A 144,179-nucleotide genomic window follows, 5' to 3' on the forward strand; every position below is an offset into this window, starting at 1 on the left:
ACCAATTTGGAGTCTTAACTTTCTAAATTTTCTTTTTCGGGTTTTATTAATTTTAGGTTTGCTGCTTGCCAAATTTGAGGAAATTCAGTCCAAGAAAATGCTTCCTGTTTTAATTTTGCCTTGATTTTTGAGTAGTATGAGTTCTAGAAAATTAATAAAAGACTCTTCACTGTACATTCGTCATATTATGTTCCCCTTAAGGTATATTTTATATTCATAAAATGTCCCATTATTGCTTTTGAATTTTGAATTTTAAGCATTTGTCACATATACAGAGAAACTATCCCTTTGGATATTCTTTAAGACAATTACTTTGGCAATAAGAATGCTGAATACCTATTGTTTTCCTAGACTCTTCTGTACTGCAGAAAAAGAAAATAGCATGTACTAAAATTATAGGCATATGAAAATCATCCCTGACTTTAAATCCTAGGTACTCGGTATTCTCATGAAAAAGCATCAGGTTTCCATCCATTCTCACTAGTGATTCTCAGGGTGTTTGTTTGTTTGTTTGTTTTGTTTTGTTTTTTAATCTAATTTGTCACTTCTCCTGGTAGTTAGGATTGCAGGCTCTGAACCTGCATACTTTTGTGTTCAAAATACCATTTTGACAGTTATAACCTGTAACCTCAGGCAAATAACTTGGATTTTCTGCCCCTCTCTTACCTTTTCTATATAATGGGAGAAAATAATAGTATCTGATAAATGAAGATTACAAGTTGAAACCTTGATAGAGGGCTATGATGATGAATTGCATTATTACATAGTGAGAGCTTGAGTGCTTCTAGACACTAGCAGTCCTTGGCTTATGACCCTCTTTCTCCATCTTCACAGCCTGTTAACTTAGCATTTCTCTGACTCCGCTTCTACTGTCATACCTCTTGACCAAAGCCAGGAAACAACTGCTTTTAAGGACACCTGTGATCAGAGTGAGTTTAACTACATAATCTAGGGTAATCTCTCCAGTTCAAGGTATTTAGTTTTACAAAGTCCCTTTTGCCCTGTCAGGTGACATATTCATAGTTTTCAGGAATTAGGATGTGGACATTCTGAGGGAAACCACATTTTGCCTGCCATATTTAATTCTTGTGCTCTTTCATATGAGTTTAAGGAACAGGCTTTGAAATTTTTCACACATCAAAGGAGGTTTATATTAGAATCACATTCAAAATATTTTGAGAGAGTTCCAAAATATGGGGGGAAAGACAATCCTGAGTTAAGAAATAGTGATATTTCTGGGCTCCTTTCTAAATAGTGAGTGATAGTTTGAGGATTATTGTGAATGGTCGCTTCAGTTATCTTTCAGCGTGAAGAGGGGAATTGTGCAAAGGCCAGTATGGATATTTGGGCTGAGTTGTGTTTCCCCTAAAATTCATATTTTGAAGTCCTAACTCCAGTGTCTAGAATATGACTACCTTTAGAGATAAGGTCTTTAAGAATTAATTAAGTTAGTGTGGGCCCAAATCAGTCTGACTGGTATCCTTCTTAGAAGAGGAAATATGGGTGCAGACATGTACATACATAGAGGAGAGACCATGTGAGGATTCGGCAGGAAGGCAGTCATCTACAAGGCAAGGAGAGCTTGAACTTCTAGCCTCTAGAACTGTGAAAAATTAAATTTCTCTTATTTAAGCCACCCAGTCCTTAGCATTTTGCTATGGCAGCCATAGCAAACTAATACAGATATGAAGTTAAATAAACAGCTTTGGAATTAAATTTGCTGCTGTTGGTTTTGAAAAGCAACCAGGAATTAAGTGTTAAAATTTACAATACTGCAGTCTATGATTTGACAATTCTATTCTCCATCATAAGCCACCCCCCCCAAATGCTTGCACATGTGAAAACAAGATGTATTTACAATAATGTATATATGATGTGTTCCTCATACCATTTGAATCTTGGCTCAAAAGTCATAACCCCCGTGTGGCCTTCCCTAACCAACTAATGTAAAATTGTGTTGCCTCACCCCCACGCACTATCCAGCTCTGGCACAGTAGTGATGAACTCCTAATATGCTGTAAGTCACTGATTTATTTTGTTGGTTATATATCCCATTTTACATGAGAATGTAAGCTTTTGAGGGCTGTGATTTTGTTTTGCTTTCTTTTGTTTCTTTGTATATCCCCAAATCCAAGGCAAGTGCTTGCATGTGTGAGTTTCTTTAACAATTGAAATGTATTGCATTTGCTAGTAACCTGGTCAGTGAAAGTTAAAAAACATTTCTCTGAATCAGACTAGCAAATATTGGCAAATATTAAGGATGCATGATACATCCAAGTTTTGATTGAAGTAGGAACTCTTTTAGATTGCTAGTGAGAATGAAAATTTTTACAACTGCTCTGTAGATCAAATTGGGAGTATTAGTATAATTGAAAATACAAACACCCTAAGATTGAGCAATCCTATGACAGGTATTTCCTTTAAAGAAATTCTCACTGTGTAAAATGAGACAGGAAAAAGAATTTACCAGAGAAAACTGCCTAAGAATCAATCAGTTAGAAAACTGATGAATGAAATATAATATTTTCCACAGTGACAGAATAATGTACGGTGATTAGAGTATACTAGATCAACTTGAAATATCATAAACAGTTCTGTGAAGACATTTGTGAATAGAGGAGAAATAAGCTGGAGCATGGTATCTAAATATGCCATCAGTATGGAAAAAAATAGAAACTTATAAAACAGTTATGTTCTTAGATATGTACATATATTATTATAAAAGCAAGAATATAAAAATATGCACTAACTTTATCATAGGGAATAAAGGGGATTATAAATGTATCAGTAATGTCTCCCTTCTTTTATTTAAAGTCACTTAAATTATTATAGTGTGCTGAGTATTATACATTGGACTTTCCAGATTACTCTCTATCCTTACCATACTACTCATCCAAGTTGACTGAAATGTATTTCTCATCAATGGATATATTTGCCATTCCTTGCCTTCTCCTTTGGTTTGGCCAGCACAAAGCATTGGCAAATGATTGGGTTGCTTGTCCTGCCCTGAATGCATAGGCCAGGAACACCTTATCAGAGCTCAATGAAGAAGTATGTATAGCCATGGTATTCCATACGACTTTCTGTCTGACTAGATAACTCGTTTTTCAACAATTTAAATTAGACTGGGAGCCAGCAATAGATGCAATTGTGCTTACCTATCCCCTGTCATACTGAAGCAATTAAATTTTTGTACCAGTGGAATTTTCTATTGAATATTCAATTATAATATCACTGGAAGCAACACCTTGTGGTATTAAATTGCCATGTTATAGGATAGTTCATATAATCTGAATCAGTGATTAATAAATTGTGATTTTTTAAAAAATATTTTACTATATTTCCCCCTTTTTTTTAACCTTGCTTTCAAATAATCTACTTACAAAATGATGTTTAATTTCCCTCTTACTTTTGTCTCTGCTGATTAAGACTTTATATTACCAAGGTACATATCAATTGTTTAATTAAATTGGAAATTGAAATAACCTCTTCTCCACAAGATTAAAAGGTCAAAAGGGGGATTAACTGAATGAAATGTGTCATTGGTTATAAATTTCAAAAGGGAACAAAAACCAGAATGTCTGATATGTGACCCAAAAATAGAGAAGTGCTCTGACCTTAAACAGTCAGAGCATCAGCTGTATTTACCTCACAAATCCCAGCACAGGCAATGTGGTAACCTCTAAGCCCCAAATATGTAAACCCCTGTATTCCAAGTGTCTATTTCTCCTTCAATTCCCTTCTTATATTCTCTTTCCCCTGATCTAGGTGTGGTATCTGCTCATCTAGTTGTTCATAACTGGGTCATCTAAGCATCCCTTTTTGTTCTTTCAACCATCTAATAATTTTTAATCAATTATCAGTAGTATTATTATCTCTCTTGGAAATACCTGGCATTGTTCTTCTTTTCTGATTGGACCTTAACAAATACACTGTGAATCCACTGTTAAACTGCTAATTATTTCCATAGTATGAGTAATGAAATTATTCAATTAATATATTTTTGAAATTATGCAGTGATTACAGTTCTTTTTAATGCACTAATATGAACCTTAAGCCTTGTCTTACAAGTATGCTTACAATGGCTGGGGCACCTGGGTGGCTCAGTGGGTTAAGCCTCTGCCTTTGGCTCAGGTCATGATCTCAGGGTCCTGGGATCGAGCCCCAAATCGGGCTCTCTGCTCAGCAGGGAGCCTGCTTCCTCCTTTCTCTCTGCCTGCTTCTCTGCCTACCTGTGATCTTTGTCAAATAAATAAATAAAATCTTAAAAAAAAAAAAACAAACCAAAAAACAAGTATGCTTACAATGGCATAATTGTCTAAGAGTCTGGCGGAAACATTAGATATGGATGCCTTGAGTCAGCTTCTATTGCAGATAACAGATTTTATGATACAATCTCCACTGAAATTAAAAGTATGTTAAAAAGATTCCTCTAAAATGTTTTTCCTGAATATAAACAGTTTTATTAAATTTCTATGTCAGAATCTAAAACTGCCTTGAAATGCCATGATTTTCATATGTCAACTCCTTGATTTATATGTCTATAAAATATATATTTCGTGGGAAATTTGCATTGTTACTCCAGAAGTTACTCATTATATTAATGCATCCATACCATATGTAGCACAATCACAAACCACTTTGTATGAAATCATTGACTTGAAAATCACATCTGCTGGCTTAAAATTGAATATAATATAAAATATACATCTGTTTATGCCTAGGATGTGACCAGAAGTTCCTAATTAAGAATCTACACTAAATATGTAAAGCTTGTGTGAAAAAACCATCTAGAATATAGTAAATTGCTCAAATTGGTAGGCAGTATGCTTATTTTTATCACAAAAGTTAACTGCATTAGCAGTAGACTAAAACTATATACTGAAATATTTGGATGTTCCCTAACATCTATGTCCCTTAATTTCATTGCAATGTAAAATGAGGATAATAAACCACTCAGATCATTGGTTTAATGTTAAGATTGATTAAGTGAAAGTATGTAAGATAGCACTAAGTCTGGTGTCTGGTATTTAGTAAGGATTAACTTTTAAACATTATTATTACTAAGGTTAATATTGTTTTCACTACCATTATTGCTGTTATTAAACAAAATAACATTCATTTACTTGAGCACTGTACAATATGATTTCACTAATATGTGGAGTTTAAGAAACCAAACAAACCAGCAAAGGGGAAAAAGAGAGAGACAAACTGAGAAACACACTCTTAACTATAGAGAGCAAATTAATGGTTACCAGAGGGGAGGTAGGTGGGGGGATGGGTTAAATAGGTGATGGGGATTAAGAAGTGCACTTGTGATAAGTACTGGGTATTGTATGGAAGTGTTGAATCACTAGATTGTAAACTTAAAATTAATATTACACTGTATGTTAACTCATGGGAATTTATTTATTTATTTATTTATTTATTTATTTATTTATTTCATAGAGAGAGCACAAGAGTGAGCAGGGAGTGGGGAGGGGCAGAGGGAAAGGGAGAGAGAGAGAGAGAATCCCAAACAGGCTCAATGCTCAGAGCCTGGCAGAGGGCTCAATCCCATGACCCTGAGATCATGACCTGAACCAAAATCAAGAGTTGGATGCTTAACCCACTGAAACATCCAAGCACCCCTAACAGAAATTTAAATGAAAACTTTTAAAAAGAATATTTTCTAAACTTTCACCATCTCATTTCCCAAAGAAAACATTAAGGCTTAATAATGATACGGTATATTTTAGATGCCTTGACAGAAGCAGTGGAACACATTTGTTGTTTTGTTCTTTAAAGATTTTATTTATTTATTTGATAGACAGAGATCCCAAGTAGGCAGAGAGGCAGGCAGAGAGAGGGGGAGAAGCAGGCTCCCCACCGAGCAGAGAGCCCGATGCGGGCCTTGATCCCAGGACGCCGGGATCATGACCCGAGCCGAAAGCAGAGGCTCTAACCCACTGAGCCACCCAGGCACCCCCAAATTTGTTATTTTAAAATAATGTCTCTGGGACACCTGGGTGCCTCAGTGGGTTAAGTGTCTGCCTTCGGCTCAGGTCATGATTCTGGGGTGCTGGGATCGAGTCCTGGATCGGGCTCCTCGCTCAAGGGAGCCTGCTTCTCTCTCTCCCTCTGCCTGTCACTTTGCCTGCTTCTGCTCTCTCTCTCTGTCAAATAAATAGATAAAACCTTAAAAAAAATAAAATAATGTCCCCTATTTGTATGTATCTCCAAGTTCAACAAGAATTCTAAGACCAACTGAATTATTAAATTTGTACTATGCTATTTTGAGGCTAAAAAAATATATGTCCCTTCAAAGATACAAGTAAAGACTTGGAAGTATGGAAGATACATAGTGTGAGAAGTGGAATTCCTGATGTATGTAGATAAACTTTGTTGCCCATACAATATGTAAAAGCCTCCTCTATTTTAATAACCAGTCCCAGTTGGAGCAGTAGAAGGGAAGGACAATAGTTTACTCAATTAAAAACTCAGTCTTCCAACACTTTTATATTCATGCTTGACCATGTGCATCAGTCTAATGAGATATAAGCACAGCCATCCAATGAAGTTTGTTTAAATGAACAAAGTTAGTTACCATGCATTTTCTCAGCATTCATTTTTTCATTGTTCTCAATCAAGATGTGCATTTACAGAAAATGGAGAAGGAAAAACACACAAGCAAAAACAATACCAGCATAATTCTACAAGTATATTAGTGAGTGGGGTAGGCGGAATCCAAAATGTCTCCCCACCAAAATTCCCTGTCCTAATTCCTGGAACTATAAATATGATGAGATGTTTTATCTATGAGTGTATTATGTTACATGACAAGAAGAAATTCATAAAGGTAATTAAGGTTACAAATCAGTTGAATTTGATGTAATCAAAAGGAAAAAATTCTTTAGATAGGCAGAGTCAAATTGCATCAGCTCATTGAAAGCTCAATTCTCTTCAGCCCTCCAAAGGCTGAATATTTCTCTGCTTCTATTTTGTAGTAGGTATCTCTGTCTTCATTTTAAATATTTGGAATTATTTACCAGTGAAACCATTGGGCTTGGTACTTTTATTTTTGAATTGTTGTTTTATATGATCATAAATATCTAATTAGATATTTGACATTATTCAGCTTAAATTAAATATTTATACATTCTGGATATAAGTCTCTTATCAGAGATATTATTTCCAAATGTTATCTTCCATTATGTGGATTTTCTTTTCACTTTCTGGATGATACTGTTTACAGAAATAAAAAAAATTTTGATGATAAGCAATTTATTTTTTTTTTATTGTGACTTATGTTTATATTATTTTTGTCAAGAATTACATAATAGAAAGCCACAAATATTTAAGCCTATACTTTCTACAACAAATTTTATGATTTTAGCTTACATTTAAGGCTATCATCCATTCTGAGTTAATTTTTGTTTATGGTGGTTAAAAGTATCCTAACTTTATCCTTTTGTGTGTAGATACCCAATTTTCCTAGCACCATTTGTTGAAAAGATTTTTTTTCAATAGTTTTATTGATTGTGGCACAATTATTGAAAATCAATTATCGTAAATATAAGCATTTATTTATAGACTCTGAATTCTATATCCCTTTATTTTATACATCTATAATTATGTTAGCACTGCACTGTTGTTAAGTAATAAGGCTCTGTAGCTTAGTTTTGAAAGTGAGAAATTTAAGTCCAACATTGTTCTTATTTTTCAAGATCAAATGGGCTCTTCTGAATAACTTGTATTTCCGTATCAATTCTAAGGATCAATTTTTCAGTTCATTTTCTCAAATCTAGTATCTTTAGGACCATTATTTTGAATTCTCTATCAGGCATATTACTTATCTCTATTTCCTTTAGCTCTTTCACTGTGATTTTGTCCCGTCCTTTCATTTGGGACATATTTCTCTATCTTCTCATTTTGTCTCTCTTGCTCTGCGTTTGTTTTTATGTATTAAGAAAGTCAACTATGTCTCCTGATCTTCAAAGTGGTGGACTTATGAACAAGGGTTCCTATAAGTACTCTGTAGTGCACTGTTCCCTGTTCAGTAGAACCAGGTGCCTCAGGGGTATCTCCTCTGTATGTAATCTCACTCTTTTGCTGTGGCTGAGCCACACTTGTCTTCAGCCCAGTTGGCTGCAATGGCCTTCTTTGACTACTATGGGTTTGGTCTCTGTGCTATTAAGAGACCAGTGTGGGGTTGCTTTAGTCTAGTTGTTTGGTCAGACCAATTTGCCAGGGTCGTTTTCACATAGAGCTGCCAGTCACTCCTCATGCATTGTCCTTGAGATGTCTTCTTTAATGAACGGGGCCTGCAGTTAGACCAGATGCCTGCCCCTGGTCTGTCTTTTGGGGTTGCAGTGACCTTAAACTACAAGGCTCTCTCCTTTGGTTGCCTCTTTGAGGTTTATGTGGATGATCGGGGACCGCAGTCAGATCATATGTGTGCCCGCAGCCTACTGCTAGAGCTGTAGTCAAACTGCTGTGTGTGGTTATTTTCCCCTTTCCCCAGAGCAGGGGTCACTATGGAGTAGCATTGGTAGCTGTCAGGGCTGCTTGCAGAGGGATACACCTATGGAGCACGTTGGAGGGACTTCTGCCAGCTGAATGGGTTTCAGTAGGGCAAGTCCGGAGGAGAGCACAAGGGCAGGGCGCAGTTTTAACAAGCTAGGTGGAAAGTGTTAGTGATTATTCCTACAGGTGTCTGTGTATCTAGGCTGGTAGTAGTGGTAGGTGTGTGTGTGGGGGGGGGTAGAAATGACACCTACACACCTTTCATTCTTGGAAAACTATTCTAAAGATACCTGCACCTCTAGCACACATTCTAAGATTAGTAAATAAATCTTCCTGTATACCTCAGGCACTTTTCAAACTGCTGCTTGTATACTATATCTTAATGGGGTTGTTTATTTTGCTGTCCTTTTAAGGGTGGGGGCTGTTTCTTATTGGCCTGTGGCTCTCCAATAGCTAAGTCCCCTGCTTTTTTAAAGTTCCTGGAGTTTAAGCCCCACTGATTGCAGAGACTCACAAGGTCAAGCCCACAGGTTTTCAAAGCCAAATTTATAAGGATGTGTCTTCCCACTGGAGGTCCCCTGTGCCTGAGGGATCTGGTGTGAAGTCTGTCTGCTCCTCTTCTCCATGTTTGTGGTCAGTCTCTCTGGGAGTTTGGCTCTTGGTTTCCAACTTTAACTCTGCCCCACTACCCTTTTCTATGTGGTCTCCTTTCTATGAGTAACTGCAAAGAGTCTGTTTTGCCAGTCTTTGTGTTTTTTTCTGGGTTAGTTGCACTGATACAGCTGTTATCTAGGTATAACATGGGATGAGGTGAGCTTAGGATCATCCTATTCTGCCATCTTCTCAGGCTCCAAGACATCCACAGTGGCTGAGGCAGGGACTGGGTGAACCCAGGAGGAGAACATAGGTGTTTTTCTTTTGAATATTATCTACCTCTTTTTGTATGTAGGCATGAAGTTCAATTTTTGCCTATTTGTTTTTATTTTATTTATTTATTTATTTTTAAAGATTTCATTTATTTATTTGACAGATAGAGACCAGAAGTGGGCAGAGAGGCAAGCAGGGAGAGAGAGAGGGGGAGGCAGGCTCCTGCGAGCACGGAGCCTGATGCGGGGCTCGATCCCAGGACCCTGAGATCATGACCTGAGCCGAAGGCAGAGGCTTTAACCCACTGAGCCACCCAGGCGCCCCAGCCTATTTTTTTAATCATGAGATCACATTTTCTGTAGTGTCTTCTTGTTTTACCTATGTCAGAGGTTTTGTTTAAATACTTGTAGAGGCTCCAGGTTATATTATCTTCCTTCTTAGAGGACTCAACATCCTCTCTGCTTGACTGAGGGATTATCTTAATCTCAGGATGGGCTCTCTTGATTTAAAGCTGGATTACAGCCCTCAGTATCCTTAATACTGAGCTCCTAATCCTCCAGGATTTTAAACCGAGAACCTGGTATTTTCTGCAGTGTCCCTCACTTGAACAGGTTCAGAAATCTAATATTTGTTTCAATTACCTCTCCCCAATCTCAATTCTGATTTTCAGTGGATTTCTGCCATGTTCTGCTTCTCTCCCCTACAGCTGCAGGGTTGGGCAAACAAACCTATGGAGAAAGTGTCTATGTCCTTGAGGTTTCCTGAGTCTTTGTCAAAGATTCTGCTGGTTGTTTTCTTTTTCCCCACAAGAGCCATTTGTAGGTACAAAGCTGAAATTGTCAGCCACCCGAGTGGGCCCAGGATAAAAGCAGCTGCAGAGGCTCAGTTCTCCATCTGAAGATTTATCTTTCTGGAGTCTTAGTTCCTGTCATGCGTTCTGTTTCAGCTTCTCTGCCCCCAAATAATGTTTTCTAGTTATTGTCTGCCAGATAATTTGTTTGCTGCCAGCAACTTCATCAAGAGAAGGGGTTTAATACAATGAGTCTGGTACTATAAATGTATCAGAGATACTGAAAGAGTGGTCTGTATGCTTGTATCTAGAGAAAATACAAAGTCAGCAGTACTACTTAGACTCTCCCCAGGGCAGCTCTTACCTCTTTCATAATCAGATAGATGGAAAATCAAACTGAGGCCCCTGAGTATAACTGACTTAAAGACCATCACATCATAAACACAGTCAGGACACCAGGAATGTGAGGACGACACCAACACTCCAGACCCACCTGTAGGTTCTAACTAAACACTGGCTTGCTGCTGCGGGCGAACAGATAACCCAAACCACCTCATGACTGTCAGAAGCATTAGTCATAGTTGCAGAAAGTTAACCTTATTTCACTTTGGCTTTCTTAATCTTTTTTTTTTTAATATTTTATTTATTTATTTGACACAGAGAGAGAGATCACAAGTAGTCAGAGAGGCAGACAGAGAGAAAGGGGGGAAGCAGTCTCCCTGCTGAGCAGACAGCCCCATGCAGGGCTCGATCCCAGGACCCTGAGATCATGACCTGAGCCGAAGGCAGAGGCTTAACCCACTGAGCCACCCAGGCGCCCCTGGCTGGGAAAATGTACTAAGAAGGAAATCTACAATAGTGTAGCCTGTTTTTCCTCCACTTAAGGTGAATAATGTTGGGACACCTGGCTCCATCCGTTGGTAGAGCATGTGGCTCTTGACCTCAGAGTTGTGAGTTCAAGCTCATGTTGGGTGTGGTGCCTACTTAAAAAAACTCTTATGAATAATGTTGCTTCATAATTGAAAACTAAATAAACTCCCTTCTGTTTCTACAATTTTTATATTAACATATAATGTATTATTTGTTTCAGAGGTATAGGTCTGTGAATAATCAGTCTTATACAATTCACAGCTCTCACCATAAGGCTGATAGTCTATCAAAATGTTTCTACTATTTTAGATATATAATCCTTTGATAGTCTATAACCAATTTTAATGTAATAATTTTTAGCACTTAAATTTATTAAGCAACTTATCTAGTAGATCCTTTGAGGTTTTTGGAAGGAATGAGTAGAGATACCTCATGATAATTTTTTTCTTTTTTGCTGTTTTACTGTTATAATATTCCTGTTTTTATATGGGTACATATTAAAAATAGTGCTTTTAAGAATAAACAGTTAAGTGGTTTATTTAAGTTAAGATAATGATAAAATAGCAGCCAAATTTTTTAAATAAACTGATTAAATTCTATAATATTAAAGACAACTACATAATTTTTAATATATTTTTGTCATTCTGCATCCATTGTCTATTTTTTAAATAAAATAACTTCTAAATGACTCCGTATTGACATTTTTTCTTATCATATAACTGATATATTTTAATTGCTAAAAAAAATTAAATCACCCAAATCTTAATCTAGCAATTAAGCTACTTTAAAAAACATATTTTATTTCTTCTATTACTTTGGACTAGAGAAGAGGTTGACAAATGCAAAATCCAAACTGAGGAGTTTTATTTTATTTTTTTTTTAAGGATTTTCTTTATTTATTCATGACAGACAGAGAAATAGAGAGAAGGAGGCAGAGGCAGAAGCAGGTTCCCTGCTGAGCAGAGAGCCCCAAGTGGGACTCAATCCCAGGACCCTGGGATCATGACCTGAACCAAAGGCAGATGCTTAACCGACTGAGCCACCTAGGGGCCCAAACTCAGGAGATTTAATGGAGCACAATCATGTCCTTTTGCGTATTTAGTTAATGTGACTGTTTCCACACTGAAATGAAAGAGTTAAGTAATTGCAACAGAGATCTCTATCTGACATAGATTAAAATACCCATTTGCAACTTTACAGAAAAAAAAAAAATGATGACCCCTGGGCTACTGTTCTTTTCTTTTGTTACTTAAAAATTTGTTTTTATTTCTGTGAGTTTTCTATTTCTATAGTTTACCTATTTTCCAACTGGGATTATTGTCCTTTTCTCATTCATTTGTAGAAGACAGTTATTTATTGTATATATTTTAAGTATTTTCCTTCATCTCTCTCTTTTTTTTTTTAACATTTACTTTTGGTAAATATTTTTTGTAGTGTAGTGTAATTTTTAACACTAAAACACTTCTTTAAAATTTTTCTATTGCTCCTAAGTTATGTCTGTTTCTTAGATGTCTTCACACTCATAAATGTTATTTGACCACACTAATTTTTTTTGTACTCTGTAATTTATAAGTTATACTCCACTCTGTTTTGTATATGGCATAAGATAGAAATACAAATTTACTTATTTTAAAAGCAAAGGTCAGTTACCCAACACTAAATGGTTATCTTTTTGCATAAATTTGATGGCAAATATTATATAATAACTGCTCATGTTATTAATACATCAATAATGCATTTTTAATTTATACTTCTAGATAAATACTAGAATAACTTTGCCAATACAAACGAAATAGTCTGTTCCTGATTTATTGTGAACTGCATTGAGTTTATATCTCAAAATGTTGCCATATCAAATATTCCTATATAGGAATATAATATTATTGTTTCATGCCATTTAAGACTTTCAAGACAGTTTTAGTGTTTCATGTTTTAGATTTGGGCTATTATTTCTAAGTTTATTTTCAGAGGCTTTGCCTATTTTAAGTTTTCTATTTTATTATTGGTATATATGGGAATAATTAGTATGTATTTATCTTATATAAAGACAGTTTTAGATCTCGTTTTAGTTTCTTTGTCATTGGGTGATTGTATTAAATTACATAAAGTGATACTTTCTTGATTATATAATAAATTCTTGTATTTATCTTTTTTTTACACTTACCTTCTCCTTCATTATTTTTTGTTACATTAGTGTAGCATCTGAAACTAACCATCTCTCTGACACTTCATTTTTGCTAATAGAAATGCAACTTGTGGGGTGCCGGGGTGGCTTAGTGGGTTAAAGCCTCTGCCTTCAGCTCAGGTCATGATCCCAGGATCCTGGGATCAAACCCCACATCGGGCTCTCTGCTCAGTGGGGAGCCTGCTTCCCTCTCTCTTTCTGCCTGCCTCTCTGCCTACTTGTGATCTCTGTCAAATAAATAAATAAAATCTTTAAAAAAAAAGGAATGCAACTTGTTTCTACAGAACATCCATTTTTCATGCTTTACAAATATATTCAGATTACTTTAAGCACATCACACTATTCTCTCTCCCCTTACAGTAGATTTAGATGTGGGTAATTAATGGCTCTTAAAGAATGCTCTGTTAGGAGGTTCTGCAACAAAAACTGTTTATGATGCCCTGAATTGATGGATGCATTTCGTAACCATGAAATGGACAAACCTGAGACCAAAGATGCACTCTGAGGAATGCAGAGTAAAAAAAATGAAGGAGGAAAATAAAAAAATTAGTTTTTAAGAAATTGCATTGGTTATTCAATGAGCTCTTTATCTGAAGTAATGACATACAATAGAACTTAAGACATGTGAGTTCCAGTTTTCTATTACTTTCAACAAAATTATCTTACTAATAACTGATGGATTAAATCCTTTAGAAGAATATTAATTATTGGTAGAAACAGCAGCTGTGCTTATATCATTTTTAAACCCAGTCTGGCTAAGAATTGTTCATCAGAAGTGGATGTGAAAATTTATTAATTTGTATTTTTATTTCTATTATAATGATCAAATAGTTCCTATTTATTAAGCCATTATATTATTTTAAGTGATACAAGTTGAAATATATTCCTTGGATAAATCCACTTGTTCAAGATAAGCTAGGATTATTTTAATATACTTCTTAGATCAATTTATTAATAGTTAATTGTTTTCATATGTGTGGGTAGAGTTGAATGATAGTTAATTTTTGATGCTATCTGCATCTCCTTATGTAAAAATGCTTCAGGAAGTTTGGTTTATTTTGAAAAAGTTTTTGGTTTTAAATATCCAGATGCCAAAGAAATATATATCTTTCAACATGATAATTTGTATGTGAAGTTAATATAAAATAATAGACATTTACATAAATACCAAAATTCAATATAATATTCTAGTTCAGTGAAGTGTGGATAAAACCTTAAAATTAGTTATTAATTAATTAATTAAATTAATGTCATAACTAACTTCAGGCATTTTAAAATTAGGCATAGTTTACATACAGTAAAATGCATACTTTTTTAATGTGCAGTTTGGTGATTTTGATAAATTTACCCAATCACATAACCACTAGCCAAATCAATATAGAGAATATTTTCATCATCCCATCAGGCTCCTTTTTTTTGCTTTTCTGTCAATTCATTCGCCACTTGCCTTAGGCAAAAATTGATTTTTCTCTCTATATAGATTATTTTTTGCCTCTTCAAGATTTTTATATAAATTTAAAAATACATTATATACTCTTTTTTGTGTGACTTCATTCTTTCAGCATAGTGCTTTTAAATTTTATCTATATTGTTTCACGTATCAATAGTTCATTCCATTTTATTGCCAAAAACTATTTAATTGTATTGAGTGGCCTAAATTTGTGTATTCATTAATGTGTTGATGGCTATTTTGATTGTTTCTCATTTTTTCTTATATGAATGAAGTTGCAATGAACACTTATACAGAAGTTCTTTTTGGATTTATTTTTTCATTGTCTTAGTAAATACTTAGGAGTGGAATAGCTGGGTCACGTGGTATTATAATAGCTGGGTCTCCTAGCTCCAAATTCACCTTCCATTGTTTACTCTGTAAAACTAAAAGTGGGATATTTAAAAATGTTCTGCTTTCTGGCATGAGGCCTTAAGGTTTGTCAGTGGAGGACGATGGGAAAAACATTGCAGGGACAGGGGAGCGGAAGTTTTCCTTCCTGGTTCAGGTGTGCTCTCTTGACAGATTTCCTTGACAGGTTCTCTTGAGGGGTTTGACAGGAAGCACAGATAGCTTCCCTAGCACCAGTCTCTTTCTGTCTACAGCAGTAGTTTCTGTAGTATCTGAATTCTCGTAGAGATGGTTTCTTCTTAATTCAGCTCACTCAGAGTTGGAAGCTCTCCCATATCTGGTATTCGTAGGCCCTGTGGTCACCATTGCCTCAGGACCAGGAATTTCCCCTTAAAAACCCTTCTTTTCAGCAAAGAACCACTGCCATGGCCTCTCTACCGGGGTCTAGATTAAAAACGGGGGTTGGGGAGCCTTTCTTCCTTGTGTCGTGTATCTCAGGTCTTTTGGTTGTGCCTGCTGTTTATATGAATGATTCCTGTATTCTTTGGAATTCTTTTTACTTTTTCTTTCTTTCTTTCTTTTTTTTGTAAAGATTTTATTTATTTATTTATTTGACAGAGAGAGAGAGAGAGGGGAATCACAAGTAGGCAGAGAGGCAGGTGGTTGGGGGGGCGGGCGGGAAGCAGGCTCCCTGCTGAGCAGAGAGCCTGATGCGGGGCTCGATCCCACGATGCTGGGATCATGACCTGAGCGGAAGGCAGAGACTTAATCCACTGAGCCACCCAGGTGTCCCTTCTCTTTACTTCTTAATAATCAATCCCACATTACTCTAATTCTTTTTTATAGCACTTTTTTTTTTAAATTGAAGGATAACTGGTACAAATTTTTACATTAGTTTCAGGTGTACAAGGTAAGATTCAATAATTCTATACATTATGCTATGCTTGCTGCAAGTATAGCTACCATCAGTCACCGCACAGTGCCATTGGAATACTACTGACAGTATTCCTTATGCTGTACTGTTTATCCCCATGATTCATTAATTCCATAACTAGAAGCCTGTATCTTCATCTCTTCACCCATTTTGCTCATCCCCACAAAGATTTCTGCATTTTCCTTGTTTATTCATTTGTTTTGCTTTTTAAATTTCACAAATAAGTGAAATCATATGGTATTTGTCTTTCTCTGTCGCAACAGATACTTTTTACATTGATTTTTCCCCATTTAAATTACTTTATGATTTATTTCTCTTGGTTGTGCTATGTAAAACATGAATCTTGTTTTCACCAGTTGTTTCTTCTCTACTTTTTCCATTACTGGGTTGTAAGTTATATGGCATAATTTTCATTTTGATCACCTTGTTCCTGAGTTGTATTTTTTATCACATATTCAGCCTTTTTTTAATCTTCTTGTTTTAATTTTCTTTTAATTAGAATATTTATGATTAGTAATTTGCCTTTCAGGGATTATAATCTTGCATACTGAAAGAAAACTATTACTTAAATATTTTGTCTAGTTTTATAGCTGTTTACAGTAGAAGTGTTTATTCATTAAGAGTTACTATGTTGGGCACCTGGGTGGCTCAGTGGGTTAAGCCTCTGCCTTTGGCTTGGGTCATGATCTCAGGGTCCTGAGATCAAGCCCCACATTGGGCTCTCTGCTCAACAGGGAGCCTGCTTCCCCCTTTCTCTACCTGCCTCTCTGCCTACTTGTGATCTATCAAATAAATAAAATCTTAAAAAAAAATAAAGGAGTTTCTATGTCATGGCCAGCAGTAGTTTTAACAATATAATTTTGAGTCCCCCAAAAGAGATGTATACAGAAAGTGATGTTTTACTCATTTATTCATAGTATAATACTATTTTTTCTATATTTTTAAAAATTTATTTTTCTGTAATTAAAAGTTTTGGAAATATTGATGAAGAATGTAATGTAATTATATACTATTTTTGTTCTTTCCATTTAAAGCATAAAAATATGTTTATAGTTAACATTTTCATACATAACTTGTCATTTTAAGTCATAGAAATCCTATACATCCTTCCTACTGACTTTTAGTGTTAAATTTCAAGTGTCTTATTTACTGTGTTTACCCATTTGTCCTATGCATACATTAAAAATGCCAACATAAACCTATTCTTTTCAAAATATGTCCATCATAGTCTAGATTAAGAATGACAACTCCTCACACAATTACCCAAGCCAGAAAGCTATCTTTGCTCTTATTCCTTTACCACTCATAAGATCACATATATACACTATCTTTGAATTTTTCATACCATACATGACTTTCCTGCCACTTCTGACTTAATTCAGATTCTCATTATTCTCTAATTGCATTTCTGGTCTCTCACCATTCTTCCAGTATTGCCAGGGTAATATTTCCAAATGTAACTTTCCTCCCCAGAGAGTTATTGGGATAAAATTCATTCTTAGTTTGATGAATCAATTCAAAATTTGATACCTGATTTCTTCTCTTCTCAGTTCCTGTTACTCTACTACAGAACAGACATACTTTCTTCCAGACATACTAAGCCTTTAAAAAAAAAAGTTCTCATAGTGTGTTACAATGTTTCAAGCCTCTGGGTTATTAAACCTGCAGCTTCCAAGGTTCAATAGCCCTTTGAATCTCCATGCTGTTATTATACTCTGCTCCTGTGGATTTCACTTACTGTTGCATTAATCCCCAAAAGCTTCTCCTGTCCACCTCCTTTTTGAGATTTTTATGTCTATTTTAAAGAGCTAATATTATCTAGATAGATCTGTTGAAGTACTTACTAAAGTGTATTTATTCCAATTTTCCATTTAAATGTTTTCCCTCATTTGATCATCTTTTGAAAAAAAAAAATGTAATGGACTTTGAAATGCTGGCTCTTACCAAAATATATTTCATATAGAGTGCCATGTTTTAAAAAGATCCTTTTGATGAATAATCTAAAAAGGCTTGCAGATATAATAGCATAATAGTACATATCAAATGTATAGTAATATTTTCATCCTATACACCAAAATAACTAGAAGTTTGTTTAATGTGTCCTAATGCATGCCCTCTACTATATTTAGTCACTATTAAACAGCTAGACTTTAAAATAATCCTCCATTGAAAAGATAAATAGGACAGTGGAAGACTCCCATAGGGCACTAAGGTGCAATAAAATAGATTAAATGAGAGACAAACTTCCAAAGAATGTAGAAGGTGAAGGACAATACCAAGTTTTGTAAATAAAAAAAAAAAAAAATTAGTTTATTCCTCACAATATGTTCTCTGGAGACAACAAAAATCTGAAGCTTGATCTATTTATTAGGGAGAAAGAATAGAAACTGTGCTCAGGGGAATGTAGCAATAAAAAAATAAATTGGTGGTGTTTATTTTAAACCACATTTTCCATCCTTTTGGTGGGTTTTTGATTCACACCGTGATGCTAAAAGTAGTAGTTCACAACTTTTCTAGCAATTGACCTCAAATTACAAAGCTCAAGAGTATAAGAACAAAAAAGAAGAAAAAAATCATGCATGCTATAGCTTGAAAGTAAGTATGAATGAATGAATGAGTGAATGAATGAATAAATAAATCAGAAAAGCAAATAATGTGTCTATATTGTCCCTCAACTCACTAATCTTTCTCACATGCCTCATATACTGGGTAAGAGGAAAATAAACTAATTTTATTATTTATTATTATTCTTTAAATTTATACCAACCATTTAAACTCAGTGAAGACAGATAAAATAAATGTAAACTATTCTCATACTCATTAGGTTATATTTAGCTGTGAAGACAAAAACACAATTAACTTAGACACAAGCAGGGTAGGAGTTTCTTTCTTACCTACATTAGGTTAGAGGTTAAGCACCCACTGCTGTGTTGGTGTCGTGATATCAAGGACCCAGGTTCCTTCTATACTTGCTGCTCTTCCACTTTGCCAGAGTTGAGTTGTGGCCTCACCAAGTCGAATGTATGGCTGTGAATTGCAGGATTTTGAGATTGCTCTTGTGATTTTTGTCATTTCTTCTAAAAATTGTTGTCTATATGTGTCAACCAAGAAAAAAGACAGAACTGAAATAAAACAAAAATATTTATTTGAAAGTCTTAGAATTGCAATTCAGGGAGCTCAGATTTGGTGTTCAAAGGGGCTGAGAGAGGGGGAAATAGAGGGGCTATTAAAGAGTATAAACTTGCTACTAGTAGATCAATAATTTCTAAAGATTTAGTGTACAGCATAGCGATTATAATCAACAAAGTTGCATTACAGGCTTCAAAATTGCTAAGAGGTTAGATCTATTTCTACAAATTCATTTTTTTTTCTTTATAGATTCCACATGTAAGTGATATCATACATATTGGTCATTCTCTGTCTTTTCACACTAAGCATAATGCTCTCAAAGTACATCCATGTCACAAATGGCAGGATTTCCTTCTTTATCGAGGCTGAATAATAGTCTGTTGTGTTATATAATCTCTAACTTTTTATCTGTTTATTTCTTGACAGACATTTATGTATCTTCTGTATCTTGCCTATTGTGAATAGTGGGGCAATAAACATGGGAGAGCAGATATCTCTTCAAGATCCTGTTTTCATTTTTTTTTTTTTTTTGGATATATACCCAGAAGTGGTATTGCTGGGTCTGATGGTGATTCTATTTTTAATTTTTTTTGAGAAACCTCATATTATTTTCCATAGTGGCTGAACCAGTTTCCATTCCCATAGGTGGTGCATAAACATTCCCTTTTCTCCACATCCGCTAGATATTCCTGATTTCCTTAACAAATATTAGTTGACTGTTTATCCAAGAGGTTATTTCTCGTGCTCTATTCTGTTCCATTGGTTTATGTATCTAGTTTTATGTCAGTTCCATACTGTTTTGTTTTAATTACTATGGCTTTGATGTATAGTTTGAAATCGGGAACTGTGGAGTTTTTAGTTTCATTCTTTCTCAGTATTTCTTTGGCTATTCATGATCTTTTGTGGTTTCAAAGGAATTTTAAGATTTTTTTTTCTATTTCTGTGAAAAATGCTAGTGGAATTTATATAGAGATTGCATTAAATCTATAGAATGCTTTGGGTAGTAGGGACATATATTTTAACAATATTAATTCTTCCAATCCATGAACATAGGCTACCTTTCCCTTTGTTTATGACTTCTTTAATTTCTTTCATCAAAACTCATAGTTTTCATTATATGAATCTTCTACTTCCTTAGTTAAATTTACTCCTAAGTATTTTATTGAATTTGATGCTATTGTAAATGTGATAGTTTTCTTTCTTTCTTTTTTAGATATGTTATTGTTAGTACACAGAAATGCAACTGATTTTTGTTTGTTGACTTTACATCCTATGGTTTCCTGAATTCCTTGATTAGCCCCAAAATTTTGGGTTGAAGTCTTTAGGATTTTTTCTTAAGATTTTATTTATTTATTTTTGTGAGAGAGAGAGGAGTGGGGGGAGCACATAAGCAGGAGAGAGAGGCAGGGCAGAGGAAGAATGAGACTCCCCACTGAGCAGGGAGCCAGATGCAGGACTTATCCCAGTATCCTGGGATCATCATCTGAGCCAAAGGCAGACACTTTTTTTTTTTTAAAGATTTAATTTATTTATTTGACAGAGATCACAAGTAGGCAGAGAGGCAGGCAGAGAGAGAGGAGAAAGTGGGCTCCCTGCTGAGCAGAGAGCCCGATGTGGGGCTCGATTCCAGGACCCCGGGATCACAACCTGAGCTGAAGGCAGCGGCTCAACCAACTGAGTCACCCAGGCACCTCAAAGGCAGACACTTAACCTAGTGAGCCACCCTGGTGTCCCTAGGATTTTTTATTTTTAGATTGTGTAATCTGCATATAATGACAATTTTTCTTCTTCCTTTCCAATTTGGATGCCTTTTATTTCTTTGTCTTGACTGATTGATCTAGCCAGGACTTTTAGTACTATGTTGAATGAGTGGTAGTTGTATGCACCCTAGTCTTGTTTCTGATCTTAGAGGAAAGCTTCTGATAGGTGTGTATGATGTTAGTGTTGGCTTATCATATATGGCCTTTATTATGTTGAGGTATGTTCCTTCTTTACCCAATTTGTTGAAGGCTTATATCAGGAAAGGATGTTGTAATTTGTAAAATGCTTTTTCTGTATCTATTGACATGATCATATGATTTTTATCTTTCATTCTATTAATGTACTATATCGTATTTATTGATTTGTGGATGTTAACCCATCCTTCTATCTCAGAGACAAATCCCATTCAGCCACGTGTAATGATCCTTTAATATGCTGTTGAATTTGATATGATAATATTTTGTTGTGAATTTTTGTATCTATATTCAGCAGAGATTCCTGGAACTGTCTTTATCTGGGTATATTTCACAATGATCTCTTACTTTCCTTTGCCACAGCCACAAAGTGATCTTTGTAATTATTACCAAAAACACAAAAAAAGAAAACAAAGTGTATCTCTGCACGCACACACACACCCAAAAAAGCAAAAAAAAAAAAAAAAAATCAGAACTGGTGTGAAAGAATGAAGAGTCTCAGCAGTTTCTCACTCTCATACTAGTTTATACTCAATATTCAGCTGTTCACTAAAATCACCGTTTAAGTGTTGTTACCATTTTACAAATGCAGCACGTGATGCCCCATCAAAGCAGATCTTGGTTGCTGTATTTCACTAAGTATGCCTTATTCTTTAGATATTGGAGTTGTAGTTTGTCTTATAACTTCCATTTTCATATAAGCCCAAGAAAAGTCATTGATTTTCATTTTTTTCTGGCTTCCTCTTATTGTAAGTTTGGAGTGAAGACTTCTAAATTCTTTAGATGTTGAATCTAAAAATCAATAGTCTGGCTTTTTGAGTGTAGAACACATCAATCCTTCCAGCTCTGGTTTTCCTCAATACACTTTCCCCTCAATACTCCTCTTTTAGGGGCCAACCTTAAAATGTTATTACAATGATAATGGAAGCCCTCTTGTTCTTTTATCTAAAACAACTCCTTCACTCTCATTTTTATCTGTTATCCTTTATAACATTTGTCAAAATTTTGCATAATTTTTTAATTCCGTATTCTCTTATTAAATAAAAGTTGCAGAGGGGAAGAAATATGCCTAGATCTTATTCACAGTTGTGTTTTCAGTGTTTAGTAAAATTTGTTATTTAATATTTTGTAAATAAGTTAATACACTTTTTATTAATACAAATGTATTTTTATAGAATAAATGATCCATATTATTTGTTAAATTATATGATACAAGTCTGTGTGTTCAGATATCTTATAGATATTTTTTATTGAAATTATACCTATTTAAGAAAAATATTCAGGGGACATAATGAAATACTTGGTATTAATTATGATCAACTTTATTATAATCTGGGAATCAAAGTTTTTCAAATATTTTTTGTAAACATCTAATGTTATTTACTATGTTCCCTCTGTTCCTAGCACTTGTCATTAAAAAAGAAAAGATCATACCTCATTAAATGCAATATAATTGTCTCATTACATCTCTCTCTCTTCTTCTTCTAATTCCATCATCTTTATTTATTGTGTTTACCTCTTGGCTCTCACTTTTTTACCAAATTAGAACAATAGTTATTATTTTTATTCCTATAAAATATAACTTGAATAATTATCTAAGATTTTGGACTTGCCTATAAATAGATTCAGAGTGACATAAAATAGGTTTACATCATAGCAAACAAAGAAACAATTTCCTATAATCCTCTTTGATGAAACGCCAGACAAGATTATGGAGCAGAGCCCCCAGCAAACTCACAATGTCATATCAATTGAGTTATAAATAAATTTATATTATTTTAAGCTACTGAGAATTTAGGGTTGCTTGGTTTTGCAGCATAATCTAGCTTTATCAAGCTGATACAATAAGATTCCAAATGAAAAACCATAATTAACCTTAGATTTCACATTTGTGATATACCAGTGAACATTTTTTTTTCATTTTTTATAATTGTTACTTGAGAGTTGTTTTATTGGAACCCACTCAATCATCTTCAAATTACTTTGTGTGTTTTAAAGGTACGATAAACAGTAGATAGCTTTAATCATGGGAACGTTTCATTATTAAGGAATACATCAGGAAATTAGGGCAGTTTCCCAGGTGATTCATGGAATGTTGACATAGTCACCTGAATGGTATTAACTGTAAGGCTTTCTATATGTTTTCCCTTTATACACTTTTAACCTTCTTTATTTTTTCTCCCCAGTAGGACTGTGTTCTCTTTTTTTATGAAATCAACTAGGCAACATTAAGCCTATTATTGTTATTCCAGGGATAATAATCATTAGAATTTTTTTAAGTGAAATTATAAGAACTTTCATTTCCAATGAATGGTGATTGTTCTTGCACAAATCATGTAAAGTAACATCACCCAAATTTATTCAAACTTTTATGCAGACACATACATTTGCTAAAGGGGGAAAAACAGTATAGAATTATTTGATTGAAAAGTTCTTCGGTTTATTTCTATTATGCCTAAATTTTCAGATGGAAATGCAAAAATTAAATGACTTACGATGTTTGGTTTGCTTAATATTAACTCTGAATGAATGTTTCCAAATGGCCTTGAGTAAATTATATTTTTCATGTAATAGCCTAATAATAAATGAAATGCTTTTTACCCCAGTGCTTAACATTCACTAAAGAGTCTTGTTAAATATGTATGATACTTTCTAAGTCCTGGCATTATCACTGAATTACTGCAGTTCTTTTTGCTTTTTTCCTTCCTTCTCCCATTCTGCCCTTCCTCACTCCTTCCATTTCACTCCCTTTGTCTTTCTTTCCTTTTTATTTTACTTCTTTGTTTCCTTGGATATCTTCTTGCATTCCCTGTAGAATTAAAATAATCAGGGATGATGTGCTACTATTGTGCTTTAAGATCAATAGCATTAGTTTATACCATCCCTTTTAAAAAGTCTGTTTACAATAGGCTAGAAATAGAATGGAGGTTTTATACTGGTCAGAAACTGCTGAAAATTAATAACTATCAGACTTGAGCATACGACTGCATCTTTCAAAGAACAAATGCATTTTATCAGGCATTCTAAAGCAGTCTGTTATTCAGTGAGGCTAAAGAACAGTGTATTATGTGTGCTAAGGGCTAACTCCAATTATGCAGCTAAGTATTTGGCTAAGGTTTATCCTAATATTCTTAGTCACTTTTTGAATAGTCTTTAGGAGAATCTCTTACTGTTTTTAGTCAGTAGCAAAATAACTTTTGGGTTTGGAGTAGATTTATAACATTGCTTATTTGGCTGTATTTTAATGTTCTAAATGTTAATGCCATCAAATTCTTAGTATTTTCCTGAAAATCACCTAATGTGTAGAATATATACCTATAAATATACATCTATATATCTTTGTGTGTATTTATATGTGTGAAGCAATCAAACACTATAATCATGATTAATTGCTAGCCAACTAGCAAAAGGAGCCCCAGATGCATTTAAATACAGATTTCAGCTTAACACAATATACAATTGAAAGCTCTCTTCTTTTTATTAGTATATCTATTAAAATAACTTACTGTGCCTGTCTAAAAGCATTTAGTACCTTCAAAAGTACAGAAACAAGTTATAAGTCCATTAATTGAACATTTGTATTCTTTAAGACCTTTACCTTGCTGTATAAACTGTGCTGTTTGCCTGCTCTGTTAGGGAAAATGGTGTTATAAGGAGAAGCAGATTAAAAAACTTAGACAAAGTCTTTAATTATTTATTTATCTGGTCCCTAAACCAAAATAGAAAAAAAAAATTCTTTTCAATTGAAGGATCTTTGGATGGATCTATTTCAGACATAAAAATAACAGAATTTCTCTTCCATCATTCATCTACACCACACTGGACCCTCTAACAAGTGTATATATTGGGCTTCTTCACTAATATGGAAATCTCAGATTCTTGGGTTTGGACTTGCAGAAGGGCAGGGACTATCTCTCCCATTACCAGAATAATTATCCTCATAAAGTGAATGAAAACTTTAACACAATCAGTATTCTACAAAAGATAGTGGAAACAATTAAAATGTCAGGAGTCCTGGCTCAGGGTTCCCTGGATGTGGTTAAATTAATATTCTTACCATGGTGCTCTTTGGTTTGTGGACCATCTGACTAGTGTCCCTAAGTGTTTTTCTGCCTAATATATTAAAATATACACCACGTGCTATCCCACCAAAATTCTTGCATCTCTGATATTATTTGATTATAAGCCTTGACTAGATATTCATCCTGGTACCTCTTTGTTTGTTTGTTTCTGAACCTAAATTTAATACTACCTTGAGATTTTAAACACATTATAAAAATCAAATATAAGTGTCAACAGAAAAAAATATGAAGTTTTAAGAATATTAATGAAAAGTGTACAAAATTACTGATTTAAAAATTTTAAAGGGCAAAAATGAAACTAATTTATATTTATATATTCATATTCATTTATATAATTTATATAATTGAATCCTTACCAATAGGGAATTTGTTAAAAAAAGATTTATACATATAAATAAGTTTGAATAAAATATACATGTGACATGAATGTACCAAAGGGCCTTTGAAACACTTTGAAACACTTGAAGGACTAGGTACTTCTTAGCCATTTGTTATGTGATAGTCCAAATTTATCTGAAAAAGGTAGGTCTTATAATTTAATACTACTGCTTCTCTAACAAAGTACTTTAAGGCCTGACCTTTGCCCTTCTATAATACAGTTTTATAGGTTACAATAAGAAGAGAAAACAGGCAGGAGGGTTTTGTAAAATTTTTATTGGTAACCAGATAAATGCTGTGAGCTTCAAATGAAGAACAAAGAACTCTAACTAGAATTTATCATTCTTTGTTATCTTGGTTATCAGATAAGGATTACTGTTGCCTTTTCCTGGAGAAACAGAGAATTAAGTATATGAAGTACATGTGAAATGAAAGGAGTGAAACACATTTCTCCCTGTCTGAGGTGGTATCCCATGAAAAGAGTGCCTCCCACCAAGCTTCTTGTAAACATGCTGATGGTACTTGTCAGTAGACTTAAGAAAGTCCCTAACTAAATATGTCTTTTAAGTGTCAAAGTCACACTGAAAGAAACTGAAGACAAATGTGAAACAAATCCGAAACGGATCCATATTTTATTAAAAACATTCTTGGGGTGATTGTCAACATTTGAACAGTGTCTGAGAATTAGATAATAATTTTTGTCTAATTTCAAAACTGAGAAGAATATTGAAAAACATTTTTAGTGATATAAAACATTTTTAATGGTTGATTTTAAATAAAATTGAAATTATTGGCTTATGAAGAATGGAATGGATGGTACAAAAATGGAAGTCACATAGGCATTTTTTGTGTGTGTTCACCTAAAGAATATAAAAGTGCAGAGCACCCAACCTGAAACATATTCCTTTAAGAATAATGATTGTGCATACATCATTATTCAGAAACCCTCTGTTAATCCAAAATGTGATTAGTGCTAGAGGAAGGGGACATTTAGAAACTGTATTTGCAGACTCAAGCTCCTTCAGAAAGTAATGTTGTACCTGGCTTTGCCTTTAATCATTAATTAAATAGGTGTTTGGTAAGATCTATAATTCACATGAGCTTACTTTGACTCTTTAATCATTTACTTTTATGTGTTAATACAGAGTTTGTTGATTTGTCTTCTGCCCCTCCTACAAGAGAATTGGAATATTTTAAACCAAAGGTAAGAAATCTGAGATTCTAGAAAGCTCTTGGCCAAAGTTGATCTGGGATCCAGGTGGAGAAGCAGGAAGCTCTGGATGTCCACAGTTACTTTTTATTTGAGATGTCACTGTTTTTATAAATAAATTTATCTGAAACACTGATCTAAGCCAGGAATATGAAAGGACTGTTCATAAGGAGAAATAGGTTTCTCAGACTTACCAAGACCTTACTTGTGCAGTTGACTTTATCTGGAACCAGAAATACTAATGAAGTAGAACCTATAAGTAAATTTTAATTTATTCAAACATATAATATATTGTTATAATATTGCTTAATATTATAACAATATATTTGGTTTGAAAGAAAAGCACAAATATATTACTTGTGATTATTTCATATACTCCTTTTTTATATATATTTTACTCTTTTTAAGTCACATAAGGGGAATTTCTATTATGTTCTTAATAATTTAAAAATAAAATCAGTAAGATGATATGCACTCAGAAATCACATGTATATGATCAGATAGATAGATAAACAGACCGTGTGATTTTTCAACATTTAACTATTAATCATTGCATTTTTCCCATATAGAAATATATGTATGTTTATTAAATGGTGATGAGAAGTGGAACTTAAAAGGAAAAAAATAAACTAATTAAGGTATAAAACAAGTCTTTTCATATTACTTAGCTCATTCAATCTTTTTTCCAACTTATCTAGATGTACTTTACCCTTCTGTAATACTGGAGAGTGAGAATCAGAGATATTAACTAATTTTACCAAGACTGCCTTAATGTCACAACTTTATGAATCAGTAAGATCAGTTTCATCAGAGCTGACAGTACAGAGAGTAAAGCCTTCTAGCAAAAGTTGGTAATGGGAACTCAACATCATGTATCATCTCACTGCAATAGAGGCCACGTGGCCCACTAACTCTCCAATATAAAATAATTTTATTTTACAAAAATATTTTTTAAGGAGTCATCTTCTCCATTCTGATTTTTAAAATATATGTTCAGTTATTTAAGCATAACATTTTATGCAATTTGTTAACATTAAATTTGTAGCAAGTAAGCATGGAGTTATATAATATCATAGATTTCTAAAGTCACAAAACATAATAGTATTGCTAAATGGTAAATCTAAATAGTGCAACATAAAAAATAACACAGGTCACATCACATGACATGTTGACTAAATCAAGTGAAGTTTGAACTGAAAGAAAAAAATTTCCTAAGAGTTTGTAAGCTAAAGGTTATATTGGGGAAAATAAGTTTTCTAATTAGAAAAACCCCTTATTTATTCTGTATTAATCTGGATCCTAAACTGTTCTCAGTTTGTGTGATTCATACTAAATGTCAGCCCCTTAAGTTATGATTAAAGTGACCCGAAATGTTAATTTCAAAGAGTGTTGCTATTTCTTTTTCAGCTTCTAAGAAACTTTAGAGATCCAAAAAAAAAAAAAAAAAAAAAATCAAATCCTCAAACGAGAATGTTTTAAAATACATTATAGAAAAAGATGGTGGCCCTGAAATGATTCTCTTTGCCTCTCCCAATGAAGGTGAAAGTCTAGATAAGTCAGCTTTTATTCCTATTCTCTGTGTATATTGCAGTTTTTACCGTGCTTTTGAAAAAGTTGACATAGAAATTACTTAATCCTTATGCCATAATTTATCATAAACTGTAAAACATATAAAATATACATTTCCTCAAACAGAAAGTGTAAGGATGAAAAATGCTGGCTGTAGAATTTTTAAATATTTGATGCTGTTTCCTACAACGATCGTAGTTATGGTCAGTGAGACTACTAAGCATTCAGATCAAATAAGACATAATCTAGCAAAGTGGGCTTGGGGATGGTAAAAGCACTCAAATACAATTTAAGAAAGTTTGTGGCAGATTACAAGACTTTTAGAAATATAGCTTTTATTCCCTAATCACATATTTTTTTCTTACTCTCCTCCACTCTCTTCTTACTCTCCTGATTTCTGCCAAAACAATTGTAGGACTTTATTGATTCATTCTCTTTCCTCATTCCTAATCTATTTGTTACATTTCATACTATTGAACATTTTTAAAAAAATCTCTGTATTAATCCTCATTATACCGTATCTTGTTTATATTTCTCCCTTCTGACTCCATTATATGACAGTTAAATACAGGAAAAAATGGATTTTCTTTTTTTTTCTTTTTTTTAAATCATTCAAGATTTTATTTAAATCCAAGTTAGAACACATAGAGTGTAGTATTAGTTTCTGGGTTAGAATTTAGTGACTCATCAGTTATGTTTAACACCTAGTGCTCATTACATCAAGTGCCCTCCTTAATGCCGGTCACCTAGTTACCCCATCCCCCACAAACCTCCCCTCCAGCAACCCTCAGTTTGTTCCTTATACTTAACAGTCTCTTATGGTTTGCCTCCCTCTCTGTCTCTATTTTATTTTATTTTTCCTTCCCTTCCCCCATGCTCGTCTGTTTTGTTTCTAAATTCCACATATGAGTGAAATCATATGGTAAAAAATGGATTTTCTAATGATATGTTATTTCAAATAAATGAAAATTCAGCTCTTGAACTGATGTAGTGTTGCCTTACTATCTTTTGTATTTTCTGTGGTTTCAGAACATGCTTTATTCTTCTCTTGCTAAACTGGGGCTTATATTTGAAAGCTCATTTCTAGCCCCACATCTAGAATCATTATGCATGTGATTGGTTTTTATAAGTCTTCAGTGTGTGGTCTCTCTCCTCAGTGAGGTCTCTTCTGTGCTCTGAGAGTAACAAATCAGTTTTTGTCTGGGAATATAATCCCTAAGATAAATGCCTATCTGAATAACTGAAACTCTTCTCTCTCTCTTTTTTTTTCCCCTTGACCATCTTAGTATTGACAACCTGCATTTTTCTAATATGTACAGTTGTGTTCTTGAAATACCCTTAATTCCCAACATATCTTAGTTGGAGACTAAGATTCATTGTTTCCACCATTATCTGTCACCTGCTTAAAAAATCTTTCTTGATGCTGACTACCTGCAGGAAATTCAGAGAACAGACCCATTTCTTGGGTTTTTCTGGGTGCTTCTCATTTCCCAACAGAATAGTCTGCTATCACTCTTCATTGCCTCTTTTTTTTTAATTTTTTTTAAATTTTTTTATAAACATATAATGTATTTTTAGCCCCAAGGATACAGGTTTGTGAATCGCCAGGTTAACACACTTCAGAGCACTCACCATAGCACATACCCTCCCCAATGTCCATAACCCCACCACCCTCTCCCTCCCCCTCCAGCAACCCTCAGTTTGTTTTGTGAGATTAAAAGTCTCTGATTGTTTGTCTCCCTCCGAATCCCATCTTGTTTCATTTATTCTTTTCCTACCTCCCAAACCCCTCATGTTGCGTCTCCACTTCCTCCTATCAGGGAGATCATAAGATAGTTGCCTTTCTCCAATTGACTTATTTCGCTAAGCATAATACCCTCTAGTTCCATCCACATCGTTGCAAATGTCCATTGCCCTTTCTTGATGGTGACTGACGGTATGTCAAGGATGTACCCAAGGCCCACTGTTCTATTCATTTCTCCTCTGTAACCCTGAAATTCCCAGAGTCTGCCTGTGGAAAATTTTCATATTACCTGTGACTTCCAACAATTTAAATTGTATTAATCTGTTTTGAATGTCTTTGCATTTCAAAAATAGTGGTTTAAGTGGTATACATCAATAATAATAATAATAATAATAATAATAATGGCTTTTCCTTTTTATTCTCAGGAATAATAGCATTTTACTACTAAACCAAATATTTGCTCACTTTGAGCCATAGTATTTCTTCAAAAGACAAGCCCTAAGCTACATAATTGACTTTCAAAATATATATTATAAATGTGGACCTTAAGGATGAATTCTTCTAAATGCTGTTGAGTGAAGAAGTGAACCACTACTAATCATATTATCTGATTTGATTATGTGTATTGGGATACAATAGTTGTTAAATATTTGCTGAAGTAAAGTAAAACCTAGCACATCTGGTATCTGTTTATAGTGTTTCAATTGTTTTGTTTTGTTTTGTTTTCATCATTACTAACTGCTAAGGCCTCATCTGGATTTAAAAATAAAACAAAGCAAAAAAAAAATTTGATATGTTTTACCTGGCTATGGATTTGTATGTATAGCTAAAAAAGATTTTTTTGCACTTAAATATTAATCATACATATCCCAATATTTTTTAGTAGAAAGATCTTGAGCCAAAAGTTCAGGCTATAAGCTCAATCATGTCTCAACTTTAACTCATAACACCATCCGTAGAAGCAACACTATAACTATCATTGTGTTTTGGGGGAATATTCCACTTTGACATTTCTAAATAATTTTGCATCTGAATTTTGTTTTTCATTCTATTTTTTTTTTACATGCCAGCATTTTTAAAGTATAATTGACAAAATTTAAAGATACTTCAAGTATACATTGTGGTGTTTGATATGAATTATGAAAGAATTCCTCCCATCTATTTAATTAGCTAATATATACAACCATCACTTTACATATTTATCTCTTTTTTGATGAGAACATTTAAACTGTACTCTTCTAAAAAATTTCAAATACTGACTCTAGTATTATCAATGATAACTATCATGATTCACATTAGATCTTCAGACTTAATTCATTTTACAGATTTGTATTTGTATTTGTATTCATTTACTAGCATATCTCTGTTTCTATTTCTCTATTTCCCCAGGCAACCACTTTCAACTCCCTGTTTCTAAGAGTTTGACTTTATTTTTTAGATTCCATATACATGTGGTATCTTTTGGTATTTGTCTTTCTCTGTTTACCTTATCTCACTTAGCATAATGCCCTCAAAATCTATCCATATTGTCAGAAATGACAGGATTCCCTTCTTTTTTGTGGCTTAATAATATTCCATTGTATGTATCAATTCTCTTTTTTTTCTAATTTTTTTTTAAGACTTCATTTATTTATTTTACAGACAGATCACAAGTAGGCAGGGAGGCAGGCAAAGAGAGAGAGGAGGAAGCAGGCTCCCTGCTGTGAGCAGAAAGCCCGATGCGGGGCTCCATCCCAGGACCCTGGGATCATGATGTGAGCTGAAGGCATTGGCTTTAACCCACTGAGCCACCCAGACGCCCCGAGATCCTATTTTCATTTTCTTTGGATATATACCCACAAGTAGAATTGATGGTTACGTAATAAGTTCTATCTTTATTTTTTGAAGACCATTCATACTATTTTCCATAGTGGATGTACCAATTTACTTCCTCACTGACAGTACATAAGGGTTCCCTTTCCTTTACATCCTCACCAACATTTGTCTCTTATCTTTTTGATGACGGCCATTTGACAGGTGGGAGGTGATATCTCATTTTGCTTTGATTTCCATGTCCCTGATCATATTTGTATTTCTCTGACTGGCTTGTTTAACTTAGCGTTTTACTTTCTAGAGCCATCCATGTTGTTGCAAATGTCAAGATTTCATTCTTTTTTATGGCTGAGTAATATTACATTGTGTGTGTATATGTATATATTTGTATAAATGTATATATATACATGTATATACACAACCTCTTTTTTATCCATCCATCTATCCATGGACACTTGCCCTGTTTCCATAGTTTGACTATTATAAATAATGCTGCAATAAACATAAGGGTGCATATATCATTTCAGATTAGTGTCTTCATATTTTGGGGGTAAATACTTAGGGTAAATAATGCAGTTACTGGATTATAGGTAGTTCTATTTTTAACTCTTTGAGGAACCTCCATACAATCTTCCACAATGGCTGAACCAGTTTGCATTCCCACCAACAGTGTATTAGAGTTCCTTTTTCTCCATACACTCGCCAACATGAAATACTCCACTTTGGATGAAATATTTTTATCTCAACATTTCATCTCAGTACGGACTTATACATCTTTTTACTGGTACCTCATGAAGCAACATTTGGTGGAACATAATTACAGCCACAGAAACAATACTTTATGTAGATAAACTTTTCAATTTTCTTTCACTAGGAGAATTTCATGTTGATGTTAATCTATGGCTTTCAGAGGATTTTTCAATTAAGTTTTATGAAGGATAAACATATATAAGAGAAAATCAAATATATATCATACTTGTATTTAAGATACACAAAAAAGAGCTAAGTGTGAGACAGTTCTTAGGATTTACAAAGATTACCATTTCCACATATTCAGGATTTTATTTTATAGCAGTTTCTATCATTATATTGTGATATAATATTACACTTAATCATATTCTCCTCAAAATATTCTTAAATGTGTTTGCTTGCTACACACACACACACACACACACACACACACACATACATATGCCAGGGTCTCCATTATACTTTTGGAGCACATGGTATGAAAAGCATCAAAAATTTCTCCAAACTTATATAGATATAGATATGATTTATTTTGAAAAATAGTTATAAAAATGGACAAAATGATAAATTTAGATAAAACTACTATTTTTTTTAAAGATTTTTATTTATTTACTTTAGAGGGAGAGAGTGAGAAAGAGAGCACAAACGGGGTGAGGGGCAGAGGGAGAAGAGACTCCCGGCTGAGCAGAGAGCCTGATGCCAGGCTCCATCCCAGGACATCAGGATCCTGACCTGAGATGAAGGCAGATGCCCCTAGATAAATCTTTTAAATGACAAAGGAAATAAGCAGCTGAGAGAGAGAGTAGTCATGGGAGCTACTTCAAATATGCTTAGAAAGGAACTGTATTTACTGATTCTGTGAATATGAAAAAAATTTTCTCTGTTAAGAAACAGATATTTCCCTGTTATAGGGAGAACAGAAGGATAGGCATGAGATGATTTTGAATATATTTGTATAAAATTATGTTTTTAATTTAGAGCTCATGTTAAGAATTTTGGATTATATTCATTTAGGTTGAACCATATGAAGTTGCTAATATCTGACCATCTTTACGACAAAAACAGTAATTTTATATGGTTCAACTTATTATTGGAAGAAAAAACATTGTGAATTCTAAGTTCAGTAGAGTTATAAATTTTAAGTTGATTCTTTTTTTTTAAAGATTTTATTTATTTATTTGACAGACAGAGATCACAAGTAGGCAGAAAGGCAGGCAGAGAGAGAGGAGGAAGCAGGATCCCCACTGAGCAGAGAGCCCGATGCAGGGCTCGATCCCAGGACCTGGGATCATGACCTGAGCCGAAGGCAGAGGCTTTAACCCACTGAGCCACCCAGGTGCCCCTAAGTTGATTCTTATATTGGAAAGAAATGTTATTGGACAGGGACTGAAATAAATGGAAAAAACATTTAGGAAGCTTTTGGAATACTCATTGCTTATGAAAAGCAATGGTGGACTGTATGACTGTGAGCTGGAAGCAAACGTGATTAATATGTACCAAGCATCTCCTGTGCTTCATAAACTACAGTGGATATTAGGAAACAAAGATACATAAATAATTTCACTGCCATACAATGTAACATGTTGTAAAACAGTTGTTTTAAACCAAGGTGTACATCACAGTATCCTGTGCTAATTAAAAAAAAAAAATGTAGATTATTGGCCACTTCTGAGATTCAATGACTGAGTTTCTGTGGATAGGCCCAGGGGTATATCGTGTGTGTGTGTGTGTGTGTGTGTGTGTGTGTGTGTGTGTGTGTGTTTCAAATCATGTAGCTCATTCTGATGTGCAGCTCCAGTTAAAAGCCAGAGAACACTTAGAAAGACATATAGTTAATTGGATAATTACAGTACAATGTGACAAATGTGATGACATACGGATGCACAGAACTAGGAAACTCATAAACAAATTAACTAATTGAATAAATCACAATTTACTGAATGATTTTTCCAATTATTTAGCTGTAAACAACTTTCCAAAAGTACATTTATCTTGAAAGTCATAAACAACCTTTATGAAAACAAATACTAGAGAATCAACTGTATTTGTTTGCCACTTCTGCCTTCAACTCATTTACTTAGAATTTGGGTAATGCTAAAATATTTTATTTTGTTGGAAGCATAATATTAAAACCATATGATATCCCTTAAAAATTTATATGTAATACAATTTGTAATAAATTTATTTTTTTTTAAAGATTTTATTTATTTACTTGACAGAGAGAGATCACAAGTAGACGGAGAGGCAGGCAGAGAGAGAGAGAGAGAGAGAGAGGGAAGCAGGCTCCCTGCTGAGCAGAGAACCCGATGCGGGACTCGATCCCAGGGACCTGAGATCATGACCTGAGCCGAAGGCAGCGGCTCAACCCACTGAGCCACCCAGGCGCCCAATTTGTAATAAATTTAAATACTTGTTCTTCTCAGTGCTGTTATCAGGTGGGATTGAGAAAATAATATTATATTGATTTAGGAAATTATTCTTTTATTTGTGTTTTCCTGATTGGGTAAAGATAGTCTTTTTCTTTTAGAGTTAGCATAAACTTTTCACTAAAAAACAAATATGATTCTAATATATGTCTAATAATCATCAAACTATTGATCTTATTCATCTACCTACAAATAGCATTCTAATATAATATTCTACTGTCGCATTACTTGCTTGCCATGATGCCCTGGAGTGTCTTGTCCTGATTCACCACAACTAATTTTTCATGTCTCTTCCTACCTCCGTGTTCAATGATAACACATTAGTATTGGGGGATAATTCTTCATTCATTTCTTGTGTTTCTGTGCATGTTGTGAAGAGAGATATTGACTACCTTTTTATGACCTAGCTTATCAAGGAAGTTTATATAATAAACAAATTTGAAAGATGGTATCTTCCCTCTGTGCAAAAGACAGATTTATTGATCACTCAGTATAACATAGATATCATCTCTATTTGGAAAAGTTCCTTTTCCCTATTGCCCATTATGAAAGATGTAGATACCCTACACTCAAGACTTTTCTTCTGCAACACACATGAGGGTGATATTTAGATCATTTTATCTCACCTTGTTGTATGTGGGCTGTGGAGTGTGGCACAATTCTGGTATTCTGAGAACTGCTACTGCTGTGAGAAGTCAGCTGTCCTCTGCCTCTGCCTCAGGAATCTTGGCTCTTCTGCTAGCATCCATGAAACTGTGGCAAGCTAACCTATTTGCTTGCAAGTAGGGTAAAAACATATACCCTCCACAGTCCTTGAAATTAAGTAGCTTGAAATAGTCTCAGGTGAGAATATTCACAGTACAAAAATCTTCAAACATAATTAAGTAGTGTTTTGGTGTTTGTTTTAGTATTAAAAAGTCAATTGTTAACATTTGGCAACACCCCACTGCTTGATAATATATTGTACTAACAACAGTATTGCCTGCCATCTTTTCTGACTTAGCATACTCGGCTACCTCCTAAACCATCATATTAGAAATAGTATAAGTGACTGATACATCACAGCATCCCTTAATGTGTTACATTGTAAGGAGCATGGCTCTGCATTTAAGTATACCTGATTGTCAGCCCAGTCTGTGCCTTTTATAAGCTACCTGGCATTTTATTAAACCATTCTTATTCACAGCAATTAGAGAGACCAGTAGTAATGAGACAATGAAACACACTCAGGCCTTAAAGACATGCCATCAGGATGCGTGTTAGGCAGCACATTGTCCCTTTCCCCAATACAAAAGATTTTCTAATTGAAAATTATAAATGAAAAAGTAAACATAATCTCTGGAATAATCAAGACGATGAAGAAGAAAATGAATAGTGTGAAAAAAAAAAAGAAGGAAACAACAAGGCCTCATCATTGGCTTTGGATTTGTCTTAAGATTTTAGAAAACAGAAGGACCAGATGTATCCTTAATATCCTGAAATTTGTGTTTAATCAACATGCTGATAACAGAAGTTATCAGCGTATTTAAAGTGAAATAATATCTAATAAAAAGACAAGGCTTCCATTCAGATTTTTCTTAATATTTGAATATTTAAATATGCATTTTGAAGTTAAACAATATCTGCAAAATATTGAATTTTAGAATTATGTTTTCTGCTATGCGTATATAAACTTACCATTTGAAGAATACAGGTGAACTTAGTGCAAGAGTAAAGTGCAATGATGATTAATAATGATCATGAACCTGGGGTATTTCAGTAATAAAACTTCAAGAATTTCCTTAAGAAGTTATATGAATTGGGGCACCTGGGTGGCTCAGTGGGTTAAGCCTCTGCCTTCAGCTCAGGTCATGATCTCCGGGTCCTGGGATTGAGCCCTGCATTAGGCTCTCTGCTCAGCAGGGAGCCTGCTTCCCCCTCTCTCTCTGCCTGCCTCTCTGCCTACTGTCAAATTAATAAATAAACTTTTTTTAAAAAGTTATATTAATTGAGAACATCTATCTGCAAAAAAAAAAAAAAATTGTTAAGAAAAGATAAACTACAAACCAGAAAGAGTGTTTGCAAGACACTTATCTGATGAAGGACTGGTATTCAGAATATACAAAGACCTCTGAAAAATCACTAATAAGGAAACAAACAAATCAAAAAATGGGCAGAAGATCTGAGCAGTCACCTCAACAAAGAATTACAGATTGTAAATAAGCATATGAAAATATGCTCGAGATATCGTCATCAGAGAACTGCAAATTAAAGTGCGATACCACTACAAACTTAGTCGAATGGCTAAAACCCAAAGCACAACTCCCAATGCTGCCATGAATGTAGAGCGAAAGGACATCTCATTCATGTAGAAATGAAAAATGCTACCCTTTGGAAGACAGTTTGACAGTTTTTCACAGTATTAAACATACTCACCTTACCCTCCAGAATCATGCTCCTTGGTGTTTAGCCAAATCAGTTGAAAACTCTCCACACGAAATCCTGCACAGGAATGTTTATAGCAGATTTATTCATAATTACAAAAACTTGGAAGCAACTAAGACACCCCTCAAAAAACAACTTCATCGATACAGTGGAATATTTTTGCGTGATTAAAGGCAATGATTTACCAAACCATGAAAAAATATGGAAGGATGTTAAATACGTGTTGTTCAGTGAAAGAAACCAATATGAGAAGGCTACATATTGTATGATTCCAACTGTATGGCATGATATTCTGCAAAAGGCAAAACTATGGAGACAGTAAAAAGATTGAGTGCTTGCCAAAAAGCTGGGGTAGGGGTATCAATGGGTGGAAGGAGCGAGGGATGAACAAGCAAAGCACAGAGCATTTTTAAGGCAGTGGAACTACACAGTAAGATTCTATAGTAGTGGACATATTATCAAAACCCAAGTTCAGCCACCCACCACTCAAAAATCCAGTACTTAAGAGACAAGTTTTGATTGGAAAAGAATATGAGTATGAGCTTTGTTCAGGACGCTTGCCATTTGGGGAAAAAGCAGAGTCTTGTCCAAAGGCCAACTCCAAGGTTTCTGCCTAGCCCAAGAATTTTTAAAGGGGTTTAATCAATTAAGGCAGTGCAGTGTGTCTGTGACATTTCTTGCTTACATGCAGACTTGAAAATGCCAGCTATGGAATTATTTCGGTGCTTAGAGATTGTACAAGAAGTTCTAGTTGTTTGGTGCACAGGAGAGGTTGTGCAAGAAGGTCTGGTTCCTTGGTATCCAGGGCTGGTTGTACAAAAGTAATCTGTGCTTTCTGCAAAGGAGAGCAAGGTCTACAGATGTGCAAAGGGAGGTCAATAAAGTAATTCATGTGACGCTAAAAAAGAAAAACATTTTGCTAAAAGGTAGCTGGGCTAATCAGAAAGCCAAGGTGACTTTAAACAGATTTGGTGGCCTCCGTGGCCTAGGATAGTTCTGGGTCCTTTATTCCCCAAGGCCAGTGGTCTGGAAATCTCAAAGATAAGTTAGTTCTTCTTCTTTTTTTTTTTTTTTTTAAGATTTTATTTATTAATTTGACAGAAGGAGGGGGGGAGAGAAAGTGTGTGCATACATGAGCAGGGGCAGAGGGAGAGGGAGAAGCAGACCCCCGCTGAGCAAGGAGCCCGATGTGGGACTTGATCTCAGGACTCTGGGATCATGACCTGAGCCAAAGGCAGCTGCTCAACCGACTGAGCCACCCAGGCATCCTGATAAGCTCGTTCTGTTACAGATCAAGGGCCTTAGATCAACAGGCAAGGGGTACATTAACTTGAAGCAAGTTAACCCTTAAGACCAGCTGGAGTGTTATTATAGACACACTGTACATTTACCAAAATCCATAGAATGTACAACAGAAAAAGGAGACCTTAATGTAAACTATGGAATTTGTTAATAGTGTATCAATATTGGATTATTTTTTGTAATAAATAGACCACACAAATGCAAAATGTTAATATAAGGGAGACTGAAGACTGAAGTGTATGGACTATCTCTGTACTTTCCACTCATGCTACCATAAACCTCACACTGTTCTTAAGTCTAGTACTAATTAACAAACAAAACAAAAGACCATGAGGCAGAAATTTAGTGCAAAAATAATACAGTGTTTCACTGTTTTCCAGCGCTGACCTAGTTATGTTTTCTCTTTTCAGTTTTTCATTGGCAGGACATCTGGGTGGCACAGTTAAGCGTCCAACTCTTGATTTTGGCTCAGGTTGTGATATCAGGGTCATGAGATCAAGTCCTGCGTGGGGCTCCACTCTGAGTGTCTGCTTAAGATTCTCTCTCTCCCTTTCTTATGTCCCTTCCCACCATGTTGCACACTCTCTCAAATAAATGAATAATTAAATAAAAATCTCTAAAATTTTCATGGTCATGTTATTTAGAAGTTGACTAAATACATAGTTTTATAGCTTGAAATGGAGGCAACTTTTGTTCTTTCTAAAATAAACTGTTTTCCATAAAATACCTTCATTTACTAAGTTTAGCTTATCGAATTCAATATAATTAATGTGTTCTCATTTACAAAAGTTTGAATCTGTGTTAAGCATTGAGTACCAGAGATTCCTTAAATATCTTAGCTAGTTAGTAATGAATCAAGTGAAATTTATGTTTAGGAAAATGATGTCTTACTCTAGATAATAAGGACAAAATATTTGAGCACTAAATATACTTTCTTGAAAATACATGATGCTTATAATATGTGGATATCACCAATCGTTTTCATATTCAACCTAGTTATTTAATATTTGAAATTAATAGTTGAAAGGAATTCTATATTTTTTATCTTATTAGTAGTAATTTTTCACACAATAATCAAGATCACCCTTAATAAAATGTACTAGATATTTAAATAAGTAAAATATCAGACATCTACTGTTTATTGTTTTGGTCTTGTAATTTTTGTCATATATACACATGACTTCACTGTATTAATTGGAATTTTTTTCTTATATTCTTGAATCTTGAAATAGTCTTATTACTACCAATTTACATGTTTTTAATAGCAATTAATTCACGTTAGGAAATTGCATAGGCAAAAAAAGAAGCCAAAGCACCCAATAAGTAATTATCTTTTAATTTGTTTGTGGGGGAAAAAAGTAGAATGCCTCATAAATTATTTTTGGAAAGCAAAAATTTTAATAATGTAATAATACATAATATATAACATACATATTTAATAATATAACATAATATAATAATATTTATTATTGTTATTGCTAGGAAACCTAAGAGAAAGAAATTTTTTTTATTTTCCATATTTATGTGCAACAATGACGTTCAGTATTAAGTGACTATATAGCTTTGCATTTCAAAATGGGTTTGACTGATTTTTTTGAGAAGGACAAAGGGTTTGATTCACAAAAATATGAATAGATATGCATTTTGAATTAAAAAAAATAATATCCTCAACTTAAGAAGTAGACTACAATCAGTACCTAGGATATTCTGTGTGCCTCACTGTGTCCTCATATGTAAACAGTTTTCCAAGTTTTGAGTATATAACATTTTTTTGTTTGTTTGTTTTATGTGTTGTGTATATATATCACTGTATCAAATCTTTTTCTAATCTTTCTGTAATATATATGAATGTCATTATACTCTATTTTACACTTCTGTGACTTGGTTTCATTCAATATGATGCATGTGTGTATTGTACTCACATTAATGCACTGAGCTATTTTGCCTACTGTGTAGAATTTCTATAAACATATTATACTGTATATATGCATTCTAGTGAGAAATATATTTGGGTTTTGTCAGTTGTTTCTTTGCTTTTATTAACACTATTTCTATTAAATTTTTTGAACACATTCTTGAACACATAGAATATATGTGCTAGTGTTTTTCTTTAGTATGTAGTTAGTAGTGTGATTTCTGATGCTCTGTTTTCTGTTTCACATTTCTGCTCCAAGCAGTATAAAACAATTCTCAATCCATATCCTCACACATGCTGTATATGTCCAACTGTTTCTTACTTTACTTCTCTGACAGTGCATCCCATTGTGATTTGTATTTGTATTTCACCAATTACAAATGAAGTTAAAACTTTTTTTCATGTTAATTGATCACTCTTGTTATTCTTGGAAATGCCTACTTATGACTTTGATTCATTATTTTACATGGAGTTATTTATCTATTTCTCAGTAAAATCTCTATGTATTCAAATGCTTATTCTTTTTTAGTTACTGTATTGATTTTCTATTGCTGTGTAACAAATTACCACAAATTTAGCAGCTTAAATCAACAAAAATTTATCTCACTGTTTCTGTGGGTCAGGAGTCCAGCAACATATAGCTAGGACCTCAGCACAGGAATTCCTAAGGCTGAAATCAAAGCCTCCATGTAGTATGTCTTCCCTCTGGAGGCTGCTTCCAAGCTCCCTCAAGTTGTTGGCAGAATTAATTTCTCTGCAGTTTTATGACCTAAATCCCTGCTTTCTTTTTAATCATTGGATCTTCTCAGCACCTAGAAACCACTCTCAAGCCATTGCCATGGGACTACATCATGAGCCCTTTCCAGAACCTGATGGCTAGCTTCTTCAAAATTAATAGAGCAGCATCTACTGCAGCTTTGAATCTCTTTGACCTCTTCTGTCTCTGACTTCTACACACTCTATTAGGGGAACTCACCTAATTAGTTCCGGCTCACCCATACTCAAAGAGACAGGATTTTATAAAATCTTCACACCATATTAGAGACCATCTTAAAACTCTGCCTATCTAGTTATATAAGTTGCAAGTACTTTCTCACAGTTTCTGACTTGAAAATATTCCTGTGTGTATGTAGGTATGTGTGTGTATCTCGTATGTTTTTATTCATTCATCTACCAGTTTTTACATTGGGTTGTTTCTGTGTCTTGGCTTTTGTAAATAATGGTGCAGTGAATATGGGGGTACAGATATCTTTTTCAGCTAAGTGTCTTATTTGCTTTGGATATAGTCCCAGAAGTAGAATTCTTGGATCCTATAGAAGTTCTATTTTTAATTTTTTATGGGTCCTCCATACTGTTTTCCATAGTGGCTATACTAATTTACATTTCCACCAATATTTCATAAGGGTTCCCTTTTCTCCATATCCTCACCAATGCTTGTTACTTATCTTTTTAATAATAGTAATTTTAATGGGTGTGAAGTGATATCTCATTTGGTTTTAAATTGCATTTTGCTGATGATTAGTGATGTTGAGAATCTTTTCCTATACCTGTTGTCCATCTGTAATACTATTTAGGAAAAAAATATCTATTCACATCCTCTGTCCATCTTTAAATCACATTGTCTAGGTTTGTTTTTTTTGTTTTCTTTGGTTTTGTTTTTGTTTTTTTGGTGGGTTTTATTTATTTATTTATTTGCTATTTAGTTGTATAGTATTTGCTTAAATATTAACAACTTTAGACTCTTTAATTATGGCTTTCAGTTTGTATCTTTTTTTTTTTCTTAAAGATTTTATTTATATATTTGTCAGAGAGAGAGCACAAGCAGAGGGAGCAGCTAGCAGAGCAGGCAGAGGGAGAAGCGGGCTCCCTCAATCACAGAACCCTGGGATCAGGACCCCAGCCGAAGGCAGACACTTAACCGACTGAGCCACCCAGGTGTCCTAGTTTGTATCTTTTTAAATAAATTCTTCTTCATCTTAAAGATCTCATGGTCTTTCTTGTGTTAGAATTGATTTGTATTTTATTTTTATTTATTTTTTATTTTATTTATTTATTTTTTAAAGATTTTATTTATTTATTTATTTGACAGAGAGAGAGATCACAAGTAGGCAGAGAGGCAGGTGTGGGGGGGGTGAAGTAGGCTCCCTGCTGAGCAGAGAGTCTGATGCGGGGCTCAATCCCAGGACCCTGGGATCATGACCTGAGCCAACAGCAGAGGCTTTAACCCACTGAGCCACCCAGGTGCCCCTGATTTGTATTTTATATGTGACTGATTACTAAGTTTATTCTAAAAGCTGTGTGTAGACAGTGTGAGTTTCTAAGTTACTTTTTCTACCTAATGAACAATTCTACTACTGATATATCTAGATCATCTATTATGTCATCCCTACTACATGTCAAGTGCCCATAATAAAATAATTATTTTTCTAGAATAATGTCATTCAGTCCTTCCAGTTTTGACTTCTTCTTCTTCTTCTTCTTTTTTTTTTTTTGGTCTCTCTGTTGATAACACTTCCAACATTTGAAATTTTATCTTTGACATTCCTTATTACATAATTTGCATATCTTTTCTATTTTCATATATTTATTCTTTGAATCATAAGTTTTTTAGAAGTAAGTTCTTGTATTTTGAAAAATAACCTTTTTTGTTTGTTTACTGCAGTACTGCTAATTTTTTTTACTTAATTATAGTAATGATACTTTTAAGTTTGATCTATCATTTATTAGGAATAGAGAAAGATGTGCTAAAATCTACTTATTGGTGAAATTGTCAATTCATTCAAACATCCTAATTGTTTAAAATATTTTTAAAATATATCTAATTAAGTTAATGAAAGTTTAAAATTACCATATTTCTTATTCATGTATTTAGTACTTAATTTACTAAATACTATTTCCCTTTCTTTTTATTTTTTTAAATTTATCAATTATTTTTATTAACATACAATGTATTATTTGCCCTGAGGGTACAGGTCTGTGAATCGTCAGGCTTATACACTTCACAGCACTCACCATATCACATACCCTCCCCAATGTCCATAATCCAACCACCCTCTCCATACCCCTCCCTGGAATCCCTCAGTTTGTTTTGTGAGATTAAGAGTCTCTTATGGTTTGTCTCCCTCCTGATTCAATCTTGTTTCATTTTTTCCTTCCCTAGCCTCCAAACCCCCCTACTCTGCCTCTCAAATTCCTCATATCAGAGAGATCATATGATAATTATCTTTTTCTGATTGACTTATTTCACTCAGCATAATACCCTCTAGTTCCATCCACATCTTTGCAAATGGGAAGATTTCATTTCTTTTGATGGCTGCATAGTATTCCATTGTGTGTGTGTGTGTGTGTGTGTGTGTGTGTGTGTGTGTGTGTGTATCACACATATATGTGTGTGTATATATATACACACCTATATATAGTCACATCTTCTTTATCCACTCATCTGTTGATGGGCATCTTGGTTCTTTCCATAGTTTGGCTGTTGTGGACATTGCTGCTATAAACATTCGGGTGCACGTATCCCTTTGGATCACTACATTTGTATCTTTAGGGTAAATGTCCAGTAGTGCGATTGCTGGGTCTTAGAGTAGCTCTATTTTCAACTTTTTGAGGAAGCCCATGCTGTTTCCAGAGTGGGTGCACTAGCTTGCATTCCCACCAACAGTGTAGGAGGGTTCCCCTTTCTCCATATCCTCTCCAACATCTGTCATTTCCTGACTTGTTAATTTTAGCCATTCTGACTGGTGTGAGGTGGTATCACATTGAGGTTTTGATTTGTATTTCCCTGATGCCAAGTGATGTTGAGCATATTTTCTTGTGTCTGTTAGCCATCTGGATGTCTTCTTTGCATAAATGTCCATGTCTTCTGCCCATTTCTTGATTGGATTATTTGTTCTTTTGAGTGTTGAGTTTGGTAAGTTCTTTATATATTTTGGATACTAGCCCTTTATCTGATATGTCAGTTGCAAATATCTTCTCCCATTCTCTAGGTTGCCTTTTGGTTTTGTTGACTGTTTCCTTTGTTGTGCAAAAGCTTTTATCTCAATCAAGTCCCAATAGTTCATTTTTGCCCTTGCTTCCCTTGCCTTTGGTGATGTTTCTAGGAAGAAGTTGCTGTGGCTGAGGTCAAAGAGGTTGCTGCCTGTGTTCTCCTCAAGGATTTTGATGGATTCCTGTCTCACATTGAGGTCCTTCATCTATTTTGAGTCTATTTTTGTATGTGGTATAAGGAAATGGTCCAGTTTTATATTTCTTCAGGGGGCTGTCCAATTTTCCTAACACCATTTGTTGAAGACACTTCTTTCCATTTGATATTCTTTCCTGCTTTGTTGAAGATTAATTGACCACAGAGTTGAGGGTCTATTTCTGGGTTCTCTAGTCTGTTCCATTGATCTATGTGTCTGTTTTTGTGCCAGTACCATACTGTCTTGATGATGACAGCTTTGTAATAAGAGTTTGAAGTCCGGAATTGTGATGCCTCCAACTTTGGCTTTCTTTTTCAACATCCCTCTGGCTATCCGGGGTCTTTTCTGGTTCCATATAAATTTTAGGATTATTTGTTCCATTTCTTTGAAAAACATCAATGGTATTTTGCTAGGGATTTCATTAAATGTGTGGATTTCTTTAGGTAGCATAGACATTTTCAGAATATTTGTTCTTCCAATACATCAGCATGGAATGTTTTTCCATTTCTTTGTATCTTTGTCGATTTCTTTCATGAGTACTTTATAGTTTTCTGAGTATTCTTTTGCCTCTTTGGTTAGGTTTATTCCTCGGTATCTTCTTGTTTTGGGTGCAATTATAAATGGGATCAACTCCTTAATTTCTCTTTCTTCCTTGCTGTTGGTGTATAGAAATGCAACTTATTTCTGTGCGTTGATTTTATATCATGACACTTTACTGAATTCCTGTATGAGTTCTAACAGTTTTGGAGTGGGGTCTTTTGGGTTTTCCACAAAAAGTATCATATCATCTGCAAGGAGTGAGAGTTTGACTTCTTTGCTGATTTGGATGTGTTTAATTTCTTTTTGTTGTCTGATTGCTGAGGTTAAGACTTATAGTACTATGTTGACTAGCAGTGGTGGTAGTAGACAGCCTTGCTATGTTCCTGACCTTAGGGGAAAAGCTCTCAGTTTTTCCCCATTGAGAATGATATTCGCTGTGGTTTCTTCATAGATGGCTTTGATGATATTAAGGTATGTACCCTCTGTCCCTACACTTTGAAGAGTTTTGATCAATAAAGGATCCTGTACTTTGTCAAATGCTTTTTTAGCATCTATTGAAAGTGTCATATGGTTCTTGTTCTTTCTTTTATTAATGTATTGTATCACATTGATTGATTTGTGGATGTTGAACCACACTTACTAAATACTTTATAAAATAAATTTCTATCAAGTGTTTTTAGGTGTTTTTAGTGGGAACATTGTTTAGATACCCATTCGACTATATTGTTTTCCTTGTTCTCTGTAGTTCATAGGCATTTTTGTGTATAAGATAAGAGCAACCATAAAACATTATTTTAATATGTAATTGAATATAAGGTAATATCTGGAAGAACCATTCTTCTTGACCATTTCAAGCACATCACAATAAAGAATAAATTTACAGAATTCTGAAGCTTTTATTTATTTATTTTTGTATTTTGTATTTGTTTTTATATTTAAAACTTAGCTAAGTCTACATATCAATGTCATGATTAGTTTATTTCATTATTTTTAAACTTGCTTGCATAGCTTCTTGATGTTAAAGCTATATCTATTTTTGATACTTTCTTAGGATTTCTATAATCCAATCAGAAGCAAGAGATAAAGTTCTTAGACAAGTTGAGATGGAATCTAGATTTTTAATAAATTGATTTTTGTTTGCAACATAGTCATTTTGCTTTCTCAAAATGTAAATTGGAAACCAATCCTTTGGACAAGTGGCTGAATATTCTTTATAGAGTTAATCTTCCCTATGACATTAAAAATCATCTCTAAATTATTTCTCATTATTTACTTACATTTTAGCTTTTTGGTACCTGACATCTTTCTCTAAAATGATTTATTTCTAAATACTTTATGGCCAGTGTCGCATAATAATTGTTCTGTCCCCACAATGTACTTATTTAGTCTATTAGCCTTATTAAAAAATATGTATTACTTATTAGTATTTCATGTTATCTTGTAGGATCATCTATATATTTTATCTCCAAAGAGATGTTGGATTGAGGTTTTATAGTCATTTAAGATAATTATCTTTTCTCTTTTAGATGCCTGGATAGTTATTCTTAATATATAATTTTAGAACACACTAGGTAATGCTATTATTTGGTCATTGTCCTGAGCACCAGAACTGATCAGTCATTAATATATGGTAACACTCCTGTATTTTCAACGCCTTATTAGCTTACTCCTAGCTCCCTATATTTAATTAAGAATGAAGTGCATAACTTATAAACAAATATTACTGGAGAAACAAAGCACCATCTATAAATACTCCTACTTATTAAAATCTATTAAAAGTGAAATTTTGTTTATACCTTTAAAATTTGCATTTTGACTATATTTCATATCTTTTATATTCCTATTTTTACTTAAAGGGCCATCATTCACCAATGAAACCTCCTTTCAGTGAGCCAAAACTCTCCTGGTGCTGTTTTCCTTATGTTGGTAAACTTGTCACTGTGTGTCACTGGGAAAACCTTTAAGTCTTCCCTCAAATAATCTCTGACTCCAGAAAGTCAAATAATATGCTCCATCATGGTCAGGAACTAACTGAAATTGTAGACCTAGAAGAACAACTAAGCACAACCTCACTTGACAACTCTCAAAACAGACTATTCTCATCCCATATACCCTTAAAGTTTTCATTCTGTATGAACCTTGAAGATGACCTTCCCTTCATGAATCTTAAAGAAAATTCTAAATGTAATACAATAATGTAATGAGAAGAAATTTCTAAAATCCTGTAAAAATCCCAATTAAATTCTCATGTTAACTATTCTATTCTATTTTTATAGAATAAAATGAATATGTATAGATCATTGATCACTTTTTAAAATAAAAAAAAGCATGAGTGAATATATGAAAATATACCAAGGGATTACAATTACTTTAAATTCTTATCTGTAAGAGGACAGGTCACCGTAACAAAATAAAGCCAAACCACAATATTTTATATATGGAAAATTAGAATATGTGATAAAGGCATATTTTATATCAGTCTGAGAAAGAAAAGGAAAACTGGAAATCATTTTGAAAAAAATAAAACAACTTACTTGATAATATGTTTTAGATATTAAAGACATGCAATACATACACACAAATTTATATAGGTACTAAAACAAAACAGGGAAATGTACATGCATATATAAATGACCTGAGCTTAATGTCACATTGGAGTATACAGAATAATGCCTCCCGAAGGTGTCTACAGTCTAATCCCCAGATCTTGTGACTATGTTACCTTTCACCTTACATGGCAAAGGGAACTTTATGTATGTGATTAAATTGAGGATCTTGAGTTGGGGAAATTATCCCGATTATCTGATAACAAGGAAGCAGCAGGGGTCACAGTCAGAGAAAATGACATGACAATGGAAGCAGAGAAGGAAAGGAGATATGAGGACAGAAACAGAAACAGGAGAGAGAGAGAAACTAAGAGAAAGAGAGACTAACAAACAGTCTGACGGGAAGATGCTACATCAATCTTTCGCTTTGACGATGGAAGACTGATGCATGAGGCGAGTGGGTAACCTCTATGGACTAGAAAAGGCAAGGCAGCAAATTCTCCCCTAGAGCCTCTGGAAGTAATGCACCTCTGCCAACCATTTTTAGATTTTGACCTCTGGAACTGTGTGACATAAGTTTGTACTGATTTAAGATACTATATTTATGGAAATTTATAACAACAGCAATAGGAAACTAACAATCTTATTAAACTAGAAACAGAAATGAGACCTGATGTGGCAAAAAAATTTGAACGTTTATGTCATAGAAATTTCTAAAAATTCTTTATTTAGATGTTATTTTATACAAATAGAGGCAAGTGACAATAATCTATAGAACTTATAACATGTATGAAATGCAAAAGATAATACACAGATTATCAATGGAGTTTATTTAAGATAAAGAACAGACAGCCTGACAGTATTTATGGAAAGAGATGTAAATAGGATAATTAACAAATAGGAAAAACATACAGAGAAATTACATATCTTCAAGAGCAACCAAAGAAATTATTAAAATACGTCTATTTTTGTAAGAAATTGTGCCTAGGTGCTTGTATTTCTTCAGCATTTGCTTTAATGGCAATCAGATTGTAAATATAATATTTTATGTCTATGCTTAGTTCATTTAGAAAAGGGTTAAATTCTTTAAAAATTGTTTGGTCCATGGTAGCTATTTAGTAAATATATTTACTGAATAAATCAGGAAAAAAAAAAAGGCATGTCTTCTCAGAATCAAGCTACAGAAGTTTGAATACTTCATTCAGTAAGTACTTATGGTTGGCTTATTTTCAATATATTAAAAATAGAATACCAGAAGTTTTAATTATAGAACTATTAATGTCATTTCTTTATATAGTCTGCACAATGAGATTTTATTATTTGCTTCTTTTCATTCTGCCTATTTCAATGGCCATCTTTCAGACCAAAATGTATTTGAAATTTTGAATAAGACAATGTAATCATTTCATTCTTATAGTAAAATCACGCAAGCTTGAGACTAAATTACTGGGAGAAAAAGTACGAGATAATGCATTTTATTTTAAAATCCTTTTTAAATAAATAAGTACATTTCTTGAAAAAAAGTGATCAGAACAGATATGTGGAGAACAAAAATCCTTCTCTCATTTTTAAATTACTGTTTGACCTTAAGCAAGTCATAAAATTCTGGATTTTGTAGCTCTTATCTATTAGATAATAACATTTATTATAAATCAAATAGAGAGAAGACATCTTATCTTGGGGTGAGTGGAATTCATGATATGTATAATAGCAAAGAGAGACTTCATAAAATAAAATTATGGGAATGTTAGAGATAAAAATCAAGATATTTCAAACTCCGATATTTTTAATCTGATCTTTTGCTTAAGACTTATTCTGCTTTATCATTCCACTGGGGCATATTAAATTTAGCTCGCCCACCCTCAGCTTTATCTAATTTCAATATGTCTTTATATTTCATTGCTTTCAAAAGCCCTTATGCATCTTTGTAGTCACTTTTAATCACTAAACCTATGTATTTGAAAAAACTGTTTTGTAAAAAAAAAAATCATATTATCTTATAAAATGTAATTTCTATCTATGATCTATCTACTACGAATATTATTTGAAAATAAATTCATAAAACTGATATTCAGAGAGATCTGCCCTCCCATGTTCACTGCAACATTGTTCATAATAGCCAAGATATGGAAACAACCCAAATATCCATAGACAGATCAATGGATAAAGAAAATGTGATTTATATACAGTGAAATATCATTCAGCCTGAAAAAAGGGAATTCTGCCATTTGCAACAATGTAGATGAACTCATTTGCCGTAGATGACCTTGTGCAAAGTGAAATAAGACACACATATGACAAATATCATATAAATCCACTTATAAGAAGCATTAAAATAATCAAACTCATTGAAGCAAAGAAAGAATGGTTGTTACCAGGGACTTATAGAGGGGGAAATGTGGAGTTACTGCTCCAAGGGTATAAACTTTCAGTAACGCAAGATGAGTAACTTCTAGATATCTGCTGTGAACATCACGCCTATAGTCAGCAACACTGTATGTACACTTAAATATTTGTTAAGAGGGTAGATCTCACGTTAACTGTTCTAACCACAAAAACAAAACAAAACAGAAAAACAAAGAAACACAAAGAAACTTAGGAGTGTGATAAATATGTCTATTAACATGATTATTGGTTTTGGTTTCATGGGTGTATGGATATGTCCAAACTCATCAAATTGTATGCATTAAATATGAGCAATATTTTGTGTATCAACTATTACCTCTGTAAAGCTGTTGGGGAAAAAATGGAATAAAAAGAAAGCAATGCCAGTGATACTACCATTAGTAAAATATGAACTAAGTTTTTTTTTGTTTGTTTGTTTGTTTTCTGTTTTTGTTTTTGTTTTAATGTGGTAATGAATTCTAATTGGACTTTCTGTTCCTAGCACTTCCAGTTTTGATTTTACTGAAATCATATAAACCCTCTGACTTGTCTATAACTGACATACATATATAGTTTTAGTAAATATGAAATCTATAATTAATGTCAATGCTAAAAATAGCAACTAAATTAAAATTACTTTTTCAACCATATGTATATGAATCAAAAAAAGAAAAACATGATCTAACAATGAGTTAAATTTACCTACTATAGCACTGGAAAATATATAGCAAGGTTACATGAAAAGATTTATAGAATAAATTGAGCTGATGTGATGAGAAAAAGAATAGGAAAGTTGCTAATAATATTGGAACATATAATAATAAGATTTTGTATTTTCAAAGGGCCATGATTCAATAAAAGACATTTAACTTCAATGAATTCTTTCTGATTAATGGTCAAAATCAATGAGAAAAAGAGGTATGGTTATCAAAATTAGAAAATTTGAACAAAATTCCCTTTTTATATTTTTGTTGAAGAATTTATGCAGCAAATATATGAAATTGTTGACAAAATTTAAACTATAGTCATGAAATTTGTGTATGTTCCAAAACAATTTAATAAGAAAAAGATGTCCAATTATTCACAGGGCTAGATTCCATTTAGATAACTTTTCTCTTTTACACTATTAATGTGACAAATTGTGTTGAGATAATCTTTTAACTTTAGAAATATCCTGAATTCCTGAAGTAATTCTTATTGTGTCATGATGAGTTATTTGTTTAAAATAATTCAGACATCAATTTGCTTCTATTTAATTTAGGATTTCGTATCTATTATAATGCAGGAAAAGTCTGTCATTGTACAGCGTGTTTTGCTACTTACAGTTTTATCAAATTATCGCTGTTATTTATTAACATAGAATATGACATTTTATTAAAATATTTTAAAGTATCACCTGCATGTGTATTAGTCACATACTCAGAATTAAAATAATGCATTTGTATAGCTCATTTTGGTTCTTCTGTGGCCCCACCAGAATTTAAACATCTTTATTTTTCTTTTTTAAAAGATAGATTTTTGTATTTAAAAAAATAATATTTATCAGCTTACATTGTTGTTCAGTGATCTAATTCATTAAATTTTATTCTTTACTAACTGCTTTTTTTGGTATATTTTGTTTATTTATTTGTTTATTCATTCATTTAATGTTTCGAGTTGACTATAAACTTTTTTTTTTTTTTTTTTTTTTTCAGACAGATCACAAATAGGCAGAGAGGCAGGCAGAGAGAGAGAGGAGGAGGAGGCAGGCTCCCTGCCGAGCAGAGAGCCAGACGCGAGGCTCGATCCCAGGACCCTAGGATCATGACCTGAGCCGAAGGCAGAGGCTTTAGCCACTGAGCCACCCAGGTGCCCCTGAATATAAACATTTAACACTAATGCATTTTTCCTTGACTATAGAATCATTTAATTCCTGAGTAATTGAGAAAAATTTAGAAAAATCCAAAGGACTCAGTGCTTTTCATTTTGTCCAGTTTTTTTTTAATTTATTATGTGTTCGTAGGTTTGTGGCAGCTTTGTCCAAAAATCTTTCATATGTCCTTTTTCATTATATTTTATCAAGATTTCCATAAGACCAAAATATAAAATTTTCCTTATAAACCTTTTCTTATATATTTTAGAAAGGTTAATTTTATGTTAATTGTTCCAAAGCTTAGTATAAATCTGTTAAATCATGTTGTTTAATTAGATTATTGAAATTTTATATATTTTAAATTCTAGATATTTATTAGTTTGAGATGAATTTAGGAGGAAAAATATAAAACGGATTTTTTTTGTACACCTTGAACTAGTATTTTCATATTTATTAGTCTGATGAATTTCTTCATAAATAGTGGATATAAGTTAGATGCAAACATCACTGTAGCTGTTGGAATTCATATGACACATGTGTGACCAGTAAGTAGTAAGCAGGTTTCTCACAAGCTTTTCTTAAAAAGAGTGGGCTTGTCTGGCAGTCACCACTTAGTCTTTTGCCCTTCAACTTCCCCAGTCTTTTTGCAATATTGTAAGGATGGCAGATGATATATCTTACATACATATGTATTTCTGTTTATTTCTATATATTATATATACAGTTATACATGTGAATAGACATATACACATATATGGTATGCATGGGAATCATAGATTAATGATTAATATCAATACACATTTATAGTGTTAAGTACTAATAACTATCTGTGTTTATAATATTGAATATATAAAAATTTATACTTATACTGTTTATTAATGAGTATTAATAAGTAAATATTGATAAATATTTGTGATACATTTAAATAAATGTAAAATAATAAGGCCATTAAAAGAATAAACTAGGAGAAAACATAGAAGGTGATTTATCATCTTCATTTAGAGGTGGGTGGATTAAAACTTTGTATACCCGAAAGCTGTGAAATAAACATAATGTTAGAATATATAAAGAGGTCACCCAAGTGGTTCAGTTGGTTAAGCATCTACCTTCTGTTCAGATCATGATTTCAGGGTCGGGCTTCCCTGGTCAGTGGGGAGTCTGCTTTTCCCTCTCCTTTTGCCTCTGACCCCCATCTCTCTCTCCCTCTCTCTCTCAAGCAAATAAACAAAATCATATATGTGTGTGTGTGTGTGTGTGTGTGTGTGTGTGTATGAGAATATATATGTGTATATGTGTATACCTGCATGCATATATATATGTATACATAAATACATTCATATGTGTGTTTGCAAAATTATAAACATCTTTAATATCAAAATATCTTAGAAAATAAAAAAAAGAAAAAATAACTGAAATACATTTTACATAAACCTTCAAGGATTAAATTTATTAAAATATCTTCAATAAACATGGTGACACAAATTAAATTCAAATTTAAGAATGGTAATTGCAGCCTTAGTGAATAGTCTCATCCTGAGAAGAGGACAAATCTAGCAGACCTGAAAAAAAAATTAGACAATACAGGAGTGGTATTTTCAAACACAACTTATTCTTGCCTGACTCAGACAACCTAATACCATATGTGTTTTCATAAAAGAGCTAAGTGAACTGTACCAGTAAAGAATACTAACAATTGTGGTCTCTGTGAAATGGCTCTAGGCTATTACTAACTAAACATAATATTACTGGATAAAGTTCCCTTCTTTGTACCTTTGAAACCACAGTGATATTAATGGATAGTAGGAGAGAGATCAAAACTCTCAGGAGTAGTCATCATTAAGGAACATCTCTGTTCAGATATCCAGCCTTCTGCCAACTTACACAAGAAAATGTTAAGAACGAAGAAGGAGAAACACATGTTGGAAGTTGGATAAAAGAGTCATCTGGGAAAAAGAAAAAAAAAAAACCCTTGGCTACAATATAGTATGATTGCCTCATTAATTTCTCACCCGAAATTAGTGGTCCAGAAATCATGGCTTTATGTTTAATTACAATTTAATTCTTGTTTGATAGACTTAAAAACATAAGCAAGAAAAGCATAAATCAACAAGTAGAACCACATCAAAGAAAAAAATCCTTCAGTAAAGCAAAAGAAACAAGCCAAAAATTAAAAAGGCAACCTATGGAATGGGAGAAAATATTTGCAAACCATATATCAAGTAAGGGTTAATATCCAAAATATGTGGAGAACTCATACAACTAAAAAACAAAAATAAGAAAGGAAGGAAGGCAGGAGGAAGGAAGGACAGATGAACCTGATTTAAAAATGGGCAGAGAAACTGAGTACACTACACACACACACACACACACACACACACACACACACACACACACGCGTGCACACGCACACATGATAGCCTCTAGCTGGGCTGTTTGTTAATACAGCTATACAATTACCTCACTCAAGAATTTAAGCAAAGATTGTGTCACTTTCTTCTATGTACAGATCAGTGCCATTGCACTAAAGCAACAAGTCAGTTTAGGTCTAGTCAATTAAAATAATCACATAGATTTATAAAATGGGTGGGGATGAGTAATCGATTCATAATGATGGATATGTGTTTAGAAAATATAAATGGAACCAGAAAATAAGTCAATAATGATGCATTTTAAAGGATGGCTTTTCCAAAGAGCTAGTACTGTTTTGCCTTTCTTAGCATGTCCAAGATCCACATAAAAAATTAGTATCTGAATCTTCTTTTGTAGAAAGTGCAGAAGAGAAAAAACAGTTCTTCAATGCTTTCTTTGAAAAGGGACATGACTTGCTTTCAAGAAAGACTTGGAGGGGGACGCCTTGGTGGCTCAGTCATTAAGCATCTGCCTTCTGCTCAGGTCCTGATCCCAGGGTCCTGGGATTCAACCCAGCATCCGGGCTCCCTGCTCAGTGGGGGGCTTCTCCCCCTCCCACTCCCCCTGCTTGTGTTCTGTCTCTTGCTGTGTCTCTCTGTCAAATAAATAAATCTTAAAAGAAGGAAAGAAAGGAAGGAAGAGAGTGAGAGGGAGGGAGAGTGGGAGGAAGGAAGGAAGGAAGACTCGGAGGGTCACTTGGGTGGCTCAGTGGGTTAAATGTCTGCCTTCTGCTGGGGTTGTGTTCCCAGGGTCCTGGGATCTTGTTGGGCTCCCTGCTCAGTTGGGAATCTTCTTCTCCCTCTCCCTCTACTCCTCCCCACAGTTCATGCTCTCTCTCTAGCTCAACTCTCTCTCTCTCAAATAAATAAATAGTATTCAGAGGCCTGAGAAACTGCAAGCTGAAGAGTCAGGAGTTACTAATAACTGAAAACACAGACACATGAAGGGGCAGGGGGGACTGTTTGGGGTGGGAGAGGGGGTTACTGGTGGAAGCACTGTGTTAGGGTCTTTGTCACCCTCTCTGAAATGATATGACATGTAATGTATAACATGGAAACACACTTCGATTTTGAGGCTTCATTATCTGATTTTTATAGTGAGGCTAGAAATCAGTTGTCTTCATAAAGGAAGATCATAGTCCCTTAAGCTTCAGCTTTAGGAGCTATAGATTTATGAGGCACTCCTGATAGGAGGATGACATTCTACAGAATCCTGTGAGGGAAGAAAATACTCTGGTTCTGCTGATAGCTGATTGGGTGGTCTTGGAGATAGTCATATTTCTGTGTCTCATTTTCCTTACTTTCAAAGGGAAAGGATATACTAGATCAATGGTTTTCAAAATCTTCTTTTTCTAGCCAAAGTTTATTTTTAACAAAATCATACATTTTAACTTCCAGTACTTAGACTACTTAAAGTAAAGCTGGTCTAGTAGAACAGGGGGTTAAAAACTGGAAGCCCCAGGACTCAACCAGACATATAAAGAATAAAACCCTGAGAAATGACTCCAATCAGACAGTATGTAATTCCATCATTACCAATGCTGATTGAAATTCAGTTTTATTTTCATGATTCAAAATCAGATAATCCTTTATTTGGGATTTATTCACAGCAAAAGCATGGTGCCTGTTTCATCATTAAAAGAAAATGACCTGCTTTGTCCCTGAACACTTTTGTCTCCCACCTAGGGAGTGCCATTGGGCATTCTGAGACCTCTCCAGTACAACTCTTCTTTCTCAGAAAGAGTGGTGACTTGCCCTCCTAGATCAACTTTTCCTGAAGCAATTTATGAGCATTCACTCTGCCCAGTAGGTCAGGGTTCAAACAAAAAGTCCCCAGAGGCAGATGCTAGTGATTCGATGAACAATTAGTTGCTCTGGCCTTGAGGTTAAGTGCTTTTGAAGATTTCAGGTTATTTCTAAGGGAAGGTGTTTCTCACTATGGCTATGGTTATCACTTCTATGGCTGTCATTATCACCCTAAATCTTAATCTCACTCTTTAATGAATGACGTAACAACCCTTGGCAAATCTTTTTTCTCTCCCTGGAAACTTTGCATTCCCATATCTCAAGAAGATTGGTTCCCTGTAGTCTACAAACAGGAAGCTCAGAAATTAAATATTTGGTTGTAATTTTTCAAAAACAGTCCAATGCTCATCATTAGTTATAATCATTGAAAACTGATTATATTATTATTAGCTAGTTATTAACTAGAAACATTAATTTAGAGATTAAACAAGTACTTAAAGAGATATGGGAGATGCAAACTTCAAAGAAAATTATGCCTTATATGAATAAACATTAAATCTAAGGTGTAAAATCAGACCCTTCCTTTGAAAGAGAATTTTAGTGAATATAATATCTAGATTTTGCTGTAGAAAATAAGAAATTTTGATTTATTGCGTACTTGTGCAATAAAGTATGTTTGCTCTTTATTTATCTGTTTATTTACTTGTTGAGTATTTGATGAGTCAGTCATTACAAGAAAAGAAAAGAGATTATCAGTACTAAAACACACTTTGACTTCAGTGAATTTTCTTAGAGAAAGTTCAGTTTAAGCAGAAGATAAAATGCTACCAGTAAGTTAATGCAGTTATACTTCAGAGTTTTATCTCTTTGATAATGTCTGCTTAAGCAATATAAAGTCATTTGATTCATGAAAGGACTCATTCTTTTATATCTTCTGAAGCTTCAATCTATATATATTTTTTGAAACTTTAATATGTCAGGAGAAGAAGTAAAATACTCATAGATGATCTTAGTTTAACAACAAAAGAACTCTGTAGCATCAAACAGCTATATATAATAATTGTATTTCATTTAAATATCTTGCTCTTTGATGAAAAAGTATAAGGGAATGTTTTAAAGTAAAAAGAAATGAATTTTTAAAAAAACAAACTTTTTAGTAGATAATGATACTTTACTCATGGATTCATTCAAGAAGAAAATAACATTTTAATTATCAGTGTTATCATTTAATTTATGAAATAATTTTATTTTTAGAGTTTTTAGAGTTTTCCATTCAAATTCACTTTCACTTTTCTATATCTGAATACCCCTATATAAATCCATGCTTGATTAGATTGAGAAAGCTACAATAAAATTATCCAAATATCATGTCCTTGGTTGTTGATTGAATTAAGCAATCCTTATAAATTATATTCAAAATATTATGTAAACTGACATGAATTTTGGAGTTTGACCATTAAATGAAAAGACAAAATATTTGTTTTTGTTTTTGAATATTGCTTTAATTTGGGGTTAACAATATTCTACTTATAATGATCCATCTTTGTCTGGACTCAAAATGTTAAGAAGGTATGTATACAAGTGCTTGAGGATTTATCACTGAAGAATGTTTTCCTTACTCTTGCTTGAACTCAGAAAGCATTATAAGTCAACTAGCAACTAAGATTCAAGGTGTATATACTGAATATATTTGCATTTATAAAGTGTCCTAAATATGAGTACATGTCCTATTAGCATAACTCTATCAGATACTTTTTTCATAAGTATCAAACAGAAATGGTGGTTAAACCAATCTGAACCTTACTCATCCAATTTTGGAAAAAAATAAGATGAAAGGAGATTAAAAACAAGCACAGTTTTGGATATGCGTACAGAAAGTGTATCTCCTGTGATGGTCAAATGGAAGAGTAGTTAGTATATAAAGGAAATCAAAATGTGGTCCACAGAATTTTCTCTGTGAATGGTTTTCTCCAACTCTTTGCTCTCACTCCTGGTGAGATAAGTAGAAATTCTAGAGTGATGTACTCACTTGCTAGATAACCATCTAACCACATAAAATTAGCAGTTTTGTTGTTGCAAGGAGTGTGGGGAAATTGATTTGTGGATATAGATAGCAGACATTGCTATACATTACCAGTATGGGAATTCAGGGTATTTTCCTTAGCTAGGTGGTTGTCTAAGAGTAAAAGTTTACATTTACAAGATAGAACCCTGCACAACAGAGTGAAGTAAACATGCATGGGAATCAATCACTTTATATTTGTGAAAATTTTTCTAATATAACAACTTCCTTAACAAGTTTCTCATAAAGATTTTTTTAAGTGCTTAGAAAATATTTTTTTAAAGAACTGAGCTAATCTATTATTTTAATGTTTTAAGTTTCATTTATATTGAAATTTGCCTGGTGATATTAATGTCATTCTGTAAATCATAAATTACCTACAGTAAGTTGGAATTACTGATAATCTTATGAAGACTATGAATGTCTTGAGCAATATTGAGAATCACCAAAAATATTCAATCCAAGATACACTTATTTCATTATTGATAAGCTATTTGTATGAGTAAATTTGAGTCAGAGTTCACAGAGTTTATTCAACATATTTCTTTTTTTCCTTTTTCCCCCCACATTTTTATTTAAATTCTAGTTAGTTAACATATAGTGTAATATTGGTTTCAGGAGAAGAATTTAGTGATTCATCACTTATATATAACACTCAGTGCTCAACAGAAGTGCCCTCCTTAATACCCATTTAGCCCATCCCTCACCCACCTCCCCTCCATCAACCCTCAGTTTGTTCTCTATCACTAAGAGTCTCTTAAGGTTTTCTTCCATCTCTCTTTTCTTTCCCTTCCCCTTTGTTCATCTGTTTTCTTTCATAAGTTCCATATATGGAACTTGTTTACTTTTTTTGGTGGGGGGGGGCCTTCATATTAAACTTGTAGTTTTATTCAGGTTTGATTTTAACAAATGTGTTGGGGAGAGAGCCCACAGGAAAGGGTGAAGCCCATGGGGGCAGGGCCCTCCCAGATGCCTGAGGAGGGGGCAGGTCCCCTCCCCTTTCCTCTTCTTCCCTCCCCAGCTAACGGGATTTGGGGAGAGACATAGGTAGGGGAGGGGGCTGGTCCCCCATCTGTGGGGTGGTGCTTGGGGTAAAGGGCCATGGGGAAACAAGGGACCAGAGCAGGGCTGAGTGGGGGGAGGGCACAAGGATTATTTTGCCAGAGTGAAATCATATAGATTTGTCTTTCTCTGAGTCATGTTGCTTAGCATAATACTCTCCATCCACATCATTGCAAATGGCAAGATTTCATTTTTTTATGGTTGAATAATATTCCAGTAGATAGGTAGGTAGATAGATAGACATACAGACATAGAGTATACCATTAACACACCACATCTACTTCATCCATTTATCAATTGGTGGACATTTAGCTCTTTCCATGATTTGGCTAGTTTTGATAATGCTGCTATAAACATCAGGATGTATATAACCCTTCAAATCAGTATTTTTTTTATCCTTTGGGTAAATACCTAGTGGTGCAGTTGCTGGGTTAGAGTAGTTCTATTCTTAACTTTTTGAGAAACCTACATACTGTTCTTCAGAGTGGCTACACCAGTTTGCTTTCCCACCAACAGTGTAAGAGGGTTCTCTATTCTCCACATCCTCACCAACATCTGTTGTTTCCTGCGTTGTTAATTTTAGCCATTCTGACATGTGAGGTGGCATCTCCTCATGGTTTTGATTTATATTTTCCTAGTGATGAGTGATGTTCAGCATATTTTCATGTATCTGTTGGCCATCTGGATGACTTTATTGGGAAAAATGTCTATTCATGCCTTCTGCCCATTTCTTAACTGTATTTTTTGTTTTTTGGGTATTGAGTTTGACAAGTTCCTTATAGATTTTGGATACTAACCCCTTATCAGACATGCTATTTACAAATATCCTCTCCCATTCTGTAGACTGCTAATTAGTTTTGTTGATTGTTTCTTTTGTTGGACAAAAGTTGTTGTTGTTGTTTTTTAATCTTTATTAAGTCCCGATAGTTCATTTTTGCTTATGTTTCCCTTGCCTCCAGAGACATATATGGTAAGAAGTTGCTATGGCCAAAGTCAAAGAAGTTTCTGCCTGTGTTTTCCTTTAGGATTTTGATGTTTTCCTGTCCCACATTTAGGCCTTTCCCATTTTGAATTTATTTTTGTATATGGTGTAAGAAAGCAGTCCAGTTTCATTCTTCTGCATACATTTCTTCTTGAAGAACATGTAATTTGTTTACTTGACACTTCTTGAAGAGGAAATGTATGCAATGAGTAAGAAAAGTCCTTGAATTGTTTCTCTGACAGAATTTGAGTGGAGTATTTTAAGATAATGTCATATCCTATACTATAAAAGGATTTTCATCCAGTCACATTAGATAGGTATGCCCTAAATATTTGGCTTAGGCTAGTAGATGACATTAATGCAGTACTCACAAGGATATACATATTACAAATATATAGTACTACTTATTCAACTTGACAGTAATCAATTAGGATATCAGAAATATTGAATTATTTGAAGAATAGATTTAAAGACTAGATGTAAAATACCAAAATTTTATCTTTTGTTGTTTTGATTTAAACATTTGAATACTTATTTACTCTCTTCATTTCTCATAGTATATCTAAAAGTTTAGCTTTGATCTATGAAAATAAAATATGAAATTTTGAAAATGAAGCCCATTGTCTTTATATTTCAGTATTACAATCTGAGAGGAATTAAAGCTGTAATACTAATGTAGATGAAATTATTTTCATAAACACACACATGTACATATATACCTAAATATTTTCCCTTCATGATTAACATTCTAGACCTAATTGCCTTAGCTCTTTTAATGACAAGCTTTTCCTATAAAATAATAAACCTATCTGGAATCTATCATTGCATATCATTCATATATTCTATAGCTTTATAATTTATTTCTTCATTCAACATGTTTATCAATAACCTACAGACTTTAAATCTAAGGGAAAAAGGCAATTAGAGAATGTTCAATGACAGAATGTCAAAGTAAATGTTTAACATTAAACAGCAGAATATACATATGTGCCTATATAAACATGTATGCCTTTTTCATATCAAATAAAAAAGTATGTACTTGGGACAGTAGATGTTTAGAAGAAAGCTTGATGAAATATAAAATTAAAAAAGGGAAGTGGGTAGGAGAAGAGTAAATGAAACAAGATGGGATTGGGAGGGAGACAAACCATAAGTGACTCTTAATCTCACAAAACAAACTGAGGGTTAATGGGGGGAGGGGGGTTGGGGGGTGGGATTATGGACATTGGGGAGGGTATGTGCTATGATGAGTGCTGTGAAGTGTGTAAACCTGGCGATTCACAGACCTGTACCCCTGGGGATAAAAATATATGTTTATAAAAAATAAAATTTAAAAATTAAAAAAAAAAAAAGGGAAGTGGGCAGAAAAAAATTGAAAACATCACATGGGTTAACATTTTCATCATTCTCAATATTTAATAGGAATTTTTTCATCATTGAACATTAAATCTACAATAAAGGGGAGAAACAAGGAAGGGAATAGAAGAAGAAAAGGAAAGAATGGAATGGAATAGGATGGAATAGAAATAGAATAGAATAGAATAGAATAGAATAGAACCATCTGTTGGAAATTGCTTAATTTGGTGTATTAGTGTCAAAACAGTGAACAGTTCAGCTAATTTTGAGGCTGGACAAAGTCTTATTGCTGTTGTTGAATTAAACATTATTTCTGAAAGGCATATCAGTATTTATATTGAAGATTATGAAGTAAAGGACTTCATGATATTTTCATAATGTCCTTTTAACTGCCCTTTGACTTTTGAGTTATTTTGCAGCCACTTTGGGTTGCATTTATACGCTTCTTCAGTTTGAAAAACAGACTCTCAAATAGAGTAGTTCATAATAACTCTCTGGGGAGTGGGAAAACAAGTTATTATGTATGAATATATTTTAAAGAAATATATAGCAGCTCAATATTTTATTGAGGGTTACAGGAGAGATATCAACTTTATTTTCTTAACATTGGATATAAATATCCCCTCAAAAGTTCCAAATGTACTTCATTTTCTAAAAAATATGTCATTGCTTCTTTGGCCAGCCGAAGATTGTGACTTAATAATGGTCTAGACCAGAACTTCTACAATACATGTCCTGATGAAGTGCAAGAATGATTACACAGTGCTGTTAAAAAATGCGCTCTCACATGCCATCCTGGACACTCTGAAAACCTTTAGGGAGGTTCTGTGAGATAACACTCACTGAACCCCTGTGCGAAGAATTACCAATATCAGCACAGGTTTTATTCAGGGAAAGTCCGCTTTCTTTCACCCTGGCTTCGTTTGTGCAGTATAGGTTCAATGTAGAAAACTAAAAAAAAAAAAAAAAAAAAAAAAAAAAAGCATTTAGAAAAGCATCATTCAAAAGTCATCATTATCAACATTTTTGCACATCTCCTTTCAGCCTACACTTCTGTATATATACAAAGTGGAAAACTGAAATATGTATGATATTGTACATCTAACTTATAAACTATTCTTGCATTTCATTTATATAATACACTGAGTGTTAGAGGTCAATTCAATCTTAGTATAACTTGCTTTATCACATACCTCCCCGAGTAATTTTTGGAGAGGATCTGAGGAAGAGGCTAGAAGATCATAACTGCCTGATGCATGTGGAAGAAGTACCAGTACTGGAGAACAGGAGAACAGGAGGGAAAAGGCTCCCTATTTCATAAACTTTTATATATCTGACATTTGCTTAGTAAGAGATATATAGATCAATGTTATTAGAAGACTTTTGTGCATGTGGGAAACTCAGTTAAAGACAATAAACTCCCATCTTTGCAAACACTACATAATACCTCTCATGTGTTGATGGAGCTCAATATATAAACTGAACATGAAAATGAATAGGTATATTCCTTTCTTGACAAAAGAGGCTAATGGAACTTACCCAGCTAAAACTTTTCACATTAAATTGAAATTATACCTCTAAATCTTGGAGGTGGTGAAAGGTAGGCATACCTCTCCTATGTTAAGACACTGCAAAAATATTGGCCAAAGCAAAGATTTATAAGATGTCACTGAAAGCATTCACTCTAACAATAAAGAAGACAGCAGGATGGTGAAATGATGGCTGAGATTCAAAATAAATCACATGGCACCGTAATAATTCCATAGCAGTTAGATCTCCTTTACCACACTGCATGTGGCATCCTATCATGCTGTATTTGAAGGGAATAATTGTTCTTCATAGGTATAACAGTTTAGTGTTCAGACTTTGAAGTTATAAAGAAGTATTAAGGGAAAAATTCACTACAAAAAAAGAGGAAAGGTTCAGTAAGGTGAATATACTTTTAAGTTTTTTTTTGTTTTTGTTTTTTTTTTATTTATTTGATGGACAGAAACCACAAGCAGGCAGAGAGGCAGGCAGAGAGAGAGAGGAGGAAGCAGGCTCCCCGCCGAGCAGAGAGCCCGATGCGGGGCTCGATCCCAGGAACCCGGGATCATGACCCGAGCCAAAGGCAGAGGCCTTAACCCACTGAGCCACCCCAGGCGCCCCTACTTTTAAGTTTTAAAGAAGATTGATATTATGTCAATATACTCTTTTAAAGGAAAAAGAAGAGTAAGCAGATTATGAGGAAATTTATTTTTTGCTATGAAAAACTAATAATTATATTAAACTGTTCTCAATATTGTATAGGCAACTATTGTTGATCCACATCTCTTTAGTTAAAATCATTATGGAATAGAGTCTCCCTTAGAGCCTTTAGGAAAAAAAAAAAATCAACCTTGCCAAACCCTAATTTCCAGATTTTGGCCTCCAGAACTTAGATAATAAATCTCTGTTCTTTCAAATCACATAAATTGTGTCACTTTTCCTATGACAGCCCTAGGAAACTAATATTATCTTTAAGTCAAGGAATTGTTAAGAGGTTACCCTTAACTGAAGCAAGATAAATAAAAATCCAGCCTGTACTACGTACTGAGCTATGTACCTATCACTAATTTTCAAGGTTTTATAGTGTAATTAACAATAGTATCAATAAGAAGTGACTGATCTGAATAATAGGGTCTAGTCACAAGCATGTGAATGGAGCACATAGTTAGCTAGGTAATAAACATGATGGAGCCCTTGATTTGATGACTTCCTTGGTCAGAGGTATCTGTACACTCAACTTCTCATTGTACCTCACCCAAGTGTAGAATAACTGGGTCTGGCATTAAAAATCAGGGACTTCAGGGCACCTGGGTGACTCAGTGGGTTAAGCCTCTGCCTTCGGCTTAGGTCATGATCTCTGTCCTGGGATCGAGCCCCACAGGCTGAACAGAGAGCCTGTTTCCCCTTCTCTCTCTGTCTGCCTCTCTGCCTATTTGTGATCTCTCTGTCTGTCAAATAAATAAATGAAATCTTTTTTTTAAAAATCAGGGACTTCTATGTTGATATTGCTATAGATAGTAGTATACAGAATTTTCAATCTGAAGCCAGAACCAAATTGCTTATTAGATCAAACTAGGCATTGCATAACTCTATATAGATAAACCCCTGTGAGCTAGGCATTTTACAATTAATAAAATAGCTAAGCTTGAAATAAGTTATGTAAGGGTAAGGTTTTGATGGGGAAGTCATTTTACGAGCATTTGGGAAGTCAAAGGGTAGCTTAGCATGAGAATTGATGGGGCATCGCGAGTTACCTAAAAGTAGGGGACCAAGACTAGAAAGTGAGATTTCTGCAGCCAAATACATTTCATGTTGGTTCTCAGAGGATACAGAGGAGGAGCACCTGGGTGGCTCAGTTGATTAAGAGATCATGCTCTTGGGATCCTGAGGTTGATTCCCTTCATGGGCTCCCACTGGGGGTGGAGCTTGCTCCCTTTTCCTCTGCCCCCAACTCCACATACACATGCATGCACCAACTGACTGAGCCACTCAGGCACACAGTTATATATATATTTTTTAAGCCCAAAAGTAAAGGCTAAAAATTATCTGGAGAAAGAATCATTCAGTAAGCCATGTGAAATGTCTTTCAAAAAGGAAACTTTAGGGGTGCCTGGGTGGCTCAGTCATTAACCATCTGCCTTTGGCACAGGTCATGATCCCAGGGTCTTGCAATCAGAGCCACATCAGGCTCCCTGCTTAGCAGGAAGCCTGCTTCTCTCTCTCCCATTCCCACTGCTTATACTGTGTCTCTCATTGTGTCAAATAAAAAAATAAAATCTTTTAAAAAAAGGAGACTTTATTTATTCATTAATTTTTAGTTGGATGATAAATGGCATTTAAAATCTATTGAATGGGGCGCCTGGGTGGCTCAGTGGGTTAAAGCCTCTGCCTTCGGCTCTGGGATCGAGCCCCGCATCGGGCTCTCTGCTTAGTGGGGAGCCTGCTTCCTCCTCTCTCTGAGTGTCTCTCTGCCTACTTGTGATCTCTGTCAAATAAATAAATTTTAAGAATCTTAAAAAAAAATCTATTGAATGTATTTGAGTAATTGTGTTACTTTTATTTTAAAATACAACATATGAAATGATTCATCTATTACACTACTTGTAATTATTTCAAGTATGAAGAAGTTGCTGTACTGAGGTCAAAGAGGTTGCTGCCTGAGTTATCCTCAAGGATTTTGATGGATTCCTGTCTCACACTGAGGTCTTTCTTCCATTTTGGGTCTATTTTTGTGTGTGGTAGATTTACTATAACTTTTTTAAGGCATTTTTTGGGTTCATATCTGTTTCTGAGGTGAGACTTTGAGGAATTTACTGTGATTAGAAATAGAAATAATTATTTTAATTCTTTATATAGGAAGTTTTTCTTTTCTTGCCTAAATTCCACCTTTCCAGTTCTCCAGAATGGGAAAGTCCCTGGAGGCATGAAGCTTGTTTCCCCCTTCCCAATGCTTTGCTTTATGGATACAGGACCACAAGTTATTTCAAAGTAATGTCCAAACTACACCATCCCCAACAAGGAGAATAAGGGATCTTATTTATCTCAGAAACCTTGCACTAGACACCCACTTTGGGTAACTTGAGGAACCAACTTTAAACACAATTAACCTCCTCTTCTGGTTTCCCGGAACCAGGGTTGTGATGTTGCCCCTCTGCCACTCTGATCTACATCATCTGGTGCTGGGCTCAAACATTCCTCATGTGTAATGCAAACACTCAAACACACACACACACACACACACACACACAACTATCATCAGACAGAAAAGGAAAACCAAAGAAAGAAGTTTGTGCTTTTCAGTATATATGACATGTCTGCATGGTTTACTTGGCATGTCCCTGGTTTACTTGGTTGCTTATACCTGAGGTCATACTACTGCCAGGTGTCTGCTGTGGCTCCTAATATTGGATATTATCTGTCTGCTTACCTAACTCAGTGTATCAGAATCTCCCAGAACACCTGTGGCCTAAGGTCTCCAGCCCTAGGTGCACCCTTCTCTCTTGAGTGTAATGAGAGCAATGAAGATGGTCTCTCTATAGGTTTGCTTTGACAAATGCATAATTAAAAGAGAAAATGCTTTCTCAACTATAAATGTCCTTAATATTTAATGAACTAGTTGAGTCTTTAACTCTCCATGACCTAGTAAATTAATGATAATCATCAACATTTTTCTGAATTAAAGAGTCATTGCTGATTATTATGTGCTAAACATTCTGAAATATCACTTCAAGTACCATTTATAACAATCTTATGAGACATTTAGTATCATTACCACCATCATAAAAATGGAGAATAGGTACAAAAAGAAAAAATTATGCAAGTTTCATTCAGCCAGTCTGTGAACATTTATTGAGCTCCTGCTGTTAGCTGGTTGTGGTTCTCGATGTCAGTAATAGAGTTGAACAATCGGAAATGGCCTCTTTACCAGTGTAGCTTTTCCATGTAACACTTGGTGGTGCAGGCTTTGAACCTTGGCAGTCAGTGTTTCTCAATACTAGCTCATAGCTGTTGGGCTGCACTGCCTATACTGTGGCATCTCTGGTCCTCTGTCATGAGAAATAAAGAATGTGAAGTCAGCATAGAGCTCTGGTGATCAAATATTTAAGTTAATGAACAACAACAACAACAAAAACTCTTCCACAGGAGGATTCTACAGCCTCTTTGAAAGCTGTCAGTAATTTATGCTCAGATTATCTGAGTTCTTTTTCTAGTTCTGGTAATAATGAGACATGTGAGGGACGCCTGGGTGGCTCAGTTGGTTAAGCAGCTGCCTTCGGCTCAGGTCATGATCCCAGCGTCCTGGGATCGAGTCCCACATCGGGCTCCTTGTTCTGTGGGGAGCCTGCTTCTCCCTCTGCCTCTGCCTGCCAGCCACTCTGTCTGCCTGTGCTCGCTCTCTCTCTAAGAAAAAAAAGAAAAAAAAATAATGAGACATGTGATTGGACCAGTTATTCAACCTGTTACTATTTTATTTTTACCTTTTTGGGAAAAGGGGAGTAGCAGAACCTATGCTGCCTAGTGTTAATTTTGTGTTTTTCAGAAGCAGAGTTTATTGATATGGTTACATAAGTGTGCATAAAGGTCAAACCTCCTCAACAGCAACATTGTTACCTTATGGTGATTCAATATAAATTATACTTATATGTGTGTGTGTGTGTGTGTGTGTGTGTGTGTATTTAAATCTACAGAATAAATTTTTAGACAGAATTAACATTTCTATGAATTTTTGTGAAAATTTTAAAGATTATTTATATAAATCTACAATAGTTTTAGAGAATAAAGCTGGACAAAAAATTCTTAGGTTTTTAAAGCACATTTTACATATGAGAAAAATTTTCTGTTAATATAAAGAGGAGTAGTGCCTATCAGTTCATTTTTTGAACATAAAAATTCAGTTACTGATGATTCATTAGGAACCAAGCTTTGGTTAAACGGAGCCATCCGCTGTTAATAGCCTGCGGCGCAGTGAGGCTCACAGTGAACAGGTGATGATTACAGCACTTAGCACTTCTGGAGAATGAAAGTATAGTGACTGTAATCATTCTAAAAATTACTTCATAAATGTCACGCTGCTAATTACAGTTCAAAGAATTAGCATCTGGTTGAAGTTATAGGTGTAGCTTTGAGGAATTGGTATTACAGGAAATGCATTTAAAGAACCTTTAATCACAACAGAAAATGCTCTCTGCCCAGCTTTGGGTACCCAATACAGTAAGTCGCACCTGCTGTTTACTAAGGGTGCCAAAGTATAAAAAGCAATTGGTGCTGAATTTTCTTCAGTGGAACAAGGAAAACAGTATCATTTTATATTTTAGATACTATGGTTCCTAAAACAAATGAAAATTGTGAGACCTTTAATGAATTTTTAAGTTTCAGTAATATTGGTGGTGTTACTAAGCTATAATAGTTCTGATCCATAATCAATATGCAAATCAGATATGAAATTATGAAGGAACATTAAATAACACTAACTTGTTTTTAATATAGACTGTGTAAGGAGAAAGTGTTTATGAAGAGACATTGTGAAAACTATTCATGGTGATCCATTGGCGAAGAGGCATTTTAAGGATTATTCTGAAGCAAGAGGATCATCTTGAATTTTTGACTTGGAAGTTAATGTTTGAAAAAAGCAATGGAGAGAAGGTCCACAAATAGGTTCACATATGTTATTTAATACATAACAAATGCAGCATTTAAAATCAGTGAAAAAGGCAACTTTTTTCCCCCAAAATAATGTTGAGATGATAGATTAACATTTGGGGGAAAATATAAACAGATAAAAATGTAAAAGCAAACATTTAATCATAAATGTAAGAAACAAAATATGGCGTTTTTTAAAGGTGGATTATTTTTTAATTAAAAATGATACTAAATTTAAAATCAATAAAAATGGACATATCTGATTTTATAAACTAAAGCTTCTGCATAATAAAAATAAACTAACAAAAAATGTAAACAGGGTATATTTGATCTTACCAAATGTAGATACATTAGAACATATATAATAAGAGCATTTGTCTATATGAAGAGCACTCTGTTGTTTTCATATGATATGAAAAAAATAAAGAATACCACCATAGGACAAATGTAAACATTGAAAAACAAATAATGAGATTCAAACAAGGATTAAATTGTAGGCATGTGAAACTACAATGAGAAGATATATATTTTTTTAAGATTTTATTTATTTATTTATTTGACAGAGAGAGATCACAAGTAGGCAGAAAGGCAGGTGGTGGCGGGGGGAAGCAGGCTCCCTGCTGAGCAGAGAGCTGATGTGGGGCTCATGGGGCCCAATCCACCAGGACCCTGAGATCATGACCTGAGCCAAAGCCAGAGGCTTAACCCACTAAGCCGCCCATGCGCCTCTGAAAAGATAATTTTTATAAGTAGTATTGAGAAATGTGAATGGGTGTTCAGAAAGTGACAATGGACTCCTAGTGGGAAAACAAGCAATGATCACAAACATTAAGCAGGGGTGTTTCTGTGATAATTAAAATACCACTTTGAAAAATCTACATTAAAGTAAAACAAAACTGAATGGGAAGAAATCAGAGAGGGAGACAAACCATGAGAGACTCTGGACTCTGGGAAACAAACTGAGGATTACAGAAGGGAGGAGAGTTGGGGGGACAGGGTAATGGATGATGGGTATTAAGGAGGGTATATGTGATGATGAACACTGGGTGTTATATGCAACTAAAGAATCATTGAATTCTACATCGAAAACTAATGATGTACTATATGCTGGCTAACGGAACATATTAAAAAAAAAAAGAGGATACCTGCCACCAAAAAAGAAAAAAAAAAAAGATATTTACCATAAACTTTATGGACTTTTTGTTCACTTTTATATTTGTATTTAATATTAATTATGTAAATATTAAAACTGCTTTTAACATTCTTAAAACAAAACCAAACAGTCTCTTGGGCCATGATTTATATAAGATAGGTTAAAATTGAATTTTTAATAAGTGATATTTTCAAACGTATGAAAATACCTAGGATAGTGTTTAGATTAAAATTATAAGGGTACATTTATATTTTCTGATAATATGAAGTCACTAAAAAGGCTTCTGATTTATAATAATAGCTGGGAGTATACATAAATATATAGAGGGATGGGAAAAGCTGGTTATGAAAGGATGGACAGAAAAGAGATTAACAAGATTTATCTGTAAGTAATGTGATTATAGGTGATTTTAAATTCAAATTTTACTTTTTATTTTATTTTTACAAGTTTAAGTGGGCATATATAATTTACATAGTTTCCATTATATTTTTACCTTTCATAAAGTAATGCATTTGGAACTAAACAAAACAATTTAAATGTCAGCAGAATTCATCATCAACCCCAACACAGCTTCCTCCCCAGCGGTAACTCCTATGCTACGTTTTATATTATTTTTCTGATATTTCTGTTCGCTCACATACACACATTTTTGTCAAGTAATTATGCGCACACACACACACACACACACATTTTATTACTGTTTTTGGCATGTAATTTACAAATTCTTTCAATAACTTACTTGTTGAGCACCTATTAGGTATTAGGCCTTCAAAGGCACCTGAAAGAAAATTTGAAGTGAAGAAAGTACAGAATTAAAAAAAAAAAAAAAAACGTCCTGTGCTATGTATCTTAAACCTCAGTGAACTGGAAACACACACTAAAAAGGTAAAAATTACACATATAGCATGTCAGGTAGAGTTAAGTGCTAAGGAAAAAGGAACAGCAAACAGATTCTTTCTCATGGTGGTTAAATTGACAGAAAAGGAAGTCTTTCCATTTCTCTTGAACCCTCTTTAATTAGATGGTTAAAGTCATCTTTGTTAAGTACAAAGCCAAAGCCAATATTTAGTTAGTTTACTTGATCCAATATTAACATTTGATATGGTTTTTATTCCCTTTGTCAAAAGATGTGTGTGTGCACGCATATATAAGGCAGAGAAAGAGAGAGAGAGATGGGGCACTATATACTCTTCTTAACTCATTTCTTCTTAAATCATGGGCTTCCCCTTACCGTTCTTATTTATGTTTTATCCTTATCTTTTTGGACTTCAAATACTGGAATGGCTGTGTGATATATTTTTTCAGATTCATTGCTTTAAATATCAATACACAGAAAATTTCCAAATTATATTTTCAGTCTGAAATCTAAAATCCCCTTAATTCTAGCCTTGATCTGCAGTTGCCTATTTGACGTCCACATTTGGATATATAACAGGCTTTTCAAAATTAATTGGTCTACATAGATATTTTTACTAGCCCAGACACCCACAGTGTATTCATCCAGCACTTTTCACTGCCTGATAAAACAGATAATCATATATGTATTGTCCCTTTTTTAAAAAGGGACAGTAAAGTGAAATTCTTATCAGATCACATTACTCCTTTCCTCAGTACACTCCTTTCAATTGCAATAAAGACTTTCTTATCACTCACCTCCTTTTTACCTCATCTCTTAATACTTTGACTGGTTTATTCCAGATTGGCTATGGTGAGATTCTTGATGCTCTAGAATCTCATCAAGCATGCTTCAATCTTGGACATTTTCACTAACCACTCATAATCTGGAGTCACTCTTCTTTTAGATGACTACACAAGTAAATTCCCCCTTCTTTTCATTTTTATCCTTAAAAATTACGTGACAGTGAAGCCTTGCCTTACCCTCGGATTTAAAAGAGAATGCTCATACAAGTACATGCACACGTTTGCACATATGCCTTCACACACCCCCACATACATACACACACACACAACTCAATACTGCGTGCTTTAACTGTTCAATTTGCTATTCTTTTCTATAGGACTTAATATCGTCCCAAATTCTGTGGATATTAAAATTTTCAGATATAGATCATAAAGTAGGTATCCTTTAAGTATTTGAATTAAAAAATGTCAACCAAAAGATTACCCTTTGGAATAAGCAAGAATATATAAATGGATACAAATGGAGCTTATATAGGTGAAAAAAATTACATAATTGTTTAATCACAATTGTTCAGGAAACAATTAAACCAGGAGAAGGAATACAGATAAAAAGAGAGTGAGTACAATGGAAGATACCGCTGAAGAAATTAGAGTTCATTATGGAATGACATAGAAAAGGTCAGAGAAAATATTAATGAGAAGAGATTGACAGAGATAGCTTTAACATTCCCCTGGATATAAAATTTTGACAGGTTCTTCCTGACCACATGCCCTTGACTGACTTTTTCTTAAAGTATTTGCTTTAGAAACCTTGTAATGGCAAATTGTTTCTCTGCTTTTCTGTGTTGTAAACCTTCTCCCAGACCCTTGCCAGTTTTACAACTCTGAAATGTCTTTCTCAAGGACCTGGGAGCCATAGCTTTAATACAACTATCACCCTGTCTCTGGGCTTCAGTGGGAAGGTGGGGACCTAATGTCAAGCAGCATCAATTAGAAAACACTGATAGCCTAATCATAACGACCAACCTCCCCCAAACACTTCTTCCATTAGCTGACCTGTGTTTAACAATCTTCCTGCCTTTTGTTTCAGTGGAATTGAGTTGAAACTCTCTCTCCATTGCAAGTTTTGGGCCCTATTGTAATAGTCTTGAATAAAGTCTCCCTTGCTTATTTAGCTCTTTCCCGGGCAATTTTTCTCTGACAAGATATGTAAGCTAAAACGAGAACCTCTAAAACAAGCATAGAGCCAATTAAAAAAAGAATGAGATTCCTGAAATTTGAATCCAGGAAAGATAAAGGATAAAAATTTCCTGATCAATTAAAGCCACTAATTGACAGGCTCAGGAAGCACACTTCCCAAGCACATTTAAAAAAGGGGAAAAAGAAGTATACTTATCTATTATGTAGATTATGTGTTTTCAAAATATTTGTCACTGGAGATGCTTGGTTTAGGCAAAAGCTAATATGAGGCTGTATCACAGTCATCATTTTTTCTAAAATGCCTTTCATTAAATTTATAGAGTTTAAAAAAAATCTATTTTTATGATAAAAATCTAGGTTTATGAAGTACATCTTAATAAACAGTGGAAGTACAGCTTAATAAACAGATATTTCATTTTTTATTCTTACAGTTTAATGAGATTTCCAAATAATTTTAATTTTCTTTTTTGGGAAACATGATGAATATTTTATTGCCAAATCATTGCACTAACACTTTCTTCAACTATATGTCTTGATGATTTAACAATAACTGTGCTGAGAACTGCTGTTAGAAACAAATGGCACCTGATCCTAGTGTCTGGCACCTGATCCTAGTGCCTCATGATCAACTTGAGTCACTCTGCTTAGTTTTCTGTTGAAAATGGTCACATTCTATGTTATATTATTTGCAACATATTTCATGTAAAATAGTAAGCAACATCATTAACATTAAATTCTAAGGTATCTTTTCAGATAGGTTTTTCATTTTGATTTTGTTTTTCTGGCTTATTTGTACATACAACTATTAAATATATTTTTGAAATCTGACAATATGCAGACTATAAATCTTTTATATCACGTAGTAGCAAATATACATGACTTGCCACACTTTTAGAGATAGCAGCATTTAAAAATTATAACATTGGTATAATTAATTTATATTATTAATTATGCTTTTATTATTTGATCAATATATGTATTAATTATATCATGCAGTTAAATATTTATTTTAAGTAATAGTGCAGTAAATATTTTTGAGATTATATGCATATAGTCTTTCATTTCAACACATTGAAAGTTAACCTGGAATAAAATGGTCTTATATCTTTTAAAAAATATATTTCTTAGAAGATATTAATGATACCCATGTTTCAGCCAATGTAATTTTATCTAATTACATTCCTGGAAGTACTTTCACAATTGATTCTGGTGATAAAGCCAACAGCTAAGAGGACACAATGATCAAATTAGAGATAATGGTAATGATAGTGATAACTCCCACTGAAATATTTAAGAATTATCTTGTGCCGTTCATTCTAAAGCATCACACTCTATTTCCACACAGTCATACATTTTTGCAAATGTATTATATAATAGCTTGGTTTCATCCTTCTGGTGAAAGTGCAGTAGAGATTGGCCTATAGACATATGAATGAAGTGCTTTGGTGTAAGCTTCAATAATTTTTCCATGATGTAAGTGAGAAAAAAAAATAGTGCTCATAAAATAGAAATATTATCATGAAGAAAACAAAAGGCCAGAAACTGATCTGAAGTGCCTGCAAGAAATATATTCTTTTGAATATATATATTTGGACAATACAATATAACATAAATGATTTAAATAAAATTTTCATGCGAGGACTGTTCAGTTGGTAAGAAAGGAACATATGCAGAATGCATAGATACAATATTGCAACTACATGTAAGGTTGTTACTTGGTTAGCAAAAAGGCATCACCAGAAGAGAACTCCAGGACCAGAAAACCATTTGCATCTGTTTACTTTGAGATAAATATAGGATTGGTCAAAAACAGTGTACTGATTTATTTATTTGGGGGAAATGCATTTGAATAAGTGTGGATTTGAGAGAGTTACTATAGTTTTATTTCTAAATAGAAGGAAAAGCTATTTAGAAAAAGATTTAACTGATTAATAGTTGTGAAGACAGGAACCAGAGGACATAACACTGTGATATACTGATAAATGTTCAGGAACCAGCCTTCTGGTGGGAAGAATAGTCTTAATTTGTCACAGCTGTCATTTTCCATAATGTAAGTATTGCTACCATGACCAATCCCAAGATATTGGTATAACATACCTGAATATAGCCAGTTCAAGTCAGGTCTAGCATATCACCACATAAGACAATTAACATTTATATGTACATGGAATAAAGCATATAGAAAGAAAAAAAAGAATCTGGAGTAAACCTGGAGATCAAAGAGAAAAGACTAAACAATGCTTAGTGTGTAGGCTAAGAAAGCAGTCTCTTATGTCTGGGGCTCTTGAAGGATATTTTACTGTCTAGCATCATATCAGGTAGAATTTATATATTTTAAGTGAATTGACCATGTAAATTATTCAGCTGTATAGATTTTGTACATTAACATTACATTCAGTATATTTTATATTATAATGAGGACACTATGAGAAAAGCATATGAGAAAACTTTCAATAAATAGTAGCCAAAAACATTTATTCTTCAAATTATATTCATATCAAACAAGGTATAAGATGTTTTGCTAAAGAAACCTGCTAACGTAATTTATGGAGTAATACTTTGTGTCTTACATTCCTTTTAATAAAGTCTAATATTTTTAAAGTTATGATCAGAAGACACTAAAATATTCAATAAAAAATAATTTCATATGTATAGCTGTTGCTTTATTTAATAGTTTACACCATTTAAATATTTGTCCTGTAGGAAGAGGGTTCTCACCAGACACTGGAATCTGTTGGCGCCTTGATTTTGGACTTACCAGCCCCTTGAATTATGGATAATGTCTGTTGTTTAACCCACCCTCTCTATGCTATCTTGCTATGGCAGGCCAAGATGACTTAGGCAGACTTAGTTGCAATTATTTTATACGATATAGTTGGAAAGCCAACTTGGAAAGCCCACGATAAGCCATGGGAAAATAATTAGAAATTATACTAATACTTTATTTTAAAAATGCAATATAAAATAACTAATACCCTTTCCTATATATAAAAAGTATTTATTTAAAAGATATAGAGGGGAAACCACATTAACAATATTAACAATACTAGCAAATAATAGCTAAACATATCTGTAGGATATACACACACACATCTATCTACTTAGTGATATTAAACATAAAATAAATTGAAACATGTACCATAACTTATTGGAAACCCTCACTATTATAAAGATGTCAATCCCCCTAACTATTCAGAAATAAACACAATACTTAATAATGATGATAAGATGAATATATACTATGCATTTACTGAGTTCCTATGGCTGAAACTGATAAACTGTCTCCCCATATTCTTCCTTCTTGCAACCTTACCCTTATGTTAAATCAGGCACATGGCTATCTATATTTATGTCAGTGTCTTGAACTTAGAATAAGAGCAGAAGTAGTATATACAGCTTCAGAGTCATACCATAAAAGATAAAACTTGCATCAGTTGGAAAATGGCGAAAGAACTGCCCCAATGGAAGACAATATCATGCATAGTAGAGTCCACCGCACCATTGCTCACCCACCTGACTACTTCAGGAGTGTTATATGTAAAAGAGAATCTCTCTTATCTTAGATAAGTCTGTTATTGTGGAAATACATTACTGCAGTACTATAGCTTGGACTTCTAATTTTATTTATATTTTGAGAGGGAAGAAGTATTTGCTTTAGGTCAGAAAATAATCAGAACCATCAAGAGACATGGCATTAAGAGTCTTACCACATGACCACAGCTTATCCCTATTATGATGATTTATCCATATATCAGTGGTTTCTCTTTATCCTTTATATCTTCATGAGAAGTGGGATTCCAGGTTCTGCTCCTCCAAAGTAGAATATTTTTTTCTTAATATTGCTGTATCACTGCTAGAGATTTCATATTTAAATAGGGCTTAATTCTGATTGGTCCAAATTATTTATTTCCCCAAATTGAGCAAACAAAACAAAACAAAAAATTAAGTACATTTCTTGTTAAGTATTTCTGAAGGATTTAAATTACAAATGAAATCTTGTCATCACATTTGTCAGCACAAATAAACACAGGTTGGACACTTGCTGTATTTTACTAATTTCTGAAACAGTGATAATCAACAACTTTAAGAAATTCTAAGCAATAGAAAGGAAAAGAAAATGCCAAATGACATAAATGCTGAGGATTACACAGGTGTAAAGGCGTGTAATTCATGTGTTATTCCATTGAAATGTTACAGGATAACATGACCTATTTTGTGCCTGATAATTCCAGAGGTGGAAGAAAATGTGAATGGATCATGTTTTCCCCTATTATCAACTAAGATACCATTTGCCTTTCTGTTCTCTAAAGCAAAAGATTCATTCAAAATGAGCAGGTAATAGAGCAAGTCTTAAGATAAATGTGACAAATAACCTAACCAAAGAGGCAAAGAATCTATACTCAGAAAACTATAAAGTACTCATGAAAGAAATTGAGGAAGACACAAAGAAATGGAAAAATGTTCCATGCTCCTGGATTGGAAGAACAAATATTGTGAAAATGTCTATGCTACCTAAAGCAATCTACATATTTAATGCAATTCCTATCAAAATCCCATCCATTTTTTTTCAAAGAAATGGAACAAATAATCCTAAAATTTATATGGAACCAGAAAAGACCTCGAATAGACAAAGGAATATTGAAAAAGAAAGCCAAAGTTGGTGGCATTACAATTCCGGACTTCAAACTCTATTACAAAGCTGTCTTCATCAAGACAGTATGGTACTGGCACAAAAACAGACACATAGATCAATGGAACAGAATAGAGAGCTCAGAAATAGACCCTCAACTCTATGGTCAACTAATCTTTGACAAAGCAAGAAAGAATGTCTAATGGAAAAAAAGACAGCCTCTTCAATAAATGGTGTTGGGAAAATTGGACAGCCACATGCAGAAAAATGAAATTGGACCATTTCCTTACACCACACACGAAAATAGACTCAAATGGTTGAAGGCCCTCAATGTGAGAAAGGAATCCATCAAAATCCTTGAGGAGAACACAGGCAGCAACCTCTTCGACCTCAGCCGCAGCAACTTCTTCCTAGGAACATCACCAAAGGCAAGGAAAGCAAGGGCAAAAATGAACTATTGGGATTTCATCAAGATCAAAAGCTTTTGCACAGCAAAGGAAACAGTCAACAAAACCAAAAGACAACTGACAGAATGGGAGAAGATATTTGCAAACGAAATATCAGATAAAGGGCAAGTGTCCAAAATCTATAAAGAGCTTATCAAACTCAACACCCAAAGAACAAATAATCCAATCAAGAAATGGGCAGAGGACATGAACAGACATTTCTGCAACAAAGACATCCAGATGGCCAACAGACACATGAAAAAGTGCTCCACATCACTTGGCCCAGGGAAATACAAATCAAAACCACAATGAGATACCACCTCACACCAGTCAGAATGGTTAAAGTTAACAAGTCAGGAAATGACAGATGCTGGCAAGGATGCGGAGAAAGGGGACCCCTCCTACACTGTTGGTGGGAATGCAAGCTGGTGCAACCACTCTGGAAAACAGCATGGAGGTTCCTCAAAAAGTTGAAAATAGAGCTACCCTGTGACCCAGCAAATCGCACTACTGGGTATTTACCCTAAAGATACAAATGTAGTGATCCGAAGGGGCATGTGCACCTGAATGTTTATAGCAGCAATGTCCACAATAGCCAAAGTATGGAAAGAACCTAGATGTCCGTCAACAGATGAATGGATAAAGAAGATGAGGTATATCTATACACAATGGAATACTATGCAGCCATCAAAAGGAATGAAATCTTGCCATTTGCAATGATGTGGCTGGAACTAGAAGGTGGTATGCTTAGTGAAATAAGTCAATCAGAGAAATAAAACTGTCATATGATCTCCCTGATATGAGGAAGTGGAGATGCAACATGGGGGGTTTGTGGGTAGGAAAAGAATAAATGAAGATGGGATCGGGAGAGAGACAAGCCATAAGTGACTCTTAATCTCACAAAACAAACTGAGGGTTGCTGGGGGGAGGGGTGCCGGGAGGGGAGTGGTGGGGTTATGGACATTGGGGAGGGTATGTGCTATGGTGAATGCTGTGAAGTATGTAAACCTGGTGATTCACAGACCTGTACCCCTGGGGATAAAAATACATTGTATGGGGCTGCCTGGGTGGCTCGGTGGGTGAAGCCTCTACCTTCGGCTCAGGTCCTGATCTCAGGGTTCTGGGATCAAGTCCCACATCGGGCTCTCTGCTCAGGCAGGGAGCTTGCCTCTTTCTCTCTTGTGATCTCTCTCTCTGTCAAATAAATAAAATCTTTAAAAAAAAAAATACATTGTATGTTTATAAAATTTTTTTAAAAATTAATAAATTAAAAAAAGATAAATGTGACAAATATTTAAAATATACCCTTATTTATTCCTCTGAGAATTATCATAGCAAATATTGATAATCCATGCTAATATTACTCTTACAGCAATAAAAAATGCTGAGTATATGTAAGCATACTTATTGGTGTTTCATTAATACCAGAAAAAAGCCCCACAAAAAGTAATAAACAAAATTAAAAAATTATTTCTCCCCTTTCAACTGACCTGGGAAACTCTTCCTAGGCTCTGTCTGCTTAAAAGTCCTACTGGAGCGGGGCGCCTGGGTGGCTCAGTGGGTTAAAGCTTCTGCCTTCGGCTCAGGTCATGATTCCAGGGTTCTGGGATCGAGCCCCGCATCGGGCTCTCTGCTTAGCAGGGAGCCTGCTCCCCACTCTCTCTGCCTGCCTCCTCTGCCTACTTGTGATCTCTGTCTGTCGAATAAATAAATAAAATATTTAAAAAAAAATTCCTACTGGAGAGCCTTCATTGTCATCCCATAATTCTTAACTTTGCTGTAAATGGAGAACTTTTTTATCCTTTTATATTAAAAGGAGTAGAAAAGGTGTATTCTGTTCTCTTAATAGTAAAACAACACACAAAATATATTTAATAACTTTTGCATGGGACATCATTTTAAAGCTCATGCTTAATAAAAAAAAGCAAGCAGGAGTATTTGAATTGATATGAATGTAGACACGAGGAGTTTCCTGAGTCTCAATAAAATTGAGTAAGTGTATGTGTCGTAATTGCTCAGAATCTGTGACATTCCTTCATACATTTAGCTGTTGCTTCAGTTAATAGTTCACACCATTTAAATATTTATTCCACAGCTTATTTAATTTAGTCGTGATCATTCTCTCAGATAGAAATTAAAATACAGCATTTTGCTATCTAACACATGTTAATGTTAAGCTGTCCTCTTGGTTATGTAAGGAATGTTGAAATGTGTACATTTCTCTAACATCTTCGGGATAGTATTATTCTCTTTTGAAGACAATGTTTTCCAAATTAAAAAACTTTCAATATTAATTTTTGGACTAAGCAATTTGTTAGTTAAAATGAATTTAAACTATTCATCATTTCACTCAGATGATAGTGATTTCTTTCCTTACAATTTTGATGATAGGGAAAAGCTACATGTTTCACTTTAGACAAAGAGCCTAACATTTAGTACAAAATAAATTAATTTTAAATGAAACATATACATTTTAAAATCAATCTCAGCAAAATGCTCCTTTCATTTATCTCTTGCATTTTTGAAAAAAAAAATTATTTGAAGTAACTTCCAGTGTCTCTATAATAATGAAAGCTTTTTACTCGTACTAGTAAAACATGAAATTTTCCTAATAAAATTTTCCTCTCTAGGAGATCATAATTTCACACCAGTGTGGTCTACAATCTCTCCTGTTGGGGTAAGGATTTGGCCACATCTGTTAAGAAACCTCCCTTGTCCATTCTCCCCCTCCCCCCGTCTCTTTTGTAATACCCACCTGATTCCTTTTGCTTTTGCAGAATATTGTATCTGCATGCCAGAAGCCACTGCCTGTAACATGGCAGAATTTTTTTGGAGTGCCTTTCCAAATTTGAGAATTGGGAAGATTACTTTCCCAGAGTCCCATCACAGGGACGTTGTCCCCTTTTGTTTTTAGGCCTCTGCAGACCTCATTTTTTTTTTTTTAAGATTTTATTTATTTATTTGACAGAGATTACAAGTAGGCAGAGAGGCAGGCAGAGAGAGAGGAGGAAGCAGACTGACTCCCTGCTGAGCAGAGAGCCCGATGTGGGGCTCGATCCCAGGATTCTGAGATCATGACCTGAGCGGAAGGCAGAGGCTTTAACCCACTGAGCCACCCAGGCGCCCCCAGACCTCATTTTTTAACATCATCATCAGTAACTTTCCTTAACATGGACAGTTTTACCTAACTTGTGTTGCATTCTAATGCTAGTAACCTATTTTTTTTTTTTTTTGAAGATTTTGTTTATTTATTAGAAAGAGAGAGCTAGCAAGAGAGAGCATGAGCAGAGGGGAGAGGGAGAAGCATGCTCCCTGCTGAGCAGGGAACCCAATATGGGGCTGGATCTAAGGACTCTGGAATCATGACCCAAGCCAAAGGGAAGACACTCAACCAACTGCTACCCAGGTGACCCCCAACCTACCTATTTTTAAAGGCAATATTTCAGGCAATATGAGACTTTTTTTTTCTTTTTAGCTCTCAATAAATATCACATACTAATCTTTTACAAAAAAAACCCTTTGAAGTGATCTTGCCTACAGAGACATCATTTTTTGCCATTCTGCCTAAATTTTGAGTTGCTTGACAGCAGATGGGTCTTTTCTGCATTCTTATCATCCACTCTCTTCACAACACTTCAAAATGAATAGATCCTTAACAAATATTTATTGAGTTGAACTACAGCATAATTAAAACTTTTTAATTTGCTGGTTATTGTTTTTCCTTTCCCAGTAAAATATAAGCAACAGGAGAGCAGATTTCTTCTCTTATAGACCCCTGTTACACAAGCCTTAGGAATTGAACTTGACACATATAATACACTTAAGAAATAGTTACATAAATTAATAAATATAAATTTAACATTTGAAGCAACTTCATTAGTCCCCTTGAGATTTTCATGTTTTTAGTTTTAAATAAGGGACATGCTAGATCACAAAATTGCAGAGAAGGAAGGTGTATGTAGTGGAAAGGAGCTATTTAAGTTGTAATCAAGCACAAATTAATTTAGTTGTACTGGTGCATAGATGATAACTGAGGAATTTTGTCCTTATGAGATTATTTGTCAATGTTAAATAAAGTGATATTTGTCAAATATTAGCAAATAAGAGGTCTAGACCAGAATCCTGGTTACCTAATTACTCTTTATTACCTCACCTCAAGTGTATGCATGCTATGTGTCTAACTCTGTCATGTATATGCATGCTATGTGTATGTGTGTTTAATTCTTTATTTTCACTGTGCATCAAAAAGTTTGGGAAAATTATTTGTCATGTGCTTTGTACACAGATACTTGATAATTTATAATTGGTGGTCTTTACCACCTTTGGGCTAATGATTATGCCTTTATAATTTATCAATATTTTTGTAATTTTTGTTTTTCTAGGGATATGAGTGATGTGAAATTTATTAGAATATGGGGCCTAATAAATACGTGTTTACGCCTCAGTAGTTTAATTTTTATTTTTCCAGAAACATGAAGTTATAGTTGAAGAACTTTGATAAAAACACCTTTAGAAGGTGTATCTATGAGTTAAAAGTTTAGATATGAAATAAAGAGGCAATTATCTAATGGTTATTTTGTGAAGCCTTTTGTTAAGAACAATCTGTGTACAAAACACATATTCTTCTCAATTAGTTCCTCAACTAAAACAAAAAAAAATTAACTGCCTGAAAATATCTGTTACAATACAATGTACCTTCAGTAGCCCCAAAATATGCCTTATACATTTACAGATTTTTCAGTCTTCAAAATAGATGCTACCCTGAATTTTTGGGGGAAAATGGAATTATATATTAAATGTTCACATTATTCATGCTTTGTTTAGAATATATAATATTGAATACTTACTTATATTTAGAATTATTTTATCTGAATTAAATTTTGGTTTAAAAATGTGAAGAAACATGAAACAATATGGTCCAGACTTATAATCATGACCAAATATGCACATGAAAAAGAGCATAATCCTACCATAATCATATATAAAAATTACATCTATAGTTCTCCTCTATTCATTTAAGCTTATTGGCACCTAGTATATCTCATTTAAGACTCCACATTGCATTTCAAGTAAACTTCAAAAGGACAATGAAAACATCTCAGGAGACCAATGAGTTGATTCCAAGAGTGTTTCTGATGACCAAGTAAATCTGCAAAGCAGCTCCAAGGATTCTGTTTTATTCTCAGAATGTGTTAAGGGAACTGAAGTTTATCAAGCAAATTAAACAAAGCTCATCCTTAAAAAAATAAATAAATGCATATATTAAGAGATATTGAAAGAAAAATCCTGTGAGACCATTTATTGTTTTGTTCTTTGCTGTTTGCTTGTTTTGTTTTCCTTGAAGCATACAAGATAAATTGTCTTTTATACTGTACATAAGCACTAATTTCTGTAATATTCACCAGTTACTACATTGGGAATACTTAGTAGAAACGATTAGCTTCTGAATTAATTAATGCAAAAAGTGTTACAATATGCTATAAAGCACTTATAAATCCTTGCATACATTTAAATTTTGCAAATGCTCTCTAAAGGATACATTTTTATATGATTCATATTCCCCTAAAATATGTAAAGTATTTTACAATAGTTTAATGACATTTAAAGCTAATTAATGACACTTAAAAGAAATCAAGGGCTTTCACATGATGGGCTCAAAGTGGTAGGAAAATCGCTAATTTATTAGAGCATTACAACTCTATTTTAAAATTGTGCCCTATATGCTTTAACAAATATTTTTTAAAGATAGCTTGGGAAGAGTTTAGTGATGAGGAATAAAATAAAATCGCTAAACTTTGTATTTTGCTAAAAGCTTTAGGAAAACATGGGATAAAAAAGTATTATTATCCTGTTACCAAATCAAGCTTTTCCCTGATACTTCTAATGTTTAGTTTCCACTTTGTTTTGATAAAATATAATGTGCTTGAAGGAGAATTTCTTACAATATGACAACAAAATAACATTACAAGTAGTATTCAAAATATTTGCCATCTGTCATTTTTCTCTCGGTCTTCTGTGCTTAAACTTATTTAAATGATAATTGGGTCAGCAGTTTTTCCTCTTAATGATGTTTATTTATTTTTATAAAAATTAAACTTTTCAATAAAAGATCCATTAAAAATGAAGCTGAATATGAAATTAACCCCCCATAACAACACATATTCGTCAACAAGAATGACATCATTAATCATACAGATATACCATTGGTATCAAGGAGGAAAGTAGTTGTAATATAAATAACTAATTTAGAGTAAGAAGAAGTGATTTAAATTGTTCACCAGTTACATAACTTAAAATAAGAAATGTAATGTCTCTGAGCTTTGGGTTCATCACATATAAAATAAGACAAATATTATTTAATCTTGTATATAGTTATGTTGGCTAATGATGTACTGGGTAAAACCAAGTTGGTCACTCTAAATTGTTATACAAAGCAAAACATTTTGCATATACCATATTAATTTATAAAAAAATATTATTAGGTTGCAATTAAAGTCTCAATTGACATATTTTTAATTTTTCATTAAGACTTTATTTTTAGAAAGGAATATTATGTTCCTAGCACTGTTGAAAGGGTACAGGCATTTCCCATATGCCCCCTGCCCCCACTCATGTGTAACTTTCCCCATTATCTACATTCCCCACCAATTGGGAACAAGTGGTGAATTGTTGATGAATCTACATTAGTACACCATAATCACTGAAATCTCCATAGTTTACCTTAGGGTTCACTTTTGTTGTCATATATTGCATAGGTTTTGGATATATAACTATTATGGTATCACACTGAGTATTTTTGCTGCCCTAAAAATGCTTTCTGATCCACCTGTTCATTCACCCCTCCACCCTCAACCTATGCCAACCACCAGTCATTTTACCTTCTTCACAGTTTTGCCTTTTCCAGAATGTCATATAGTTGTATTCATATGGTATATAGCCTTTTCAGATTGGCTTCTTTCAATTAGTAATATTCACTTATGATCCCTCCATACATTTTTATGGGTTGGTAGGTAATTGCTTGTTGTTGCTAAATAATATTCCAGTTTCTAGATGTACCACAATGTATTTATCCATTCACTGACTAAAGGACATCTTGATTGCTTCCAAGTTTTGGCAGTTATGAATAAAGTTGCTATAAACATTTGTGTGCAGCTTTTTGCATAGTTATAAGTTTTCAGCTTCTTTGGGTAAAAACCAAGGGACATGATTTCTTGATTATATGGTAAGAGTATGTTTAGCTTTGTAACAAACCTCAAAACTGTCTTCTAAAGTGGCTATACCATTTTGCATTCCTAACAAAAATGAGAGTTCTTGTTGTTCCGCATCCTCTTCAGTATTTGGTGTTGGCAGTGTTCTGAATTTTGGTCATACTAATAGCATCTCACTGTTTTCATTTGCATTTTCCTGATGTCTGTGATGTGGACATCCCCTCATATCTTTATCTGCTATTTATATATCCTCTTTAATAAAGTGTATGTTAAGGTTTTTGCCTCACTTTTCAGTTGGGTTGTTTTAATTATTGAGTTTAAAGTCATATATTTTGGATAATAGTACTTTATCAGCTATGTCTTTTGAAAATATTTTGTGCCATTTTGTGGAAACTTTAGAATCAGTTTGTCAATTTAAAAAAAAGACTTGGGGATTTTGATTGAGATTGCATTGATTCTACAGATCAAGTTGAGAACATCTTAACAATATTGAATCATCTGTCAATGAACATGGGATATCTTTCAGTTCACATTGTTTTCAATGTGAACTGAGTGAACTTTTCACTCCCTTTTCATTCACTGTTTTCAATGTGAACTTTTCCAGTTAGACATATTGTATTTGACAAATGTGGTATCTATATAAATGTTTAGATTTGGAACCTTTTTTCCTTTAATTAAATTATATAACTTTTTTTATTTTATGAATTTCAAATTTCTTTCAGTAGACTCAAATAGAATTCAACAATTCTTGAATTAGTTAAATTTAAATTAGTTTAGTTAAAGTTATATTGACTGTTTACTATAAATCAGAGACACATAAATTAGAAGCTAAGCTTTTTGGCCAATTTCCATTTCTTCTATTTGAAATTATTTACAACTGAGTGTAGCTGCAGTATATATACCCTAATGCTTAATTTATTATCTCAAGGATGGGAAATCAGTATGTTTTACAGTAAATCTAATCTAAATGAAATTGTTGTAGCTATTTGGTTTGAGACATACAAGAATTATCTCAAATAATTCAACAGATAAGTTGCATTTTATATATGTTTACTTAATATGTTTTGTTTTTAAAGGCTTTTGGAGACTCTCCTGAGTTAAATGTTCCCTAGATGTGATGTTTATCAGATGCCAAATTTTAGACAAAATACTCATTTTTCATAAATGACCTACTTCTTCTTTGAAAGTGGTGATAATTTGTATTTCTTTAATTGACCATAGGATAAAAGCAAAATTAGTTCACAGTCAATCAAAATCTTACAAAAATTTAGTCTCAATGAGAACTTCCTACTACAATCCAATGAAAATAATTTGCTTCTGCCAGGCCAATTTCTACACTAAATTTCTAACATATTCTACTCATTCTCTTTAATATAAGTTACATAAAATTATTTCAAATAATTTCTTAAGTTTTTTATCCTGAATCAGATTTTAAATTCATAGAATATAAATAGGATAAACAATGTCTTAGTCATGTTTCAACCATGCATAATATAAATTAAGTGAATTATTATGTGTTGAATGCATTATTAGTTACCATTTTTTTCCAAAACTCTTAAATAAAAATCTTAAGTATCATACATAATTTCCATAAAATTTATTAAGTAATATATTGGTAATATGTAAGTCATATATAATCCCAAGCATCAGTAGATTCTAGAAATAGTTCCATGTCTCTCTAGTCACTTCTTATTCATTTTCTCCATGGAAACTGTCAAAACATCTCTTTCTTAAAAACTCTTATCATGGGGCGCCTGGGTGGCTCAGTGGGTTAAGCCTCTGCCTTCGGCTCAGGTCATGGTCTCAGGGTCCTGGGATCGAGTCCCACATCGGGCTCTCTGCTCAGCAGAGAGCCTGCTTCCCTTCCTCTCTCTCTCTGCCTGCCTCTCTGCCTACTTGTGATCTCTGTCTGTCAAATAACTAAATAAAATCTTAAAAAAAAAAAAAAACTCTTATCATTTAGTAATGTCCCCCTCCCCTATTTCACAGAGAAAATAGATGACTTTGGTACCTGTAACTTCCTTTCACTAAGCTATTGCTAAAGACATCTTCCTAAATTGAAAATTATCAAGTAATAACCTTGATTAAAATCCTTCAGTTATATCTTACTGTGATTATAGGTTTGTCACATGTGCTGTAGATGGGATCATGCAAAAACTTGATCCAACTGTCTTGCTTGTCTTTATTATAGAAGCTGCATCACTAAACATTAGGATTCCCAGTCTCCTTTGCAGGTAAAATAGCTAACCCTGTTAAAAAGTTAACGCTGTTCAGCCCATGAAAGGTAGGGAAACCTGTAAGAAGGAACAATGCTTTCTCTGTTTGAAATAAAGGTTAAAAAAAAAAGAAAGAAAAAAAGATCCAGATGTTTAGTTAGAGGAGCAAGTTTTCAGCCCAACTCCCAAATAATACAGTGTTAAAATGTGTTTATAATATTAATAAATATCAGGTTAAATATTAGATACAGGGTTTTTAAATGTTCCTGGAATTGTGCTAATGTACTTTTATGCTACATCACACTCAGAACAAATCACGTATGGTAGGGTTATTATTATTTTAATTTTACACATGAGAAAACATATTTGAAACAAAGTTAGTAACTGGCTCAGTCACACAATCGATAGGTAACAAACTTGGTGGCATATTCAGAACAATATGCCTCCAAAACTTATATACTTAGGTATTACTCATCATTACTATGGTTTACTAGTCCTTTTATGACATGCCGCATCCTAACCTCCTCAGTAATACAACCTATGTTGTCTTTTCTTTGGGCTTTTGCAGATAATCGTCCTTTCTTACATCTTCCCTTTCTATCTGGTGACTATCCTACCATGTCTCTAATTGTTTTATAACTTAATTTGCTTAGGGTCTTTGCTCTGTATTCTCATATACTCCAGAACTTCTCTTATCATTGTACTTATTATTTTATGTCAAAGCTTAAGAAGCTGCCTCTGACATCAGAATATAAGCACTTTATCACATTCATTGTTGTATATTAAATACCTCACCCACACGAGTGAGGAAAGAAATATAGACTTCCCCAGAGGGAAGAAAATTGTGATCTGAAAATTTGAGATTTAGTACTCAACTGAGGTAGTAACAATTATGTTAATTCATTTTCTCACATATAAATAGATTAATAGATTGACTCAAAATTTTCTATTTACTTTCCAATGTGCTATATTGATGGAACCATTTAATTTTTTTAATAAATTAAATTGATTGATTGATTGATTAAATTGCTTAATTATTTAATTTACTTTCCAATGTCCTGTATTGATGGAACTATTTAACTATTTAATTGAAACAAAATAATAAAAGTTTAACATTTAACAGTGTAACACCATATGAGATAAAATATATTTTAATGTACTGGTATGCAAAGCAAACAAATGGGATGACTCCAGAATGTCATTCACAAAAAATATAAGTATGTGTATATATATATATTTACATGCATACTTGTGTGTGTGTGTGTGTGTGTGTGTGTGTGTGTGTGTGTATGGTGTCTATATATATGTAGATATAGGCAGATATGGGTGTGTTTTTGTGTGTGTAGCATTATATGTAACAATTTTGTGAAACTTGAACTATATAAAATAAATTGCATGAATCTTTAATATATGTAAATATAAAGACAAAAGTAAAAGACAACAAATTTAAGGTTGGAAATATAAGTAAAACATTTCTTGTAATACCTCATAAAACCAAACAGAAAGTCTAAATAAAATGGATGGATCATAGCTTTAAAAAGCTAAACTTTTTCAAAATTAAAAAAGTTCTATTCCGTATTTCTACACTTTTCATTTAAACATTAATTTACATGAAGAAAAGTTGTTCCATAGCCCCTAGGGACACAAGGTTAAATTGGATTTTACTATCCAAATAACTGTTTTTTTTTTTTAATGAAGTGAATAAAAGTAAAAGTAATAAAGTATTTTTATATGTAAAAATTGATCCATGTATTAAGCAGATTAAAAATTAAGTGGGTCATATAAAAACATTTTTATGCAAAGGGTTAGAGTATTTTGACAGATGTTAAAATTATGTTAATTGTAAAGTTAGGATTTCAGTTAGCTAAAAATGTCTTACATCTTTACAGTTTAATAATTATACCAGTATCACCCATGTTACTTGAAATATGTCACCTATAAAATGTTATTTGCACTAAGAACCTGTACTTTATGAAGTTGAGGAATTGGTGTGTGATTCAGATGTATCCTATGCTTTGTAAAAACAGTGCACACCTCAAAAAGGCATTAGAAGTGGTCAGTGTATTTTTGTTTAATGGTCTCTGTCTTCAGGAAAATTAGGAAAGTTATTTTCTATGTATGATATGAGACTTAAAGTTTATTGACAGACACACTGACAATTGACAGAGAGGAAAAGCTGAATAGAAAAATGATATTGTTTTGAATGCTTTAATCACTCTGCTATGGACCTATATACATTTAAAAAATTGATTCTATAAAAAGTAGATTTACTAAAAGCCTATGTGATGAAAAATATGTTGTCTGAAGTTGTACCATTACTAAGGGATATTTTGGTATGATTTGGGGAAAAAAGAAACATAAGCTATGTATTGCTAATGTATTTTGTTTAAATATATCTCAGTTGAATTTCCAAGACTTTCACTTATAGGCTATCACTTATTACTTAGGTGATCCTAGGCAAGTTCTTGAAACTTTCTGATATTCAATTGTTTTTGTTTTGTTTTATTTTAATTTGTATAATGGGGTATGTGAGGACAGTTGAAAGAATATATGTCTACCACATTAGACAGTATGAGTTAGCCCTTCATTACTAACATGAAATATAGGAAGGCAGCAAAACAAAATAAAAACAGAAATTTCATCAAAATTTTTTTTGGTTTTTATTTTTTTAAAAAATGTCAATCAAAATATCTATTCATAGTAGCCATTTAATACATATACCTTTATTATTCTGGTCATGCTGAAGTGATCTAGGGATTTCTGCAGTGGTTCATTTAATAATTACTAATCATATATATTATAATATCAAAAAGTTACTTTTCAGTGCCAAGTAATTCCTAGTGACAGAATCGGAGGATTTAATGTCATTTTCAATCCCATAGCATAGAAAACATAATAGAATTCTGACCTATGATTTCTTGGTTATCATTTATTACCTACCTGAGAAATTTGGGCCATATAGTTCAATGCTAGAAAACTCCCTCAGATTATGGAGCTTGGCACTGAGACTATTATTCTGGAAAACTATGAAAAGTCCAATAATGGAGAGTGAACCTTGGGCTTTACCTCATACCTCCAGAAATTACAGAGTAGCTACAAATTATCATTTACACGGAAACACGGCTAGTTGGATTGTATGCTGGGTAATGGATGATACTCATGGTTCACCTTTATTCCTACAATCCCAGGCTACAGCCCTTTACAGAATTAATTTGTATTTTATTTTCCCTGGTCACTCATAACAAAGACTCTAAGCTATTTCTGTTGGGATATGTGCTGTATCTGTATGCTCTCAAGGAGGAAGCAACCCAGATGGCTCAACTTAACTTTTCTTGATTGCATTTTTTTTTAATCTCAAAATTATAAGCAGGCTCTCACTGATCATTTTATGAGACATATTTGGTTGATCACAGGATTGACATTGTCTTCTCTTCCCTTATCCTGTGCTAGGCCATGTCTCTATGCAGACAAAAGCATTTCTCTCTTGCTCAATCTTTCTTTCTCTCTGTTTTTCTTTGTATATATTTTAATAATCATCTCCAATGATTCAGTATGTCCTATAGATATATTTGTTTGTCTAACAGTATGCTTTGTTTTGTTTTATTTGAGACACCATTTTAAAGTATGGGGTTTTAATCTAGGGCTTTCAATGAGAAAGTTCTTATAACATTGAAATTGCACTTCACTATAGTGGAAATAAAAAAAAGAACTATATAGATAAGAGATACTTACAAGTGGGTGCTGTTCTATTTACAACCATATCCGCTGTTACCTACACTCTCATTAACTCTAAGGATAATTCCAACCATCATTTTACATCATTCTTGCATCATTGCTCTTCTTTTGGTTAAGATATATTTCTCCGTATCCATGTTCACTGCAGAGATAATTACTTAAGGCCAGTAAATTTCAAAACAGTAAGAGAGAGCGCTCATAGTATACATTTATCCCTGTTCAAACTACTGTATTTGGTTTATGTTTTCTTGATGAAATAACTTATGTACAAGAAAGCAGTAAATGATAAATCAGCAAAATAATCTGATTTGGGACAAAGGCACATGGGATTAAGCCATGTGCCTGCTCAATGGGGTGTCTCCTTCTTTCTGCCTCTCCCCACTGCTCACGCTCACTCTTTCTATCTTGATTAAATAAAATCTGTAAAAAATGGTGAAAATGGAAAATGGAAAAATCCTTACTAGATTTTGTAACATTAACGTTTCTTAGCAACCTTATGAGAATCATTTTATAAAGTACTGGGTGAAGTCAGGTTAGTGTAAATTGGGAAGTGACTAGAAAGTAAAGAAATGGAGACACTAAATTTGATTTGCATTAAACAATGAAAGACAAATTATCACAGGGTGTATTCAGTATTCATGATCTCTGGGTCCTGGGATCGAGTTCCGCATCAGACTCTCTGCTCAGTGGGGAGTCTATTTCTCCCTCTACCTCTGCCTGCTGCTCCTCCTGCTTGTGTTCTCTTTATCTCTCTCTCTGGCAAATAAATAAAATCTTAAAAAAAAAAAAAGAAGTAAAGTAACTCTTATAACATATGCTTAAAAAGATGTTAAAATATAAAACATAATAGTAACATAATTTGAATGGCTTCATAATATTTATGGAGAAAATTATATTAAAAAAACAAAAAATATCTTTCTTTGGTTGGACACTTAATGAGAAAAACCTTAATCCTTCAGTTTATAAAATAAAACAACTTCTACTAACATTTTAAAACTTGAATTCATAACTCTAGAATAAGTCAAAAACAGAGAAGTGTAAATAGTTTGGTCGACACAACAGGCTATTAGAACAACATTTTAAAAATTGTCTTTATACCATGATTTCTCCATTCATTTCATATAACTGTGTGTGTGTGTTTCTGTAAATAACCTCAAACATTGTTTGGAATGATATAATTTTTTGATATTGTAACAACAAAGAAAAAATAAAATATTTTACTCTTCATAATATCCAAATGACCACATAATATTTATGATAATAATGTTGTTGTAGGTTAGCCAAAAATGCACTATATTAAAGTTTAAATGTGCTTTCTTGGTTAACACTTTCCTGTTTTGGATGACTTAATAGGGAGGATTTGAAAATTGTTAACATTTATAAGTTTGGATAGCATAGCATAACTCATAAGTATGATTTGGTAGATGAATACTTGGCAATATATGGAGTACATGCAGCGTGGAAACAAAATTATATGTAGGCTTCATTTGAAAAAATAATCAGTTGAGGCACTGAGACCTAATTTCATTTCCTTCCTAAATTGAGTTAGAACATTGGAAATTAGTTCCAGCTTCATAACTTAAAAATTAGAGTGACAGTAATATTAAAAAATCATGAAAACTGTGATAATCACACTTCATAGGAAGAGTTGACTCTTTATGACTAGCATGAGATGCAGAGAGTCAACTAAACAAAATAGAAATATGAATTCCATCAAATCATTACTTTCTGTTTGGTTTTATTTTTCAACAGGCATAATAATGGTTATATTTTAGCTATGATTAAATATCATACTTCATAACATAAATTTGGAAGTTATCACATGCTATATCATTTTTTTTACAAAAGTTTTATTTATTTTACTCAGCTACTTCCCTACTGCTGTTGTATCTAGTAAATCCCATTTTTGCCCATGCATATGTGTCCTCTATTCATTGGAAACATTTAACTAAATGGTAAATATATGTTTTGATTTTATAGAATATGAACTTAATTTTGTGGTATATTTTATTTTTTCATGTTTAGAGAGTCTAGGGCTAACAAGCAAATTATATGTGAAGATTATTTGAATTGTTTTATTAATAAATGCTTGAAGGTTCTACAATTATTAGGTGTATTTTACTGAGTTGGCAAGCTAATGCAGATGCTAAACATTCTTTTGTAATAGCTTGAATCAGTTCTTTTGCATATCCTACTACTAGAGTCTGTATTGACGAGTATTAACTATTACAACATTCAATGTTTATTATGTATTGTATGTATCATATCACATTAATAATGTATTTTAATCATATGTACCATATTGCATTAATTTATTACATTATGTATCATATTACATTAATAAATGCATTTATTGGGCTCCTGGGTGGCTCAGCGGGTTAAGCCTCTGCCTTGGGCTCAGGTCACGATCTCAGAGTCCTGGGATCAAGCTCACATCGGGCTTTCTGCTCCGCGGGGAATCTGCTTCCTCCTCTCTCTCTGCCTGCCTCTCTGCCTACTTGTGATCTCTGATGTCAAATAAATAAAAATAAAATATTAAAAAATAAAATAAATGCATTTATTAAGTATATATTATCAAAATACAGAATTCTCCCAAAATTAGGAATGCTTTCATTGATCATAAATAACATTTCAGGGGTGCCTGGGTGGTTCAGTTGGTTGGGCCTCCGACTCTTGGTTTCAGCTCTGGTCGTGATCTCGGCGGAGGGGTGGTAGAATCCAGCCGCACTTGGAGCTCCACACTCATCATGCGGTTGACTAGGGATTCTCTCTCCCTCTCCCTCTGTCCCTTCTGCTGGTTCTCTCTCTCTCTTTCTCTCAAATAAAATAAAGAATAAAATTTCACTTTGGATAATAGATTAAAATTAAATATAATGTTTAAGTTCAATGATTATTTAACCCACATTTTTATTTTCTGATTCCATATTCAAGATGTCATGACATTTTTCTTTGAGTTTTTATTGTATGCCTTATTGATTTTCCTAAAGAAATAAACTGAGTAAAAATGTAAATGAGGAGGTGAGCTAACAAGAGGTCAGTGTCCACATTATACAAAGGATGTATATGTGGTTCATGCTAAATTACATTATTTAGTAAAATTATTTGTTGTATATCAAAACTCTATATTTTAAAAATTAATAATGTTAAACAAATTTTTAAAAATTCAGAAAAAATGAAATCTTTTTTAAGATTTCATAAGAAATGCTTAAATTTAAATTTAAATTTCATAAGAAAATGCTTAAATCTTTAAATTTGTACCCATAATACAAATTAATGAACTCAAGAGGAAAGTGCTTTTTTTTTTTTTTTTTTTTAAGATGTAACGATTTATTTTAGATAGAGTGTGTGTGCATGAGTGTGGGGGAGAGCAGAGGAAGAGGGGGAGCAGACTCGGGCTGAGCAGGGACCCTGTTGCTGGGCATTTCCCAACCAGGAGATCATGACCTGAGCCCAAACCAAGAGTCAGATGCTGACTGAATCACTGCTACGCTGCAGAAGGAAAGTTTAAATACATAAGTCTTTTTACACTTATTGATTGATTGCACAAATTTCTACCACCCAAAAAGTAATTGTAATTTTATCACCATGTTGCCAAAACAATGAAACAAAGACTGAATGTTTGAATTTTAGTAGCTTTCACATTCAAAGAAGACTCAATATAAGTAATCACTGGTTTTCTGCTGGTATCCAGATGTATAGTCAGTAATATATCTAGAAAGAAGTCAGATACTAAGATAGCAAGAGATTTTAACAAATATACATAAGTTACAATCAATCAAGTATAACAAAATGAGGGGAAAAGCAACAGTAATTTTAAGAGGAGAAATTTTGTCGCACAACATGGAATCCCAGTAAAATTATTACATCTTCACTGAGTGATATTTTTATTATTACAATTCAGACTTTACCAACGGAAGGTTTCCATTTTTGCATTCCAGAGTTCTCCACAAATATTTTCACCTCTTATTTGTAATATTTGTCTAATATATAAATATTGAGTCTCTCCAAAGTGAATGCCATGTATAAATAAATCTATGCTGATATACTATCTTTATATTTTTTAATATTAATTTATTTATTTGAAAGAGAGAGAGAGAGAGAGAGATGGGGTAGGGGCACAGGAAGAGAGGCTCCTCAAGCAGACTCCTTGCTGAGCATGAAATGGGACACCAGGCTGGATCCCAGGATGCTGAGATCCTGACTTGAGTTGAAATCAAGAGTTAGATGCTCAACTGACTGAGACACCAGGAACCCCACTATCTTTATCTTAATGAAGGAGTTTTTAAAGCAACACTATACTTAAGACACTGAGATAAGTATACAACATACAAGCCTATGGTCCTTTGAGATAATTTATTGCAACCTCATTTTACAAATAGTGTTGTCCAGAGTCATTGTCTTATACATTGCCAAACATGCGGTGGATGTTCTATTTGTAATTTTGGAACATTTTGTATTGAAAAATAATTATAACTTCATAGAAGAAAAATTAAGTGAATAATTAGTATGTAAGTTGCCATGGGAAAAATATCAAGGACAGTGTTTTTATGTGCACAAACTGAAAATTGCTTGTTCCAGAAACTATTCCAACTTCAGTCTTTATCTTTCCAATGCTTGTGATGTGTTCATAGCATATTTAGTAATTGACCTTTTAATGCTACATACTTGCATCCTGTGTGATTATTGTAAATCCAATCTAAATTTATATTTTATTTTTGCAAGGCAATGAGTCTCGAAATAGAGATTAGAAAATATTGTCCAGAATTTATGATAATTTTTAGGCACTAAATAATCAATCTGTTATCAACATCTCATTAAATATATTACTATTTATACTAATACCTATATTAAACTTAAGTAATGAGAAAATAATCTTGCAGATTAAGGTTTATGTTTCATATTCTGAAAATAGTAGGTGTGTGAATGAAAATAAATGCTTCATAAATTACATTTTGAGAGGTTAAGTTAAGATGACATATTTTTATTTATTCTATTTTTGCTTTGGGTGTTGGTACTTTATATAAATCCCAGTGTTCATAAAGCTATTGTTCAAAGGTATAAAGAAATGCCTTTACCTGGATAACAAAGTATTTTTAGTGGTATGCTATTCTATAAGGATATAAGGTTGCTAAAATATTTGCTATCATAATAAATATTGTCTTATACCACACTTTCCCTATGTTTGTGGGAGTGCATGTTTTTTATGTTATTGTTTTTGTTTAACTTTAGATAAAGGGATTGAATTAATCAGATTTCTCTGTTTATGGTATACTGCTGTTGGTACATTTAAATCTTTGCTCTTATTTGACTTTACCCCTTTATTCCTTTTAGCTACTTCCTTTTCTTCCCAAAACAGCCAGTTTAATAGTTCTATTACTTATAGAACTATTAGCAGTTGTTTTATAAAATAAACACATGTGCATTCTTGAATACAAGGGAAATCTTACACTCAAGCAGGTAAGTCTGGGGAGTTTTTCTTGGTATTCAAAATATTTACTGCTGTTTAAGAATTTCTCCGTTTTTTTTTTTAAAGAAAGTAAATAAATCTATTTAATATAAAATATTTAGCCCATTTTTTACCAGCTTGTTACAAGAAATGGGATCATCTTTTTTATGTGTGTGGTAACACACTTTTGCAAAGAACTATGAAATCCAATATATAAAATTGTGTCTTAGAGTGGTGCTATCTAATAAACTTTCTCTGATAGACATTTCTGTAACAAATGGTAGCTACTCACCACCTATGATTATTGAGCACTTGGAATATGATTAATGCAACTGAGGAACTGACTTTTTAATTTGTTTAACTAATTTAATTTTAATTTTAATAACCATAGTTGAATAGTATATAAACTCACTATGTGAACTTCTAAATATATACCTATATATTATTAAAATTTAATTTTCTGTTAGAAACATTATGGACAAGGAAAGACATAATGTATAATATTAATTTAATGTCAGAAGTAATTCAGGATGTTATGCTTGGTGATAGTAAATAAATCAGTAAGATGAAGAGCTTAAAGATATAGGTTAATAATGAATATTTCTTGGATTATATCCAGTAACAGATTTCAAACACTTATTATATACTACTTCAGAGTCTATTAATGTATGAATTGTCCCATATTCCTTGTATTTGGCTAAAAAAAGGCATTCATACATGCATATGCTCACACACACAGACACTTGCATTGACTACAAAATATATTTATGATGCTTGAAACTTATTGACAATTCTCGATCAACAAAAGGCCAGTCTTACTTTCCATACTGGAGAGACCAGGAATGCCTACGCAAAAGATCAAATTCACTCAAGTAGAATATTTCTATGTGCTGAAAGAACCTGGAAAACTCTTTTCTAAACACTCTACATTATATGCCTAGAGTACAACACCGTATCAACTGATTAATTTCAAACAAGTGTAAAAATGAAGTGGCTGTTTTTTGTGTGTATTTTGAGGTTAGTTATTAACATTTTTTCTTTTAAAAATGCAAAGCTTTAAATGCTCTTTGTAGAAAATCTGAAAATGCAAAATATATGAAAATAGTGAAATAAAATATTCCTCTCATGGTTCCAGGCTAAGGAAATAACAACTAAATATTAAAGGTCAATTATTCTGACCCTTGGTTAAGTGGGCAAGTTTAGTTTTTTTTCGATATAGTCTACAGAATGCCATTTAGCATTATTAAATTCTTTATAAATTCTTTATGAACCTGTTTGGAAAACAGGTTTTTTTGCAAGCTGTTCAGGAATCACAAGTGGAAAAATGGTTAAATAGTAAATTATCATTGGAATTTAGATTTCCTCTGATTGAAATTTGACATAACAATTGGCAACTCAGCCACTAAATTCTCAAGAAACTCTTGTTACCTAACATATTATGGAAGAATGCCATCAAATTACTTTCCAATATCTTATAGCTCTGTCTGCCTTTTTAATAAGGTAGTAAGACATAGAAAAGCCAATTTTCTAATAACTCTGATAAAAATATTATTTACCACTCAAATATTAAGTTCTCATACCTGTCTATCTATGCTTTATCTGCCTCTCAGCTCAGAAATTTTTGCTTTGAAGTATTTGAGCAAATCATTGAAACAATGTTGAAAACATTTTCTTTCTCTAAGCAATCTCGTTTAGAAGTTCTAATAGCTAGCTGAGAGTATAATTGTGAGAAGGATGAGGAACCCCTCTATACTAACTTGGTTTAAGTGAGAATACCAAGTGCTTTCCTTCTTTTTGAGAACCAAAAGTATACATTCATCATTTCTTCATCTGTCTAGCAACACCTGATTATCTACTATGTAAGAGATATTGTGGCCAGTATTAGGGGCATAATTGAGTAAGCTGTGTGACCCACCTTAGGGAATTCATCTACTAGAGAATATGGCTATAAAAATGGATGCAATACTGTGTGATTGACCCATACACTATATATGTAGTCGTGGGTGAGAGTAAAATTAAAGTGATTTAAAATATTTCAGGTAGAGGGACACATTTTATAAAAGGCATCTTGAATGCATGGTGGAATGTATATAATCTGTAATAGGTCACAATGAATGGTATGCATAGAGAAAGGAATGGGGAGTAATGAGACTCATGAGTGCTCAATATGAAATGACTAGTTGTAGCAGTGTTAGATTTTATTTTTATCGAAATAAAGCTGACACAAAATGTTGTTAGTTTCAGGTGTACAACATAGTGGTTCAACAAGTTTATATACTATAATATGCTCATAAGTATAGTCATCATCTGTCACCATACAACTCTATTACAATATCATTGAATATATTCCATGTGCTGCACCTTTAATTCCTATGACTTACTCATTTGCAGTGTTTGACATTTTCTTAAAGCATTTTTGGGGCTCTCTACAAATATGTGCATCAACTGGGTGATTTTACTCAGATTGATTTATTATAAGACTTGGGTTCTGGAAACATTCCAGATGGTTTTATGGAAGATAAGAAAAGGGCTCTTGTTAGGTCATGTGGAAGACTAGAAGGGTACTTGAAATATAAAATATTGTATTGCTAGAAACAAGAACATAAGAGGGAGGTACCTGGTTGGCTCAGAGGGTAGAGTGTGCAACTCTTCATCCCAGGGTTGTGAGTTCAAGCCCCACATTAGATGTAGAGAATATTTAAAATAAAATCTTTAAAGGAAAAAAGAAGAAAGGGGTTTGAGTTAAGGCATTAGCAATGTAGTAGACAGATGCAATCAATAATAACTAAAGCATCAGTTCATAATATTCACCTCTCTCTCTTTCTCTCCCTGCCTCAACGGTAAGTTCTCAAAAAACCACCAGGAACATTAAAGCCACCAGGCATATTTATTCTTTTCATTGCTTTATTTTATACTCCACGCATTCCTTTCTCTTATATAGCTGGAACAATAAAGAATTAGACATAAACACAATTTGCAACAATCTCTTATATCAGTTCATTAACTGTAAACACTATAACACAATTCTACTAAGATACCAACATCCCAACAGCAATCATACTTTCCTATCGAATTCTAATTGACTTTTGCAATTACATGTTTGTTCTAATCTAGTTCTATCAAGGTGATAGAGCACCATTGTACAGTTTTTTTTTAAATGACCGCTGCATACCATTATCAGGTTGGCAATTACATTCTCCTAAACTTTTGTAGTATTGTGGGAAAAATTCTACTAATTTGCTATATTTTATTTTAGTATCTGTGTGAATTATGATTTCCACACTCTATCAAAAGGGGTTTTCTTAACCAAGATGTCAGTTAGCACTTTCTAATTCTCTTGACATATATTTTCTTCTTTAATCCTCATTCTTTCTTTGCAGTTAATAAATAAGAAACACATTTGTTGTTAAGAGATATCAATGTACTAAAACCACAACTTTTTATACAAAATTTGCTTTCCCTCTTTATTAATGTATAAGAAAAGTTCTCAATGTTCTAAAATTTAAAAAATTCAAGGTCTTTGTAAACAAATGTTCTTAAGTGGTGCATTTGCTTCTGCCAGTTTCTGCTTTCCAGAAGTTTAGCAAGGAACTAGCTTTTATTGGGTATTACTTTTTTTGTTTTTGAGCATTACTTTTTAAAAAAAATACAGCACGTATTGCCTTTATTTTGCAGATATTAAAACTAAATTTAGAGTTAGCATACAGTAACAAAGTTAGTTACCATCAAAGAATGTCCTCTGAGTCTAAATTTAATTCATTTGTCAATATATTCCATTGCAATCAGGTGATATAGATCTGTTCACTTCAATGAGGATTTGAGGTTTTACAGTTATTCTGATTAAAGGTATGGTTCGCCCACAAATACCTTATGTCAAGGGGCAATTTTTGAGCTTCTTAATCCATTCCATTTCTTCTGGAAAATATTTAACGAGGAAATAAGCCAAAGTGAATGATAATTATATCCTACATAATTTCAGAGTGGAATTAGATAACTCTGTGAACAGAAATTAGCAGAGAAAATGTTTAAAATTAAATGATAGTACAAGATAAGATGACTACTATTTTTTAAGGTTTTGTTTATTTATTTGAGAGAGAGACAGAGAGTGTACCTGCACAAGGAGGGGAGGGGCAGAGAGAGAAGCAGACTCCAGCTAAGCAGGGAACCAGATGCAGGGCTGATCCTAGGACCCCAAGATCACAACATGAGCTGATGTCAGGCTTAACTGACTGAACTACCCAGGCACCCTAAGATGATTACTATTTTTAATTGAGAAGTATTTCATTTGGTTGAAGCTCTCCAAATAGGGAAAAATTCCCAGTAAAGTGACAGCTCAAGGGATATCGAAAGAAGCGTATTGGGAAACTAGTGGGTAAAAGTATGGCAAGAGAGACTTCAAACTGAATACAGTTTTGCTTTTCAGCCTAGAAGTAGATTTCAAGAGATCTTGCTTAAATAGATTGATATGACAAAATATCTTTAAGGATGAGGTAGTAGATCCCAGAAGTTTGAGGGACATTATTGTCTTAGTATGAAACCAGACTCACAGATGTAATTCAGCTCTGATTTTGACTTAGTTTTATATTTCAGTGACAAAGAAGTCTCTCTCTAAAGTCAACTTGTATTTTGGAGACAGTTCTATAAATATGCAATCCTAAATCAATCAGTAAAGATCTTTTCTCTTTGTAGCTTCCACATTCCAATCTTAATCCTATGCACTGAGTAAATAAACACTGATTTGAAACCTAAATCACATTATCAAAACTAATCAAAATTTAGGCCAGGAATCTTATGAAAGTCCTGGTAATTATAAGGCATATTCCTTCTAAATTATTTCTTTCCAGGTTAAAGATCCTCAAATCCTTAACTATTCCATGTTTCTTATTCTATTTCCCATTCTGGAATACTGTCTGAATATATTTTACTTTTTCTCTAAGCAGTGTTGCTGCATTTGAAATCTCAAACAATACCTATGAATTTTCAGAGAAGAGTAATTATTTTCTTCCTATTCTAAATTACTTATACTACGTGTAAGGTGCTACATTTACCTGCTGATTCATACAGAGACCCCTCTCAAGTCCTCATTGGAGGCAGTTATAAATGTTACACTGATAAGGGACAATTAAATGATTGAAATAAGGCTAAGAGAATCAAATTGTATAAGAGTTGTACTGAGTGACAGAAAGAAAACAAGTGTAAGGTTAAGAATTCTGAATTATAGTTCAGGTTGCCAGTGTTCTATTCGAAACTGTGTCAAAATTATCATGTGACTTTGGAGAAGTTAGCACTTGAGCCTCCATAAAATGAAGTTTAGAAAGATCATTGGTTCTCATTCAGACAACCTGGAGAATTCTGATGGGTAATGAAACAGGTTACTTAAGGGAATGCCTGGTAGGTGTGAGCAATAGAGGAAATGGTGAGGAATACTTGAAATAGATAATCTCTAAACTCTTAGCAATCCCTGGGTTTTATTCACAATTTTGTTTCCCAGATTCCCCAGATGCAGTATTGTCAACCTGTGTTTCATCAAACAACAGTACTGCTGATGTTAGCATGTGCTGTTTGAAAGGTTTCAACGTAAAAATGATTTTACATTCTATATACTCCACAGACCTCATGGAATTTAGATGATCTGCATAAAGAAACCTCTAAAATCTATCCTCTGCTAGTGTTTGTCAATGGTGGCATTCTTACAGAGTCATTTACGTTATATCACCCCAAAGGACCCATGAGTTTTTATGTTATGCTACATTACAAACACACTCAGAATAGCATGTCTTTTTTAGTCTAAATAAACACCCTCAGTGCTTTTGGTGTTTAAAGATGAAACAAACAAACATATTTTCTATGTTTATATTTATACAATGGGATACTGCGTTTGGAATAACCATGGATACAGATATACTATCAATGAGAGCACCAGGTAGTATATGCTAAGTTTAGGAGATAACAGACAGATGATGATAAATGATGATAGATAGCTGATAAATAGGTAGATAGATATAAAAATTTCAAGTATGAGATAATAGTTTAATAGTTAACCCTCATAAGAATGGTCAAGGAAAGTTACTATGAAAAATTCTAGATCTAACAAACGTTGGAAGTAAAGAAAATTCAGGGATTCTTGTGTTATTTGATTTTTTTAAAACCATTTTTTCCCCCATGGTAAGCCTTCCCTTGGAACTTAAACACTATCATTCTCCTGAAGTCTTTCTTTAAGTCATTATGTTTTCAACTCACATTATATTTAGGATTTATTATTATGTGTTGCGACAAATGGAACTGTGTAAGTTAGGAAGAAGCAAGGTCAATGCTTGTTATGTGTGTTTCTGTTAGGTCCATAAACAAAGGAGCAAGACTGATACAAAGCGAAGGTCAAGCAAAGCTTTATTTCACTCCAAGCATCGAGAATCAAACCGACCGATCGGAGCCACCTCTTTCAGAGAGGGCGACCACCCCCAGCCTCACAGACTATGTTTTATAGAGCAAAGGCCACGTGGTTGAGTGTGGCCACACACAGGTGGCCAATGAGATTGTAACACACAGAGAAAGTTGCATAGTCATGCTAGGTCACACACGGGTGGCCAATTGAATTACAATTCACCCCATAGTAGCTATTTGAACTAGTCTATCTCCTTGGTCAGAATTGATGCCCAAAAGGCGGGGCCCACACTCCTTGGTAGCTAAGGAGATAATATGCATACTCCACTGATTGGATGTCTCCACCTGACCTGACTCTGTTATCTCCACCTCACCTGACATGCCCTTGTATTTGGGCTCTGTTATCAGGGACTGGTCGAACACATTTTACTGGTTTCCCAGACTTGCTTTTAAGTAAATTCCCCTGGGCAGGGTGAGGGCGTGTCAATTTAAGGTTTACTGCATAAACAACAAAATGGCTGTTCAACCGAGGTGGAGCCACTCTGGCTAAATACGCCCTTACATTACCAAGAACGCATGATTTGTGAAAGAAATCAACCATATAGAATTATATACAGAAGTCCGGCTCTCTCCTAAAGTGCTATTTTCACTGAAACCCCAAATAAAACCCAATTTTTTTCAAATCCTCCTAACTTCATATTCAGAACTTAGGTTCATTGTCTTCTTTCCCCTACCTCAGTACTATTTTCTTTTCTCTGCTTATAAACATTTTTTAACTAATGGATAAAATGGATGAAATCTTTTCTTCTATTATAAAGTAATGTAGTTTTATTAAAGTATCTGTTTTTTTTTTTTTAATGAAATTCTTGATTATTCCTCTTACTTAACTGAAAGCTTGGGTAACTGGTTTATAGCTATCCTCTCTACAATCATGGAACTCTTGTTCTTGGTTACTGATTTCAGAGTATAAGTAGGTAGGCAATACAGTAAGCCATCCTCTCCGTTCCATGATCTATTTACCTCTAAGATCTTCTCCTCTAGGCTCTTAAAATATGCATTTCCATGATTACACCTTGAACTTGGTATATGAAATATTTCTACTTCCAAAATCAGCTATTTCCCTTTTTTAATTGTTCTCAGAACTCTTCTTTAAACTAACCTTTTGGTGCCTTTCTGTTTTCTCATATGCATCCACTATCAACGTGTCTTCATTGCTTTTGCTATGGTGAAAATATTCCATGTTTTAGATTGTATCCAATGTATGAGTAAATCTCACAGGACTGCCCCCAAACACTCAGCCTTTAATTGAGGATATCTAAAGAATATCTCAGAACCAGGGATATTTGGACCTCTATTAATTCATAACAGCATCAATGGGACTCTTTCAATTGCTATGCCATTGTAATTCATGAACATAAGCAGAAATTTTCCCAGTCTTTCTTTAGGTATTTTCAATATAGTTGTTCTCGTTTAGTTCTTTTACATGTAACTCCTTGAGGATTTACTTACTCCTTCAACTTTATTCAACAAAAATCTAACAATGAACTTTATTCCATACCTTTCTTATACATTTATTTTTTAAGTAATTTTTAATGACATATTTATTTGAGATAGAGATAAAGAGAGAGAGAGAGAGAGAGCCAGTGAGGGGAGGGGCAGAGGGAGAGGGGGAGAGAGACTCCTCCAGCAGACCCCATGCTGAGTGTAGAGCCCCACACAGGGCTTGGTCCCAAGACTCTCTAATCATGACCTGAGCTGAACCCAAGAGCCAGCTGCTTAACCAACTGAGCCACCCAGACATCTCTCAAGTAATGTTTTATACTATATAACTCTCTTCTAAAAAAAAAAAATAAAATAATCAATCAAGCTCTTCTAAATCTTATTCACATCCACATTTTAGGAAAATTTTGCTGTAAATTGTAATTTCCCCCAACTTCATCTCATACTATATTCCCTCCCTGCTGACTCCATTTTACCAGTATTTAAAAAACTGAAGTCTTGATCTCGTTAAAATACATTTCTTTGTGTTCAAGTCACTTTTTAATTAATACCCTTATTTCCCTCCCCCTGCCCCACTTTCATGACCAAATTTCCGAAATAAATTATCCACAACTGCTATCAACAGATTTTTCACGTTCTACTTCTTCAGCTATTTTCATTCTGGTCTGTCCCCTCCTAGCACCCTCCTGAAATTACTCATGCCAAACTCACCCTTGCATAATTTGGCAAATACTTTTAAATCTCAAATAAATACTCAGAAATCTTTGAAATGACTGCTCTTTAAGAATGACTCTTTCCTCATGTCTTCTAAGACAATAGTCTTTCTGTGTCTGCCATTTCTATTTATGGATGCTCTTTATCAGTCTTCTATGCTGGCTTCAACTCCAGATATAGACAATTTTCAGAATTTTGTCAAAGGCCCTCTTTCAGTCCACAAAATGATCTCATATGTGTGATTTTTAAAAAAAAATAAGCTATATTTAGGCAATGTTTGATCTATGTTTTCTCCTTTTTTGAGTTATAGAAATGTTTGGCCACACCACAATGGATATTTTCACTTGAATAATTGCAAACATCTCAGATTCAGAATATTTAAAAAATATATATCATTACATCTTCTAAGCTTCTTCTTCTTGAGGTCTGTGCATCCCATTAAATGGCAACAACCAACTTGCATTTTCTCAAACCAGAAATCTGAAAGTCACTTTTCTTGCCTCTCAATCAGTCATAAGTCAAACTTATTTTACCTCTTTGTAAATCCCTTTCCAGAGCTCCTGGGTGGCTCAGTCTGTTAAGCATCTGCCTTTGGCTCAGGTCATGATCCCAGGACTTTGGGATGAAGCCTCACCTTAGGCTCCATGCTCAGTGGGGAATTTGCTTCTCCCCCTCCCTCTAACCCTCCTTCGAGCTCATGTTTTTGTTCTCTCTCTCTCTCAAATGAATAAATTTTTTTAAAATCTTAAAAATAAAAATAAGCTCCTTCCCATCCACATTGCCACTACCAAAGTCCGTAGCACTTCATTTATTTTCTGGATTATTGCAACATGTTCCTAACTGGATAATCCCAAATCCACTTTTCTTTGCTTCTAATCTATTCTTCAAACTGCACCTTGAGTTATAGTTTAAAATGAATATCTGATTGTGTCATTTCTCCTTATCAGACTCTTCAGAAGCTTCCCATTCTATTTTGACTAAAGTGAAAAAGTCCTTAATATTGCTTACAATACCCTGCATGATCTGTTCTCTGCTCACTATTCCATTTTTATCTCCCATCAGATGGAAAACTGCCTCACACATTTTTGATAGATTTTGAAATAAATGCATGTTTCCAGCTAGTGAGAGTTCAGTAATTTTATTTGAAGGAATTTTGTTCATTCCTGGAATGAATACTCTTTAAGTTTTAGCCATTTAAAATAAGCTCAACCAAGATAGCTAAGGAATGACTTCATTTTTAAAACATCACCTCAGCATGACGTTTCTCTAAGATGGAATATAATAATTTAGCCTACTTATGACAAATGTTTTTTTAAAGATATTCATCACTGTAAAGGACATATAAAAGTGTCCTTGTTTTGAAGAATGCTTTCTATTTAGTTTGAAACTCCTTACCTCAACCACATTTAAAAGGAACTCAAAATAAAATCTAACATACAATTCAATCATGGAGAAAAAGGAATAGGTCAGAATTGGTTAATTGCTTAATGCATACTTGGAAATTTGTTTAGGTAGAACACTGTCCCCACATTCAGTATCAATTTAGAAATAAATGTATATTTCTGACCTGTAAGAGCTCAAAATTCTTTCTTGAAAAAAATCTAAGTTTTTTTTATTACGAAATGTTAGCCTTAATTGATCACTTTAATTTTAATAAATATGTACTGAACTTCTAACAGCCTTAATATTTACTTACTTTCTCTTGTGGAAAAAGTTTTTTATTATTTTACCTGAAATATTTAAACTCTCATATGATTCATTTTGTTAATCATGCACAGTAATATTTAAAAAGCATGTATACCATTAAGTAAGAAAATAATAATAATGAAAGGAAGATGTGAAAGAGAGATATTTTCTCAGAGGGAATTAAAATCATGTTCATCATGGGTGGTTCATTGTTTCAGGACAATATTCCTTAGCTATCATGGGAGATAATTCTTTCAAGATAGTATTAGCTATGTGGAGAAAAACTCGTGACTGATTTTTATTATGTGTGGAAATAACTAAGCTAAACCATGGACTTTCTAGGCCCCCTGACAGCTAGAGAAAATCAATGATATGTATGTGAAGTTTTGGTTTAGAAGTTACTAGAAAGCTCCTTATTAGGAGCCAAACATTATAAAAGCTCTTTTGTCTTGTCTCCATTTCCATCAGCTGCGTGTTTGGCTGTGATACTGAAATGTTGGATAAAACTCCAGATATATGTATTCACTATTTATTAATACTTCATAGTGGATGGTATTAATTTATTTTTATTTCAAAGCATTACAGGATTGATTTTGTTCTCATATTATATTGAATAAATAGGGTGTAAGATATATATTAAAGACAAACATATTGACTACAATGTATGAAGCACTGTACTAAGTACCTGATGTATTTTAACTCCCATAATTCTAATAGTAATACTTCTTGGTAGAAATTAATTATACACAGTCTTAAAGTGAGATGAATAAACTGAGAAACAGCGATTAAATGACTTACTGAAGGCCACACCACTACTTATTAACAAAACCTGAATTGGAAATTAACCACTTAGGCCTCAGAATCTACACTCTTAATGATCACTCTCTTTCCTACCTTGTATTTTTCAGTAAAGGATTAATTCATGGCATGAGTAGCTACTCTTTAATACCCAGGAAGCACCTTCTAGTTTGAAAGTTAGTTGAAGTGAATATGTCACTAAAAATATTCCCCACAAGTTCCAAAAAAAAAGAAGAATGTATTGGAACAGTATGCAGTAAACTCTAATAGTGTGGGGGGGAAAAGTTATTTTTCCTTCAGTCACATTCATTAGTTGTTGTTGTTGTTTATATTTAAATGATCAGATGGCAACAGAAATTATCTTGAGGAAGGCAGTAGCAACGATTAAGAGTATCCTCTAGGACTTATAGACCAAAGAAACAGACTGCACGTCATCAGTTGTAATTATAATTATATTCACTAGAATTTCAGTGTCTCTATATGTGAATGATTCAGAATTTTTTTTTCCTTCTTCAGAAAAAAATGCCTGGCTTAAATTCTGTTCAAAACCTACTTCCCATATGTATTTCCAAACTAATTTATATATAAAAATTATAAATTTTAGTTGTAAATCCTACCATTGTATATATACATAATTCTCCTTTGATACTGTGATTTATAATAAATATGTATTTGTTCTTCATCTATGGTTCCTGGTCAAGGCTCTCAAGCCCTTGGAATTCCCTAAGTGTAAAGAATGATAAAGGTATCTTTTATTGTGTTAATGAGATGACTTTTGGGGGCTCCTGGGTGCCTCGGTTGGTTAAGCATTTGCCTTAACCAACTTGGGTTGTGATCTCAGGGTCCTGGGATCAAGCCCCACATAGGGCTCTCTGCTAAGCAGGGAGTCTGCTCCCCTCTCTCTCTTTGCCTGCTTCTCTGACTACTTGTGATCTCTCTCTCTGTCAAATAAATAAATAAAATCTTAAAAAAAAAATGAGATGACTTTTGGAAACCACCCAAGGGTCTGGTTGTTATTAGAGTCAACCAAGTGATTAGAGGACCGAAACTTTCAATCTCATCTCCTGGCCCTTGGAAAGGGGGTAGAGAAAGGTGGGGGGTAGAATTATTAGAGGCCATTAGTTAGGTTCTAACAGGAGGTCTGAAGACCAGCAAAAGTGAAGTCATGGCCAGCTATTGGGAAAGTGCTGTCCTACCAGCACTCCAAAGCAAAGCCTCAAGAAGCTAGATCAAAACAGGCCCAAGATGACTGACAAAGTAGGCCAGAAACCTCTGATCAAGTAAGGAAGAAAAGTCACAAAACCTTGCTTCCAAGAAATCCCCTCCCCAACTAATGAATATTCTACCTTCTGTTAGCAACTGTCAATAAAAGATAGAAATCCAAATCACAAGGCACCAAATCTCAATCCCCTCCACCCGGGCTCTCACATTTTGAGAGTGTACTTTTGCTTTAACAAACTTTCTGCTTCTGTCACTCATTTGCTTTGTTGTGTCAGTCCTTGAGTCTTTCTCATTATGAGACCAAGAACCTTTGGTGATATCCCGGGAATGGGCTAGGTTGAGGCCTCAGGGCCCAGGGTCTCCTCTGTTCACCTGACAACAGAATCATTCAACAATAGCTAATGGTTTAGTCAAACATACCTGTATAATGAAGCCTCCAATAAAAACCCAAAGGACAGGGTTTAGAGAGCTTCTAGGTTGGTGAACACAGGGAGATCTGGTGAGAGTTGCATGCTTAAAAAGAGCATGGAAGCTCCATGTCTCCTTCCAAAGCCTTGCCCTATGCATCTCTTCCATCTGGCTGTTCCTGAGTTATATCCTTTTATAATAAACTGATAATCTAGTAAACAAAATGTTTCTCTCAGTTCTGTGAGCGACTCTAGCAAATTAATCAAACCTAGGCAGGAGGTTGTAGAGTGTCTGATTCATAGCCAGTTGGTCAGAAGTACAGGTAAACAGCCTAGATTCGTGATGGCATCTGAAGTCTAAAGGAGTCATAGGAACCTTCAATCTCTAGCCAAATGATCAGAAGCACAATAACAAACAAGGGCTTGTCCTGGAAGCACTCCAACATCTGAAGTGAGTATGGGGGTAAATTCTTGTAGGACAGAACTCTTAACCTGTGTTTGAGAATTGTTTGATGTTGTATGGAAGCCCCCGACCCTCCACACACACATTGGGACTGGGTCCAGGAACCCAAAAGAATTCCCTTTCCAAATAATTTTACTCTGATACTAATTAACATTTTGTTCAGGAAATTGGTCACCTAATATTAACAAGTATTCTCAATTAGAGCAAAGAGTGTCCAAATTTACTTTCTCCCCACTTATGCTATCTAGAGTGATTTTTCAGGACACCATTCAATACCATGTCAGATTCAAATTGGTGACAAACTTAGTTACAAATATAATAAATAATTTGTCATGCAATAAAATATTTCAAAACTTTGTTTATGTGATCCCACTGAAAAAACTTTTCAACTCTAGACAAAATTTAGCTTGATTGGTACATCTAATAAAGTCTTACACTAGATTACGAAACATAAGAGAAGTACAGAAAAAGGTAATTAGTATGAGATAATTGTATTTAAAATGATACATGGAAATGGGGACACCTGGGTGGCTCAGTTGCTAGGCATCTGCCTTCGGCTCAGGTCATGATCCCAGGGTCCTGGGATCGAGCCCCACATCAGGCTGAGTTGGAAGCCTGCTTCTCTCTCTCCCACTCCCCCTGCTTGTGTTCCCTCTCTCACTGTGTCTCTATCAAATAAATAAATAAAATCTTTAAAAAAAATGATATATGGAAAATATCATTATAATGTATCCTCTCCCATAATATGATACATTAATAAGAAAAAATGAAAAACAATCATGAGTATTACATTTGAACAAAATGAGAAGACATCTATAACTTGAAATACAATATATCAGAAAGGAGTATAATATGTGGCATCCTCCAAAGAATACTGTGGATAGGACTAATCGAAGATGCTCACTCTGGTATGATCAAAAAGTTTAATAAGCCCACCTGACCAAAGGATGTGAATAACACACACTTAGAAGTAAAACCAACAGTCCTTTATTGGGCATAGTTGGTAGAGGTTTGACACTTAGTAGCAGGAAGCAGAGAATGTAGCACAAATAAAACTATTATTATAAACTATATAAAACTTCATATATACATATACGCACATTATTATTACACTATTACACTATTATTACAATATTACAATATTACACTATTATTATAAACTATATAAAACTTTATATATACATATATACACATAAACATGTATATCTATATATATATAAAACATTTATATATATTTATATATATTACTATACAACTTATTATAGTTATAGGAAAAAAATCCAAGCAGAATTCATGTTCCAAATGATGAATTGCAGAATCATCTGTTTTGTGACCTAATAATGCAAGTTATTAATTTCATATAACATAACAAACAATTTTAAATAATATATTTTCTTAATGAAAGGCTTAAGGAAATCTTAACAATTATTCAAAACCTGCCAGTTTTAAGGCAAATCAAATAGATAGTATCTGAATAGCAAGCAGTTTGCTCAAATTCTATTATCTATCATTGAGCTAGAGATCAAACTTTGTCCTCTTGGACAGAACACTGTTTGCCCCAGATTCAGAAACCAGGATAACTTTGCAAATTAACAATTTGTAGCCTTCAGATATTATTTTGTAAGAAACCAGTTATTTCTACCATATTTTGAAATTGGAAATCACAAAAAAGTACATGACCTGTACTGTGTTGGATAAGGGCAGTAGTGGAGTGATAAAGTTTTGAGAACAAGCTTTTTAAGTGTACTTATTATTGCATAACTGTTTACCAAAATATAGCTGATTTATCCATACATTGTCTTTTCAAGATAATCAGGAGTATCTGTGAAGACTAAATTCCTGAAAATATGAAAAATGACATATTGATTCAAGCAACTTTTTTGCTATTTTCCCAGACTATCATGATTGTAAGCCATGGCATATATCTACAACTTAATTCCAGAAAAGTTCTTTTGTAGTACTTTTTACCACACAATGTAATTTCAATTATGCATTTTGAAATGTATTATTTTGAATGAAAATTAATATTGTATCTTTTTTAAGATGCAGTATTCTATACCTGTCTCTCCAGATGTATTTTTTTTAATCACAGTTCAATTTTCACAAAATATGTGGTAGCATTGTTCATTTCTGTTAGAGTGGAATTAAGAATTTCAATACCAGTGAAGAATTTTACTATTTTGAATATCACTAACTACTCTATTTTAGGATTTTACAAAATATTAAATGAAAATGAAGTTTGAAAATAGCCTTAAAACCACAACAGATTCTGGACAATAAGAAAAAGAAACTTATGAATTACATGGATTAGCACAGGATCAAATAATAGTTGTAAAGAAAGCCGGTGGCCATCTTTGATCTCTTGAGTAGTCTGTTTCCTAGGAAACAAAGACTGAATGATTGTACAAATGACCCTGTGCCTATGGATTTAGACTGATGAAATTATATAGGACTGTAATCTATGTGAAACAAGAAAGGTAATTGTTAGAATGACTGTTTATTAGATAAAATAGAAAAGTTTAAATACTTATTTTACTTTACAAGACTTTTTAAAAAATAAATTATTATGAAAATCTTTTGTCTATATTATTAAAGTCCTTATCCTATCAAATCATAAGATTATAATATAACCAGTCAACCAGCATGCTGATTAAATGCCTTTGTTTAAACATATTTGTATAGGAGGTTATTTACTGACTCAACTCTGATTCCTACCAATAGAGCTAAACTTGATTCCAACAGACATCCAGATGGTATCAGTAGGATATCACTTTGACTAGCAGCGAAGAGTTTATTAAATGGCCTCTGTCTGCTGGACTTCCAGCAAAACTAATCCCGTATAAGCAACCACAGAGCGCCTTCACAGAGTTTGACAAACACCTCTCTCTCATAAATTTTACAGCATATAAGAGCCTGGTGATACATTATGTGTGATCATTATAATAACCCTCTGTGAAAATATCAAGTAGTCACTAAAAGGATAAAAGTATTTGCCTCCTCTTGAGAAAATAACCTTGACTCCTCATAGAAATTCTCATAGCAATTTAAAAAGCATGTCTTTACATAGAGATGATTCAGTTTAAAAGTTTGTTGCTACAAGAATAGTTAGTATTTCTAGTTTATTTTTTCCTCTTGAGATCTGTTTTATTATCAGGTAATTGAATAAAACATTGTTTAATGAAGAAAATAAAATTAGAAGATAAAAACCTTATATCAAGAAATGAAATCTCTAGAAATAGCTTTATATATATGATGAGAATAATAATATTATGGTTAATAATATCTTATAACAACTACTATAGAATACAGGATGCTTTTATTTATTCACAAATATTTATATGGAAAACACTGTCCTAAGTTCTAAGGACAGTATTTCCTAAGAAGAATATTTCTTTCTCTATCATCTATCTATAATCCATCATATATAGATCTGTCATATATACATACATACATACATACATATATATATGTATATTGTTGTCTGTAAAAGATTTAGAAATGAATAGTAATCAAGAATGATTAGCTATAACTATTGTAATATAATGATTATATAGTTGATATAATTCTTGATGAACATATTTATTATTATATTATAGTATCTCAAGGCAGTCACTATGTCTAGTGATTATCTTTCTTCCTTTTCCACATTGTATGTAAGAATTACCTTAAAACGCTTAGAAATAAGAATGGTTGAAGACAGAAGAGAAAGTTATGGACCTATAAAGGTGAAAAATTACAGTGTAAAAAAATGATTTTAGAAGTTTTAGGCTTACAGAAAAATTGCAAAGGTAGTATAGTTTCCATATAACTTGTACCTAGTTTTCCCTATCATTAATCTCTTATATTAGGCAATACATTTGTGATAATTAATCAAACAATATTCATACATTACTATCAGCTAGCATACACACGTTTTGATTTTTTTCTCAGTTCCCACCTAATTTACTCTTTCTGCTCCAGGATCCTATCTGGCATACCACACATTACCTTTAGTTAATATGTCTCTATAGACTTTTCTTGGATTTTTTTTTTAATAACATTAATAGTCCTGAGGATTACTGGTCAGTTATTTTATACAATATCACTCAGTCAGAAATTGGCTGATTTTTTTCCCCTAATTAAAATGAGGTTCAGATTTTGTGGTAGGAGGACAAGAGACTTAAAGTTCCATTTTCATTACATTATATCAACGGTACTATGAAATGCTGTTTACTCACACCCCCATTCTGATACTAAATGCATATGGGGTTTCGACACTGAACAGTTCTCTAATTCTTTAAGGTCACCAACTGGGTGTCCCACAATTCAATTCAATCCAAATTCAGCCTAACAGTAACCACTCAGAGTTAGTGTAAGCCTCTATGGTTAAGGGATCCCTCAAGACCAGACACACACACACACACACACACACACACACACACACACACACATTCAGACATCAGTTGAAAGTGCTAGGTTCTTCTTCCCAGGTTACCCACTCTTTTGTCCAACTGGGCAACAAATTAGAGGTTTACAAATTCCTCCTAAATTTCAATAATTTGCTAAATCATCTCACAGAACCCAGGGAAATACTTTACTTTTGTTGACTGTTTTATTATAAAGATTATTTATCATAAAGAATACAAATGAACTGCCAGATAAAGAGATTTGTAAGGTGTGGTCTAGAACAGTCCTAGTGTAGGAATGTTTATCTCCCTAGAGTTGGGGAGTATTATCCTATTCAAAGATTCATTCATCAACCTGGAAGTGCATCAAAGCTACTAGTTCAGAGGTGGAACTCGGCCTCTCCACTTCCCAGAAGTCAATGGGTGGGATTAAATTTCCAACCCCCTAATCATTTTGTCTTTCTGACACAGCCCCAACCTGAAAGTAAGTAAGGGCTTTATCCTAAGTCACTTCAGTAGCATAAACTCAGGTACTATCAAAGGGGCTTCTTGTGAATAACAAAGATACTCCAAACCCTTAGAAAATTCTAAGGGTTTTAGGAGCTTTGTGGCAGGAGCCAGGAAGACCAAATACACTTCTTATTATACCACAGGTAATATCAACAGGACTTATCACTGTTGTTGTTATTCTTGATCACCTGGCTAAAGTAGTGTTTATTGTATTTCTCCATTATAATTTTTTTTTCTTTCTTTGCCCTCTGCACACTTTGGAAAGAAGTCACTTTGCATAGCCCACACCCAAGGAGTAGGGAGTTTTGCTTTCCCTCCTTCAGAGTGCAGAGTGCAGTATCTAATTGTGATTATTTGAAATTCTTCTGCATGAGATTTTGTCTATTTCCCCCCACCAATTTATTTATTCATAGAGCGTTTATTTAGATCAGTATTGGAGCTTTTTCAGTTCGTTACTATTTCTCATTGACATGGCCACCATCTTTTGTTTACCACTTGTGTACTTACTACCAGATGCTTCAGGCCCACCTTATCCCACCTTATACAATTTTTGGTGCTATTCTAAATGACATTTAAAAATTTTTCAAAAGTAAATTGTTCATTGCTGATACATAGAAAAGCAATTACCCTTTGATTTTTAACCTTGGATCCTATGACTTGGTTATATTTTCTATTTGTTTCAAGGAGTTAGTGTGTTGATAGGGGGGATTTTTAAATGGATAATTATGTCAGCAATGAATAAAAAAGCTGTATTTATTCCTTTCCAATCCGTATACCATTTTTTCCCCTTGTTCCTTTGCACTAGCAGAAAATTTCAGTTGATTAGGAATGATAAAAGAACATCCTTGCCTCATTCCCAATCTTGGGCTGAATGCATCCAGTTCTTCAAGATTAATTATGATGTTAGCTATAGTTTTTGTTGTAGATACTCTATTAAATACAGAAATTTCTTTATTCTTAGCTGCAAATTTTGATTTTTTTATCTATATGTTTTTTTATCATTTTTTATCAAAATATGGATATTTTGAATTTTGTCAAATGCTTTTTTGTCATTGACACAATTATGTAATTTTTCTTCTTTATCTTGTTGGTGTGGTAGATTGTATTACTTGGTTTTCAAATGTACCATCTGTCTTGAATACCTGCGATAAATCCCACTTGGCCGTGGTGTATAATTTTTCACATACATTGTTGGATTCTGTGGGCTAATATTTTGTTGACTTTTGCATCTGTATCCATGAGAGATATTATTCTCTGGTTTTCCTTTATTGCAATATCTTTATCTGATATCAGTATTATGATAATGGTGGTTTGATAGAATGAGTTAGTATGTTTTCCCTCTGCTTTCTATCCTAAAAGAGATTGTGGAAGACTGATAACCCTTTTACCTTAAACATTTGGTAAAATTTACTAGTGAAACTATCTGTGCTTCTTGCTCTCCTTTTTGGAGGGTAATTTTATGTTGATTCAATTTCTTGAAAAAATGTAAGCATATTTTGGATATCCATTTCCCTTTGTGTGAGTTTTGCCGGTTTTTATATCTCACATAAGTGATCCATTTCATTTGTTTTCATAGTTCATAATATTCTGTTATTTTAATATCCATGGGCTGAGTAGTGATGACCCCTTTTTAACTCACAATATTAATAATTTGTGTCTTCTGCCTTTTCTCTCAGTTAATCTGCTAGAGCTTTATCAATTTTATTGATCTTTCAGTTTCATTGATTTTCTCTATTTCCCTGTTTTCATATCTACTGGTTTATGCTCTAAGTTTTATTATTTCTTTTAGTCTGTTCTCTTTAGGCTTAAAATGTTTTTCTTCCTCTGTAGTTTCTATTTTTTCTTTCTTTCTTTTTTTTTTTTTAAAGATTTTATTTATTTATTTGACAGAGAGAGAGATCAAAAGTCGGTAGAGAAGCAGGCAGAGAGAGGGGGAAGCACTCTCTCTGCTGAGCAGAGAGCCCGATGCGGGGCTTGATTCCAGGACCCTGGGATCATGACCTGAGCTGAAGGTAGAGGCTTAACCCACTGAGCCACCCAGGCACCCTTCCTCTGTAGTTTTTGAAGGTGAAGCTTAGATTATTGATTTAAGATCTTTCCTCAATTCTATTATATATATTTAATGTCATCCATTTTCCTCTAAGCACTACTTTCTCTGTACCCACAAGTTCTGGTATGTTATAATTTTATTTTCATATAGTTCAAAATATGTTTTTGTAAATGTAACTTAAAATTATTTCATTGATACATGTGTTATTAGGAATTGTGATGTTTAACATCCAGCTTTTTTTTTTTTTTGGTTATAGATTTATAATTTAATTTCATTGTGGTTTTACATCACATTTTATCTGATTTGTTAAATAAGAACCAGATCTGGACTTAGTTAAGGAGATATTTTATTTGAAAGGATTATTATAAGAGAGGGGAAACTGACATGAATGCAGTAGGGGTGTAGGATGATGGCAATAGGGAGAAGATTCAGACTGAGACCTGTGAGAGTTTCATAGTTAAGCAGAAAATTATCTTGTGTTTTTTTTTTTAATATTTTATTTATTTATTTGACAGAGAGATCACAAGTAGGCAGAGAAGCAGGCAGAAAGAGAGGGGGAAGAAAGCCCCCTGCTGAGCCAAGAGCCCGATGTGGGGCTCGATCCCAGGATCCTGGGATCATGACCTGAGCCAAAGGCAGTGGCTTAACCCACTGAGCCACCCAGGCGCCCTCAGAAAATTATCTTGTAAAAGGTGCTTGTAAACATGGTTAGAAACAACATAGTATGGGCACCATGGTGACTCAGTCAGTTGAACATCTGACTGTTGGTCTCTGCTCAGCTTATGATCAAGCTCCATGTTGGGAATCTGTGCTCGGCAGGGAGTCTGCTTAAAGATTCTCTCCCTCTGTCCACCCCTCACTCTCTGTCTCTTTCTCTCTCTCAAATAAATAAATCAATCTTTGAAAAAAGGAAAGGAAGAGAGGGAGGGAGGGAGGTGGGAGAGAAGAAAGAAAGAAAGAAAGAAAGAAGGAAAGAAAGAAAGAAAGAAAGAGAAAGAAAAAGAAAGAAAGAAAGGAAGAAAGAAAGAAAGAAAGATAGAAAGATAGAAAGGAAGAAAGAACCTGCCTACTGTGGGAAAGTGGTATGAGCAAGGGTGGAAAGATGGGAGAGTAGCTAAGAGATGTTTTATCCTCAGGTCAGCCTGTTTGTGGAGACTATTCAGGATGAATTATTTGCTGGCTCAGTTTGAGAATAGATAAAAGTTCAGGAGTCTGGTGAATAGAGAAAAACAAACAAATTTTGATGAACAAGCATTTTATTCAGATTGCTCAGCGGGGACAAAGGGTCCAGTTAATCATTTATGAAAGGCAAAGATGGAAATGGGGAGGGTCTTTTTCTGGCTTTGTCATAGATAAATGAAGAGGGGCATCTGTGACCCTTACCTAGCTCATATGGGGAAGGATGTTTATTTACAGCAAGCCATTTCCTACAACAACAACAACAACAAAAATAGTAGGGTGATGGGGATTTATTAACCACCACTAAGGGAAAATGCAACATTTGTCAACTTCTATTGTTTTAAATTGTTCACGCATGCTTTATGGCCCACAGTGCTGTCTGTCTTGGAGAATATCCCATGTAAACTTGACAAGAATGTGCTTTTGGCTGTTGTTGGATGGAGTAGTCTATAAATTTCTATTAGATCAATTTGATTGGTAGTGCTATTCAGGTCAACTAAATCCTTACTGATTTGTTGACAATTTGATCTATCAGTAATCTAAAGAAGGATCTCCAACTACAATAATAGGTTTGTTTATCCCTCTTTTCAGACTTACCAATTTTTGCCTTATCTTTTTGGTACTGTCTTGTGCATATAATTTAAGAACTTTATGTTTTGTGGAGAATTGACTCCTTTATCATCATGTAATACCTTCTTTATCCTTGATAATTTTCTTTGTTCTCAACTTGGCTTTGTGTGAATTTAAGGTAGCTATTCTAGATTTCTTTTGATTAGTGTTAGCATGGCATATCTTTCTCTATTCTTTTTTTAATTTTTTATTTTATTTATTCATTATCTTATTTATTTATTTATTTATTTGACAGAGAGAGAGGGAGATCACAAGTAGGCAGAGAGGCAGGCAGAGAGAAGGGGAAGCAGGCTCCCCGCTGAGCAGAGAGCCTGATGTGGGGCTCGATCCCAGGACCCTGAGATCATGACCTGGGCTGAAGGCAGAGGCTTAACCCACTGAGCCACCCAGGTGCCCCCTATTCTTTTTTTACTCATAGTGTGTATATTTATAGTAAAGTGAGTTATTATAGAGAATATATAGCTCAAATCTATAGTTTGATGTGTTCTGCATGTTACAGCATGTAACAACAAATAAAATGTTCCATTTTATTAATTGCTGACATTGTATTTCAGATATGGAGCATTCATTTCATCTTAGAGGTTCAGATCAGTGTTAAAATTCTATCTATTTACCTCTATCTTATATCTTTTTTGTTTATTTTAAGACATTAATTATAATTAATTTAAGTCTTGTTTACTAACTTCAATGATTAGGAATGATCTGGGATGATGTCTGGGTATGATTTTATTATTGACTGTTTTCCCTTTAAGGCCATAGTTACCTACTTTCATGTCATGTTTTTATTGTAAATTGGCTCTTACAGATCACATTTTATTTATATATATTTACTCACAAATATATATAAATATAATATGGTAAATAATATAAATATTTATTTATTATCTCATATTGGTCTAAAACATATTTTTTTGCTAGCAAGTAGTTAAACTGCCTGTAGATCACCTTGACACTGTCAAAGCTCTGTGGTTTTTTTTTTTAAAGATTTTTTATTTATTTATTTGACAGAGATCACAAGTAAGCAGAGAAGCAGGTAGAGAGAGAGGAGGAAGCAGGCTCCCTGCTGAGCAGAGTCCGATGTGGGGCTCGATCCCAGGACTGTGAGATCATGACCTGAGCCAAAGGCAGAGGCTTTAACCCACTGAGCCACCCAGGCGCCCCAAAGCTCTGTGGTTTTAATCTTTGTTAGCATATGGTTGTTTTAGTTTTGCCTTTAATCATAGGGTTTAACCTTTGTTCCTAAGATATGGTTCTTGTGATGGTTAACGCATGTCAGCTTGACTGGCCATAAGGTGTCCAGATATTTGGTTAAACATTATTTCTGGGTGTTTCTGGAAGGATGTTTCTGGATGAGAATAACATTTGACCCAGTAGACTGAATAAGTCTCTTGGAGCATTGAACATGTGTGGTTTGTGGTTTCACAAAGGAACTAGGATAAATAATTATCTAGATTTTGAGGGATTTCTTTTTGCTGCTACCTTCTCTTTAGAAACTTGCCCTAGATTTTAGCCATGTGTGCAATTCAAATGCAATTCAAACATGATTGCATTATTTTTCATTCAGTAAGAGTGCTGCCCTCTGCTTTGCCATTTTTTCCCTGTGCCACTGTGAGCTCATACATGTGAGAAAATGAGATTTACAAGTTAAAATTGATTATTGGTTAGCTATGTTATTAATCATATATGTAAATCATTTTTATATCCTATATATGTTTCCATAAACAAATTTTTTAAAAGTTATGACCTTTGTTTTGTAGTGAGGAATTTGTCCTCAACCAAAGAAAGGTCTAGCCTGGTTTTAGGTCCCAGGAGGTTAATTTTAGACTCTTGGAATATCTTCAAGATAGGGGTGACTCTGTTATTCATAGTGGGCCCCTTGGGTCGCATCTGATAATTTATGCTAAGGAGGTGGGTAACTCAGGGTGGGCTTCCCAGCCATATAATGCCATTTCAACCATTGGAAGGTGGGGAAGCTGGAGACTGAGTTCAACCACATGGCAAACAAATCAATCAGTCATAAAATTCAATAAAAATTCTGGACCTCAAAGCTTAGATGAGCTTCCCTAACTGGCAATACTCTGTGTATAGTATGTCAGGAGGAAGGCAATGCTATCCATGACTTCATGGGCCAGGAAGATTAGAAGCTCCATGTTTGTCCCCTCCTAGGCTCTTCCCTATGTATTCTTTTTTTTTTTTTTTTTAAGATTTTATTTATTTATTTGACAGAGATCACAAGTAGGCAGAGAGGCAGGTATAGAGAGAGGAGGAAGCAGGATCCCTACTGAGCAGAGAGCCTGATGCAGGTCTCGATCCCAGGACCCTGGGATCATGACCTGAGCTGAAGGCAGAGGCTTAAACCCACTGAGCCACCCAGGTACCCATTCCCTATGTATTCTTCATCTGGTTCTAATTTGTATCTTTTCTCTCTAATGAACATATCCATGAGAATAGTAAATTCAGCAAGTACTTTGAATCTTTATAGCAAATGATCAAATCTGAATGTGGTTCTGGGAACCCCTGATTTTGCTTTTGCTTTGACAAGTTTTGAACAGCTTTAGCAGTGTGGCTAATTGCCACATTGAGTCAGAATAATATGGCAGCATAATATTACCAATTTGCAGGTCTTGAAATCTATATGCAAAAAATCACCTTTCAAAAATGAAGAAAAAATAAAGAATTTTTAAGACATTCAAGAACTGGGAGAAATCACCAGCAGACTTGCCATATAAGAAATATTAAAAGAAATTCAAGGAAAAAATATATATACATATAGGTCAGAAACTTGGACTTATGCAAAGAAAGAGTGAGTATTGGAGAAGGAATACATAAAAGTAAAACAATATTTTATTCCCTTATTCTTAGTTGATCTAAAATATAACTGTTTAATGTGAAAACAGTAACAATATCAGGTAATTATAATATATATGTGAGTTAAGTAAATGACTGCAATCAATGTCAGAAGGGAAAGGTAGACAGTATGGAAAGTCTCTGCTACAAAGTATCTGTGCAGTATGTAAAGTGGTATCATATTTTTGGAAGGTAGACTTAGGTTAGTGACAAATGTAGCTTTCATCTCAAAGACAACAATTATTTTTTTCAAAAGATGTAAAATTGATATCCTGAGGGCGGAAATAAAATAGAATCAAATCAAATGCTCATTTAAATCTACAGAAGAGAGGAAAAGGGGACGAGAACAAAGAACAATTGCAATAAATAGGAAAGTTACATACAGAGTAGGTATTAATCCAAACGTATTCCTAATCTCTTTAAGCTTAAAGATAGGAACATAGTGCAAGAGAAAAAGAATGCGGAGAAAATACACTGTAAAAGACACGCAATACTTGGTCAAAATGTCTAACATATGAGAAATTTTAATCTCACAGAGGATGGATCAGAAGCAATATTTGAAGTAACGGTGACTGAGCATGTCCAAATTGAAGAGACTCAGCAAGCGAGATAAACGCTTTTAGGGTACAACAAAGGAAACACTAGACAAACTGCCTAGCCACAAAGTTGTAAGAAATAACAAAACATCATTGTTCTGGGTCATCATGTAAGAGGTGATTTATTATACTACATGCTGCAGTAACAAAAACCTAATATATGTGGTGTTGGCACCAGTTAGTCTCAGGAACTTGAAAGGGTGGTAAGAAGACTCTTAATAGAAGATGCAAAAGGAATAAGAAATTTGCAATTAGAGGCTGAAAGAGCTAATGAGTATTTTTAGTGGCAGAACAAAATTGTCTGGTAGCTTGAACGCTGGGGGACATACTAATGATGAGGACATACATATGATTAAGATGATTTCTAGGCAGAATGTTGGAAATGTCAACTGGATTTGCCACTTACTTGCATATAATAAGATATGGAAAGAAAGATGTGAACAAAAGGGTAACTTTAGTTTACAAACAGAATTTAGAGAATATTTTGAGAGACAAAAATATGATCTATTGTAAAACAAACTGTTGTAACCAGGCTTTCAATCCAGCAAAATATTTCAGTATAAAATGGCTCTAAGTGAAGATCAAATTAAGAGTATGATTGTAAGACTTTTGTTATTATTTCAGGGAGATTTAAAATGATGTCCGGGACCCATTCAGCTAGATACAAGTGATTCTAAGACTCTTAAAGGCTTTGTCTCTCAGCAATCTGACGCTCTACCCAAAGCAGCCATGATCAATGCTGAGAGCAATTATGGAAGTGGCTTTCAGGGTGATGCAGTGAACCACAATCAAATTTCTGAGAAGGACACAAACTTATTAAAAGATTTGATACAGATTCAGCTAAAAGGGCCCTGATTTTCTATAGACAAGAAGGAGTCTTAGATTTCAAATGTAAACATGGAAAGACAGTTCTAAAGGTGGAATCAAGAGCAGAGAAAGATAAATTATAGGAAACCACACTCAGGAAGCAGAATTGTACCTAATCAAGGGATAGTCACTGCACCCAGAATCAGAGAACTGGTGGCATATGACCGACTGGATTTCACAGTCATTCAGTAATTCAGTGAGGGTCATGTGCTTCCTGTTCTTCACATAATGGGAATGACAATGGTGAAATAAGGGGATATAAATTATCTCTTTATTTACAAGAGTAGGAGTCAAGATGAGTCATAGTGGGAACTTTATCAGTGTTCAGGCTCAATGCAAATACAAGATCCCAGAGCAGATAATTAGTAGAGTGTTGTGTGGGTTTTGATTTAGTTCACATACACATTAAAAAATTATAATCCAAGAGCAGAATGTTAAAAATAAATATGGTCACATCCTTTGCAGAACTCCCAACAAGGGGGAGTTCTAGAGAAGAAAATAGACAAGAGTCTACTTTTCCACTCCTTAAACATGTTCAGGTTTTCAGACATCAATTTTCCTAATTGTGTAAATGTAAGATTATATGACTTTTGATTCTAAACATCAAAAAACTCTAAAGCTTTTGCTGTCTTTCTCTTGAAATCATGAGGTCATCATGCTGTGAAGCAGCCCAAGATGAGAGATCATATAAGACAAAGCCCAGCCGTTTCAAATCTCCCAGCTATGGCCACAAGGATGTGAGTGACATTATAATAGACGAGTCAGCCCCAACCAAGCCACCAGCTGAATCCAGTTGCTAGGAAATTTTAATAATTCTTTATATAATAAAATTTAAATTTTAAATTTTAAAACATTCCTCAAATAAAACTATAGGTGCAGATACCTTCATTGCTGAATTCTGTCAAATATTTGAAGAGGATATATTTTCAATGCTACTTAATTCTTTCAGATACAGAGTAAGAAAGAGGACTTCCATACCATGGTATGAGGCCAGCATTTCCCAGATTCCAAAACCAAAAAAAGGATATTACAAGTTAAATGTGTATCAGCATGCCTCATTAACATAGAAATAAAAATCATTCATACTATGTTGTCATATTGATTTCCTCAATAAGTAAACTAGATAATACCTGTGATCAAGTGAGTTTATGCAAAAAATACAAGCTTATTTTCACATTTTTAAAGTCTGTCAAAATAATTTAACATACAACATATTAAAATAACTATATGGACATAGTAACAGATGGAGAAAAAGTATTTAGTAATTTAACAGGTTTTCATATTAAAAACTGTTGACAAGAAAAGAATAGAATTCTTCAACCTGAAAAAAAGTTTACTTGTGGAGGCGCCTAGGTGACTCAATCAGTTAAACATCCAACTCTTGATTTCGGCCCAGGTCATGATCTCACAGTGGATCAAGCCCCATATCAGGTCCAGGGCAGGGCGTGGAATCTGCTTAAGATTCTCTCCCTCCGTGTCCTTTTGCCCTTCCCTACCACATGCCCTGCTCATGAGTGTTCTTTCTTTCTCAGTCTCTCACTCTCTTAAAAATAAATAAGTAAATAAATAAATAATTTAAAAAACAGTTTAAGAAATCTGTGTAAGTCTTAAAACAAAGCTTATTCTCACAGGAAAAATTGCAGGAAACTGGCAAAGAAGTTCTCTTGATTCTATTTGACATTTTTTCAGAATGTCAGACATGTTCTCTTGATTCTATTTGACATTTTTTTCAGAAAGATTTAGGCAATACAGTAAATCCATAAAAATAAATAAAAGAACATACATGTTAAGGAGAGGAAGTAGTTGAACTCTGTTTAGAGGTGACAAAACACATTTGTAGAAATCCTAAGAAGTCAATAAAATATCTATCAACACTAACAGTTTTAGCAAGGTTATATACAGGCATGCCTTGGAGATACTGCAGGTTTGGTTCCAGATTGCCACAGTACAACAAATAGCAATAATGTGAGTCACAACAAATAGCAATAATGTGAGTCAAATGAATTTTTGGGTTTCCCAGTACATATAATAGTTATGTTAACACTATACTGTAGTCTGTTAGCTGTGTAATAATGGCATTATATCTAAAAAAGCAATATACATACCTTAACTTAAAAATACTTTATTGCTAAAAAATGCTAACCACCATCTGAGCCTTAAGGAGTTATAATTGCTGATCACAGATCACCATAACAAAAATAGTAATAATTTAAAATTTGTGAAATATTGCAAGATTTGCCAAAATGTGATGCAGAGACAGGCATTGAACAAATGCTGTTGGGACAATGGTGCCAGTAGTTTTGCTCAATGTGAGGGTTGCTACAAAGCTCAAATCTGTAAAACTCAGTATCTGTGAAACATAGTAAAGCAAACCACAGTAAGACAAGGTATGCCTGTAATTCATGAATAGTTTTTAAAAATCAATTGTATTTCTACGTACTGACACCAAAACTTGGCATACGAAATTAAGTATACTGAGAAAAAACTGAAAAAGTCAGTGATTTAATGTAGGTTTGAAAATATGCTCTAATCTCACAGCAAGAATAGATACTGCCTATTTAGATTCTAAATATAAGATAGATAGATCCATAGATTGATCTATCTTAGGTTTCCCTAAGAAACCAAGGAAGCAAAGAAGGACCCTCCCAACCCAGCTGAGGTGAAAAGGGGACCAAGGAATCCATGAGAGGCGAGGATGGTTCTCCCAAACAAGGTGCAGCCAAGGAGAAGGCTCCTGAGAAAAACAGCAAGACCAAAGACGAAGAGGCAAGAGTGAGTGAGGCCAGGAAGGTCTCTCAACAGCCAGACAAGGCCTCATGGACCCCTCCAGGTGCCACCGGGTTCAGTGGGAAGTCATATGTCAAAGGCAGAAGAAAGAGCCAAGGTGGTGAGGCCCACAGGAAGACAAAAGCTGGGAGTCAGAGTATAAAATCCACAGTCCCTAAGGGCAAGAATGGTACTGCTTCTCCAGCCAAAAAGAAGGAATTCTTCTCTCTCTCTATTTTTTTTTCCCAAAAGGAAGAATATCCACTAAATTATCAGTATTGGATGAAAAACTATTATTTGCAAATTATATTTGTTCTCAAGAGGCACAAAAAATTAATTGCCCATAATTCCACGCCTTAGGAAACTTGCATCAGGGAATGAGCCAAGATGTATATAATGACTTAAGACATGTAGAAAATGACATTTTTGTACCATTAATTACCTTGAGCAGCAGAACCTATAGAGCTTCAGTGTGCCTAAGTGTAGGTGGTCATGATTGTGTGAGACCAGAGAATTAGAGGAGGCTATAGGGAGAGTGAGTAGATATGTTGGATCATCAGTTGAGTTCAGTAGTTTCAAGTAGGGATATGCTAGTGTTTCACTAAGCTAGAAAAAGCTACTTAGTTTTATAAACAAATTTGAACAAGTAATGACCACCCATAATTTGACATGCTTTTGTTTTCTTAGCAAAATGTTCTTTCTCTCCTCCCAAGGCTTTGTTCTGCCTTGTAAAAAGTAAAATGATCCTCTCCTGACTTAGTCTTAACAGTTTTCAGCTAGACAGCTCTGGCTCTTGAGATAAGTGATGATTATTGTGGCCTACAGCTGTTTCTGTGCTAAAATGTAATGCATATGTTGCAATTCCCATAAAATCAAAATACTGTAAACATAGAAAGAAAACTGGATAGACCAGTAATGTGTCCAGTTGAGAACACATTATCAAAGGTAAGTATTCCTATTATTTATCTATATTATCTCTAACACTGAGCTTTATTAGAATATCAAATTATCTTTACACCTGTTTTTTTCTCTTAAAGAACAAGATTGATTTGCTCCTCACAGAAGAAATTATGCCCCATAATCATCTCTATTCTTTCTTGCACTCCCACAGTGATGAGAACTATTTTTAGAAGACAATTTAATACACACACACACACACACACACACACACACAATATGCTACTGTGAAAGTTAAAAAGTTAATTTTTACATTTTGTTAATTAGACAAAAGAAAAACAGAAAAGGGAAAAAAAAAAGACCAAAGAGTGCTTATTCCATGTCTAAAATAATTGGTCTAGCAAGAAAAAGTTATTCAGTTAACTTGGTTTTTTTGTTTGTTTGTTTCATAGTTAATGATATGTAAACAATATCTATTTATTTGAACTTTTACTGCATATTATCTTTAATTATATGAATATTAATTAATTTTAATAAACTTAAATTACAATGGTTAAGAGAATACATTACTAGTTTTAAAAATAAGAAAGTATTAAGGTACCAGAAATGAAGGAAAGAGTTAAAAAGTGTAAAACCTAAGGAAACATAAATGATGTATGGTTTGGGGGGGTTTGTTGTCTGCAGAGCTAATGAATCAAGGCAACATGTAAAATAGGTACTTATATCTTTGCAGCTGCTTAATGTTAAAAGCCAGAAAGTGATGACCCTTTGGGGATAGAATACTAAAACAATATCTCCTCCATTGCAGGGGACCATAACCTGAAAGAGAACCATATATCCCTTATATATATATTTTTTATTTATTCCAGATTCTGGGTGAAGTGCCCAAATTTATAGTACCAAGGAGGTAAGGATCAGAACCAGTGATTTCTATAACACTATGGCAGAAGCAACTCAAACAAAAAGTCTTCCACAAACCACGCATCATTAAGAATCTTATACAATATAAATTTCTCATAAAAGTGTTATGAAAAAGGTACTAGGCATTTGTTGAAGTATAATTCAAGACAGAAGTAAAACATAATTCAATAAAGGTAAAATATACAAATGAGGAAATAGAAATAGGGCTAATTGGACTTTTAAATAAGAGGAGATGTACTTGAGGGGCACCTGGGTGGCTAAGTGGGTTAAAGCCTCTGCCTTCGGCTCAGGTCGTGATCCCAGGGTCCTGAGATGGAGCCCCGCATCAGGCTCTCTGTTCAGCAGGGAGACTGTTTCCCTTCCTCTCTCTCTGCCTGCCTCTCTGCCTACCTGTGATCTCTGTCTGTCAAATAAATAAATAAAATCTTAAAAAAAAAAAAAAAAGAGGAGACGTACTTGAGAAAAATACTGGATATAAATCATAATTGAAATAATGTATGTAATATGTATAATAATAGCATATTTCAGGGGTGCTCAGTCGGGTAAACACCTGACTCTTGATCTCAGCCCCCGTGTTCATCTCAGGGCTGTGAATTCAAGCCCCATGTTGGGCTCCATGCTGGGCATGAAGCCTACTTAAGTAATAATAATAATACTCTACCAGTGCTATGAATAAATACTGATACAGACTTTCTTCCATGGAAGATGATAGTTTAGTATATTTTATGTTTCTTTAACTGTCATCTTTTGTTTCAATGATCTGGCTGTTTATATCAAAATGATGATGTGAATTATTTTTCTATTGCCAAGTAATAAATTACCCCACAACTTAGTGTCTTAAAACCATAAACTTTTTAAAATTTAAATTTAATTAATTAATATATAGGTATTATTGGTTTCAGAGGTTGAGTTCAGTGATTCATTAGTCTTATATAATACCCAGTACTCATTACATCATGTGCCCTCCTTAATGTCCATCACCCAGTTACCCTATCCCTCTACTCCCTCCCCTCCAGCAACCCTCAGTCTGTTTCCTACGATTAAGAGTCTTTTATGGTTTGTCTCCCTCTCTGATTTCATCTTATTTTATTTTCCCCTCCCTTTCCCTTTAATCCTGTTTTGGTTCTTAAATTCCACATACGAGGGAGATTTTGATAATTGTTTCTCTGATTTGCTTATTTTGCTTAGCATAATGCCCTCTAGTTCCATCCACCTTGTTGCAAATGGTAAGGTTTTTTGTTTATTTGTTTGTTTTGTTTTGGATGGCTGAGTAGTATTCCAGTGTGTGTGTGTGTGTGTGTGTGTGTGTGTGTGTGTGTGTATACACCACATCTTATTTATCCATTCATCTGTCAATGGACATCTGGGATCTTTCCATAGTTTGGCTTTTGTGGACATTGCTGCTATAGATATTGGGGTGCAGGTGCCCCTTCGGATCACTACATTTGTATGTTTGTGGTAAATACCCAGTAGTGCAATTGCTGAGTCATAGGGTAGCTCTATTTTCAGCTTTTTGAGGAAACTCCATACTGTTTTCTACAGTGGCATTCTGTACCAGCTTGCATTCCCACCAGCAGTGTAAGATGGCTCCCCTTCTCTGCATCATCACAAACATTTGTTTCCTGAGTTGTTAATTTTAGCTATTCAGACTCATGTGAGGTGGTATCTCATTGCACTTTTGATTCGAAATTCCCTGATGCCAAGTGAATGTTTGATGCCAAGTGAATGAGCAGTTTTTCATGTGTCTGTTGACCATTTGTATGTCTTCTTTGGAGAAATGTCTGTTCTTATCTTCTGCCCATTTCTTGACTGGATTATTTGTTCTTTGCATGTTGAGTTTGATAAGTTCTTTATAGATTTTGGATACTATCCCTTTATCTGATAAGAAATTTGCAAAATCTTCTCCCATTCTGTCTGTTATCTATTGGTTTTGTCAACTGTTTCCTTTGCTGTGCAAAAGCTTTTTATTTTGATGAAGTTCCCATAGTTCATTTTTGCCTTTGTTTCCCTTGCCTTTGGTGATGTGTCTAGCAAGAAATGGCTGCAGCTGAGGTCACAGAGGTTGCTGCCTGTGTTCTCCTCCAGGGTTTTGATGTGTTCCTGTCTCACATTTAGGTTTTTCATCCATTTTGAGTCTTTGTGTGTGTGTGTGGCATAAAGGAATAGTCCAGATTCATCCTTCTGCATGTGGCTAATTTTCCCAACACCATTTGTTGAAGAGGCTGTCTTTTTTCCATTGGATATTCTTTCCTGCTTTGGTGAAAATTTTTTGACCAGAGAGTTGAGGGTCCATTTCTGGGTTCTCTATCTGATCCATTGATGTCTGTGTCTGTTTTTGTACCAATACTGTACTGTTTGATGATTACAGTTTTGTGATATAACTTGAAGTCTAGAATTGTGATGCCACCAGCTTTGGTTTTCTTTTTCAACATTTCTCTGGTATTCAGGGGTTTTTCTGGGTCCATTCAAATTTTAGGATTATTTGTTCAAACTCTGTGAAATAACTTGGTGGTATTTTGACAGGGATTGCATTGAATGTATGGATTGCTCTAGGTAACATAGACATTTTAACAATATTTGTTCATCTAATCCATGAGCATGGGACATTTTTCCATTTCCTTCACCAGTGTTCTATAGTTTTCAGAGTACAGATCCTTTGCCTCTTTGGTTAGGTTTATCCCTAAGTATTTTATGGTTTTAGCGCAATTGCAAATGGGATAGACTCCTTAATTTCTCTTTCTTCTGTCTCTTTGGTTTATAGAAATGTAACTGATTTCTGTGCATTAATTCTATATCCTGTCACTTTGCTAAATGCCTTTATGAGTTTTAGCAATTTGGGGGTGGAGTCTTTTGGGTATTCCACATAGAATATCATGTAGTTACCCTTTTTGGTGGGGACTTTGTCTGGTTTGGGGATCAAGACAGCCTCATAGAAAGAGTTTGGAAGTTTTCCTTCCATTTCTATTTTTTTGAAACAGCTTCAGAAAAATAAGTATGAATTCTTTGAATGTTTGGTAGAATTCCCCTGGGAAACCATCTGGCCCTGGATTCTTGGGAGATTTTTGATTCCTGCATCAATTTTCTTGCTGGTTATGGGTCTGTTTTCTATTTCTTTCTGGTTCAGTTTTGGTAGTTTATACATCTCTAGGAATTCATCTATTTCTTCCAGATTGCCTAATTTGTTGGCATACGGTTGTTCATAATATGTTCTTATAATTGTTGGTATTTCTTCAGTGTTGGTTGTGATCTCTCCCATTTCATTTGTGATTTTATTTATTTGGGTCCTTTCTCTTTTCTTTTTGATGAGTCTGGCCAGAGGTTTACCAATCTTGTTCTTTCAAAGAATCAGCTCCTAGTTATGTTGATCTATTCTACTGTTTTTGTGGTTTCTATTTCTTTGATTTCTGCTCTAATCTTTATTAACTCTCTTCTCCTGCTGGGTTTAGTCTTTATTTGATGTTCTTTCTCCTTTGGTTATAAGACTAGGTTTTGTATTTGAGACCTTTCTTATTTCTTGAGAAATGCTTGTATTGCTATATTCTTCCCTCTTAGGACTGCCTTTGCTGCATCTCAAAGATTTTGAATAGTTGTTTCTCATTTTCATTTGCTTCCATGAATTTTTTAAAATTCTTTAATTTCCTGGTTGACCCGTTCATTCTTTAGTAGGATGCTCTTTAACCTCCATGTATTTGAGTTCTTTCCAAATTTCCTCTTGTGGTTGAGTTCAAGTTTCAAAGCATTTTCATCTGAAAATGTGCAGGGAATGATCCTAATCTTTTGGTATTGGTTGAGACTGGATTTATGACCCAGGATGTGATCTATTCTAGAGAATGTTCCATGTGCAATTGAGAAGAACGTGTATTCTGTTGCTTTAAGATGGAATGCTCTTAATATATCTGTGAAATCCATCCAGTCCAGTGTGTCACTCAAACCCCTTGTTTCTTTGTTGATCTTCTGTTTAGATGATCTGTCCATTGCAGTAAGTGGGATGTTAAAATCTCATACTATTATTGAATTATCATCAATGTATTTCTTTAATTTTATTATTAATTGGTTTATGTAATTGGCTGCTTGCATGTTAGAGGTATAAATATTTACAACTGTTAGAACTTCTTGTTGGATAGACTTTTAATTATAATATATTTTCCTTCCTCATCTCTTATTACAGTCTTTGGTTTAAATCTAAAATGTCTGATATAGGGATTTCTGCCTCAGCTTTCTGTTGCTGTCCATTAGCAAGATAAATGGTTTTCACACCCTCACTTTCAATCTGGAGGTGTCTTTGGGTCAAAAATGAGTCTTTTGCAGACAGCATATCGATGGGTCTTGCTTTTTTATCCAATCTGATACCCTGTGTCTTTTGATTGGAGCATTTAGCACATTTACATTCCGAGTAACTATTGAAAGGTATGAATTTAGTTCCATTGTATTACGTATAAAGGCACTTTTTCTGTAATTGTCATTGTTCCTTTCTGATCTATGTTACTTTGGACTCTCTCTTCTCTTAAAGGATCCCCTTAAATGTTTCTTGCAGGGCTGGTTAGGTGGTCACAACTTCTTTTAATTTCTACTTGTCCTATTTTGAAAGACATCCTTGTTGGATAAAGTATTCTTGGCTGCAAATTTTTCTCAATTAGCACCATGAATATATCATGCCAGTCCTTTTGGCCTGCCAGGTCTCTTTGGATAGGTCTGCTGAGATTCTAATATTTCTACCCTTCTAGATTTTGACCTCTTGTCCTGTGCTGTTTTCAGAATTTTCTCTTTGTCTCTGGGATTTGCAAGTTTCACTAATATATGTTGAGATGTTGTCCTATTTTTAGTGATTAAGGGGAGTTCTCCAGGCCTTCTGGATTTGAATGCCTGTTTTCTTCCTCAGATTAGGGAGATCCTTCACTATAATTTGCTTCATTATATCTTTATCATTATATCATATCATTATATGCCCCCTCTCTGTCTTTCCTCATCTTCGGGGATCCTAATTATTCTAATATTGTTTTGCTTTACTAACAATAAATAAACATAATTCTCAGATTCTCCCCTCATGATCCAGTAGTTATCTCTCTTTTTCTCAGCTTCCTTAATTTCCATCATTTCGTCTTCTTTATCATCAATTCTGTCTTCTGCCTCATGCATCCTAGCACTTAGAGCCTCCTTTTTTTTTTAACATCTCATTATTAGTCTTTTTTATTTCAGCTTGATTAGATATTAGTTCTTTAATTTCTCCAGAAAGGGATACTCTACTGTCTTCTGTGCTTTCTTCAAGCCCAGCTAGTATCTTTATAATCATTATTCTGAACTCTAGTTCCAACATCTTATTACATCCATACCGATTAGGTCCCTGGCAGTCACTACAGCCTCTTGTTCTCTTTTTTGAGGTGAGTTTTTCCTTCTTGCCACTTTGTCCAGAGAAGATTAGATGTACGACAGAACAAAATACTAAAATGGCAACTGTGACCCCAGAGAAAAATATACTAAACAAATCAGAAGAGACATGAAACTGAAAAAAAAATTAAAATTAAAAAGGGAGAGAGAGAATATAATGAGACAGGTGAACAGAACAGAGCAATACACTATATCCTGGGTGTATTTTGGTCTATTTGTTAGAAGAAGTTATATCCCAATATCGTAAAGAAAGAAAATCTTATATACATACACAAAAATGAAATTAAATACAATGACAGATAATATGTAAGTGTAAAAATGAATATTAAAAAAGACATAAAAAGGAGTGGACAAAATAAGAAATTGGTTTAAAAGGAAAGAATAAAAAGAATGAAATTGAAAGACTAAAGGATCATGAGAAAAACAAACAAACAAACAAACAAACACACGAATTCTATATACTATTTTCCCCCAGTGCTAGAGTTTTGCAGTTCTGGGTTATCAGTAAACTTAATGTTATCTGGGCATTTTCCCTTCTGAGGGAAGAGCAGGTGTTGTGCTGATTCTCAGGTATCTTCCTCCCAGGAGGAACTGCATTGCTTTTCCCAGGGGCCCCGGCTAAGTAAGCAGCTCTGGATTACTCTATGTGTCTGTTGTTCCCCAAAGGCTTTCTGAGACACTTTAGAGGATGAGAATGAAGATGGTGCTTCCCAGTCTTCAGCCCAGGGGCCAAACCTCACCCCCAGAACTGTTCAATGTGCCCTCAGAGAAAAGCAGTCAATCACCCCTATCTCCCTGGTCTCCAGCCGCACTCAGTGCTCATCCAACCTATGACTGAGCATTTCTATCTCTGGTACGTGATCCCATTTCAAGTCTCAAACCCTGCAGACTCCTGTGGCCTGCACCTGTGCCACTCCTCCTAGGGAGGAAGGGGGTTCTTGCCCCAGTTCTGCCATTTGCTGGGCACCTGCTTGGATAGTGGTCGCCTGATGGTGCCACTGTTTGTAGCTCATGACAACACTAAGCTGAAATCCCTCTCCTGGGCTGGCTGATTACAGTCAGGTTCCCTGCTCCAGTGCCTGGGAACTCTGCCACACTCAGGTACCCTGTTCTTTCTGTAACCCCAGGGATCCTGAGACCATACTGCCCCACTTAGGATTCTGCCCACTTTGCCACCTGAGCACCTTTCAGGCAGGGATGCCTCTCACTGGAGCAGACTTCTAAAAGTTCTGATTTTGTGCTCTGCTGCTATCAACCATAAACTTTATTATTTTTATTTTCGTTTCTGTGGATCAGAAATTTAGGCAAGACTTAGCTAGTCTTTAGGTTCAAGGTCTCACAAGGATGCAACAAGATGTTGACCATTGATGTAAATATCTCAAAGATCAACTAAAGGAGGATTTGTTTTTAAAATTAAAAAAAAAAAAAGGTTTTTGGAAAAATTCAGTTCTTCATTCTCTTGGCAGCTAGAAATAAAAGGTAGAATCCACCAAAGCTAGTGAGAGAGCAAAAGAGGGATATAGAAGTTAGTTTTTTGCTACCATTTTTTCTCATAAACCTATTATTGTGAGTGATTTAGTATGTTGAGCCCACAAGCAGAGGAAAGAGGTAATAGAAGAGCATGAATGTCAGGAAACACAGATTATTGAGATCCATTTTTTTAAGGATTTTATTTATGTATTTGAGAGAGCTCAACAAGAGAGCACAAACAAGGGGAGCAACAGCAGGAGAGGGAGAAACAGACTTCTCACTGAGCATGGAGCCCAATGTGGGGCTTGATCTCAGGACCCTGAGTTCATGACATGATCTGAAAGCAGCTGCTTAACCAACTGAGTCACCCAGGTGCCCTGTGAGAGCCTTTATAGAGGCTGCCTACCACTTGATTATCTTCTATTTACCTATCTATTACCTATTTTAACCTTCAGTCATGGAAATATAAAATAGCTGAGATTTTTCAATATCCTCTCTCATAACCATGTAATTCCAAATTTTCACATGGGAATATTAGTTGGTATTCCCCCGAGTCATGAGAACTTGACCAGGTCATTGCTATATGTACTTCTTATATTCTAACTGGTGTTAGATGAAGCTACTTGTGTCTCCTTAGTTTCATTGCGTTCTGAACCACAGTTATTGCTATTAGTCAAAGCAGGGCAGACATTTATATCAAATCATCTTCAATTTAGTTTATTTTTTCCCACTACTTTTGGAATTCATTATTTATTTCATTCTCAATGTTACTTCCACAAAAATAATTACTCAGATTTTACTGAGTACGAAATGGAAGTTTTTAAGTTACATTGTTCTTGGAGAATGTTAGTTTTTCACAATAGTGAAATGCAAAGAGATTAGAACTCCTTTTCTAAAATAAATTCCCTTTGTCCTTGAGCATGTCTTAAAAGGAGAGAAAGGTCTAACAAATCAAAACTAACTTTAATGTTATATATTTATCTTCATGATGTGTGCCCAGATGCCATTTTATTGCTGATTTCATGTATTTTCCCAAGCACACACTTTGAAAATAAGTTATTAGTTATATGTTTATTGAAAAGTCTCTTAATGATCAGATGCATATTTACCTCTTCAGTTCTTGTTGTTTTCTTTGTGCTAATTTCACACTTCCATATTACATTTAGCCACACTAGACTCTGAAGGACCTTTTTATCAAATCTTTTTTTAAAAAGATTTTATTTATTTATTTGATAGAGAAATAGCATAAGTAGGCAGAGTAGCAGGCATAGGGAGAGGGAGAAGCAGACTCCCCGCTGCAGGGAGCCTGATGTGGGGCTTGATCCCAGGACCCTGGGATCATGACCTGAGCTGAAGGCAGCCACTTAACTGACTGAACCACCCAGGCACCCCCTTTTTATCAAATCTTAAACTTAATCTTTTTATCCACCACCACCCCCATCCAGTTGATTTATGCCTCTCTTACTGTTGTAAATGTCTTTTCTCCTTTTCCTCTCACTAACCATATATACAGAGACCTTGTGAAATTAAGTGCTACGAATCATTCATCTTAAATTAAATGTTATTTGCTCAGAAATCCTTAGACCAGTAAAGTTCTTTTGATAATAAAACCTAGTAACATTTCCATTGCTTGGCATTGGAATTGGAATTGGCAAAAAATATTTGGCATTTTTTTTTCCACTGCATTTTTATATACATCTGTGTAGGCTCATTTAGTTTCTGGTTACTTTCTTCGTGTGTATTTTTTCTACACATGAGCAAATACACATGCATTTGCATATTTATCTTTCTTTTGTACATGAACGTTTATATATTATAGTTTTTGAACTTAAGTCTTTTCACTAAATATATATATATATATATTCTGGAAATTGATCCATACTGGTTCTTAGAGTCCTTCCTGATTCCTTTGAAAATGAAGAGTGAAAGGAGATTGAGTACACATGATATCTTTTTTTTTTTTTTTTTAAGATTTTACTTATATATTTGTCAGTGAGAGAGAGCACAGCAGAGGGAACAGTAGGTGGAGGGAGAAGCAGACTCCCCACTGAGCAAAGAGCCTGATGTGGGACTCGATCCCAGGACCCTGGGATCATGACCTGAGCCAAAGGCAGACGCTTAATTGACTGAGCCACTCAGGTGTCCCAAGTAGACATGATATCTTGATGCAATGTGTTAAATAGGTCCAGAAATAAGACATGAGTGAGACAATTGGTGAAACGTGACTATGGTCTCTGTATTAATCAATAATATAGTATCAGTGTTAATTCCCTGGTTTTGCTAGTGGTATTGTGGCTGTAGGATATGAGTTTTTTAGAGATAGGGTGAAGGATTTGTGAAAGCCATTATACTTTATTTTGACTTTTTGTAACTTTGAGGTTATTTTGAAATGAAAAATAGAGAAAGAAAGATCTCAAGTTTTTAATTCTCATATCAATCTTTTCAGTGCAAGCTTTTTTTCAGGGTAATCTCAACCAGTTTTATGGTAGAAACCATATTTACAATTTTTGGAAATTTTTTCTTTGGCATTGACCTCATCCTTCCTGGCATGTTTAAATAAAAATAAATAGCTTTACTTTTCATGCTAAGTGGTCATAATAGTCTGCTATTTATTGTCAGTTCCTAAAAATAAATCAAAAACCATTCCTTCCACAGTGATATCCTTCTCAATGGATGGCAATACTACACAACCTAGAGCTCAAACCAGTACCTTGGTTTCTGTTTACCTCACCCCCAATTTATCCTATTGATACAACCTTGAACATATTTCTCAACTTTTGACTCCTGATCTCCATGTTGACCACCATTTCCCTAGTACCGGCTCCATCATCTTTTTTTTGGATTACTACAATAGTCTCTTGCCTCCTACTTTCAATATCTCTCACCTAAAATAGTTTCTCCACAGAGCAATCATAAATCACAAGTCAGATTATAGCTTTTATCTGCTTAAAGCCATTAAAATTTTAGTTATGCTGTACTATAAGGTTCAATTTGACCTAGATCACACCTCTTCATCACCATGTGATATAATTCTCCCTTTTTCACATTCTGTATCAGCTGTGGTAGTCTCTCTTCTGTTCTTCTATCATGACAGTCTTTTACTACCTTTTAATGATTACTTTAGGTAACAACTCTCCCTTCCTTAGTTAAATATTATCACATCACAATTTTTATTTCTTAAATAGGTTGTGACGCAGCTGGAAATTATCTTGATTACCTTTGATCACTTGTTTATTGTTCATCTCTACCCACTCAAATTAATTTCCATGATGGCAACCAAGTTGAATATTCTATTGACTATCTCTCCATTAAACCTAATTAACTAAATCCAAAAAACATCCTAGGAAAGTACAAAGTTGGATGAATATATTAACATGTATCATGAAATTTATTCCACATTTCTCTTGTGCTATTTTTGTAGATCCATCAGGTGATTCATTTTAAATGACAGATAACATTGTTATATTTCCTTGTGAAGAATGCAAGCATATTGAGAGGAGTGAGAAAAAGGAAATTAACTTGTTGTCTACTTGACTGACTCCAGTTACTTGGCAGAAAATAGAAAAAGGACACTGCCAAGAAAAGAGTGAAAATGTGCAGTCTTATCACTTCTTTGCAGGTGGTCATCATTCATAACTCACCGTGACTTTCTTATGCATTCAGTGTGGATAATTGCAGAATGGGAGATACTGATGCATTATAGAAAAATTCAACTTTATTTACATTTAAAAACAACAACAACAACTCAAAAACAACTTTAAGTAAGCATTCAGATACAATCACAAAAAATTCTATCATCCTTTAACCTAAAGAAGAAAAAAAAAACAAATTTATTTGCCAAGAAAGAGGGAATTATTATGGCTAGGACTGGTAATGATAGTGGCAGATACATTCTACAGACATTTAACTTACAGCTACTTTAAGATCATTCTCTCCCCCTCCTGGAAGCACTCTTCCTTTAGGAGGCTAAGGATAGAATGCTTAAATAATAGAGACTGAAGTAGACATTTCAATATTTTCTGTCAGGGCAAATGTGGCATCACAAAACTGCCTTTGAGCTCCTATTTAGTGAATAGTTTCTTTAATAAACTGTGCTGATTTTTATGACACAAGTACAACACTGAATACCCCCTATAATGTTGTTTTCTAGACAACATTCATTCTTGTCATGTCCACTGTCTTCTTCCTCTTGAAAATAACAAAGGGTGCTTCTCCTCTCCTTTATCTCTTATGACTGTGTGTTTATACAAGGCCTCCAATGTATAAATGAATCATAATGTGCCGACTTCACAGGGAATATTTTTCTATTTGTTGAAAAATTCCCTTAGCACTTTGGAATAACTTCATTCATTCATTCTTTAGGTCTGTCTAAGAGTCATTCATCAAATAATCATTGATGTTCTCATACTGGCAGTTTCTCTAAAGGTGCTGGGAATTATGTTGTGCAAAAAGTTGTGCTACCCTCTTGAAGCATCAAGTCTAGTGTGGAGACAATTATTGATTAGGTAGTCACTGAAGGTAAATTGCTTCATGATGCTTGAGAGCACATAATTGGTGGAATTGACCCAGATGGTGATACCATGGGAACTTTTTAAGAAAAATTTATACTGCCATTAAAAGCATGAGTTGGAACTTTGAATGAAGTATGCAAGTGTGAGATCTATCGTTATATCCAGTTTTTAAAATACACCTAAACAAGTCTTAATATTTTAACGTAACAGGAGGTGGACATTGTGCTAGACAAGAGGTCATGACAAAGGATAAGTTCATGGTTCCTGCCAGGTCATCAAGGAATGTATGTCTTAATAATGCAATATCCTAAGAAACATTTAAAATACATTAAATGGCTCACTTTGCTTTCCATATTTGCTTAATTGTATTTGGTATTCTTTCTTTCATTAATTCTACTGCAAGCCAGGAAATTATCATCTCTGGAAATGTCATAAATAAGTAAAGGCTTATGGCCTCTCCTTTAGGGACCTTATCGTCCATACAAAGACATGCCAATATATTTTAAAGAAGGAAGTATTCTATTTATACCAATATTTTTTCCAATTTGTCCTTTAAAGAATGAAAATAACAAATATCCACAAATAATTTGGAGCAGAAACTTCTATGATATTTTCTCATGAATAAGTTTTCTTATAAATAAAATAAGAGTATAGTAACCTTTCTTTGGTCTCCCATTCAGTAAGTTTAAATGTCAAAAAGGAAGAGTGTCTTGTAAAAATACACACCTTAACTCACCAAAACAAAAATTGTATTTCAGATGTATCTCAAATTGTAAACTTTTTGTTGTTGTTGCTATTGAACATTGTTGTTAACAATGAAGATGCTGCTGTTAATACAGGTATTTAGTCTATACAGTTTATCTAAGAGTTTATTTACAGTGCTGGCAAGGAATATTTACCCATTTTTAACTGAAGAATAGTTTTGTTATATCTTAAGGTTGTTTTCTCTTGACTGGTCAAAACTGGGGGGGGTGGTTATGGAATAGTGGAAGACATCTCCTGGCCCGGTAACTTACTCAGTCAACCAGAATTAAACTAGGTTACAGATGTTATAGCCACATAACCTACATTTCTATACATTTGTAAGTGCTGCATTTGACTATTTACAAATATTTCCTTTGTTTGACATTTTTCATCCAAAACAAAGCTATTGTAATGGATATTCATGTCCACATTTTATAGATTAAAAAAGCAAGATTGAAAATTTATTCAACTTGCCCATGTTCACAGTGCTTGCAAATAGTGCAGGTAACAAAAAACTAAGGTTTTATGAATTGTGATCTGAGGCTGTATGGATTAAGTCACTCTACAAGATGTGAAATCAAATGCGATCAGCACTAATTTAAATCTTTCAAAACCGTGACAATTACAGTAGAGAAGGAAAAAGCTCATAAGCCAATAAACCCTTTTTGAAATGTATGCAGTAAAGTGCTTATACTTATTACTTTGGAGAAGATAAGATTATGTCAAATAAGCCTAAGGAAAATGTAGAGCAAAGCAAAGTGTCCCCTTCCTAATAGTTATACATGCATTTTTATGATTTTAGATTTTCCACTCTCCTATAGAGTTATTTATAAAGGCATTATGATGTACAATAAAAGATTACTTTTCAATTTCTCTTTTTGATACCTGTGGTCATATTGTACTTACAACCCTGCTGTTATTCTGAAAACACATTTTCTGAGATAGTTAGTAGATCATCCACTACATAGAAATTATTTTATTTGTGCCAACAGGTAGATTGACACATCCCTAATCTACTTTCAGCTACATGAAACCTCTCATTTTCTTCAACATGCACTTCATATCAAGTCAGCTCTGGACATCTCTTCTAGATACTGAGTTAGCACAGTGGTGGAACTTGCTATAAAAATGACAGCAGGACTCTGACCTATGCTCAAATTGTTCTTAGTCCATGGATTCAGTCAGTGAACTGGAACAGTTTAAGAGTTGAGAGTCTTGTTTCTGTTGACAAGCTTTTCAGCTTGATGCCTCAGATACACAGTATTTACCAGTTTACCATTTTAGAGATGACTGCCTCAAAGGAGCAAAAATAATGATTCAGCCCTTCAGATAAAAGTGTGAAGCCCTCTTTAAATAAAATAAATTGTACATTTCTTGGTGATATAAGTCATCTAAAGTGAATCAAGAAAATATGCTCAATCATGAACAGCTATTTCACTTTATAATAGGATTCTTATAGAAATTCTTTGAACTTGAAGCAAGATGCAATAAAGACAGTGTTACATGTAAAAAAAAAAGGTATAATGGAAGCCCTTAGGAAAGCATTCATCAGGCAAATTTAAAATCTAGAGATTCAGACTTATGTTTTGTTTTTATTCCTTGAAACATTTAAATATATCAGCTTTCTCCATGTGTACACATTTATAAATCAATATGCATTATTAAATATCTAGTAGCTCTCTGTGCCACACAATTTACAACTTTATGGAAATCCTAATTGTTGTTATTGTGGTTTCTGTGTCTTTTGTCTTAGATAAAACAATGCATCTGTGATTAGGCTTTATCCTATTCCTTTGATCCTTAATAGTGAAAGTCTTTCTTTAAATATTCATTCTCTTACTGACTGAATGAATGAATTACTTTCAAAAATTCAATGTTATTAAATTTGGAAGGAAAGAAGTTTTTGAATTGCCTGGAAGAAAGGTTGTGTTTTGGTAAATACGAAATGATATTTACAAAAAATATTGTAAAAATTGATATATTCTGTTGAGTTTTGTCCAACATTTTAGTTAGTAATAATTGCATATAGGAAAATCTTCTTTTAGGTTCCTCTCTAAAATGACATAAGGGGATATAGTCTATATTCTATTACTACAAGAGGCTTTGGTTTAAAATAGTCCTATTTACTTTATTCAATAAGAAAGGAAATTAAGATTGAAATAATTAAAACAGTTGCTCAAGCTCACAGTTCATTAATAGGAAATGGAGTAAACTAAATATTGACTCCTTTTGTATTCATTTATAAATATTCCAAACTGTCCCATTTAAGGATATTTATGAAAATTATGCAACATAATCCTGTTACAATCATTGTGGAGAGCATAGGACTTGGAGTTGCTCTGTTTTACTCAGATTGGGAATTTATCAGCTGATTTTATAAATATTATACATAGATATTTTATTGCTTCTGCCAAATATTTAATAAATGTTAGTTAAAATGGACTTTGGCTAGCCAGAGTATAAATTTCTGCAATGAAGGAAAAATAGTGGAAAACTACTGGTAAAGCTAATATAAAAAGTGAAACATAAAATCCAAAAACATAATAGCACTCCATTCCATATTTTAACTTCAAATTTTAACTTTTTTGTCTTTCATGGGTAATAATCATCAATCTAATTACATGCTAGTATTTTTCCATCTTAAAACAAAACTAATAAACCAAACTAATAACTAACAGTACCTCATTTTATGTTTGATTCTTCTTTTCAATAGAAACAGATACAAAGGAATTATCTGTATTCTTTCTCTAATTCTTTTCTTCTCTTTTGATCTCTCTACAAACCAGTATTTCATACCCTCCAGCATTTAATGCAATTGTTCTTATGAAGTTTAACAATTATTTCCACTTTGCTAATTCCAATGATCAGTTGTCAACTTTTAATTTATAATTCCTCTTCCTTGATACTTTTTCTTTCATTTGGTTTTTAAGATACTAGATTTTGTGCTCTTTCTCCTAGTGTTCCTAATTTCTATCACCGCATTCTCCTCTTCTTCCTGATCTATTAATGTGAGCTCTTCCACCCTCTCCTGGGCAATCTCAGGGCTCAGTCCTTAATTGTCTTTTCTTTTTATTTATACTTCAGCTTTGATGATCCCATCTAGTTTATGAAATTCAAAGAAACTGATATCCCAGTAATTTACAATTTCAGCACAGATTTTACACCTGAACTCCAGACCTATGTACTGAACTGCTTAGTTGAAAATTGATACTATATGTTTAATAACTATCCCAAAATCCGTATTTCAAGAGTAACTTTTGATCTTAGTCATCAGATATATCCTACTCCACTCTTACACACATACACTCACACATAGACTCTCTCTCTCTCTCTCTCTCTCTCTCACACACACACACACACACACACACACACACACTATCCCCTCATTTTAATGACAGCTTCATCATTCTGATTGCTGGGGCAAAGAAATACTGAGTTCATCATTGACCTCTTGCTTTATTTCACATCTTCCATTTAATGCGTCATCAAATCTTTCTTTCTCTAGCTTCATATATTGGAATCCTTTCATTTCTCAATTCTTGTTCTCCTTTCCACTTTTTTTTTTCCACCTTACTCTATATCTTGCAGACCTGAATTTTTAGGATTATGTCAAATAAAGTTCCCCATGTAATATCGTATGTGTGTGTATGTTTAATGCTGTCTTGATCCAGGTTAGAGATCCTGATAAGAGACCAGCCAGTTCCCCCTTTGAGCAGCTGATTAAGTTCACACAACAACCACATCCCTAATTGGGCCACTATGCAATTGCCCTCATTGCCAGGGGGCCAGATACCAGAAAAGTAGGGGCAGCCTTTTGTCTCAAAGCCTGTGAAATTATTCAAATTAGCCAATCCACAGAGAGCCCAGGAAACACACCTAACTATACTACCTACACTGGCTATGCATAAGTTGCCCCTATAATTCCAGCTTGTTGGAAATGTTATCCTATACCTAAGTACAACCATCTTTGTGGCTCTGCTTGGCATCCTTGTTTGTTTGTTTGTTTGTTTAGCACTGTAAGTAACCAGGGGTTTGGCTTTTCATCTATCCAAGTGCCATGTGTTATGTCTTGTCATCAAAAGAATCTTTAAAAGGTATAAAAACACTATGCCTTCTGACTTTATTTTCTTCAGAATAGATAACGGGCAGGAGAACAGAGGGTAAGAGGAGAAGCTCTTTCTTCAGAAGAATAGCCTCAGAAGTAGCTATGTTTCTCTATCAAAGGGCACAGCTCCTGTAAGGTGGCCTTTTTCTGCAGCTGGAAGTTTCACTGGGTTCCATTCACCACTTACCGTCCTTGACATTTTAGGTGCAAAGTAGGTATTTTATTCTTGGTTCATCACACCTAATTTCCTTCCTTTAATATAGCAAGTAGTTTTTGGTAAAAGTTTCCCTCATTGCATTATATTTAATATACTTTGAGATTTTTATTTATTTCCTATGTCTACCCTGACTGATACTATTCCTGCCAGGGAAATAAGAATCGCCATCATATTTGCCTAGATTATAGTTTCCCAACAGGTATCTTTGTTTCTGCTCCTTTACAAGTTCTTCTCAACGGAGAAGCCATAGTATTATTTTAAAACACATCTTGAAAAA

Source organism: Enhydra lutris, unplaced genomic scaffold, assembly GCF_002288905.1.
Source record: "Enhydra lutris kenyoni isolate GAN:26980312 unplaced genomic scaffold, ASM228890v2 scaffoldscaffold25, whole genome shotgun sequence".
NCBI classification, from domain to species: Eukaryota; Metazoa; Chordata; class Mammalia; order Carnivora; family Mustelidae; genus Enhydra; species Enhydra lutris.